Source organism: Haliotis cracherodii, unplaced genomic scaffold, assembly GCF_022045235.1.
Source record: "Haliotis cracherodii isolate W230 unplaced genomic scaffold, xgHalCrac1.p SCAF_18, whole genome shotgun sequence".
NCBI lineage: Eukaryota > Metazoa > Mollusca > Gastropoda > Lepetellida > Haliotidae > Haliotis > Haliotis cracherodii.
Window position 1 is genome coordinate 3,017,423 of NW_027266273.1, and position 144,179 is coordinate 3,161,601.

At 39.0% G+C, this 144,179-nt stretch overlaps 2 protein-coding genes across 3 annotated transcripts; both read left to right on the forward strand.

Moving 5' to 3' along the window:
* The first annotated feature begins 19,924 nt into the window (after window positions 1-19,924).
* LOC139466002 (sushi, von Willebrand factor type A, EGF and pentraxin domain-containing protein 1-like) lies at window positions 19,925-45,132 on the forward strand. The gene is made up of 22 exons (XM_071248016.1): window positions 19,925-20,327; window positions 23,056-23,283; window positions 27,805-28,008; window positions 28,640-29,122; window positions 29,873-30,028; window positions 30,666-30,827; window positions 31,803-31,998; window positions 32,555-32,736; window positions 33,799-33,966; window positions 34,588-34,830; window positions 35,243-35,407; window positions 35,836-36,021; window positions 36,364-36,633; window positions 36,994-37,149; window positions 39,184-39,357; window positions 40,078-40,233; window positions 41,371-41,607; window positions 42,586-42,754; window positions 43,494-43,609; window positions 44,191-44,329; window positions 44,505-44,608; window positions 45,023-45,132. Exons 1-22 carry the CDS (start codon window positions 19,925-19,927, stop codon window positions 45,130-45,132), a joined length of 4,407 nt encoding a protein of 1,468 aa, XP_071104117.1.
* Window positions 45,133-55,943: 10,811 nt separating this feature from the next.
* On the forward strand, window positions 55,944-94,163 carry LOC139465669 (sushi, von Willebrand factor type A, EGF and pentraxin domain-containing protein 1-like). 2 transcript variants are annotated; one of them, XM_071247421.1, is made up of 29 exons: window positions 55,944-56,008; window positions 57,597-57,644; window positions 60,447-60,485; window positions 61,200-61,329; window positions 62,193-62,308; window positions 62,684-62,860; window positions 64,957-65,139; window positions 66,227-66,487; window positions 66,929-67,153; window positions 68,028-68,234; window positions 69,606-70,163; window positions 71,160-71,315; window positions 72,645-72,806; window positions 73,294-73,492; window positions 73,721-73,899; window positions 74,299-74,466; window positions 76,708-76,947; window positions 77,450-77,614; window positions 80,575-80,754; window positions 81,556-81,831; window positions 82,154-82,312; window positions 82,692-82,877; window positions 83,923-84,078; window positions 85,068-85,304; window positions 85,689-85,851; window positions 88,153-88,268; window positions 92,752-92,893; window positions 93,578-93,681; window positions 93,990-94,163. In XM_071247421.1, exons 2-29 carry the CDS (start codon window positions 57,605-57,607, stop codon window positions 94,070-94,072), a joined length of 5,007 nt encoding a protein of 1,668 aa, XP_071103522.1. In that variant the 5' UTR covers window positions 55,944-56,008; window positions 57,597-57,604; the 3' UTR covers window positions 94,073-94,163. The 2 variants fall into 2 exon arrangements, with proteins under 2 accessions (XP_071103522.1, XP_071103521.1); XM_071247420.1 differs by lacking the exon at window positions 55,944-56,008 and adding an exon at window positions 56,028-56,048.
* The last annotated feature ends 50,016 nt before the right edge of the window (window positions 94,164-144,179 follow it).

Consider the following 144,179-nt stretch of genomic DNA (forward strand, 5'->3'; position numbering starts at 1 on the left):
AGACCAGTGGTATTAGCGAAGATGACCTCTCAGACCTTGGCAGTATCTAAACCATCTTCCTGTATGAGGCACTAGAAGATTTTACAGTTACATTACCATCTCATACTACAGGGGGCGCTTATAGGTTAAAGCGTTCGCTCGTCACGCTGATGACCCGGATTCGATTTCCCCACATGGGTACAATGCATTTAGCCAATTTCTGATGTCCCCTAATTATAATTGTTATTGCTTCTGATCAACAAAAACCAGGTATAAATTCAGATATTAACACCGAATTAATAACGCAAACAAACACAGGTGAAAAGGGGATAGTCAAGCCACAGTCACCGAAACAGCCATCTACTGACGCACAACCACAGGTGCCGCCACATATTGCCGCTAAAAATCAACAACATATCGATGAAAATAAAGCGCTTATATTAGGTGGAGTCGCTGCTGGTTTACTCATGATTTGCATAAATAGTCTTTAATGGATAACAGCCCGGCAATTGCTACGATCAGTGCCTACAAGTTTTGACTAAGCCAAGTGGTGGTCTTTGCTAATAAATTCAAGAGCCAGGTAACAATACTCCCTATTATACCTGGAAGTGCAGACGCGGCTTTCAGAGCGAGCTTTCCCAGTGCTTCTCCTAATGCCTTTAAATGCTTTTTTATCCACTCTTTTACACCATCCTTATCACTAGGTGGTGTGGGTGGCCCACCTCAACTGGTTTACGGGAGAGTCAAAGTCGATATAATAAATCCCAATGCGGTTAAAATACTGGCAATGGTTATCTCCTGTTCTCTGAACAATGTTTTAATTTTATCGGCCATTTTAGTATCTTCGTTGAGGACTTGATCGATAGTTTCTCGAATTTGACTGATTTGTGAATGAAGTGCTTTTCTATTACTCAAAGCCGCTTTGAGGCGGGCCGATCTTTCGTACTGTTTGCATTGCCTTGTCAAGGCCTCGTAATTCCCTTATATTGTACTCAAAGGATGGTGGTACCTGTAACATGGAATTATTGTAGTAGGTATCTAAGATTTCTCTGAGTCCGTGCAAGGCCCGCTTCAAGATTTCTTCCAAATTATCTTTATCTATGACACCGAGTTCAGTTCGCACAGTCTGAAGAACCTTAATAGTCTTCACAGAAAGTTTTTCTTGTGAGTAGTCTACAAAACCTAATTCATTACGAACAATGTTGATGCCGTGTTTACTAGCCATCATAGACAAGTTTAGGGGCTTACGAGTATGAGAATTCATAAGATCAATATCCGGAGAGCCACGCAGTCGCAATATTCCTTTATTACTATCGTAAACTTTGAATAATCACGACCGATGGGAGTTTCTTTAAAGGCATCATAATCATCATTAACGGTTGATTACAAAAGATCCTTGTTAAGATTCATAAAGCTGGTTTCATTAGTACCCTCTTCAATTGTACTAGTATCAGTTAGGTTATCTAGATTAATATCATCCATTTTTATATTAAACATAAGGTTACATAGTTTCAATATAAAGAATGTCTTGACAATACGGACGGAAGTTAAACCCAAAAACGTAGACTTCGGGATCCATTAAGGGTCAAAGCATTTCGCCAGTCTGCAACTATAACTAATAACCCGAGTACCACTGATCAGAATAAAAACACTTCTGGTTGACTTTCCTAATCTAGGTGCTAACGATGTGTTAGTTCCAGGAACTGCACGACTATCATTTACAATTAATTTGACTTCTAGCGATGTTAACAGAGAGGTCGTTAAGAATATAGGTCGTGCGATTGTTAAGAAAATTGTGATTAAAATGAGTGGTAATGAAGTTTTGAGTATTGACGACAGCAATATATACTTCTGTTACATGTATCTCTGGAGAACATTTAAAGAATGGGAAAACTAACAGTACCAAGGTATTTGTTAATCAGAACACATTGAGACTGCGTGTGGATGCGTCTACTGGCGAGGATACAAGGCCGTTGCTGATGTATTTGGTAATCAATTCTATATTCCGCTCGACTTTTAATTACTAGATAGTCACAAACCCTTCTATCAAGCATCCCTAAGCGATAGGTTAGAATACGAACTCACTTTTAATGACTACAGCAGAGTAATTAAAGCTACTGAAGATGGTAGCTATTCTATTGACAATATCTCACTGGAGCATGATATGATAACAGATCCTGAATTAGCCAGACAAATTCGTAACCAGTATACCAGAAGTTTAGCCATTTTGTATGATCGCCTTCTTCGACACCAAAGATCACCAGGAACAAAAGAGATACGACAAGGGGGTTGTTGCTATAGCAGCGGTATGGTTTTTTAAGACCGGAGAAGAGAAAACACCACAAGTTCAAAAATTAGATGAGGTTCAATTAGAGTTAAGCCCTCATGTAATGTTATAAAAGCATGACTACTCCAGTTACAGATGGTAAAATGTTGGTAAACGCATCGTATCATTCAGCGGTGGTCAGCGGCTTAGCCATTGGCTATGCCCATATAGCTAAAATGATTACTAAATCCACACTGCCCAAGCTAGATTTTAATGCTTATGATATCAGTATGATGGTTCTCGATATAGGATTAGCAATGGCAACAAAAGATATGCTAATCAAACAAGGGTTTATCCCACAAGACATAATGAAGTAATTAAACATTTGAATATTTTATAATCATAGTATTATTGAACACAGTTAAAAACACCTTGGCATCAATTGCAATGATGGTTGGTGGAGCTATTGTTAATGCTCTAGCTTTTTCGGGGAGCAATTTTTTATTTTCTGGTATGAGAGGAGAAGAGCAGAAAAGACATAATAAAGCATTAGAACAACTCGAAGCAGCCCAGTCACAATGTGCCAGACAGAGGATGTTGAAATTAGATTTTATTAATGATGAACTGCGTAAGTAAGGACATTCAATTCAAACGTTTAAGGACATCTGAATCTGCCATGCACGAATACTCGCTTGTTTATGGAAAGACACAACCGAGACCAACACTCTCTCAATTTTATACACCGTCAGAGGCTCAGAAAGACCGCAAGATAGCTTTTTTAGTTTTTTGGGTTGACTGGTGTGTCCATATTTAGCTACGTTATTATGCATAAGCTATGATAGCGATGACTCAACTGCTCACCAGTGGAGATGTGATTTGCATTTAGATAAATGATATGATGGAAAACATGGGAAAACAAATTCTGTGCAACCAGCGTTGCATTGGTATATACTGTCGTATACATGCCTATTACATTAGACAGGGAAATATAAATTATACTTGTTCTGTATGTGGGATAGGGGTCCAAGGTCGTTATTGTTTATGTAAGAAACATGGTGCTGATAGGGTCAAGAACCAGATTATTTATGCTAGGAAGAGAGATTACATCCATGAGAGGAATAGGTTGGGGAGAATATGTATTTAGATATATGAAAAACAACCATTTAGAGATTTGACTCATTTTGCATATACCATTAAATCATAATGGTTTTTGTCAGAGAGTTGAAGGCTTTGGCAAAACAACGTGGTCTACATGGTTATTCTCGAATGAGAGAAGCTGAAATGATTGATTTACTCGATTTTGAATACAACAAACCCCAGACTGTTAGAGAACTCAAAGCTCAAGCAAAAAAAAGTGGGCTGAGAGGTTATTCTCGAATGAGAAAAGCTGAATTGATCGCTTTACTGAATGTTGATAAAAATCAACCAGATGATGTTGATAAAAATCAACCAGATGATAAAAATAATCAACCCGTTGACTTAAGATTTGTACCCACAGATGGTGTTGGTAAATAGCTAAGAGGTTGGAAGATGGATATTAATTCCAACATGGATGTTAATGATGTTAAGCCCATCATATCAATCAAAATTAATGAGTAGTTGGATGACTTAAATAGTATAAAATACCAGCTAACGGTTAAAATACCATTGATTAAAAATGCCGCCGAATATACCGAACCTAATTTCCGGAGCAATCAAGAAGTTATAACCGAATTTGATAATATAAGAGCATCATTAGATGCATTAATTCAACGCATACAAGAAACACCAGAACTTGGACTAATAGAGGTTTGGGTTGTGTTGTGGATAAAATCGATAGTTTATATTAAGATATAGTAAATTATGTGCCTTTCAAAGGTGGATCTTATATAGATTTACCCCCATAAGAATAAAAAAAGGTATAGTTAATGTAAAAAATAAAGGCGTTGGCTGTTTAAGAATTACGATAAGATCAGCATCGTTCCCTGCTGACAAACATCCGGATAGACCTTCTAGCTATCACCAAAACGATGGACTCAACTTTGATGGTATAGACGAACCTACACCAATCTCACAAATTGACAAGGTGGAAAAGCAAAATAATTTAACTATAAATGTTATCTGACATTCTTCTGAAGGAATTGTTGTACACAGAACATATTCGCTGAATCAATTCATTTCTGATCGAAAACGATGGTAAATATCATTATACATGGATAAAGAGTTTAAGCAGACTATTATATGATCAAACAACTCATAAGGGAAAGAAATATTTCTGTTAAAGATGCCTGCATGGGTACAGCAGACAGGATCTATTAGAAGTGCATAAAGAAGACTGCAGAGGTGTTGGACAGACTACTATTAGGATCGATATGCCTAAAGAAGGAGAAAATATTTTAAAATTTGAACATTATTGTAATCAAATGCCAGTACCATACATAATTTACGCTGACTTTCAAGCACTTATCAAACCTATAGAAAATACCGAACACAATACTGAATGTAGTTTTACGTACAAAACTCAAGAACATATTCATTGTGGGTTTGGATATATAGTTGTAAGGTATGATGGGAAAACAAACCCACCCGTGATTTATATAGATCGGGATGTGGTGGGAAAGTTCCTAGAATACCTACAAAAAGAAGAGAGAATAATCAGGGTAAAATTATCGCATAAGAAACCCATGATGAGGGATGATTGGAGGGCCTATAATAAGTCAACGAGTTGTCATGTTTATAATAAACCACTCCATAAGAGATCATTGCCACGTCACGGGTAATTATCGGGGAGCCGCTCATAACGAGTGTAACTTAAAACTAAAAATGAATTCTCAAACAATACCCATCCCTGTTTTGTTTCACAAGCTTAGTGGATATGATTCTCATCTAATAATGCAAGCTATCTCAAAGACTGAAGGCGGCTTAACGTGCATTCCTAATAATATGGAAAAATTTATATCATTCTCGTTGACTAAAACTATACATTATACGGGCAAGGATGGGAAAGCCAGAACAAAACAATGTAATGGGCTTAGATTCATAGACTCCGTACAGTTTCTGTTATCTTCCCTAGACAATTAAGCTAATGCGAACAATCCCAATGACTTTGCAATAACAAATCAATATACTGATAGGTTAACACAGCATTTGTTGCTGAGAAAAGGTGTATATCCTTACGAATATATGGATGATTGGTCTAGATTCAACGAAACTAAATTACCACCTCTTGAATCATTCTATAGTAACTTAATAGAATCTAAAATAACCGATGCTGATTATGAACACGCTCTGGCGGTGTGGGATAAATTAGGTTGTAAGAATTTAGGCGATTATCACGATCTGCACTTAAAAACCGATGTACTGTTACTCGCCGATATATTCGAGATATTTAGAAAGACATGTTTAAAACAATATGGCTTGGACCCCGCATGGTACTATTCCAGCCCTGGACTATTGTGGAATGCATTGTTGAAGAAGACCGATGTAGAACTAAAATTACTCACCAATTACGATATGCACTTGTTTGTTGATAAAGGATTAAGAGATGGGATATCGATGACAGTGAAAAGGTATTCTGAGGCTATTATAATAAATTAGTGGAAGGATATGATCCGAGTAAACCCGATAGGCACATATTATATCTCGACACCAACAATTTGTATGGATGGGCTATGAGTCAACCTTTTGCCACGGGCGGTATTGAGTGGATCGATATTCATAATATCAATGTGAATGATATTCCCACAGATTCCAATAAAGGGTACATACTAGAAGTTGACTAGGAATATCCAAAAGAGTTACATAAAGACCATAACAGTTATCCACTAGCTCCAGAAAGATTAATAGTTAATAAAGATTGGATGTGGGAATATCAACACTCCTTGATGTGTAATACTAGGTTAGCTAACGTAGAAAAACTTGTACCAAATTTGATGGATAAGACAAAATATATAGTTCACTACAGAAATCTCCATTTATATCTATCGTTATACACAGGGTTCTTAAGTTTGATCAAAGCCCTTGGATGGAGCCCTATATAAGGCTGAACACAGATTTAAGAAAGATGGCTACCAGCGATTTCGAAAAGAACCTATATAAGCTCATGAATAAGTCAGTATTTGGAAAAACTTTGGAGAATCTAAGGAAGCATGTTGATGTTAAATTAGTCAGATCTAATGAGGAAGAAAGACTCAGGAAACTTATAGCCAGTCCGGCATTTAACAGAAGCAAGATATTCAATAACGACTTAGCCACACTACATATGCAGAAAAGTAATATAAAATTCAACAGACGGGTGTACTTTGGTATGAGTATTCTTGACTTGTCAAAACACTTAATGTATGACTTTTATTACAACGAACTTAAGAAGCAGTATGGTGATAGGTGTGAGGTGTTATATACCGACACAGATTCTTAGTTAAGATATGGCAGAAAAAATAGATATGTACGACACGATCGATTACCCAAAAGATAATCCACTACACAGTGTAGTAAATAAAAAGATGTTAGGTAAGATGAAGGATGAATGTGCTGGGACCCCTACAGCGTACTATGTCGGATTAAGACCTTAGTTGTATTCTATAAAGAAGTTTGATAATGGGGAGATAAGAAAAGCTAAGGGCGTTAAGAAGTATGTGGTAAAAAAGCATATCAAACACAAACAGTATAAAGAATCATTATTCAACGGTAGAACATTTAAACACGAGATGAATGCTTTAAGAAGTGTCAATCACAGAATATATGGATTAAGAATGAACAAAACATCATTATCCCCATTAGATACAAAGAGATGGATTGATAAGGATCGTGCAACTACCTATGCTTATGGTTATGGTGGTACTACTGTATCGTTGGGAACTATGAGCAACTCTTCTCGTACAAATGCCCTACCCGGTCCATCCTTAAGATACTAAAGAATAGGCTCTCCTATTTTCATAACCAACCGACTAATGTTATATATCTTAAGGGAACAAATTAGATCGGTTGCACGACGTTGGCCTCCTTCAGGTTCACCGGGTTGGTATAAATATCTTACACTTACTCTATCTGGAAGTTTTTGTTCTTTGCCTCTCCTCGGTGCTGAAGATTTGGAAGTCAGAGATTTTGTTTTAATTGCATCAGATGGTTTCTTCCCGATTAATCTCGTTACTTCATTATTCAGTGCTGATACAACAACTGATAATCGTGTCACCCATTCGATTGATCTTAATCATTCCGATTTCATTTCAATCCCATACTGATAGCCAAACAAACGTTCCGCTAATGTCCGGTTAAATTTTTCAACAATAGCTTGACTATGGTGGGCCTTTTTTTCACCACGCCTGATTTCAACATCGTGCTTTTTTAACAGTTTAGTTACTGATCTTATAAACTCGCGACCAGGATCTACTTGAAATAACTTAGGCCATTTTATGGTCTGCATTTATATATGCGGCTCAGTGCATTAGCTACTTCTGTTTAATCTTTCGAGGTTATTAATGGTTCAGCCTCATTGTATCGACTAGCCACATCCACTATGGTTAAAGCGTAAATATACGTTTTGCGTTTTACCTTATCATGGGGAAGAAACAAGAGGACAGCCTGATGAACTTCATTCGTTGTAAAAATGTCAAACTTCTTCCTCGGGATATAACGTGGTGCCAGTAAGTATATTTGCCACATTGCTTTTTTCTTAAGCCAATCCTTGGCCACATCTTTAGATACCTTAGCCATGGTGGCTAATTTTTGTATTGCTCCTATACCTTTCCAATATCCTCGTGGGCTATAGTAAATTTTATCCATTGTTAATTAATATTTCTTTTAATATGAATCATGACAATCATTGAATCGCATCATCATTTTGATATATATAAATTCCCTTTGTAGTAGTGGTATAGGTATATAAATCTGGCTCTAGTGCAAGTGGTCCAGAACCCCCATTCCCTATTCTACTTATTCCGCCAGGCCACAGAACTGTGTTAACATCAATACCCGCTGAAGTCAAACTGGAACGAGGTCCTGCAGGAATCCCCATTGATGTTATTTATAGCATCTAAACTCCTGTCAAAGGATGGTGTCTGGTTTTGAATATGGAATCCAGTATAATGTGGTGCAAATGTTTCCTGTGGGGCATTGTCCTCTTTGTATTTCGTAAAACGTTTACTCACAATACACAATACAGAAACAAATAGGAGATAAACATGTTTTCAAAGGTGTTTTCAAAGTGAGGCTAGGTTACCTGTAGATTTAACCGAGCTCAATTGTATTTGGAACAGAACGCGCAAAATCTCGCTTTTAATGTGGCAAAATGAAAGGCGAAGTGAAGCGAAATTTGTCAGGTCCAATGTTTGGAGTGGGATATCTATCGGAATTAAGGAGACACACCGATCATAGTTTTGTACTGTGTACTGTATATGCCCAAACAGTGTTTCTTACAAATTATGATAAGTACGATAAAAGTATGATTAATTATGAATAGAAAGCACAAGGTTTGTTGTCATATTGGTTGTCAAACCTCCCTAACTCTCGTTGTTCAATCCCCCACATAAGTACAATGTGTGAAGCCCATTTCATGGACGAAGCTCTTTAAACCCTAATTGTCGCATAGCAGCCTTTGCAAGTCGGGAAGTGCAAGAGGCATTGTCGTGAAGCGGTAGAACTACGGCAGTTAGCATTCCTTATAGCATTTCTTTGATAGAATCTCTCAGGCGACGATGAAAATCAGCATAGTAGGCACCGGTAGTCGTCTTTTGACTTAACTTGAATTTCTTTGGTGCCGGGGGAGTGGAGTGGTGCAATTCCATGGATTGACGTTATGACACGGGATCAAAGTTATAGACCCATGTTTTATCATCCGTTACCAATCGTTTTTTTTAATTTCACGAATTCCTCCACAATTAGCTCAAAGTTTTCTCTGGCAATGTCATTTCCTTTTCCCTAAAGATCAGAATTTAGAAACTTTGGCACCCAACAAGCAGATATCTTTTAGTTACTAATCTGTAAATGTTCATGTATTATGGTTCCAGTGGATCCATGGTTTAGACCTGTGTATTACTCAAGTTCAACAATAGTAATATGTCTCTCTGACAGTATAAGTTTTTCTATCTCCTTTATTGAAATATTTATTGATGGAAGTTGAGGGACGTCCAGACCTAGGGCCATCATCAAGGCTTGTTCTCCCAGCCTTAAACATGGCTGCCCAACGTTTAACAGTGGAATAGCTGGGGCACCTGTCCCCATACACTTGTGACATGCGGCCATGAATTTCTTGGCAAGTACTTTTCTCTAAAGTAAAAAACTTGATGACCGCGGTAGGCGTTCTTTTCCACTTCTGTGTCCATTTGGAACCTTATCACGTTCAACTGGCTGTCACTAATATACCAACGGCATCACTGGACCAAATACACTTGTAATGAACAACTCAAACAATGTACACCATGGACTAGTTCACTTTGTTATGGTCCATAGTTGAAAGTTAGACAGACTTAGAACTTTTTGACGGAATATTGCTAGAAGCGGCGTAAAACCATACTCGTTCGTTTTTAATAAATTAGCTGTTGATCAGGCGACGCCTCGAGAGTTTCAAATAGCAATTGTTTTACACCTTAATATCACTTACTATATTCAGCAACAAAAGTTCCTGTGCCACACCTTTCCAATCGGTTACATACAAGAAAAACCTTTCTGGTGTTCAAATCAGCTACAAAAATATGGACACATGTAGCACAAACGCATCCTTAGCAGAAAAGCATAATCTGATGGCACAAAGTGTCTTTCATGCAGCAATCATGCAATTGATGATGTAAACCATTGTATAAAAGCGCGCCTGTTGTTTGGATTCGGTATGCATTGTTTCTGCCTGTCTTGACAACTGCAACAAAGACAAAACATCAAATTTCAATCATTTTTTAAAGTTTGGAGATGCCACGCCTATCTGAAAATAACCGCTTGAGAGCCATCGGTATGTTTCAGTCAGGACCGTCGGTCACATCGTGAAGTTACTAGGCGATTGAACGTGCACAGAAACACCATTTGGATGTTATGGCAGCGGTGGCAGCAAGCAAACACTGCCAGAGACCGACCAAGAAGCAACAGGCTCCCCACTACGAGCGTCCGTCAAGATCGTTGGATTCGAACCACCCATCTGCGAAATCGGTTCTAGCCTGCATGAATCACTGGTCATGGACTTTGTCGAATATCGGCACATACTGTATGTCGCCGTCTTAGACGTTACGGGATTGTTGCGAGGAGACCAGCCAGACTTTCAATTCTAACCTACAATCACTGCCGATAACGTCGGCAGTGGTGCAGACAGCGAGTGCATTCGACGGCAATTCAGTGGAGACAGGTTCTGTTCACCGACGAGTCTCGTCTTCACTTCTTACGACGGTGATAGCCGGTTACGAGTTTACCGACGTCGTTACGCTCTGAACTGTGTTTTGGAGGTAGACCGTTTCGGAGGAGGCAGTGTTAAGGTGTGGGAAGGCATCACCGAGAGACAAAGAACAAGTGATCAATGGCAATTTGAACGGGCAGCGTTATCATGAGGAGGTTATCCAGCATATCGTTGTGCCGTTTTTGAATCAACATGGACCTGGCATGATTTTTCAGCATGCGAAGCCCGACATCACGTAACCTGGAATGTTCAACAAGCATTTGGATAGAACAACATGAATGTGATCCCATGGCCTGCCCGCTCTCCAGATCTTTCTCCAATTGAACACATGTGGGATGAAATGGACCGCAGTTTCCGACGTTTACCACGTGCTTCGACCACAGTACAGGAACTTAGAGACAGGCTGGTAGAGATATGGATGCCATCCCACAATACTGTGTCAGACGTTTGATCCGTTCATACGAAGGTGATGCATTGCATGCATCCAAGCGAGAGGGGGACCCACACGCTACTGAAGTGTGAATTGATGATTTTGTTCTTGCATCTTTCTCTTGTCATAACGTTATTTCTATGCAGGACATGTGTCATTAAATGTGTAAACTTGTTTTGCTGGTCATTGTCTGTTTGAAAATATGAAAACCTTTTAGGTTATTGTATTATATCTTGTCACAGGAACTTCATAGGACATATCCTCTGTTATGCCGATCAAATAAATGATATATGTCGATTAGGTCATGTGCATATATACACTACAGATATTTAGATAAATCAAATAAAACACGCAAGAGGTTGCAGATGGAGGGTGAATCGAACACAACAGTAAGGAAAAATGCAACAATGTCAAACCTCCATGCAGTTACTAATACCCATCATTACACTGTCAATCATTGCACCATCCTTTACAGCGTAACGGTCCAGCAACTCAGAAAGTTGACGTTCCAATAGCTCAATATGTAAATGACCAATGATAAATGACGCCATGCGACTTATAGTGACATATTCGATGTTTCTAGGCTAGTGCCACACTAGCCTCTGTTGTGTTCTTCGTCTCAGTAACATCAGATACCCATAGGTTGTACTTTGCTTTTATTAGGTGTGTTATGGACATGATCATGGTCAGGACAGAAAGGACATTTTCTTCCAGGGCATTTTCATTAACAGTAACCTCCGGTCAAATAACGTTACCGTTATTTTAGCTAAATTGTACAGAATTTGTAGCTTATCCCAAAATGAGTAAGACAAAAAGCAACAGCATACGTTTAATGGCTTTATAAAATCCTCTAAACGGAGGTCTTTGATTTACAAATAGCAACTTTATAGAACATAATATATGATGACGTCACAGACTAGAACAGTGACGCCAATGACGTCACATGGCAATAGAACCGGGCTGGTATCAAGTTACGGTGGCCCGCAGATGTTTGATAACATGCGAGCACTTTAATGATAATTCTATCCATGTTTGCTATACTGTTTTATAACCTTCTTATCAGCTATCATGTACTATAACCTTCATAGAAGATATGTTCTATTACCTACATAGCGAAAGTCATGTACTAATGCCTTCATAGCATATATCATGTACTATAACCTTCATAACAGATAACCCGTACTACATGTACAATTTATTACCTTCATAACAGATAACCCGTACTACAGTGTATTAACTTCATAACAGATAACCTGTACTACAGTGTAATACCTTGATAACAGATAATCTGTACTACAATGTATTACCTTCATAACAAATAACCTGTACTACAATGTATTACCTTCAAAACAGATAACCCGTACTACAGTGTATTACCTTCATGACAGATAACCCGTGCTACCTAGTATTACCTTCATGACAGGTAACCCGTACTACAGTGTATTACCTTCATAACAGATAACGTGTACTACAATGTATTACCTTCATAACAGATAACCTGTACTACATTGTATTACCTTCAAAACAGATAACCCGTACTACAGTGTATTACCTTCATGACAGATAACCCTTGCTACCCAGTATTACCTTCATGACAGGTAACCCGTACTACAGTGTATTACCTTTATAACAGATAATCTGTACTACAGTGTATTACCTTCAAAACAGATAACTCGTACTACAGTGTATTACCCTTATAGCTGATAATAGTCGCAATATGGCTGAAATAATGCTGATGCAACGTTAAATTTTAACTCGCTCACTCATAGCTGATAACCGTTATTTCCTTCATAACAGACGTCCTGTACTACGGTATATTACCGTGATAACAGATGCCCTGTACAACAGTGTATAACCTTCTGAACGAATAACCTTTAATACAGAGTATTGCCTTCGTAACAGATAACCCGTACAATAACGTTTATAACACACATCTGCTGTTATTACCTTAATGACACACAATTTCCGATTTGTTTTCAGACAGAGGATGATAGTGCTGGGACTCACGTCCGTTGTTTTAGCAGGTAGTGTGTATTTGATTAACATATAGAATAGGTATCTTTTCTACAGTAAATCCGTATAAAATAAGATAATCAACTATCAATGTTTGATATTACTCTAGCGATATTACCTTTTAAAATACGAACCTATATTTGTTGCAGTAAGCGTCCACTATGCGTGCTGCTGCCGTCGTAAGTATAATATGTTCTGTTGAACTTATCGCCAGCGAGAATGTAATTCATTGATGAAAGGGCAATTATTCTGATTTCTGTATCAATAACAGAAAATAACAGATTCAATTTATATGAGCGCCAGAAAGTATATTAAACAACACACTAACAATACACAATACAAGATGAGTGCAAGGTCACTTTACAACTAGAAAGAATACAATGCCAGATGGATTAATGGCGGGTTTAGAAACAAAGTTTTGGTGCTAATGAGCTAATGGCTATGAGATTCGAAGCCATAAGAAATAGTACGAGAAATGAGCATTTAACAAAGAAGTCAGCAACCCTAGAAATAAGGTACGAAGGCCTATTACCAGCAGATAATCATTTTAGTCTTCTATCTGTTACGAAAATAACCTATCTATATTTAGCAGCTGAAATATTTTTGTTTCTTTGCTTGTTTTTTAACGCCGCACTTAGCAATATGTCAGATACATGTAGACAGTCTGTAAATAATCGAATCTGCACTAGACATATACAAACATTAGGATACGATGACATGCAGTTGATGAAGTCACCAAGCTTGACCACAAGTCCATTTAGTCGCCATTTACAAGCGTAGGTTGCTTGGGACCTATAGTCTCACCCGGAATCCTTACGGGTAACCAAAAGACTAAAATATGACATGATAATACATATATTTTTACTGTAATTTTATTTCAGCGGCTCCCAAAAAGAAACCACCAAATGCGTGGTGCCCAAGTATACACTCATCAATGTATGCAGACGCAGGAAAGACTACAGCAACTGTACGCTGGCAACTTCCAGTAACGAGGTGATTATGCATGCAGTTCAATTCAAGGATATAACGATGTCAATGATTAAGCATTTGCTCTTTTTCTCAATAACACGAATGATTGACAGATGTTTCTTTTCAACAGCATTAATTAGAGATGTGTGGACTGATATACTGCTGATGTGTTAATTGATATATTACTGATGTATGGAAGTATATGGTACCGACGTGTGGATTGATATTGTACGGATGTATGGAATTATATAGAACTGATGTGTACCGATGATGAGGTACCGATGTGAGTATTGATATAGTACTGATGTGTAGATTCATGTTACTGATGTGAGGATTGATATAGTACTGAAGTATGGAATTATATAGAACTGATGCCAATATTGATATAGTACGGATGTATGGATGAATATGCTACTGATGTGTGGATTGATGTAGTACGGATGTATGGAATTATATAGAACTGATGCCAATATTGATATAGTACGGATGTATGGATGTATATGGTACTGATTTATTGATGCATATGTAGAATGGACTAATATAGGCGATTTCAAGGAATAGCTGAAAACGCTTTATATTTAGTTATACTTAATACGAATAATAGCGACACAAGCCCAAAATAATATTTGTCAAAAGCAGAGTCGACTGTACCATTCCGACTATAGCTTGTGTCCATGAATCCCAATCAAATGGTGATAATACAAGGTGTTCGCGAAAAGGTGTTTGCGAAAAGGTGAGCGTAAGCGTAACCTGCCCCACGTCTTTGACTTCGATGATATTATTATTTGAAAACATCGACCTTATTACACAAGCATGTTTGTCGACGTCATGCCTCTAAACTTCGATGTTAGGTAAGTAAAGAAACCTGTGCATATAGTTTTCCTCAACAGAGCTCAGGTCAGGTCGGGTCAGGGGGTCAGGTCAAGTGAGGTCAGGTCAGATAAAATGGGGGTTGAAGATTATTGCATTTATTGTGTGGGTTTGGGTGTAGGTGGGTGGGTTGGTGGTCGCTTATGCTTGTCCAGACTAATGTCAGTTTGTTTCATAGACTTTTGTACAATTCCACTGTTTGTTTGTCGTTAAATGTCGTACTCAACAAAATTCTGGACCAGACAAACTAGTGATCGATATTGAGAGCAACGATCCTCGATGACTCAAAATCAATCGAGCCTGTAAAGTCACCTAGCCAGTACAGAAAAGTACTCCGTTCCAATTCATTGTCGATAGGCATTTGGACATTAAATTAGTACGTACTACTGTAGGTCATACATGTACAATTTCGGTTACTATGATATCACAAGTATTTTTTTGCAATATATCTGACATAATGTTGTGTCACAATGAGCGACGTGACGTCAATATAAAGAAGTGTTGTGTAGAATATTACAAGGTTTACTTTATTTTCTTTAGAGGTGCCGACTTGATGTATGCCAACGAGGCAGCTGTGTTGCACACTTTCAATACCTGTCATATATGCAAGTAAAATGTTATAACGTGATGCACACTTCCCGAGCACACCTAAAGCGCCATACGTTGTTTAAAAGTTTTTTTTATCAATGTTTCACAATCAAACAATTCAATCAATATCTTTGCTAACAGTTCACGTTTAATGTTGTCATGTTTAGTTCCAAAGTCAACTGATAGCTGTTAAATCTTCAGGTAACCAAATTCTACATTGAAAACTCAGTGTGTTAATCTCTCAACTGCTGATTTGGAAGGACAGAACTTTCTTAGATAGCAATGGTCGTAGCCTCATATAAAGTTGATCCTAAGAACACTTCTATTTTCAATGTAATTTTCTTTCACATGTGGAGTTCGTCAGTTAAGGTTTTGATCCAAAACTAATCCGAATGGTGGCATATGCTGAATTGTAACACACTGGTTACCTACAACCATGTGTACAGTTTCAGTTACAGACGACCAGGTCTAGCGCCGTCACTGCCTCATTTATATTCCAGTAGTCGTTTTCGTAACAGTTGAATATATTGGCAGTCATTCCCCAAACGTCCTGTCCATATTTTCGTGTATTTCCTTGATATGTTGTGCGTAATCACAGCTCGTTTCTCGCCTGATATCTCTTCATTTCACTGATCATTAACTACGTGTTATGTCTTCCAAGAGATAATATTCTTCATACATCTGGTAACACCTGGCATTATCCAAAGCAATATCCACGAGGCCACGAACGTTTTGATTTTCCCTCGGTTTTCCTTTTTTTTATTTACCTTCGTAAATGTACATTAGCCACATTGACACTGAATTGCAACATCTAGACGTCATACACACAGGATATATCCTCCTTTGTTAATGACACGAGTATCGTACCGTTTTTTCAGTAATTGTTACAAGCTGACCTTGATCAAGGGTTCTCCACCTGGTTCAGCATTCGCTGAGGGGAGACACTGCATACAATATAGAACGTTCAACCCTTGCACTCGTCTCTCGTCAAATTGCGGCGACAGATGTTTTACGGTGCACGGTAGGTCCTCTGTTTCATTTCCTCTCACATAACAATGTGTACATCGTGAAGTATATTTACTATCAACACATTTTATTTGTCTACCAGGGGCAGTTGGGTTGTCTGGTGGTTAAAATCGTGACAGGGTCCGTTCATCTTGATTCAACAACACTATTGCCTCACTTCCGACATTTAGTTTGTCGGTCCCATACCCTTCACGAGGGTTTAAACCAAGTCAACGATCCAGTGGTATTACGACTAACACATTTTCAAAGTGGAGACAACCACACTTACAAGTACTATATCTTACCCATACACTCACAACAAAGGGATTTAAGCATGAATCATTGTGTTTCACCCCCAAAACGCAGTGATATGTAGCGTCATGGATAAATATCTAGCAGCTGTAGAGTAGCCTAAAGTAAGAGCATTTCCTCGCCACAGCTCTGGCCCAGGTTCGGTTCCTAACATGGGAACAATGTGTGAAGCCCAATGCTGTTGGCCGTGATATTGCTGTAAGTCTCCTGGACGCCGCAATTACACACGTCCTGTATATGGTGTGCCAGAAACCACCATTTGTGCACAGCGAATGACCGCACCTCACACGACTGAGCCACCCGTGCCTCCCTGCCTTCTTTAGTGCAACACAAATCTTTGGCACTCAGCACTAATTCAGCTACATGACTGTAAATAATCGAGTCAGGACCAGAAAATCCAGTGACTTACATCATGAGCATCGATCCACGAAATTGGGATTCGATTACATGTAATCAAAAGTCACCGTGTCCAGACCACCCGATCGATTTAATCGCCTCTTACAACAAGCATAGGTTCCTGGGGACCAACATTCTAACCCGGAATCCCCGCGCAGATGAAGTTAATTGGAACTTCGACTGAGATAGTATCCTGTATTTATCAACATTACAAATGTACTTACATGTATATAATGTATGCTCATTATTAACTGTTCATTTTCAAATCACATCATGATCGCATTATAGTCAATAGACATTTATGCATAAGCACGCAAACACCGTCACCATATTTGCGTCTCGTGTCTAAAATTCCATGTAATGTTTTCGCATGCTATTTCATGTATGTTTTCAAAATATTTATCCCTGAAATTTATGTTTACAAACATGAGTGAGTGAGTGAGTGAGTATTGTTTTACGCCGCTTTTAGCAATATTCCAGCAATATCACGGCGGGGGACACCAGAAATGGGCTTCACACAATGTACCCATGTCGGGAATCGAACCCGGGTCTTCGGCGTGACGAGCGAACGCTTTAACCACTAGGCTACCCGACCGCCCCTTTTACAAACATGAAGGCGTTTAAAAGACATACAAAATGGTGGAATGTTTGCATGATATCGAAGACAAATACATTGTCATTTTGTCTCACATTAGTTCGCAGGTGCCCCATATTGGGTCATACAAACAATGGGAAGGTGACCTGTCTTCAGGGGCGGAAGTACGGAGACACATGCAAGTATTCCTGTGACAAAGGCTATAATCTGGTTGGATCAGGACAAACTACTTGCAAGATCAACGGCGGATGGTCGACACCGCCTCCGACCTGTAAAGGTTTGTAATAAATACAATGTAATGATCTCTCTGATCCAGATCTCTTCAATGCCGGACCACATTTACGGTTCCAGTTTTCCGGACTTATTTGTTACAGTGGACCAATATATCATGTAAATGACGCTCCCCAGATAAACGTTTCACACATCTCACTCGCACGTAAGCTGCCTCACAAGTAAAGAATGTATTTGCAAAATAGACTGATGCATATAAATACCCCATAGGAATAAACAGATGGATTTCTCTGATTTTATGAACACTTCTCATTATTCATCTGTAGTCATGTTTTGACCGGAGCATGTCTCGAAACCTAAAAGGTATTCTTACATGAAACTTTGCACACACAAAATCCGCTTTGTCAAGTTGTGTCTTTTGCAGTTTAGGATTTTAAATATTTATTTTACCGTTTCCAGACTTTTTATCTCCAAAACAATAGGCAATAGTATTCTTTCATGAAACTTTGCACACACTAAGATAAGGTTGTCAAGTTGTGCCTCTTTACTATTTAGTCTAACTGGTCGCAGCTGTGTCTTGATAGCTATTCACCAGTGGAGGGAACCAAAGTAACAGAGGGGAAATGTTTATTGTTAACATGTATATCTATATTTCTAGTAAGCTGCGATGTAAAAGATTCCATAAGTTCAATGTTAAAGGTGAGCTTCAGTAAGTATTGGTAACTACAATTGGCAATGCAAAAGATTACAGCGTAAGCCATTTATCAACTGTATGACCTTCACTACCTCTGAATAGCTGAATTACTACTCGTACATGCGGACAAACAGATTAAATAGAAAATACTCGCAACAAGTTGGTCAGATCACTCTTGTATGACTTGCTGTAACAATCAGATGATTTGTTCTTTCGAATTTGTGGGGGTAGGGGGGATTTGCAATCTTCTAATGACTCTTGTATATTTAAGAAGAATAAACCGAATACATGTAAGGTGATGTTGGCAAATGTGCCTGGAGCAGATGATATTGGAGCTGGGTAGATCTATATGTTGGGGCTGAAAGCACACAATAGGAACATTCCTGTACTGTATGTGTACTTAACGCATACTTGAGTGCATTAATGGGAAAACTGGTCTGATTCATTTTTCTGAAGTTTTGCGGTCAGACCGCCTTTCCACCACCTTCTTTAAGACTATGCTTTTTAACAAGAACCGCTAGGACGTTGGTGGAAATAAACTTCACATTTGCCGAATTTTCGGTCAAAACCTAGAAATTTAAAAGAAACTCCACCCAGTTGTTGTTTTTTATCTCTAGTATTGTGTGTGCCAGACAAAAATAGGTAACGCTTTCTTTCGAATAACCAGGTCTTACGCCATATGTGGAATGTACATATGTCACATGTCTGCTTTCAGTAAGATCGTGCAGTGCTTTGATTCCTCCGAGGAATGCAGCCAAGTTTGAGTGTGACAATGAATGGTTTTATGGGAGTGTGTGCCAGCTGAAATGTGATCGAAACAGAGGATACGCTGCAACAAAAGCACGAGTCGCTAAGTGTGGTGAACAAGGCTGGTCCACAGCTGATTTCGAATGCGCAGGTATTTATTTGGTGTAATTACATTAGACAACAATATCAAACCTTTCATCCGTATGAAGGAAATTGTCGTAACACGCATCTACAACCTCCATAGGATAGGTCCTACCAAAGTTTGTCATGCGGCATGACATATAATACCCTCTCATTTAGTATTGAATTCACCTTTATGTGTTAACAATGTAGACTTATCCATACACACAATAAATCATATGGCGTTATTTGTTTGATGTTTAACGCCGCACTCAGCAATTTTCCAGCTATATGACGGCGGTCTGTAATTAATCGAGTTTGGACCAGACAATCCAGTGATTGACATCATGAACATCATGAACACAACCAAGCCTGCAGCTGGGAACAAAGCAACCGTAGACTCCCATGAGAAGCTAGCCAAGGAAAAGAAAATATTTACGTATGGTATCTTACTTCGCATGCTAACTGTCTTCTGTGAACGTTCTATTGTAGATGTGGAGCCCCCGGTTTTCCTCAGTTGTCCATCACAGAAGATACACCAAACATTTGACCCTTCCAGTACTCTCACAGCGGTGATATGGCCGAAAATAACGGTATCGGACAACTCTGGTCAACAGGTGACCATGACACCAACGTCTGCCCACACCGTGACAAGCATCGGCGGCAGCTTCCCAGTTGGAACACATATAGTGCGGTTTGATGCCAAGGATGCAGCTGGCAACGCGGCAACGCAGTGCATCTTCGTCGTTGTTGTTGAAAGTATGTTATATTTGGTACATGATGTTTTATTGTATCACTGAATACATTTTAAAACTATCATAATATAGACAATAATACTTGTAACACATTAGTTTTATATGCATCTATGCATACGAGGAACTTATTAATAATTCGGTAGATATATTCATTTATGAATTCTGATATAACTGAATCTGAACTCTTGGAAGCCATCCATGATATGAAATCTGGAAAAGCACCTGGGTATTGTGCTTTGCCTATTGATTTTTTCAAAATTATACCCTGTATGGAAATGTTATTAAAATTATGTAATGTTGTCCTGCGGACAGGAATTTATTCCGACCAGTGGATACGTGGTATTATCTTGCCTATTTATAAGAAAGGGCGCCTAGACCTATCCCATTACTGGAAGTTGCAGGGAAAATATTTGGAAAACTTATCTGCTCTCGATTAACATTGTTGGCTGATATTGAGGATAAAATGATAAAGGAACAGGCGGGTTTTCGGAAAGGATTTCAGACATCCGATAATATATTTATACCAAAAGTATTTGTCCCAGAAACGTGGTCGTTTCTATTGTGCATTTATAGATTTAAAGTCTGCATTTGACTCTCTTTACTGGTTTATTGTATAAACTTTGGCATGGTGGGGTTAAAGGTAGATTATACAGATTATTAAAAAAATATGTACGAACACATTAAAGCTTGTATTTCAATGGATGCTGGTCATACAGACTTTGTTTCATGTAAAAATGGATCGAGCAAGGGATGTCAAATGTTACCTTTTTTGTTTTTCAATGATATTGTAGACGTTTTGAGTCTTGATGGAAAAAGAGGTATTACCATGGACCACTTGGAGTTGTTAATATGGCTGTTTGCTGACGATAATGTCATGTTTTATTTCACCCCAGTTTGACAACAGAAACTTCCTATAAGTTAACAGCTTCATATCTTTGATATTAAAATCATGCCAATTTTACTATATGGATCTGGGTTATGGGGTTTCCACCCATCCCAGATGCTGATACAATTCTTGACATGTTTTATAAATTAGTTTTGTGTCTTAAACGTCAAACCCCGAATAAACTGCGAGAGGGAAGGTTGGGCGATTTTCTGTGAAGGTTTTACAATATAAGAGAATAATCACTTATTGGTTGCGATTGCTGAGCCAAAAATCCAATATTGTTCTTAAGCATGCGTACCACGTCGAGTTCAGTAAGGCCGAAATGGAGAACAAATGCTGGGCTTATGATGTTAAAAACCTGTTATATAAGTATGCTTTTCGAGAAGTTTGGCTTCATCAAGGGGTTGGCTTTGTTGATTTATTTATTGTCCAGTTTGGAAACGCTGTAAAGATACTGATGTATAGATATGGAACGATAATATCGCAGCTTCTCCAAAGTTAGATTTTAAAAGACATGTTAAAATAGAATATGGTTTCGAAAGATAATATTTTTGGCATTCAAAATATGAACTATCTTAAAGCTTGAGCTAAATTGTGATGCTCTAGTCATACTTTAATGATAGAAATAGGTACAATATTAACAGAAATTTAAGATTCTGTCCATTTTGCATAGTACTAATAGTACTTTGCATAGTACTCAGAATACCATTTCTGACAGCAGAATTGTCAGCACCATGCCCATGCTCGTGGCTTTCACCATGCTCGTGGCTTTCAACAACGTGGAAAACGGGCATTTTACCAAAGTATTATTGTTTCCATCCAAACAAAAGCAAAATAGTAAAATACTATTATCAAGCTCGAATCCGCCTTTACTTAACATTCTAGGGAAATATATCTATCTATGTATATATACAAAAATGAGGTAAATGATCACTCACTTGATATAAAGAAGATGTTGGACTAACGTTGACTTCATTAATTTATTACATATATATATATATATATATATATATATATATATATATATATATATATATATATATATATATATATATATATATATATATATAAAATAAAATAAATTAAAAAGAAGAATGAATCTTCACCGTTCACAAATAAAGCAGCCACACAACCGCACGATTTAGAAGCATGTGGAAACGGCAACTTTTTAGTTTTCCCGCTATATAAGCTAAATTTTGACCATGAACCTACATTGTTTCAAAAAGAGCAACATTTCATTCATAAATAGGCGCCTAAGTTAAATGTAAAGGCGTAAGTTATTTGTCCATTGTCACCTTGGTATTGTGACGTCATAGCTTCCTAAATGTTATGACGTCACGTAACTATATGTTACTACTTCATATCCGTTATTCAGTTATGGCCTGATGAGACTCGTACGTGGTACGAGTTGAAAGCGCTAGCCCATTAAAACTGTGTTTAATCTTACTCCACTTATTTAATTATTACTATATATATATATATATATATATATATATATATATATATATATGAATGTGTGTGTGTGTGTGTGTGTGTGTGTGTGTGTGTGTGTGTGTGTGTGTGTGTGTGTGTGTGTGTGTGTGTGTGTGTGTGTGTGTGTGTGTGTGTGCGTGTGTGTGAGAGAGTATATCTTGTATAATGGGCCGGTGGCCTCATTACGGAATAAACAACAACAACGATGAGCGGCGAATCAATTGCTAAAATTGTCATTATTAAATATGAATATGGGTACATAATATTATATTCATAATTACAATATATATTATACTTTTTATTGATACATGGATTACTGGTCAACAATTTACATGTTATTATGGTGAATTTTATTGAAACATCTCATTTGCAGGGGTTGAGTGTGACCCTCCGACCTTTAATGGGGAATACATTGACACTCCCAACTGTCGTCCTCCATTTGATGTGGGCAAACAATGCCGAGTAGAGTGTGGCCTGGCGCTCCCACTGAGAGGGAAGAGATACATCACCTGCAGCATGGACACAGGAAGTAACCCTGCTACTACATTCTGGGACTGGGGGCAGAAGGAATCTCCACCTTTGATAAAACCATATTGCCAAGGTAACAATTGCTGGAATCCATAAATGTATTTAGGTATTTCTTGTGAACTGTAACGTTAGTTTTTTTATCCACACTTTAAGACCGCAGGCCCTTTGTACAATTCTAGTCTCGAAAGAAGTTCATCTTCTAATTAACATAGCATGATAAATGAACATTGTTTGTTTGTTAAGGGTAAAATTTTCAGTTTTTGACATGAGTGCGGTGTAAAATGGCACTTCTATGCTATCTACTTCTTAGATAGTCGTATTTTTGACAAACTAACAGAAAATGAAACTCGTCTTCCATCACATTTAAATCACATTGCTCATAAATTCTCCATTCTCTTGCTATGTTTCTGTGTCTGCCTACTTCAATCTAAATTATGCTAAGGCTGTTATAAATCTTTTAAGATTGATATCAAAGAAATACTATTCTCGGGTAATAAGTTTTTTCAAAAGGCTTGTAATAATTACATTTTTCTGAACTTTTCTGAAACGTGTAGTGACCATAATGAGATAATAAGAACGAATCTGGATTCTTGGGTATACATTGATTATGCCAAACATATCCATAGCCACATTGATTTAATAAGGATTTTACATCATACATTCAATTACGAATTCTATGTTCTTCATATAACATCATATTATAACATTTTCTTGGTAATCTATCAATAGGCATTTTAGGAATCTTGAATCAATACTTAAGAATTCTAGTATATTCCAATATGTGAAGTGGTAAACGTCCACACTCACGATATACCATAACACTCGATGTACACTGTTTTAACCCTAGAACACGTCCCATTTTAATTCTGGAAACCCAAAAGTCCAGAAACTCTAAGGTCTTTTCCCAGTCTCGGTCAAAGGTATTTACAAAAATAACTATGTTGTTTTCATGGGACTATACGAAGGAAGAAAAAATGAAAAAAGAAATTTTAAAAACTCAATATTTACACCATCTCGCCCATGGGCCTGCCCATAGGCGAGAATATTTTCCTTTACTCAAAACTCACGTTTTGGTTTCGCAATTTATTTAACTTGTATTCCATCAAGTATCATACACAAAATTTAACTCTTTTTAACTTAATTCAACGATTTTATAGCGATATTGAAATAGTTCGCCCATGGGCGTGAAAAAGGTTTGGCCTATGGGCGAGAATATTTTCCATTACTCAAAACGTATGTGTTTGTTTGGCAAATATATTTTAATGCATTCGTTCACGTATCATGACACAAAATTTAACTCATTTTAACTTAATTCAACGATTTAATAGCGATATTGAAATATTTCGCCAATGGGCGAGAAAAAGGCTTGGCCCATGGGCGAGAATATTTTCCTTTACACTAAACTCATGTTTTTGTTTCGCAAATACTTAACTTGTATTCCATCAAGTATCATACACAAAATTTAACTCATTTTAACTTAATTCAACGAATTATAGCGATATTTAAATAGTTCGCCCATGGGCGAGAAATAGGTTTGGCCCATGGGCGAGAATATTTTCCATTACACAAAACGGATGTGTTTGTTTGGCAAATATATTTTAATGCATTCCATCAAGTATCATACGCAAAATTTTAACTCATTTTAAATTAATCAACGATTTTATAGCGATATTGAAATATTTCGCCCATGGGCGAGAAAAAGGTTTGGCCTATGGGCGAGCATATTTTCCTTTTCTCAACAGTTTTAGTTTCGCAAATACATTAAGGGATTATAAGCATGACATATGATTCAACTCATTTTAATTTAATTCCACTAATTTTTGGCGTTATTAAAATATTTTGCCCATGTGTTCGTTAGTCCCTTTAAAGAATTAACTAATTGTTTACAAAGTATATTGTATCATGTGAAACACACTTTGCATTATATCATTACATTACTATTATAAAAGGGCCTTTGGTTGGATGTTTCCTTTGCAGAAGTTTTATAAATTTCACCTTTTTTACAGATTGCAACGATCTTTAATGAACCCGGCCTTATCTCTCAAAACGTTTTGACAGTTTATCATACAAATTCATGCGCGTGTACACCAATTCATTGGCGTTATTTTTCAACGAATTAAAGATTAGTTAGTTCTATTTCGTTAATACATCACACTGGGAAAGTAAGTGACAATAGATATGCAATGTACAGGTACACGTGCGTGTATTTTAATGGGGGAAAAAACGATTCGTCTTTCATTGCGTTACGTCTAGCTGAATATCTCACATTCTAACGAAATCTCGAAATAATTATTTCATTATATGCGGTGCGATGTTTACAGGCGATTGAGTGAATATTATGACACTAAAGCAACTTTTAAATGCATTGTCACTTTTGGTATGAAAATGGTAACAGTTCAGAAAAAACAACAGCCTTCTTATGATAATTCTCATATTCTCATTAGTACGTTGTATCTAATAACAGTGTCGGCATTATTTACAGGTGATTCTACAATGCCTGGTCTCGGTCAGTTACGATCTACCACAACACGCGCGAATAAACAGTTATGCAGGTGTTGCTATGGGCAAGAACCCAGCCTGTATATGTATATTTTTTTGTGGATACATGTATTACATATTTTCGTTGATATGTGGATATATTAAGCACAAAGAAAAAAAAAAGTTTATTTTTGGGTTTCCAGAATTAAAATGGGACGTGTTCTAGTAATCTTTTACACGCATAAAGATGGAGCAGATGGATAGCTCTGTACTCATTATGTCAGACCCGTGAAGATCCGGGGTAGAATAGGTCTTCAGCAATCCATGCTTGTCGTAAGAGGCGACTAACGGGATGGAGTGGTCGGGCTCGCTGACTTGGTTGATGCATGTCATTGATCCCAATCGCATGGATCGATGTTCATGCTATCAATCACTAGATTGACTGGTCCAGACTCGATTATTTACAGACCACCGACCAGCTGGAATATTGCTGAGTGTGGCGTAAAACAAAAAACAATCAAATCATTGTGACAACAGACATCTGCACCATATAAATGAAGAGGAATAATTTTTACAACCTTATTTAAAAACGGTTTTATATGAAAGATCAGTGAACGTTTTTAAAATATGTAAGATATCCATCAGTTTCTTTTTTCATGGATTTCTGCATTGCCGGCAACCTGTTTGTTCTTCAGAAATTTTATCTAGTGAATCTGACCAATAGGTAAGCCTATTATTGATCAAAGAAATAAATATTTGGCTAAAAACACCCAGAAGGGAATTCCTCAATAATTGTCAGTACATGATCCCGATTTGAGTAGTAGTATAGTCACACCAGTAGTCCAAAGGGAAATAAGACTGTTCTATAAGAGGTTATTCATGGTAAAGGATTGGAATATTACCAGAATATTAAAACAACTCTGGAATTAAATCATCAATGCCAGGACTCTTGCTGTTTTTCAAATCGTAGATATCAGTTTGAATTTCCTCCCTTGCAATTGGCGTATGAAGAAATGTAGAAGTTAAGACATTCTCACACTTTTCCTTATCTGATAAATCAAAGTTTGTATCATTGTAGCACTCTTACCACTGAGCATATTTTTGAAATAATCATACCATTTATCAATTTCCATATCATTTATGTACTCATAAAATAGATTTGACGTTCCAAGTGTTGTCCAAAATTCTTTCGACGACTTCATGTTATCTTCCAAATATTTCTTTTGTCTTTCAAGAAATATAGGTTTCTTATCCCGGCACATGGTTTTGTAAATATTTCTAGTTCTTGTATATTCCCTTAACGACCGCAGATCGTTATCGCCTCTGAATGTGTTGAGGTATGTACAACTTTCTGTTTTACTAACTGACATCCAGTAAAACCATTGATAGGTATTCTTTTCAATGTGATCTAGTTTCGTCATTTCTTCACCAGCATGACAGAGTACCTCTCCAATAAAATAGATACTTTCATCAATAGTTGTAAAAACGACATCAACTGCTTTTTAAACAAGAGATTAAAAACATCTCCGAAAATAAAATATAAAGAAATATTTCTTCTTTATCAGTTCTCCATTTAAAACTAAATGAACTTACTTAATTGGTATCATCATTACCACCAATGCCTGAATAAAGTGTACATAAAGGTTTTAGTAATGGAAAGTGTTGCAACTCATGACGTGTGCCTATGCTGAATGCCTTACGGAGGTAAAACATGTACGTTAGATATAATTTAGTAATATACGCTGGTCCGTGTACTACTAATGAATGTATCGTCCTCAATGTCAGCATCACTGCGACAACGACCATTCATAACATGAATATTTAAGATAGAGCATAGGTTGAATAAACATTTAACAAAATTTTACAAACTATTTTCCTCAGATTATCTCTGTAAATTAAAATGGTCAGCAGGAATTTCTTCGTCTTAAGGGTTCTGTCTAAGTTTTAGAATAAAAATCGAAGGCTACGTACAACGTCTTGAATCTTTAAGGGCTTTCAGATTTCCGGGTATTGTTCTTATTTGTACCTTGTAACTCCTATGAGCCAGAGCAGTCAAATGTTCAAACATGTAAATAGATGTTCCATGTACATGTACCATGTGTTGTATGTTCTGCAGTGGATATGTGTAAGAACCTTACGGCGCCAAAGAACGGCGCTATTTCCTGTGGGTTCTGGACTGGACAGCGGCTCTGCAACGTACACTGTAACGACAAGTACGACATTCCTAAACAAACCGATTATGAATTCAAGTGTTATGGTGACTCTCAAAATGATCCAACGTGGCATCCAGGTGTCCACCGTCTACCGCAAGAATGTACATGTAAGTGGAATTGTGAGAGTTCGTGTTTGTGTGTGCTCGCGGATTTGTAAGGTGAGGTTGTTGTGTACGTGGGTGTTTGTTGTGCGCGTATGTTCGTGTGTGTTTGGGTAAGGGTCTGTGTGCATTATTGCATTTTTAGGGGAAAAGGGGATAATTTGAATAGGATTGGTGGAAAAGGTATGAGGGTAGGGGGACATTATTTTGGCATCACCAATTCTTTTAAAACACAGCATTTAAATGTTATCCTAAGGTGCTTAATTCCATGCACATCTAATTTTATCAAGCCCATTATTACAATTGGCTGAATTGGGAAATGTCATCAGAATGAACACGTGGCTTTGTGATATTTCGCTTGTGTGCGAGTGTCCGTCTTCAAGAATCCATATCATACAAAAGGAAACAATATCCATCCAAGCAGATAATAATACATTTGTATTCAAGGTATAAATCTAGCAAATCAATATTTCATCTGAAATGGGGACATAAGTCAGATTTGCCAAGCCGGATTATTCAGTATTCCTTTCCCAGATCACCCGGCCACATAGATGATTAATGGTTGTCTCTGAAAGAGGAATATTGTTGATGTTTGAATTATTATAAAATCAACTTCATCTACGTTTATAATTTGCAGGGTTTGTAAATGCTCCATTCAACAGAAGACGTCTACCAGTATACCTGATCTATGATGGACCTTGCAACAGTGCCATTGATGAAATTAAACAGGGATTCATTAATCAAGCACAAAACGTTACAAGTCGTATATGTTCTGGGACAGCGGCGCCTCACTGTAACGTGAACAACGTGCAGGTTTATTGTGGAGGAACAAGGAAAAGACGGTCACTTCCAGCAGGGGTCCGGCGTTCACGACGATCAACCAGAAACTACATCGTCTTTGACATCGACGTTGAAGTAGAGGCCACACCGGCCCTCTCGAATGATGAACAAGTCAACAAAGCCAGAGGCACTCTTGATAACGTCTTCCAAAAATTGAACAAAGACTGTGAGTTTGAGGTAAACGGAAAAATGATTTCCCCATCAGGACTTACCAAGCTGCCAGAAAAAGAACTATGTCAGAATGGATACGTAAAAAGCGAAAACTCTGGATCAAATTGTGGTGAGTTTCTCTTCGAAAGTTGTTTTGCTTCATAGAGTAAGGGACAGACCATTAAATATTTCATTAAAATTGTATTTAGTGATAAGTAATGAACCTTCAATTCGAAGGTGATGAGTTCTGTCTCTATGATCTGAAAGCAGTAATGGTGGCCGATGTAGTAAACGCAACTCGTTTGTTTTAATAGGTTCATAACTTTATAATCTGATGAAATATCTTGTGTTTTTAAAGACAACGGTTTAGGAACTATGTGGAATGAACGTGTCCTCAACATTCTGTAATTTGCACTCTGGCCGAGTTTGTGAATGCCAGTGCAAAATTCGCATTGGACAGTGGAATATTACTGTGAAGGATTCTTAGCTTTGTGTCAGCAGCGACCAGCATATGTCGGATATTAAACGTTGAGTAGCACCTTAGGTCAAACAATAAGGGCGAATAAGCAAGCTACATGGAGCAAATTTTCTTTTTCTCAGTTACCAATAATAATAATAATTTAAAGAAAATGCATTCACGATTATTAATATAAAAGATATATCCTGCTTTAAGTGATGTGCAAAGTCGTCACAAGTTATTAGAGACGATTGTGAATACTGTTCGGCACTACAGCTGTACATATTATTGCATTGGTGTGTGTATCATTCTGATTTTACAAGCCTGACACTTGTTGTATAGCAATCACACTTGTGCAAAACATCTCTATTAGCGTCAATGAGATATATGGGACATACTTGTTTATATCATATTTGATTCCAGTTCCATGTCCAAAAGGAATGTATTATCATGAGGAAAACTGCGAGTTGTGTCCCCTTGGTCACTATCAGGACATCACAGGGTCAACTGAGTGCAAGAAGTGTCCGGCAGGTTATACCACTCTCCAGCAGGGCAGGTTTAACGCAAGTCAGTGTAAAGGTAGGGCCTATAGTCTCCTAAATTAACAGTTCTGTTAAACATGCTTTGGTAAATTTATCATTTCATAAATATTAGAAACCGACCTATTTCGGATATTATTGTTTCAGTCTGTATGTCTGTGCTACGGGGTTATAAAGGACGAGAGATGTAACAATTAATCGATGAATTGTCCATTTATCCACAGCACTGTATCGATGACAAGTTTAAAGTTGTACTACGCCGGATTTTCGAATGTAACAGATAAGCTAAATAGAATAAACGAAAATAATACCCATATAATATACAGCTATAATAGGTTTTGCTTATCTCAGCTATATCACGTCAGTATGTAAATAAGTAAGCATGGACCAAAGAAAGTAGTTGAGATCAACTACCCAAGTCATCGGGGCCAATGACAAAATACCCACTAGATTCACTTAGTTGACTCTTATAACAAAATACTGGAATACCGGTGACCTATAATTCTTGTCGGACTCCCCATGGGGTGTCAAAGCATGAGCAGAATCATACATGCTAGGTTTCATGTTAGGAATCCGAGGAAGTTCACTCAGGAACATATTCACTGTTCTTTAATCTTTTGCTATCCGGATATGCTTACAGTATTAATTTAGATGTCGACAAACTCTTTACATTTCAGAAATGTGCAAGCCAGGCTATTTGTCGGCTAATGGTTTGAGTCCATGTTCACCCTGCCGCCGAGGACGTTATCAACCTGAATATGAACAGAAGTCATGTATACAATGTCCCATTGGACTCACCACAGAGAAGGTGGCTTCCTCATCTCAATCGCAATGTATTTGTAAGTTCTCTTCTAGCATTCCTGTTACTCTAAAGATCCACGTAGATTTTCGGCGTCTTCCCGATTCACTATGCTATTTTGTTCTTTCAAGGACCACTGTACTTACATCTGATGATGTAGTAGTGTCTTTTTTATCAATTTATGGACATATCCGTACATTTAAAATTAGATGAGAATTTGTGTTGTACGAGTTCGTTGCGGATTGTATATTATTGATATCAATAATGCCAATTTTTCATCAGTGAGTGGGGATCCCTAAGTTCAGACGTTATGTGAATTAATAGAATGAATAGTCACTTTGAAGTACAGATGCAAAGTAAGTCAATAGAATGAATAGTCATGTTGAAGTACAGATCCAAAGTAAATTAATAGAATGCATGGTCATGTTGAAGTACAGACGCAAAGTGAATTAATAGAATGAATAGTCATGTTGGAGTACATATGCAAAGTAAATTAATAGAATGAATAATCATGTTGAAGCACAGATGCAAAGTAAATTAATAGAATGAATAGTCATGTTGAAGTACAGATGTAAAGTAGTTAATAGAATGAATAGTCATGTTGAAGCACAAATGCAAAGTAAGCAAATAGAATGAATAGTCATGTTGAAGTACAGACGCAAAGTGAATTAATAGGATGAATAGTCATGTTGGAGTACAGATGCAAAGTAAATTAATAGAATGAATAGTCATTTCGAAGTTATTTTAAAACATGTAAAATTTGTGAACATTTACTCGGATGAAACGTAAATTAATTATATATTTTTTCTGTCACTTTCATTCCTTTTTACCTTTTAATAGTTTTTAACATCTATGCCTCTTTCATTACTATTTATTGACATTGTGATATCTTTTCATAGATTTGCATGTAATTGTGATTACTGTTGTCGAGTATCATTTTTAACCATTATACTGATAAACATCTCCAGAACAAACATAATTCTGGTATTTAAGCATTTCCTGTACTATATTATAGCCTACGATGTCAGTATTGAGGGCCCTGTGAATGTAAACATGTCACCAGGCTGCAAATCTGAACTTGGAATGTTCACCTTTGGTATGTGGGTCAAGGTCGATTCAAAGGGCAATCGTATCAAATTTGAGATGTTCCTGGGAGACACTGTCTCCTTCTCCGTGTCATTATCATCTGACATTGAAGTATCAACAGGAAGGTAATTACATTTACAACAACGTCACGTCACGTTACTTATATTTGCATGTACATGTCCGTTATCCTTCGTCCACTTGTAATGGTGTTCTTGCCCGTAAATAAATGTATGTTCACCCTTAAATCATGTTGAATGATTAAGTCAGATGATTTAAAATATCATTCGGACATGTGTCATTATAACTTAATTGATGTCACGGAATAGACATTTAGACTGATTAAATCGACAATAGATTTTACTGTACATTCACCTGAGGAGGATCTTTTCGTATGACATTGCAAGTCCCTTCCTCAATATTTAGATAACGATTGAGTGATGTGAGCTGCAATACCTAACCCATTACAAAGACAAGTAACAAAACAAAACACCATCATTCTAAAAAGGTCAATGATGTGCTCACCACAAAACGTTCACCAATATTTCATTTTAAAGATAATACAAAAACAGAAGTCCTAAAATAACTGTCTCACCTTGACCTTCTTTAATCATTGAATTGATTTAAATGATCTTCTCAAAATGAATTGCCACTTCATCATTAAAGCATCGTTTGTTCTTGCAGTAACAACATCATCAAGAAAAATGTTCTTTCAACCTCTTGGGTACATGTGGCCTGCGCTTGGACTACAAATAATGTAACTATCTTCAGAGGCGGTGATCAGATACATCATCAACAATTTTCTTCTTCCGTTTCTGTAATTAAGCCCAAGACAAGGATGAGAATATCAGTCGAGGACAAAGTCAGTAAGTTGAGACGTTATGTGGGCTTTTTTCAGGTATAATTGGATATTTGATGCCAGGGAATATGAATTTGAACCACAGCCATAAGCCGCATATCACATACGCAGTGATACCCGCACATTTACGAACACATTCACAATAGTTATAACATAATGGGTAGGTTTCTCGGCAGCATAAAACCAATAAAAGCGGTATCATTTTGGGTCATTTCCGGATAAATATGAAAGTGAGAAAAGTTTGGTAGGTAATACTTTCATGTTTAAAAGACATGACATTGTCCTTGTCTATCGGCGATCGAGGAAAAATGGACCATGGGACATTCGGATAAATTACTGGCATAAGAGATCACAGTTCCATGGAGAAGTCATTCGTGTCCCAATCGATGGGACAGATTAAGAAGGATAACTTGAACCACTTCTTTTAACTGACATACCACCACCAATCATATGTCTGCCTTGAAGGTTCCTTTACAAACCTTTATACTTATTAGTCAAGCGTGCATTAAGATACGGAAAATCAATGTCTTAAAAACACGTTTCAGTTGGAAGTATTTTTACCTTTCCAAATGACTAAGCACTGACTTTGTAACGTAATATATTAATGCGCACACTCCAGGAAAACTTGCAATGTATAGATACGATTTGTGAGAGATGAAAGTACTGTTTTCAACGATAGAATTGAAAAATGACCCAAAATGATAATGTTGTAATGTCCATCACGCTTGTGTGTTTGGGATGGTAAAAAGTATGTGTTTGGAATAAACACTGTGTATTTGGCTTACCAAAGCTCACTTAATGCAAAGTTTATTCCTAATACAGGATACTTACCATCCCAACACACACGATTGATAGCGTCCATATATATGTATCTACATTGTCCTTAAAATATAAACAATTAAGAGTCCTATTTCCTCTTCCCCTCGTTTCGTCTTCAAGGCTACTTCTCGAAACTTAACCAGATTTTAGGTGAATGTTATAAGAAAATATGATTTTTGAATTCGTGTCTGTCACATAATTCTACATGTAAATATAATTATATGGTGATAATGTCTATTTTTCCATGAAGCTGTTCAACTCAAGAGTTTGGCGTTGGTGTCGTCAATTGATGCCACCACTATTGCAACCCTAGCCGGATCGTGCGAGGCAATGTTGCCAAACACTATATTTTCGGTGGGAAACCTCAACATGACTTATCTCGACCGGGTTCTGGAGGCTATTCCATCTTCATGTCGAGGTGAGGCTATGAATGTGTTGTGCAGTTGGGTATTTAGAACACTGTTGTTATATTATTATCGAATTAACTGTCAAAGAAAGTTTAAAAAGTGCTAACCTGTTAAGAGTATTATTTTTAGAACATTTTTCATACATACAGTCTTGTGTTTAAGTAATAGTGAGGTCCAGTATATGTTCTGCCTCAATATTGAGTCTAAAGAGATACATAATTCCCCCTTTTGAGTTTATAGATATACCTCACAGGGAAAGCTGAATATAATATTTAAGCTTTGATTAGTCCAGGTCCCTAAATGCAATAAGTATGCACATGGTTTCCATCCATAATATAATTACATCGTGTATACTGGATTACAACAAACATGCAAATTCTTAGAATCTTTAGAATTAGTAAATTCAAACAGTTCATAAGGAAATAAAATTAACAAAAATAAATTTGATTAAAAAAAAGTTTGATCTAATTTCACCAATGCATGGTTTACTAATTCCAATAATTTGATTTTACCAATTACACAAGTGAATTTGTATACTATTATACCCACGTGTCGGTACTTATAATGTCTTGTTGGTATTGTTATTATCCTAAGATTGGGAGTACTAATTAAATGTTTAATGTTTACCACAGAAATCGACCCATGTGAAGGATTCTGTGGCTCATTTGGGAGATGCTCTTTGGACGCAACCATTGAGCCACAGTGTGCGTGCAGTGGAGGGTACACAGACCCTCGGTGTCTGACCCCGCCAGACAAGTGTGAAGACAACGACTGTGCTCAGGGCTCAACATGTCAGGCAGGAACGGGGGAAGGGGCCGAGTACACTTGTGCTTGTCCTCCTGGATTTACTGGAAAGCTGTGTGAAGTTGAACAGCGTAAGATACCACAGCTGTTTTTTTTAAATTCACCATTTGCAGATTTAAACTGTGGTATATTCACAGATACAGAATTAAAAATTAAAACCTTAAAAATCACCGTTGCATGATGGTTGAGGATGATTACAAAAACCTGCTATTTTCAAAAAGGTTAATTCACATTTTATAAACTATAACGTTTTGACCTGACTGCCTGGCCAGTTGTATTAGGGGTCGACAAAGGTCGTTCACTAATATATGTGGTATATGGTAGGGAGTAGTATTTTTCGTATTTCAGCATTATTTTTCTCTTACGCTTTTCATATTATTGTGACATTTGCAAACACACATGTAGTTTGTAATATGATTGGCAGATGCTTGTTAATTTACCCGCTAGAGTATTCGGTAAAATGAGTTAACTGATGTTTCACAGCGGATGGTGAATGGGGCATGTGGGACGATTGGGGCACGTGCTCCGTGACGTGTGGGCGTGGACATAAAACAAGACATCGCTCCTGTGACAGCCTTAAAGACGGTAGCAAACCTTGTGTGGGCAACTACATAAACACAGAAATTTGTAATGCCGAACCTTGTCGAGGTAATTAATTGATCATTTAACCATTTCCTGTTTTCATCTTACAAGTGCAACATCAATTATCATAAACACACTGTACGTTTCAAATCGAGATAAAAAAAATATTTTTTAGTATTTTAGGTTATTTCTCTTGTATGATTTAAATTATAGAATTCATATTTGTTATGTCTGTATTTTTACATGTTCAATAGAGAAATATTTCGAACACATTTTCTTGACACACTGACCTTCTGGTTACTGTGATCGTCATGATAGTTTTCTGAACAGATTATCGCCCAAGGTCTGTGCATTTGTATTTCATTCTTCTGTTATCGTGGTCATTCATACAACTGACGCCCCTTTTTACCTTGCACACATTGGATATTGACAGTAAAACGTTGACTATTGAAGACTGACTTGAACCTAAAATGTCTGAACACTTTCATTACCAGTCTGCCACAAAGAGTATCTTCTATATAGCCGGGATATCACCGACGTGAAGTGTACAACAGATAGCGATGACGTATTGAGATGTCACAGTAAATGCCGGCTTGGTTTGGTATCGTTCCACCCTGGCATGAAGTATTCTTGCACAGAAAGAGAGTGGACGCCAGGACGGGTCATGCAGTCATGTACAGGTTTGTGCTTTGTCTTCATCTGGTTCAGCAGCAGCAGCAGCAGCAGCAGCAGCAGCAGCAGGGTGACCTTGTGGATTATGTTTAAATCATTCTATCACCACGTGGGATTGATTCCTGACATTAGTAATATACTAATATTACTAACCCCTTTTTCAGCTGTGTCTCTAGTATCCTTTCTTTTAAATTCATATCAGAGGCTGAAATCTGATTTGGGGAAATGGTTCTTATGCTCAGAAGACTGTGGGGAAACATATATGGAAAAGCAATCGCCCAATCCCAAATGTGGTCACCATGTTATGAGGGAGAAATCAAAATATCATTCAATCGTTTCATCTTTTGTAGAACCTGCATCTCCAGCTACCGTCCAGTTGAAATATATTGTAGTTCACCGACAAAGGGTAGCCATTCTGAAGGAATCACTCTCTGGGATCGCCAAGAACTTTGCGTGTGTGAAAAACGGGGTTTGTAAATGGTCTGTTACCGTCCTGGACTGTGATGACGATACAACCGTGTGTGCAGATAATTCAGGTGTGCAACTGGGTATTCTGACTCTCGACATTGGCATTGTACCCGGTGCCGTTGATGTCTCACCGATACAGACTAATCCAGAACGTGAGTATAGTGTCCTTTCGCTGTTAGGTCTACATCGACATGGGGCATCTATTAATACTGATATATTTCTGAAGCAGAAAAATCAGGATAATAATTTTAGTGTCACAGAGGAAGTATTTAAATTATGTTTATGTAAATAGTCTGTTTCTAACAAACCTACCAGGAACCCCACTCCCAAAGAATATATAACAATCGGTCCTATAACCAATCATTAACACTTCTTAAATATCTGTGCAAATACACAAGAAAACTGAAATGGATATGGACAGGTAAAGTGTAAATCAAAAGAACACAAGCGGACAGCATTAACATATTACTTCATGAGTGAATGTTGCGTTATTTTCTGGTAAATGTTTTCAGTTGGCTCCATCAGTGAAACTCTGCTTTCATCCGACGGTGGATTTACGCATGAAAATAATGAACTTTACACTCCAGCCCACCGTGACCTTGAAATAACAATGCATCAAGGTCATATGATGGTGCAGCCATACGGACACAAGAAGAGCGGGATAGAAGGTTCGTGAAAATAATTGCCAAGTATAATCACATTTAAATGTATGTAGTAGTCATTACAATGGTCAAAACATGTTGATAACATTTAAATGTAATCTCTTCTTTCGAACAGATTTCGTGTAGTATGTTCGAGGCAGCTACTTCTTCACTGACGCCTATACTCATTTCGAAACTCACATGATCATAATACAACCCAACATAGCGTGTGATAGGCTTCAATGTTATTGCTGGTACTCATAAACCTATTCCTTAGGATCTCTATTAAGTAAGAGAGTTCTTTCTATAGGCGTTAAAACCTATTAAGAGGTTTTACTTTCAAAGTAAAACCTATTTTGAGGTTTTTATTTTCATTTGGCAGGTTTTACTTTGAATGTAAAACCTCAAATCCCAGGTTTAACCAAGTAACTGAAAAAATGACAAGTTGCAATTCAAAATTTTAATTCAATTAAAATTGAATGTCAGGTGTACAGTTCCGCGTGGACATTTAAAAGCGACATCACTTCAGAGTCTCTGGTGAAAGGACAGCGAGGTTTCAAAACACATGCTTTTAAACAAGCGCTTATCAATGCTGCACAATTTGCACGTGCAGCAACTGCTAGCCGTTACGTCACAACTACCTCTATGTAACAGTTGGATTGTTTAAAGTCGAAAATCTTGTAAAGCAAAAAAAACCTTTAAAATTTAAGAATGTTCGTTTTGAAAAATTTAAAAGAAGTGGAATATTACAACACAAACATTAAGAAACTGAAGATTTCACTTTCATTTAAAAGTAAGTATTTTAGTTGTGTTTTGTTTGTGCTCTTGAACGCCTGGCAAGTCAGCGAGTTTCACGTACAAGTTGTGATATCACGTCTCCAAGGAAGCGCTATAATGAAACGCCTCATTTATAGATGCCCGTTATTATATTTAATCAATTAAGACGGTTTATAAGTATGGAAAAACACTTGCTGTGGGTCGGGAAAAACCGCGGGGGCTTTGCCCCCTTGGTTTTTCCCTCTCCCCAGGGCATGCTCTGTCTACCAAACCTCGCAAGCGTGTTTTCTCCAATACTTACTCATTGTATTTATGAGTGACATGTCACTGGGGTGTAGTTCAAATGCAATATGTCAATATGTCATAAGTACAGATTCATTAAGCATTAAGTTTCGGTCGGTTGCGTTTTGTAAAGGCAATCAAGACAGCTATCTGACCAGTCTGTTGGAGTGAGTGAGTTTTGTTTTACACCACATGTATCACTATTGCTGCAATATCACGGCGAGAGACAGCCGAAATAGGCTCCACACAATGTACCCTTGTTGGGCATCGAACCAAAACCTTCGGCGTGAGGAGTGAAAGTTTTTACCCCCCCCTCGGACTGGACTGTCGAAACATTATTTTGTAATGCTATATGTATTTATTGTAATTGTATTGTCAGAAACACTTGAATTAGGGAGCTACTTTTGGCTGATAACAAGTTAGGTCTAACATTTCATGCTGTACATGGTCTAAGGAACTGAAACGTTTTTGTTTGGATGAGCTGTACGTTGTTTTACAACATAAAACATATTTCAGTCCGTAAAATACAACATACCCCGTTAAAGAGGGGGTATATTCATGGTCTCCTGCACATTTCTAGTTTAAGTCGAGACACTGAGTACCAATTAATCACTTGGTTTGAGATACGTAATACAATTAGCAGACAAACAAAGTTTGATTCGTGAAGTTAGTGTTTAATTGTTAGAATTGTTCTTCAATAACTCATATGTGTCGTAAGAAGCGACTAATGGGATCGCTGAATTTGTTGATGCATGACATTGTATCCCAGTTATGTACATCGATGCTTATAATACCAACCACTGGATTGTCTGGCCCAGACTCGATTCTTCATAGACGCCATGTAGCAGGTAGGAATATTGCTGATTTCGGCGTTAAACAAGGAATCAACATTCTAAGGATGCCAATTGACACAGGCTGAGAACCCTTTAATGACACATTCCTCTTACATTAGAGGACTATTCTGGAAGAACAATCACGAGTTTGATGTTTCGGTTTGCGCAGTTACTGGGGGACTGGAGTCAATCACTGCTGCTTGGAATACCCTGGATAAAGCCAACTGGGAAGTCAGGTCCGGCGGTTACACGAACTTCACAGTCGGAGACAAGGAACCGTATCTGATGGTCGAACAAAATGTCACGTGTGCTGCTGGCCTTGTTCCTGGGGGATTATACTGCTGTAAGTGGTCACAAACTGCCAGAATTAACAATGAGGTTCACAACCCATACATCTGTCTATTGACAAGCAGGATGGTACAGATGGTAAAGAGTCTGATGGTAAAGGTACATGTCAATGGGTTGTGTATTGAATAATACTCAGTTACATCACGGCCGCCTTTATACGGAAGAAAAGCTCGAGTGAATGAGTTTGGTTTAACGCCGCTTTTAATAATATTCCAGTTATATCGCGGCGTGTCAGCTTAATGTGCGAGGAAAGCCCGAAGTGATGCAGGTCTCAGACGTTTACCACTTCGGTGAAACCCACGAGCACGGGTATGGTGCTGACAACCCTAGAAACATAATCGGGGCAATTCGGGATTCGAACCCACAAATATAGGTTTCTGACGTGCCCAAGGGACGCAATTTTGCACAGCGAATTGCGGCGCCTTTAGACGACTGGGCCACCCGTGCCCCCAGAAAAGCTCGAAGTGATACATGTCTAACTTACCACTTTGGTGAAATCCGAACGCATGGGTCTGGTGTTGTTAAGCCAACAATCATAATCAAATACCATGTAATGAGTCAACACATGGTTAGTTACAAGGTAAACATTATATACAGTTGCATTAGTTAGATCTTTATTGCTGGGATTCTTTAACTGTGGAAGCATTAATTTCCCCGAAGAAAATGAAGCGTCAGTAAAATTTTACTTTTCCCACTTTTTTGTTGTTTTTTTCAGTGAAGTGTCCCCTTGGTACTTTCTACTCTGATGGCATGTGCGAGGCATGTCCCATTGGCTTCTACCAAGAACACTCGGGGCAGCTGGACTGTACGCCCTGCCCGGGGTTTGCTACAACACCCGACACAGGGATTCCATACCACACCATGTGTCTCGGTAAGTGCAGTCAGGAATGCTCCATTTATATGACGGAGGTTTGTAAATAATCGAGTATGGATCAAGTTTTAAATGACTAATTCTAACCCTGATCTTCTTCTTTATGCAAAACCCCAGATTGAAGACAAGAGTATTCCATGTAAATGTAAAGAGAGCACATCAGGCGAAATGTAGCTACCAGTGTGCTCTATATACTTCAGCTATGAACATAATTAATGACTTAGATCGTGAGTGGCTGTACCCTCGAAGGGGGTTGAAGTAGCGTAAAATTATTGTCCCCATAAGAGGGTATGTAAGTCCCAAATCATTGGAAGTAATTTTATGCATACCAGACTTTTAAAACGTAGTATTTTTGTCATTTTAATCTCAGTCTTAACTGGTAAACTATCGCCAGTGACTGAAGGGATGATATAAATCCTGCCGGGGTCCATGCAGGAAGCAAAGGCACTGTAAGTCCCCATGGTCCCTAGTATGGTGATCTCCCTTTAGTTACTGACGATCTCTAGCCCATTTTTATCTTGTGTTGTTCAATAATACTTATGCCTTTTATATATTCTCAACTAGTTTTAAATAGTCTCTGTGATACTCTAGTTATTGTACTGTCCATCGTTGACAGCTGTTTATATTGTATAAATATATGTATTATTAATGTACTTCTCGTCACGATATGGCTGAAATACTGCCGATGTGACGTTAAATCTTAACTCACTCACTCAGTCAACTATGAACATACATGTATATAAAACTAGTGTTTGTTTGTTTATTGTTGAGCGCCGCACCAGATATATGATGACAGTAAATACTCTAACCTGGAACAGACAATCCTGTGAATGACACTATGCACATCGTTCTACGCAAATGGGATACGGTCAACCAAGTCAGCGATCCTGACCACCCCATCCCTTGAAGAATCCGGGGTAGAATTGGGCTTCAGCAACCCATGCTTGATGTAAGAGGCGACTAACGGGATCGGGTGGTCAGGTTCACTGACTTGGTTGTTGCATGTCATCGTATTCCAATCGTAGATCGATGCTCATGATGTCAATCACTGGATGGTCTGGTCCAGACTCGATTATTCGCTGACAGCCGTCATATATCTGAAATGTTGTTATGTTGCTTTCTGCTTTACATTAACAGCTATCGAATCTCCTGACCAGTACCTACTGGTGGCCAATGGTCAAAACACACTGTCCAAGACTCACCTGACATTCCAAAATGAGAGTGTTATTAACCTCCCCGACATCACCGGTAGTGTAACGCATCACGTCTACAGCGCCACTGACAACTTCATCTACTACAGCACGCAATCTCCAGCCTCCATAAGAAGAATTCGATGGGATGGAAATTGGAAGCTTACGATCATCAAGCTGAAAGGTTTGTGGAATCTCGACCTGTTTTACTCTTATCAGTGTTTGTCGGCGGCAAGCAACCATGACTAGTTAGAGGTTGTATGTGTCATAAAGTTAGTAAGACTGAACGCCTACACCTTTGACATTAATGTTAGAAATAAAGGAGCTTCCTCAGAATGACGTTAAAGTGATTCCAGGCTGTGGTGGATTTCGGACAATAGGTTGGTCATTGAATTATTGTTGTTTGATACTTGAAGAAAATGAGTGGGTGTTGTTTCACGCCGCATGTATGTTCTTTTTGTATCATGGTGGCCTCTAAATATCAAGTTAAGAGTAAGCAACTCAGAGAAAAAACAATGACTGAAACTACCATCCACGCAATATGTACAAGATGACACTGACCACACGATCCCCGTTAGTCGTCTCGTTGGAGAATCGTAGAATGCTGGGTACAGCCATTAATGTACACAGAATGCCCACCCCTGATAAAAATAAGATTTTTACATAATATTAGGGACCTTTTTGTTTTGGAACATGACACCGTGCGTATTCGTCATATGGCTTGCCCAATGGTCTTGATGGTTAAAGCGTTCGCTCGTCACGCCGAAGACCCGGGTTCGATTCCCGACATGGGTACAATATGTGAAGCCCTTTTCTGGTGTCCCCCGCCGTGATATTGCTGGAATATTGCTAAAAGCGGCGTAAAACCATACTCACTCACTCACTCACTTAATGAACCACGTGCAGATTAACGTAGATTCACCAAAAAGCAACTCTTGGGGTCATTTCTAGATTTTATTGCAGTTGTAGAATTGTTCCTGGAGTCAATAATATAGTGACCTCGACCTCCAGGCACGAGGGTTGGTAACGGTGGGGCATGCGCAGAACACGTGTGCAGACGTTAAGCAAACACATTGTACAGATAAGTGAGTATTATTTTTATGAATTGGTGGCTTCCGTTCTTACACTAACATCACAGAGGCTTTAATTTATTGTGTTCCAGGGGAAGAAGTTACAGGATTGGCTGTGGACGAGAGGTCAGGACTTGTGTTCTATACCCTGCGCACTGGCTCCCTCAGGGCAGTGACCTCTGACCGTTACACCGAAGATGACATAGTGATACAAGATGGACTCAGTGACCCCCGTGACCTTGTCCTACATCAAGAAAAATTGTATGTTGTCGTAACCTTTATGTTAATGTAAAAACTGTATATTTATTACCATAAAACCGTAATTAGGAGACAGAGCTTTCATTAAGAGTGACGATTGAATACTATGCAGTTATTTGCATTTTTATTAACTGAAATATATGTAGGTTTGCAGGTTGCAAATTTGTTATGCTCTCTTTTAGGAATCAGCTGTCGCTTTTCGGGAATTCAGGTGAAAATCTTAATAAACACGAAACTTTTTCAACGAACGATATCATCGTCAATAAATGTAAGCGTGTTTGGATTGATATGAAATACTGAAATTACTATGTTATAAGAACATCAAAACAACACATTGGTCATTGACACCCTGCATTATTACACACAACTTTACATATTTAACCAAGCAAAGCAATGTCGATACAACTCATATGCAACATACCTTCTTTTATGTCTCGATTAAGTATTAATGCAAGTTTCCCATCATAATTACATGTCCCTAAATGCAGCGCATGAATACCCACAAAGCCAATGCTGATGGGCAAAACCCTTAAGTAGTGCAACATCAGTATATTCTGGTCTGAGCATAATCCATCTCCGTTATCAAATATGATAGGTAACCCGAAAACTAATTGAGTACGGGAGGGAGCGGATGTTTGATTTCGCTTTGATGTAGTCTGCATGTTGCTGACTGGAGAAATAGCGACCAACATACAGCTGATATACTCAAGAGATTTAAGTTGTACAATAATGTGTTTTACAGCATGATGTACTGGTCAGAGGGGCAGACAATCCAGCAGTACCGTTATGGCAACGACTCGAGAACTTTACTCAAGAACACTGGAGAAGACGTTCTTGGTCTCAGGCTCAACCCAGAAGGTAAACTTATTAAAATACTGAAATAATAAAAGTAAATGTTTACTATATCCACATCAACCGATAAGATATCATCCAATAAGAAGGATGTTGATCAAGTATGACCTGTGTGTACTATGTTACTTATGTGACCTACATGTACATATGTACATATATGTCCCTCGAAAGGGATCTTGTAATTTAAGTCAATTTAGTATTATTAAACTGCATCAGTGATATTTCAGCCATATAGCGACCGTTGGAAATAAGTGAGCAATGAAGGTGGTGACAACAATTTGAATATGAAGAAATCATACGTTGGTCTTGAAATTTGATATTCAGTGACGGATCCTGTGAGGATGGGGAGACAGAAACGACGCATAATATATTCATGATATTGGCACAGAGCATCCGCATCTCACAATTTAACACTTAATACACTATTGTCTGTATTATGGTTAACAGGTGTGCTTGTGAAGATGGTAGTCTTTAATGTATCGTAATAGTGAGGTTATCCACTGTATTTGCAGTTTGATCATATATATGAGGATATGAGGTACTGATGTGATGCTCATCTCAGAGAATTATGTCCATCTGTTTAACAGTTGATAGACTGATGTGGTACAGCAACGGACAACTCATGAGCTGCGACACCGACGGTGATGACGTCACAAATCTTGTGGACAACGCAAGTCCGCTTTTTGGTCTCGTGAACGACTACTACTTCTATGCCAATGAAACAGGGTAGGATTTATTTCAGAATTGCTCTGAAATGACATTGTCATTAGTTTAGAAGTTATTTCTGCTTGAGTTCGACGATCTTTTTACATATTCTGATTTTTGTCTATAGATAAGAGTGTCAATACGTTTATCTGGTACATGTTTCTGCCTACCGCTAGCACTGCCTTCTATATTTTAGACTGTTCAGAGTCAATGCTGACGGTGTTACACGCGCGCAAGTGATGTCGTTGACGTCACCTCCAACCAGCGTCTCCGTCATCTCCACCAACCAACAGGATTGGGGTAATGAGAATATTAAACGTTTTCGTTATTTGTTTAGGCTTTCAAACTCCAGAAATAATATTGCTAAACGGGGACAAATCGTATGCCAATGTGTAAGGTAAAAGTTGAATAAAAGCGACAAAACCCTTTCCATAATCATGAGAAATCTCCATTGCATTCTTCTGACAATGTAATATCTTAAATTATCATTAAACGTTAATGCATACTTTATGATAAATGTACTGTCTATTGTTGTACCGACACATCGCATTAAAGCAGTAAAATAAGTTGGAACCCATACATCATTTCCGTTTTCATTGATACTACAGTTATTAACATGCAACTGACATACATTCTTCTCTTCTGTTTACTCAAGATACACGCTGCGATTCAGTCCATCAATTCTATAGTTAAATATGATTGTTTTCTTCACAGGACCTCTGAAATGTCGTGGCGATGTTCCTGATGGTGAGGCGTGTTGGCAGATCGATCGCTTCGAGACCAAACGTTTGGGGACTAACGAGAACCAATCTGACGCAGTATAATTATTGACATATACAATGTTCGCACAGATTTAACAGTAAAGTTAAAGGCGTTTTGTGAAAAAGGAATATTTTATGTTTTGGTGTGAACTGAAAAGGTCCTTCAATGAAACCTTGAAAAGAACACGCATATGCGTAAATCAGGTTACTAGTAGTTGAAAGGTTCAGGGCAACGACAAAGACCTTGTTTACTTGTTCAATTTATTTACTTCAGTCAGTGCATGGAATGAAATGAAATGTTCTGGGCGTAAATATTGTTGATAATTTACAAAGTTGTATGTAATGTCTACATTTAAAAAGATGTTCTCCGACATGCATTTAAAAAAGTAATCAAACACGTGTTTAAGTTTCCTAAGATCCGTGCGAACTTTGTAAGAAACATCCTTAAAAATCGGTAATCGAACTTTTTACCCTCGAGATTTGTATATTTTGACAGGCTTTCTGAATTTATTGTATCAAATAATTACTCTCTCTTTTTTTAGTGTAACAATTGAATTTGATTCGAATGCTTCAGAGTAATTCACAACCTACATTTTGTTTTGTTTAATGAGTAGGAACTGGGCTAATAATTGGCTATAAATTAATGCATTATACGTTCGCTATGGGGTGTTTGTTTGTCCGTTGACTACCACACAAATATGTAAACAGTAAAACGATCATGATCTTTGTACGTTTTATTAAAAACATGAATCAACGAATGCATAGTTACATATTTCAACATTTCCATGTGTAGAACTTCTGTTTCGTCAAAAATAATATTTGGCATTGTTTTTACATGACCGTTTCGATGATTGTCTTAGGTTGGTATAAATTCAAAGTGTCCTCACATTTGTTGTTTATCATTATGTTTACTGCATGGTTAATGTACAATGGCATATATATTTCATATGATTCTGTGACAGGATAAAACGTTTGTTTCAATATTCAATTTATGGATTGTCTGTTTTATGTAACCAAATGGTTATTGAATATGGGACATGTAACTGTGTGTGTGCAAGACCATCAAAATGGCAATGTCAACACCCCATCATCCCATGAGACCATTACTCAAACAGGTATATAGAGGTTATCACAAGAGTGTTTTTTGGATGGTAAATATCCTGTGTTAGGAATAATCAATCGCCAAGGCTCGATTAAATACATGTTTATTCTTAATGCAGGACATATACAGAGGCGTGATAACCTCTTTACCATATAATGCAATAAACCTGTTTTCATCTCGCACAAACAACCTGCCATAAGCAGGTCACAGCGACAAATTGAAACAAGGTCACAATTCGGACATATCCGGCCAAATCCAACTGTTTTAAATTGGGAAAAGAACCTTGGCTTTAAAAACTGATCCCGCTAGGCTGGTGTCTTCGTCTAATTATTTCGCAATCTATTTTGTCCAAAGTTGCCCTAACTGCTCAGCTCCTTCCCAGTAAGACACTGATTTTCAGTATCTTAGACGATTGTTTTGTGATGATAACAATTATCTCAGTCGTTTCTCCATATTCCATGGGTATTTCTGACCCGATCGTCTGGCCTTTCATATTTGCATCTTTATCCGTATATGATCCGTTGGCTTTATCCTGTTGAGGAACCTACACATCATATGATAAAAATACCGTATCATCCCACAGGACCATCGATGTGTTAGGTAGCAATACCATCACACAGAACCACCACAGTATATACACGTATAGCTTAGCCTCACACAAGACCATTACTCTAGCAGGTATAATTACCGTATCTTCCCACGAGAACATTATTCTAACATCTATAACTACTATTTCATCCCATTCCTATTCCTTTAACAAATCAAATATCATTCCATCGAACAGGACCATTACACTGTGTTTGGTAGCCATATCACCACACACGACCATTACACTGTCAACGGCAATACCACGCTACATGACAACTACACGGTCAGTATGCATTCCATACCACAGGACACATGTACACTGACAATAGCAATATCATACCACCGGGCATTTTAAATGTGCACTGACAATACAATCATAATGGATGTTCACACTGAATGATAGCAATGCGATAGTGCCAACATTCAAACTGAGAACAAACAATACATGTCGAGTCCAACTATAGAGTGCCCAATATCAAATGTCACTTCAATATCTATTCGATTACCTAAACGCTGTAAATGATATTTCTAGGAGCAGGGTTTGACCTTTTGGAACCTCGTTGACATGTCATTGATATTAACTACACATACCTGAATTGTCCACAGTCAATTATGTTTGAATCACCTAACACAGATCAGAAACATTTTATGTAAACAATTATGGAACTACACTTTCATTTTAATCAATCATTCCCCATCCAATAACTTTTTTCTGCCAGATGCGAGTGATCCACAAAGACTCCTGACAGATTCCCTGTTACACTGATAGCCATTTGTTACACATGGCTCTTGATACACAAACAGGAAACAGATGTCAACACGTATCAAATAGTATGTTAACCTAAATCACACAGATATAACTTCCTGCCAAGACGGAGTGACGTACAACAGACATGCACGTGGTACACGTGCGTCGGATATTAGGTCAATGTAAATTACTGATGGCGCATCTTTTGTCATTAGTCCGTTAATGTTAAATTTTTCTAAGGGTAAAACTGAAACTTGAGACAGGTGCCTTATACCATGATATAAATTACAATCATTAATTGGATGAGAATTTATTTATTTCCGCAACGCTAAAACGAACAAATGTAACAGGTTTCAAAGAAACAGTTTTCAACAGGCCAAAGACCAGGACAAGTACTGCATACATGACTGAATATGTGAAGATTACAGGTGTATATGTAATATCATTTTAAATGGGAGTTATAAAATAAACTCTTATAAAAATATTGGCTAATACGAAGGGTTTGGGGAACCCACTTTCAGTTTATCCTGCCGCAGTGGTGGTAAAGGGATCTATATAAAAATCATTTTTTTATTTTTATGGGTTAAAATATCAGCTAAACCTCAATCTGGTTGTTTTCATTCGTACTTAGCAATATTCCGACCTGGAAATATCGAATCTGGACCAGTGAAACCAGTGATTGATATAATGTGCACTGATCCATGCCGTCGGGGTACGATTACATACTCAATCAAAGCCGGACCACCCGATCCTTTAAGTCGCGTCTTACGATCAGTAGAGATTGCTGGGAATCAGATCTAACCCGGAATAACGCGGTTTGCACACAGTGCGTCAGGTCACTTTGAGCTTTGGCCTATTTCACCCAGTCACGTCATCTCTAAAACAATGTAATCCCACCAAAAACACCCTAAAATCAAGACACTAAACATGATTACATCAGATGTTCCCAACGATGAAGATGAAGACAAGAAGTATGAGGCCGTTGAGAGTGCCTGGTGTCGAATGTTCTTGCCCTCGTTTGCTGTTTTCAGCAAATTTTAAAAATAGTGTCCCCGTACAAATGTTCATTCACGGGTAAATTGATTTGGAAGAGGTTTTATTGGTTTATGAGTTTAATTTTCTGGTTTAATCAGTATTTTAAAACATAAAATATTGACTATCATTGCGAGATCCACTACTACTGCTAACACCACTGTTACACGGCACAGCTGGTACTGAGCATGATAAAGTTGGGTTTGAAGCCGCTTGGCTATATTACGGCGTGTCAGCTTAGTGTGAGAGGAAAGCCCCCTAAAATGGTTTAATAATACAGAATGGGATACACACCGTTTGGGGTACCATTAGCACCACGATTCGTAAGATAGCTTCATGTAAAAGGCCATGATTCAGGCTGCCTTTGTGGTCAGTCATTTTAGCATTCCGATCTTCATTTCTTGACAATTGTTGAAAAGACAATTGTTTACTTGAATAACAGGTAAGTAATGAATAGTACAGCAGTTGGCCAGAGGTTGTATTTTCAACAGCGACTGTTATTTGTAGATGTATTTTGTATAAGCATTTGTTGAGTAAACACGTTGTAATGGTTTGGGTTACGGTCTACACATTGTATTCAATGCGAAAATGCAATCATGCCAATCCCATCTTCAATATTCACACATAAGGGAGAAGACTAAGGTTCGAATTAAATGAAATAGTGTTGAAATTATGTTGTTGAAAACGTGAAACCTTCGTTATATGGCTGCATATCTCATTATACATTCGTATCGTTATTTGTGTATTATTGTGAAGCTGAGTCAGACCATTTCATATAATGCAATAACGGCCACCATACATTCCATTCTCAGGGTGAAGACAGTCGAACCGTCGACGTGAGTATAGGCTGTAAAATCAGAGCATTGCTTAATCTAATATCCTGACAACGAATCATTCAACCACTTGTTACCATTAATGGTGTAAACATTCAACACTCAGGGTTAGTAACTTATGACAAGGATATTACAGTTCAGTTAATGTAACAGTTAGGAAGCGTAGAAGTTCTTCTACCCGATACGTCGTGAAAACAAAAGTCCGTCGACGGGTCCATAACGGTTTATTGTGAGCTCTTCTATAAAGTTGCTTTGTGTTTTCACTCCCAGTTCCCAACTGTCCCGCCCGAGCTGGTTTACCTGCATATAGTTTCTAAAACAGTGTTGATCATACTCTTAAAAAGGCAATAAGACCAGACAACGTAGTACATCAATCCACATTGATCTAGTGCAGTGTTCGCCCGGAAGATCGTACTCTTGGACGTCAGTCTGTCATACAGACCCTGAAACAAATATATCCAATACAGTCCATCAGAGACCATATAATAGTCTATTAAATGGTCTCAGAGTCTATGCGACTCTATAATGTTTGGCAAGTCTAGATTACTGCAGTATCTGAAAGAAAATCTCTGGGATCCTTTTTATTACATTTTGTAGCTATAATTTAACAACTGTTCATTTCAGAGACTAGATGATAGTCTATCTTGGCCGTATAAGACAACTGACGAGTGCACGCCTGACCTGTGACCTCCCATGAGGTGTCGCCTAAGGGAGAGTTGAAGGAAATGTGTGCTCCTCCCCAGCGCCGAGCTTGCGACACATTCTGTATAGTGCATGTTGTATAGAGTAAATTGCACTTGCTATGCTGTATACTGCATGTGATACCTATTTGCGGAAAAGTTACAACTTTCGAGATTCAAGTTGCATTTATTTCTTATACAACAAGCCGCAGTCATATCTCTTGAATATTGCTGAGAACGGTGTTAAACAGCACACACAATATTTTTCAAAATGGAGCGCTGCAGTCATTTAAAATATACTGAACCGCAAAAGAAATGGCACCCCAAGTAACATTGCATGAAAAGTTGTCATTTAAATATCTGGGTAATCTTTGTCAAAGTTTCTAAAATTTAACATTACCTTGTCCTGAAAAAAAGTAATTTGATGATAAAAGTACAAAGCAGATGACAATAAAACCGATCGCCCAAACGCAATACGGCAACGGTCATGGTGACCTGATGCACGTGGGTTCCGTGCAAATTGAAATGCTCATGCGTTCCCCCATTTCTTGCCCTGTAAAAATCTACCCAGATCGGATAACATTCATCCGTTATTGAATTGCTACCACATGCCAAGATTGACAAGAAATCAGCGGTATTGAATTGCTACCACATGCCAAGATTGACAAGAAATCAGCGGCACCAAGCTTGCTGGACAAACCGCCCGGCAAGTAGCCAATGCATTTAAGTCCACCTAAGGACCATATACAGGCTCCAGCAACGGTGCCAGACCGCCAACACTACAGATGACCGACCACGTAGTGGAAGACCAAGTTCAAGGGTCACCACCGTCAGAATGTGCGACAACATCTTTAAGATAGCTTTGTTACTGCTCGACAGATCATGGGGACACACCAGCGACACATTAGTGCGGATACCGTGCGTCGACGATTGACGAGCAGACACCATTGTCACAGGCCACACCGAGTACCCATTCTGACACCATGTCATCGTGGTGAGAGAGAAAGAGAGAGAGAGAGAGAGAGAGAGAGATAGAGAGAGAGAGATGGGTAGAGAGAGAGGGAGAGAGAGAGAGAGAGGGAGAGAGAGTTTTGCGACGCCGTGGTGAACGTTATTCGGATGCTTGTGTTGTTGAGAGAGACTCCTTGGGTGGTCCGAGCATCATGGTGTGGAGTGGAATTGTTCTTCCAGAACATCGTCTAGGGAGAGGAAATGGTGTCACAGCAGGTCGGTACATTGATCAAGTCTTGAGACCACACACCATACCTCATTTGGCAAGTCGCCGCAACCACGAGTTTCAGCATGATAACGCCCGTGCCCACACTGCGAGAGCAACAAGAGACATCATCCAGCAGAATAGCATTAGAACCATGCAGTGGCCTGTCCTTTGTCCCGATTCAAATCCCATTAACACCGGTGGGACGAGATTCAAAGACGGCTGAATGACGTAGACTGTCTCCTTGACCGAAGAGAATAAATTAATAAAGGAGTCCAACTCAAGCGTAGACTGATCGGGAGTCTAGATTGCATCAGCACAAGGCATGAGAGGGAGAATTGTTATGTGCTCCTTTTTAATTTTAGCATTTTTATTTTGTAGACATGGATAGACCAACCAGGAAAGATATTGATGGAAGACAGATATTTTGTGTTACCACTGATCAAGTTAAATTCATCACACAATAAAATATTAGTATTTGATATTACGAAGTGCATGATCGTGTACGTGTTCATTGTAATAGTGTATATACTAGTCATCTCGATTATAATGTTTTCAATAGTGCAGCGCGGCATCAACGATAGCTATATGCTATCCTCACTTGAACACATGCAAAAAATGTATTACAAGACCACTGTCACTCTGGATTTAGAAAGGGATATCGAACATCAGATAATGTATTTGTTCTTTAACATTAATATATTCTACAAAAAGTAACAAGAAAAGAATATACAGTTGCTTTGTAGACCTTCAAAGGGTCTTTGATTTAACTGACAGATTACTACTCCTAACAAAGATATTATCAAATGAAACTGAGAAAATGTATTAAGAATAATATCACTATATATCTTTTGAAGTGAAAACTGACAAGGGCATTTCACAATCCCTTAACTCCAACATCGGGGTAACACATAAAGACAAGGATGCATTTTGTCTCTCACATGATTTAATTTATTCCCCAATGATCTTCCACTTTATATCAAACCTGACAGTTATAATATAACACTTAATGGTTTAAAAATTTGTCATGTGTTTATTGTCGATGACTCAGTACTATTTGCCGATTCAAAAAAGCAACACAACTGTTACTTGAAGGTCAAAGCATATTTTTAGCAACAGATAACCTAACGATAAATGGGGACAAAACAAATGTAGGTGATACAAAAATACTAGTTTCGGGCAGATATAATTACTTAGGAATTACATTGGAAGCAAATGGTAAACTTAAACAGAGTGCTTAATCTCTCCCGAAAAAGGCTCTTAGGCCTAACGCAAACTTCAGTCTCCATTCTTAATGAAGATATACCTACAACTCTTACTTGCAAATTATTCATAACATTAATCGAGCCAGCAATCCTGTATTAAAGTGAATTTGTGGTACAGAATCAATTCTCCTGAAAAACTCTGATTCAATTATTCATTCTCGAGAAACTGCAGCTCAGATTTTGTAAATTCATGACTGAAGGATTTGCAAAGCATGTTTACCGCCAACCGGACGTCGACAAATATTTTCCAAATCTTTTCATGTTCTTTATTAGTCGTGCAAATCTTTGATTCTTCGAGTATGCATATATGTACACAAAGTACTGTGTATGTAAGCATGTTTACAGGTGAGAGGTAGATCCAATAGTTATACATATGAGACTTATGACAATCAACGACAGTGTCAATGAATGCATGGAAATGTATACAGGTATTTCGCAGAATAACGTTCAGCGGTACATTCAAGGAAACATACAAATGTATAGCGGTGTTCTTAGAACTACGTTAAGCGATATATTCAAGGAATCATGCAGATGCATAGGGGTGTTCTAAGAATTACATTCAACGATATTTTCAATGAAATTATGTAAATGTAGACGCGTTCCTTAGAATTACATTCAGTCACATATTCAGTGAGTTCATACACTCATGTATAATGAGGGCGTTCTTAGAATTACAACACAGTAGGGATTCCCCGGTAGGATATGTCCCCGTGTAACCAATATATGTCCCTGTTAATAGGCAACTTCAATGAATACGGTGGTCAGGCTTGGTGACCTGGTTGATTGCGTGCAAGCGTAGCATAACGAAGTGGGAAGTTGACCATAATTTCAACCACTGGTTTGTCTGGCTCAGATTCGGTTATGATACATCATGAATATTATTGATTACGTCCTTGAATGTAAATACGCTCATTCACTTAAAATTACATATACAAATTAAGTCAGTGAATTCATGCAAATGCATATACATGTACGTGAGTGAGTGAGTGAGTATGGTTTTACGCTGCTTTTAGCAATATTCCAGCAATATCACGGCGGGAGACACCGGAAATGGGCTTCACATATTGTACCCATGTCGGGAATCGAACCCGGGTCTTCGGCGTGACGAGCGAACGCTTTAACCACTAGGCTACCCTCTATACATGTACGTGTGTCTCCATGCCAATGTGAACCAAATGGAGCATTTTCAATAAAACAATAGTGACATGAACAGAAACAACGAGGCTGTCACTAACCAACCTATTCACTCACGAATTAAATCATAAATGTACCCCCAAAAAAGCATGAGATGCAGATAACTCCCATTTCACGTGCTCATGTCGTACATATGTAACTGTAATGTCCTGATCTATCACAAGTATCATCAGTATCACTTTTCATCTGGAAAAATGTTCCGTTCTTTTCACATATTCCAAACTTTAATTTTTCTCTAGAAATATTTACTTATGACATTGACCTAATTGTAATATACATGGAGAATCTCACCCAAGTATCTTTTGATATCAAATATATCTGCACGAGTCGATAAAAGTTTAAAACTTTTTCAGTTTGTAGACAGTAATAAGTAGTGTCTTAAGTGCAAAAAGTACTGCCAACAGCTTCAGGAGTGGAGCCATTAGTGATGTCATTTGATTGTGATGTGACGTCATGGTAACAATGACGTCACACTGGTCTGCAGAGCATTTTGATGCAATTTCATTGCAGCGATATCTTCAATGTAGATATCACTTGATCTCACACAAGCGATATCCGTTTTGGATGATAAATGTAAGAAATCACCGATTCTTGACGAAAGGTCAGTCAAATAAACATTGCCATGGAATAATCACAAAACATTTCATTACATATTTGGTTTTGGTTTATGTATTTCAATATGATCATATCCCTTTCGAGACAAAAAAAAACAGATACAGGATAAAATAGTGCAACTGACACGGATATATAGAGTTATCAATGCATAATTAATTTGTAGGTGTATATTTACCATAAGTATGATATAACTGTATTCAAATAAAACTGTTGATATCTTCATATTCATGGTGCTTCAGAAAAGCCAACGGTTAAGGTGGTGAAATTGGGTTTAGCGTCGCGTCCAAGATTATTATAGCGACGTGCAAGTACGTATACAGTACCGTGCCATAAGTTAACGGACACTTGATTGACGTCACGTTCTCAGTTTAGATCGGCACCACGAAACTCGTTTTTTCCTGTTTACCTCTCGAATTCTGATGTGTTTGCAAACAATCGTTCTGTGAGAGCCTTCACGATATAATTCCCGCTGAACAGTTCCCTAGGAAACAGTAGAAGATATGTTTTCATTCAAGTTGTTAGTAATTCCTGTAAGCGATGATCGTCTATTGACTTTGACACAAAGAAACAAGACATATCTGTCAAGGTTGCTCAGAATTCTCGGTCTACCAATTCAGGGCTGATTACACCCCCCCCCCCCCCCCCACACACACACCCCGATCTTCCTCTCTCGCTAAAATCACACCATGCATTGTGCTCTTGGTAGATCCAACAGTTGACTTATTTCTCTGCAGGTATTTACCATTCAAATGAAGGTCTATAATAACTTTTTTGTCCGGCGACAGATATTCCTTCTCTGAACCATAACAAAGACAGTGGCAGAACCCGTGAGAAACGGAACAGACCACAACAAAGCATATGGCACGCGATACTTGATGACGCCATCAATCTGTAATCAAAGTTTCGCATCTTAACATTTCGCGGGGCGAAACATAGACGTGCTAAACCAAATGCGATGGTCTCTTGTCAAACTTGCCAAGTCTCAAGCGTCCCCTAACTTATGGCACGGTATTGTATATGTATACAACCTGGGCTATTACCAACAACTTCCTTTGTCCCAGTCCGCCCCATGTCCAGGTGCATTGTTTAGGCAGATAGGACCAATGGCGTGTATGACCCCGGGCAACAAAATGCAGTACCAGATCGGTAACATCTAAAATTTGAACATTTTTCTGTCAATCATATATCAACTGCAGATTTCCTTTAAAACGTAACAACATGAGAAAATTGAAAAAAAGTTGTTTTTCACCTTAATAAATAATAACATCTTGACAAGTAAGGATCATCATGTTTGCCACGTCAAATTTTCAAAAACAAATGAAATTCCAGATCGGTAATATGCTTGTATTTAGCTAACACTGTACTAAAGCAATCTGTATGCATTTCATGTACTCAAAATTCACAGTTGAAATGCCTTACAAAGCTCTCTGCGGGTGCATGTTTGTTTGTTTGTCTGTATGTCCTCTTGTCAACGTCCTGATCAATGCAGGCTTTACAGTGCACCTTCTTTCAACAGTATGTATATGTAGGTAAGCGAAGCCATGTCAGTATGCGATTGGTTGATTGAAGATGGAAGTTCATAGTGATTGGCTGTAGCTGTGGTTGTACCCTGTCGGTTTACGCTCTTAAATCAAGAGCGTACATGGTTGGTACACACTTGGTCGAGGTAAGTAGATTTAAATGGAAGTACTTCTGTGCGGTGTCAGGTAACGAACATTTCCATTTTTATTCAAATTGTGTGAGTGGCGAGTGCTACCAGTTGGGCAGCACATGCTTAATTTTCAGTGATCCCTTAATATATTAATCACCACTATGAATTCCGTTCAGAGAGACTGGTTATTCTCTGCCGTTGACTATTTTATACATTTTTAAACATTTAAAAAAAAAATTATGTCGATGTAACATTTGTTACATTTGACCACTTTCTAAATGGCATTGTGTGTTCATAGCTTTTTTTTGACAATTTACACTTGACAGAGGGGTACAGAAAGTACGTGATCTATACTACCAGTTGTCGGACTTTCGAAGGCGTCGTCTACTAAAGTGCAGTAAGCCTACAGTGTTTTCAAACAGCTTTATGCACCGGTGATTTACATAGAACAATAGACACCCCAGGCGGCTAGTAAATATGGTAAAAAGGCAGTAGACAATATATTTAATCAAGTATGTAAATTAAACAAAAAGGTATTCAGGTGTCTTACAGTTCTAAGCACTGACTCAATCGACTTATAGCAGATGTCCTGTTGAAGCAAGGAACTCCAGTGGACCTCCTGTGAAACAATTGGCTTGCATTACTTGCATGACATGGCCTCTTGAAATGCTAATATTAATAAATTAGAGTAATAGGCATGCTGTCTCACATTCTCATGTCCTTATGTCAAACTTTATGGTTTTGCTCTCGAAATACTCTGTATTGATGACGATGGCAATATTGACGTCAAGATTTGTTATTGAGGCTGCGATCTTTTTTCAGGCCGCTGTTATTGTTAAGCCTAGTGTTCGATAAGATGAGTGGTCTTCTAGTGCTACTATACTAAAACAACTATGGGGGTCTTCTCAGGAGATGAGTAGTTTCTTTTATCAGACTCTTATGGCTATTTGTTGTTTAAGATCTGTTGCATTCATCTTAATAATAAATGTGTCTTACTTATCATCTACTTAATGTTGAATAAGAAATTATTTCATTCTTAAGTTTCTATTACAATACGCATTACTAGCACTGAATACCCCCAAACTATACATCTGGCTGGTGTTGGGACTGATCCATTACCAACAAAGAGATGTATTTTTATGAGTGTAGTCGAGTTACAACATCACATCACTGTGACGAATGGTTCCAGGGTATTAATCAGATTGGAATGAAGATGAAATGCGTTGGATTATAGTTTATTTCTGCTAAGAGGAGCCAAACAGTTGTTTAGAACCACAAAACAAAACAACGTCATCGTCTTAAAGAACAATCAGCATGTCCACTGGACATGAGAACAAATTTTTCTTCCATCTCTTACGTGAAAAGAGTAGTTTTAGACAAATTCCCACCCTTCACCCCCACCGCCATCCTCCATCCGGAATATCAGTTGGTGGCCCCTTTTACAAAATTGACAAGATGGATGCCGTCCTTGTGGTGTAAGACGACGTTTAGACACATACTGTAAACGTCCTTGAATTGTTCCTTGCGCTTTCTGAAAACTGAATCTCAATAAACGAGTGTAACATACTTATCTCAGTGGAGACTGTCTTTCCATTTGTTGCAGAAACAACAATGGGTCACAGTATACCATCCTACTTGTTGCTGTTTGCAGGTAATTACATACATATAATTAATCAATACTGCTCGTGAAAATCCACTCTTTGTTTCATACTTTTGAAAGTTAGTTAGTTTCATGGCGATTTTGAAAAGGGTATGTTAAGGGTGAATGTTAAGAGTGACGAACGAACTCTTTACCCAGCTAACAATTTCACGTTGTGACAACGTTGTAATAACGTTGTGTTTACGTTGTGGTAACGTTGCGAATGTTACGTCCATATAACGTTATTCTGTGGACTCCCATTAATGTTGTCACAACGTCATGGCCTAACGTTGTGTTACGTCGTATTCACGTCGTGACAACGTTGTAATGACGTTGTATTTTTACGTTGAGGGAACGTTGTATTTGACGTTGTGGCAATGTTGTAATAATGCGTTCCTACAACGTTATTCTGTGTACTACCATGGGCGTTGTCACAATCACGTGAAATAACTGTGTTACAAGGATGAAATACGTTGTGAACATTCCCCACTAAAATGTTGTAAAAACAACCCAAAAACATGTTCCGGAAATGTTTTAGAATATGCTTTAGTCACGTGAATGTGTATGATTCGAGATACCTTTTACCAATGTTTTAAAACCAGGGCGTCGAATGGCCCAGTTAACAGTTAGATCTTGCCTTGATGACAATGTTCAAAAAGTAAAAACACCACTGAGCTGTTAACTAGATACATATGACTATAACAAAGGCAGACACCATTACCCTTTAGGCAAGTACTGCAGGGAACAAAATAAGAATGGCAGACATTGTAAGGGGTTGGCCATATGATATTTTCTGGTGCGTGGCAAAGCTATTGTACGATTTCGAAGCGAGCACTGGAACTTACTCGTTCAGTTTTCGATCACCATTTTATTCTCTCTCATTGTCAAAATGTTTCACAAAACCAAGTATCATATGAAATTTATTTGTTACCACATTTAGTGAACATAATACAGATCAATATCGTTAAATATAATTCTGTAGTATGGTAGCCTACGTGGCAACATATGGAGTTCGAAAACCGAACGAATATGGTTGCTATCAATTCCACTGTATTTTTCATTGGTGCACATTGGCTACACCTATCTCACCTTAAAAATCAACAAACGAAAACCAACTCACTGACAATATATGGTGATAATTAACTTTTGACTATCGACTAGCTTGTCATCACCAGCGAGGACAATACCTCAAACACCCCGTTATAGCGCACGACGAGAGACACGTTTCTCTTTTGCTCGTTTTCATTAGACGGGCGTCGGACATAGATCTAGTCGGAAAATGATGAATTGATTCTTTTTTGGAAATATTGAAAATACACATGATAAGCGCCTTGCAAAAATAAACTTTATAGACAGCACCAACAACCAGATGATCCACATTTAGGTTACTTCAGTCAGTGCTAATTAGGTCTTTTCGGAAACAACAAGTATGTTTCTGTCTCTTCCCGAAAAACAATTTTCATAGCATTGAGCGCTTTAGACTAGGGCTATAACTAGCTGCCTACAGAGAGTCGATCTGAAAATACTTCCATTGTTTTGATTCCCTCTCTTCGCTGTATAAGAGAAATCTACTCAACCTTTCCCATGGCCTGAATGAGCCACATTGTTTTACAAAAATCAAAGTCAGAAGATTAGTACATGTAAACTTTAAAAAGTAATGATTTCAGAAATAACAAGGAAGAAATGGCGATAACTGTCAGTGGTCAGTAGGCGATGCATAAGTTAGGCCTATTTACAGACGCTTACGATCGAAACCCGAACATAATATGACGACCACAAAACGCCGCCAGACTGAATTCTGGTCAAACATATACTGCTTGCCCTTGGTAATTACCCTTGGTATCCATAAAATAATAATATGGAAAAAAAATCTTGGGCCTCCTTCACCTCTATATATACTTCATGTTCTGTGTATCAAATACTGACGCTCAGTGAATTGACCGGCAAACTGCATTCTAAACCCCGCCACTTAATCATTTAGCTATCTGCATGTACAGAAACATATCAACAAGCGGAGACTGCTTTTGAAAAAATAACTTACCTCATCCGGATTAACAGATCATCTGTCCAGTTCCAGTTGCTGCACAATCACTTGGTTGTAATATATCCAGAGTGAGCTTGAACTAAGATGGCTGGTGACAACAAATCTTTCGCGACAATGTGACGTCATTTAGTAGACAGATAACTTCGTTAATAGATATATATGTTTAAAAAACAACAACTAAGAGATGGTAGATATATAAGTGGTTTCCTAAACATCATTTACAAAAAGTGTTGTAATTACCAAAGCACAACGTTATCACAACGTTAATTTGCAACGTTGTTGTTACGTTGTGGAATAACGTTGCAATGTAAGGTAATACTAACGTTGTCATAGAGATACGAAATTACGTTCTTGAAATTTTAGTATGAAGAGATGAAAATTCAAACGCCGAATATACAGACAGGTAATGCATTACTGCCTTGGTATTCTGACAAATTCATGTTGATTTTGATAAAGCAGTTCTATTCCTTTTGACTATCGAGAAGCAAACTCTATAACGTTTCAATGACGTTTCAGAAACGTAGTTACAAAACGTTGTGTGATGTCCGATGCACAACGTTTTCACAACGTACATGTGCAACGTTGTTATAACGTTGTGAAATAACGTTGCACGTTGACGTTATAATAACGTTGTGACAACGTAATTTCACGACGTTACCAATCCACAACCTTTCCACAACGTTGTGACAACGTCGTGTGTTAGCTGGGTAACTACTGTGCTCTGACATGACATTGGAATGTTAATATGGTTTTATATTTCCAATTTACAGTATTCATGCACGATGTGAACGGCTGTAGGCGATCAAAAAGTAAGTGTCATCAATACACTACATGGCCTAATCAATGCGGGACCCGGGAAAGAGTGGGTATGGGTGGTGGTGGAACAAATGTCTTTCTTGGGGTATTACATATAGAATGTTCGCAGGGTGTCATGACAAGAGGCAGATCTTGAGGCAGATCTGAAAATATATAATGTCTTTAACAGAAATTCCAGCCCAAACCATTTCACTTCTCATTAAATTGATGGCCCCTGACTATTTACAACTGCTGATCTAAATATTATTTGAGATTTGAATATTACCTCAAAACAAACATAGAACTGCTTCCGAGAGTTGATAGAAAGAACTAATACGGTTTTAACTTATTATTGTATTATTCACTATGCATGTAGTTCTGAATTTTTTTAAGGAAACACAAAGCTCAAAGTGCAACCTTTGCGAAAAACGCTTGTTTCTATACAGAGAGTACATTTTGGGTTATTGCTCGAATATCGCTTATAAAATCAGCTCGCATATACTTCGGATCGACATATCACTGTCCAAAACAAACGTCCCTATGGTCGCGGCCTTTGTGCGACATTATCACAGACCAATGCTATCTCGATTGCGACCGGCGCGCGATCGCCATGTTTGAGAAATGATGTTGTGTCTCCGACGCTGTCGTTTGGATTTATTTGTAAATAGTCATGGCACAGCTACAATTATGGGGACCGCTTAACTTTAAGTTATTTGCCTTTCGTGTAGCATCGACGGTGTATGTGACTGTGCCAGCCCCAGAACCGTTCTGCCCGAACATCACCTCTGTGCACTACACAGCTCCAGGGAAAGTAACTGCTGTCGTTAGTTGGTCTACTGTCACAACAATAAATACGATGTAAGTTTATGAGGTTTTATACGGTAAGAAGCGGGAGATTCAGTGAGCGAGTGAGTTTGGTATATCACCATTTTGATCAGTATTTCATTTATATCATGGCGTGTCATCCTAATGCAGGATTAAAAAGCCCGACGGGATGCAAGTCCTAGACGGTTGCCACAGACGTAGACTGGTTGCTGCACAACTCTCTCTGATTTTGCCATCCCTGCCCAAGTGTGTTTGCGTGCATGCGTGGTGTATCTGCTTTCGTAACGACTGGGTCATACGTGCCATGAGATTCACAATACAAATAATTCCAGACGAGTACAACTAATGGTACAGGACTCCGATCTCACCTCGGACGCTTTGGCCAAGTTCTGTAACGGTCACCCAAACCCAGAAGTTGTGATGCATTTGTTTTCATTTAATAACTTTATGACCTTTACAGATTCATAGTATATTAAACATACATATGTAATTGACGACTGAAAAGGGAACGGGGGTGCGTGGCGTAATCTTATTGTATGAAAAACCTTTGTAAAATCACGGAAATCGAGGCCCGGTATTCCTCTGGATAGAACCTATTGATCCAATATATACTTAGCATGACGTCATCAATATTACACCACATTTTATGATCAACAACATTTGCTGGTATTATTTTCAGCATTCTGTAGCCTGGTTGATTCGCTTGTCACGAGGCTTGTCTTACCTTGTATATATAATTATGATCATAACATTCCGGCCCTTTCCAACAGCATTTGAAACCTACGGCTTACAATGTCATAACAAATCGGATATGAATAGAGACACAATAACACCCGCAAAATATCCACATATATATTATTTATCCTGTGAATTGATATTGTTTCATATGTTGGCAGGCGAACTGAAGGCCCACGGCCAGGGTCAGCGTTACCTGAGGGCACGTACAGAGTAACCTACAAGACCACAAATGGGGGTGGATCATCACAATGCAGTGTGTCATTTATTGTGAAGGGTAAGTAAGGAACGTTCCAGAAAAACGGTTTGTATTTACAGGAAATTAACATATTCATATCTATTTAGATTATGAAATTCTACAATCTACATCTGGATCAATGATGCTCGTGATATCAATCGCTGGATTGTCTGGTCCAGACTCGATTATTTACAGACCGTCGTCATATAGCTGGGATAAAGCTGTGTTCAGCGTAAAACAACAAACATGTAGATCAAAAATGAAACTTCGTTATCCCGAAGGTCTCCTGAACATCGAAAATATATCGCTTCTTCATTTCACAACCTCCGAGGTGCAATTGAGTATGTTCCTAATGATGTATCTACTTACTGGAGTTTGAGTAAAAGAGGTTTCATTGTTGTATATATGTTGTAGCTCGCAGGTGTCGAATCCTGCACAGCCCAAGGCATGGGAGTGTTGAATGCATCCAAGGAGTAAAGTACGGAGACAACTGCACATACTCTTGTGGTCGAGGCTTCGAACTGAATGGGTCATCCGAAAACACCTGTAGTTACAACCTCACGTGGGAACATGAGCCACCAACCTGTACATGTAGGTGCACACATTTCACTAAAAACACATCTTCTCTTATTGTAACCGCTTAATTACACGATCTCCATGGAACTATTTAATTGTGAAACTTTCAAATAATATTTGCGTAGATGCGCGTCCAAAAACAGTACATGCACAAAGTCCGACGTGATTGAATACATCAACATACTTCATATGCATAATATAATCAAATATTGATAAACCCTTGACCGCATTGGGATTTCCACCTGAAACCATTTTTTGGTGAATATGTGAATTTTGAAATATTCACAAAGGTGTCCCAGGAATAGCTCTCTAACTTCCCCTCAAGCAGGACACTTTTTTGTCCTCTATTCCACTTATATACTGAACCGCAAAAGAAACGTCACCCCAAGTTACATTGCATTGAAAGTTGTCATTTAAATATCTGGGTAGTTTTTGTCAAAGTTTCTAAAAGTTAACATTACCTTGTCCGGAAAAATGAAATTTGATGGTAAAAAACAAAGCAGATGACAATGAAACTGATCACTCAATCGCATTACGGCAACGGCCATGGTAACCCGATGCACCTGAGTTCCGTGCAAATTGAAATGCTCATGCGTTCTTGACCTATAAAAATCCACCCAGATCGGATAACATTCATTTGTTATTGAATTGCTACCACATGCCAAGATTGACAAGAAATCAGCGACACCAAACCCTTGGACGATTGCAAGCTGGACAAACCGCCCGGCAAGTAGCCAATGCATTTCAAGTCCACGTACGAACCATGTACAGGCTCCAGCAACGGTACCAGATCACTAGCACTTCAGACCACCGACCACGTAGTGGAAGACCAAGGGTCAACACCCGACGTCAGGATTGTCAGATTGTGCGAGAGCATCTTCAAGATCCCTTTGTTACTGCTGCGGAAACTGGTCGACAGACCATGGGGACACAAAAACAACACATTAGTGCGGACACCGTGCGTCGACGATTGACGAGCAGACACCTCCATTGTCACAGGCCACACCGAGGACCCATTCTGACATCATGCATCGCCGGGACCGTCTTTAGTGGGCACCACAGCACCAGCATTGGCGCCACCAGCAGTGGAGAAAAGAACCTCTTCTCCGACGAGAGTTTGGCGACGCCGTGGGGAACGTTATTAGGATGCTTGTGTTGTTGAGAGAGACTCATGGGGTGGTCCGAGCATCATGGTGTGCGGTGGAATTGGTCTCGCACAGAGGCAATGGTGTCACAGCAGCTCGGTACATTGATCAAGTCTTGAGACCACACGCCATACCTCATTTGGCACGTCGCCGCAACCACGAGTTTCAGCATGATAACGGACGTGCCCACACTGCGAGAGCAACAAGAGACTTCATTCAGCATAATGGCATCAGAACCTTGCAGTCGCCTGCCCTCAGTCCCCATTTAAATCCCATTGAGCACCTGTGGGACGAGATTCAAAGAGGACTAAATGACGTCCGACCAAGGCCGACAACTGCAGCTGAACTGCGTCAGGCGTTCCTCAGAGTGTGGGCTCAAGTGCTTATGGCCTTCATCAACCGCCTCATCTATTCCATGTATCGACGTTGCATGGCAGTCATCAATGCACACGTCGGACACACGAGATACTGACTTGGGATGCCATTTTCTCAGAGACTAGTGTTGTGTTTCACTTTAAGAACATTTGACACTTTAATTTCAACCTTGATGATCAGTTTTGCCAAGTTTCATCTTTATAATTATTTCTCAAAGTATGTTTACAGTGTTTGGACAAATAATCCATGGTGACGTTTCTTTTGCGGTTCAGTATATAAGAATAGTTATTGAAGATTATTTAGCAACCATTTAATATCTTACTTTCATTACATTTTAATCTATCAGACCTGATCGACTTCTGAAATGAGTAATATGACATGTCTCTTCATTAATAGTTACATGTTTCTTCTTATCTACCATTTCTGATTCAAATATAGACATGTCCATTTATTCTAAGTAATAATTCAACAATTGCCTATAATTATGTCTCTTTATAAGGTATATTTAAGTAGCGATTGATCATTAAGTTTTCTTTGAAAACAGCAGTGTTAAATGCATATTATTAATTAAAAACGTTTGAAATCATTCAGTGACAAGCTGCAACAATCTTAAAACTGTGACAAACGGCCTTCCCTTCGACTGTAATGATGGCAGTAACTACGGCAGCACCTGCATTGTCAGGTGCAACACCACGGGGGGATATGCAGCCACTAGAGATCGAACCACACGCTGCGATGGAACAAGTTGGTCAACGACCGATTTTGAATGTTCAGGTTAGCACTTTTCAGGGCAATTTGAAATATATTTTAATCAGAGTTCCTTATTTGGGAGTTATATCTGTCGTTCATTGATGTTAAGAGTTAATACTTTTTATCCCCCGCCACGAAGTGGAACGGAGATCGTCCGTCCGTCCGTCCGTCCTCCTGACCGTCCTTCCGCTTCTCAATGGGGACACATTTTCTCAAAAACTATTCAAGCTAGAGAAATGAAATTATACATACTGATGTTACTGGTCCCGACCTCAAATGAGTTCGAAAATTGGTGTCGCACATTTATATTGTACAGAGTTATGGCCCTTGCTCCATGCTTTTCAATTTAGTGCATGCTGAGTGAAATGGGGGTAAATCTTCTCAGCAATTACTGAAATTCAATGAATGAAAGTTTGCATGTTTATATAAAGAGATACCTTTCAAGCCTGAGTTTGAAAATTGGTTCCGTAAATTATATTTTTACAGAATCATGGCCCCTTTTTTTAGAAACTACTGACGTTACATGAATGAAAATTGCAAGCTTACCTTAGAGATACTTGTTTCAGTTGATCCTGTCTGATGTGTCACAAATGATCAAAATGGCAAAATATACATGTACGTTTCCAACTCTGAAGAAATGTACATATGATTTTATTAAATACTCTATTTCCCATTAACACAGCTCCTTGAGTCTAGCACTTGTTCATACTTAAAAGTTTAGCAGGGACCTTTTGTGTGTATTCGTTTTTCATTTAATCAAATTTTCTCAAAACATCCTACTACCTATCTCTTGTAAATGCTTTATAAGACTTATATTTATAGTAAGTATTAACTTGCCCCATGGCGGGGGATAGTGATAAGGCTGTTTTCTTGTGAACATTTTATTGAGGGAAGATGTGCGACCTATATGTAAATAAATATAGTATTGTCATCAACAAGTGCACCTGCTATACAATGGCCATGCACTCGAATGACGCTAACTATTGCAAAACTACGCTGCATTCATTTCCTGATAAGAAGCTTTATTCATTTCCTGATAATAGAAGAAAAGGATAATAACATTAATACAATTATCATGATGACAGTAACATATACTTCCTTCACTTTAAAGATATTGAGGATCCTGTCTTCACAAATTGCCCATCGCAGACCATTCATCAACAAGCAGCGCACGGCCAAGACGTGACGGCTGTGACCTGGCCGCAGATTATTGCCACTGACAACTCTGGTAACGTTCCCTCCATCCTGCCGTTGGGTGGGTACAATCGGACTTCTGGTTTGTTTCCTCCTGGGGTTCATGTTGTAGCATTTGATGCTGAGGATGACACAGGAAATAAAGCAACACGGTGTACCTTTGCAGTGAACGTCGATGGTAAGAAGACTGTTTTCTATTTTACATATTTTCAGGTTTTAATTTCATCTTCCGGCATCAAGGTGAGATCATAGTTACACAAACAGATTCATATTTCATAACATGTATACAGGTAGATACTTATTTCTAACAACGAAGTCGTATTAATGAGTTTTACTTTAAATCTCGTGGATAAATTAAGAGTTTTGTCGTATATAGAAAGGTAATTGGGTTTCCATGACAGGTCAACTTACCTAGCACAGGGTAGACACCAAATTTGGACAATTTGTCGATGATACTTCATAAGCTGTCTTTAAAAAAAATGCTGGAAAGTTTTTTATGCCCCCATGCTTATGTAGATATTATAAGCCGAGTGCATCCATGTCGGGGTTTTATATATAATGACAGTATACACAAGTTACGTTTCTGAATAGGTAGACAAATAACAATCAATAATTACAGCCCCGGAGTGTAAACCCCCTGAGTTGGAAGGAGAGTACCTGATCATGCCCGCCTGCAATCCTCCCTTCTACCTGGGTTCCGTCTGTACGGTTAACTGCCGCTATGATTTACCGGTAGAAGGCAATAACTACATCACCTGCAGTGAGACTCCGGGCAGCAACCGTGTCCAGTATTGGGACTGGGGGCAGCATGACACGCCTCCTAAGAGCAAACCATTCTGCAAAGGTACGTTTTGTGTGTGTGTGTGTGTACGCGTGCGTGCGTGCGTGCGTACGTGCGTGCGTGTGTGTGTGTGAGTGCGTGTGCGTGCGTGCGTGCGTGCGTGCGTGCGTGCGTGCGTGCGTGCGTGTGTGTATGTGTGAGTGTGTGTGGTTACACTCAGAATATTCCAGTTATATGACGGCGGTCTGTTATTAATCGAGTTTGGAGATGAGGTGAGCTGAATGGGGTTTAACGTAGCGTGTGTGTGTGGCTGCTTGTACTAATCTGGACTAATATTACCTCCACATTATTATTTTATTTTCACACCTATCTGTGAACTCATACATGTTCATACCTGAGACCTATGTCCACATATTTACCTGTCTACCAATTCATAGTATTTCTAGCTCATGATCAAATAGAGTGTTTTACCTCAGTACTTATATTGACTCTCCAACTTATGATCAACTAGGATGTTTTGGGTCAACTAGAGTGTTTCACCTGAGGACATATGTGGACCCGACATGGGTACAATGTGTGAAGCCAGTTTCTGGTGTCCCCCGCCGTGATATTGCTGGAATGTTGCTAAAAGCGGCGTAGAACCATACTCACTCACACACATATGTTGACTCTTCTAGCTTGTGATCCACTAGCGTGTTTTGGGTCAACTAGAGTGTTTCACCTGAGGATATATGTGGACTCTTCTAGCTTTTGGTCAACTAGAGTGTTTCATCAATTTATGTTGACTCTTCTTGCATATCCATGTATTTAGACACTCCCAACTGCAACGTCTGGACGACGGGGACTAAGGGTGATCGGATTAGCGTAGTTTCACTGTAACCTTGACTTGTGAGACACATTGGTGAATCTCATTCTGAAGTTTGTCTCTCAATTTCAGTTGAACAGTGCCCAGACCTACGACAACCAGATCATGGTGCACTCTCATGTTCTGAATTTGCCAGCCAGCGGATCTGCTACCTACACTGTAACACTGACTACGATGTACCAGATGACAAGTATAATTATGAGTTTCGATGCACCAGCGATGAAGCAGGAACAGCAGCATGGAATGGCGGACATTATCTTCTGGTTTCTGAATGCACAAGTGAGTATGCACTCGCTGACTCGTAGTAGGTACATCACTCAACAGTTCGAAACGAAACGTTTGACTCCAATGCGATATGAGTGAGTGAGATGGCCTTTACGTCGCGTTTAATCACTTTCTCTTTCAAACATCCTGTTTCGATTCATGGCCGTTACGTCCGTTAGAACGTACGTTTACAATTAGAACGTACGTTTTCATAAACTGTTAATATAGAGCAAACAGAGCCTAAAGGATACATGTAGTCCATGCATCTTGATGTAGACTCATCCCGTAATGATTGAAGTTGGTTTTAACGCCGCTTCGATCAGTAGCCCAGTGAAGTCATGGCATGTCAGCGTGTTGTCAGTGTAAATGTACTGCCGGTTTTAGACGATACAACTTTGGTGGAACTCGCGAGCACAGGTATGTTGCTGACAAATCTAGGCACACGATTAGCACGAACCGGAATTCGAGCCCACAAAAAATTTCGGCACCTTATAGACGACCGGGCCATCCATGCTCCTGGGGTTCACAAGTAGTTCCAGATGAGTGCAACCGATGGGATATGATTCGGTCGTCTTGAGTGATACTTGGGAATCGGAACTGGTTTCATTCAATGATTTTCACGAAGTATATTGAACATATAACATTTCCTTTTCATCACAATCTCATTGAAATCAGATCTAAGTTCTCGCTGAGGCTAAGAGATCTGATGACATCCCATTACGGGTCACGTCAGACCGACCTTTCGCGAACTCTGACCGACCAATGGAATTACTGACAAGAAGTCGACATTAGCCAATTAGAAAGCAGATTTCTCGAGCTTTACGGCACTCGTTTTTACCCTGGAGACTTCCATTTCAGACTACGTTTGAAATATATGTTGACACTGTTCTCGATTAAAATTTTGAAAACTGAACAAACGAACAGCTTTCTCGTGCTTTACGGCACTAATTGCAAATTGGCGACTACGCTTCCAGACATATTTTGACAAATTGTCGCTAAAAAATTTGGAACCTAAACAAAAGAATATTCTCGAATGGCTAATATATGGTCTAGATTGTATAGATTCAGTTGTTAAGCCCGTAACTATCGTTCGGAATACCCCGTTTTAAACTTTTCGAGGCTGCATGATTAGAAATCACATTCCGACTGTCACTTTCATGATCTGGTAACCGGATGAAAGGTCGTTCTGACGTGACCCCTAATGGGTTGTCCGTCAGATCTTTGTTTAGCGGTAGCGAGAAATAAGATCTGATTTTAATGAGATGTGTTCAGAATATTTAGCTTTTGTTTGATATTTTATGACTATTTACTTTGTGTTGATCATAATAACATTTCAAAACACAAAAGTGCAAATATGGTCATTAGATTTAAATACTGTTTTCACAGAGTTGCTGCCATTTCGCAGGCATCTGAGACGACTTCCGGTCTATCTGTGGTATAATGGTACGTGTGAAGGATCCGGGGATAACATAAAGACAAGTTTTGTACTGAGGGCGAAATCCACCATGAACCCTATCTGTCTTGGGTATGGCGCAACTCATTGCCTTCCAAATAATGTGAAAGTTTACTGTGGTAGCACACGCAGACGTCGTGATACAGCTGAAATATTGCTGAGTGATACCTTTAACAAAAAAAACACAACCAGACAAAGAAGACGCAAACGGTCAGAACAGGAATTACTGAAGCGTTTAGGACGATCTCCCACATTGAACTATATTGCCTTTGATATAGACGTGGAACTTTCTGACAACCCAGCTTTATCTGACACCGATCAAACAGCACAAGCAACTAACGTTCTTGACAGTCTGTTCCAAGCTTTAAATGGAGACAGTTCTTTTACTGTGAATGGGGAGGTGATCAACCCCCTGGAGATGGTGTCCTTGGGAGATCAACCGCTTTGTAGTGACGGGTATACCAAGCCTAGAATGTCTGAAGAAGGATGTGGTGAGTATTCTGTACTAAGATTTTGCTGATAACTGTTCCATGTGTAAGCAAGGTTCTTCTCGTGTATTTCACGTGTAGTACATGCAGCAAGCAGTGAGCCTCGTATACCTTGCACATCATTGTTTGCAATTAGGTAACGAAAGCTTAAAATGCTAGGAAAAACCCTGTAGTTAGTCATACTGGTATATCTCGCCATATATATTAGTTGTTCCTGTCACAGTGACAACCTATGCCCTTATACAGGACATAGAGACTACACAAGTGTCTATCAGATACCATTGATCTTACAACCAGTTGTTTCAAAACGTATCTAACGAGCGAAAGCGAGTTGGAAGCGCTTTGTAACAACGAGTTGTAAGATCAGTGGTATCTGACAGGCACGAGTGCAGTAATCTGTTTCTTACACCCCCTTAAATCGCACCTTTTTAGCATCGAATCGATGCATTTTGTATATTCTCATGATCGCAGTGGCGCATTAATACATAACACCATTGTCATAAGTGACGTCCAATGTACTGCTTACTACTCATAAATAATGTGACCCTACACAAAAAAGGTTTCCGCCATGTCCGAGGATTATCAAGGCGATGATGATAATGCAAACTAGACAAAAACAAAGAACACGCTGGATGCCGAGTTTAAAGTTTACACCTCAAAGAAATTACCAAATATGTACACCAATGTTTACTTCCGTATGACATCACTACCGGTGACCGACTTTTACAAAATGGCGTGTTCACTGATTGTTCGCTCGTCACGCTGAAGACCCGGGTTCGATTCCCGACATGGGTACAATGTGTGAAGCCCATTTCTGGTGTCCCCCGCCGTGATATTGCTGGAATATTGCTAAAAGCGGCGTAAAACCATCCTCACCCACTCACTCTTACTATAACACCTTCTGTTACAATGTACTTAATTCGTTCCATCATCATAACACATTTTGTTCCAGTAAATGTACAAAGAACAGTTGCTCTCACCACGTCCACTCTGTTGTAGTGCCATGTCCTAAAGGCAGTTATTACAAGGAAGAGCTTTGTGAGTTATGTCCTGTTGGATACTACCAGGACACGACAGGTTCAACTGACTGCAAGAAATGTCCGATTGGCTTCTCAAGTCTCAAAGAGGGCAGTTCCAATGAAACTCAGTGTTTGGGTAAGTGGATTTCGTGGTGAACTAGATACAGTTACATCCACCGATCAACATCAACAGTCAGTATTCCCTGCACAGGAACATTCATCTTCTGAACGCCGACTGCATGTGCAGGAAGCAAGAACAAAACCATTCCACCATCCCTTCATATCAGTTAGGATCCATTTTCTCAACCAATATTTCACTGTGAATAACTTACACTGTGAAGATATGTATATACAAATATATCAGTACAATTTCCAATATTACCGCTTGCTGCAATACCAGGAAGCAGAATTGTACAAAGGGGCTAGTAGTTTCAAAATCTCACGTGATCAATACACATCGACATCGCTTTCTGCTCCTGACAAGACCGATCATCAGTTAGTGGAACTGCTGCCGTTCATATTTGCGAGGCAGGCCCTCGTCGTGAAGGCGGTTGCCGTTCATATCTGCCTCGCATATCTCATTCTTTTCTTTGTGGGAGAAGTCAGGGGACATCTTTTCCGGAGCATCTGTATCTTGTAGGGGATGATGTGATGAGCTCTGTCGCTGTCATTCTTGGACACGAAGGCGTTGTCTTGGAGCTGAGGAAACGACACGACGTGGAAGGTGATGATAGTGTCTCGGTAGCAGGAGGCAGTGATTCGTCCATGTGGAGATCTGTTTAGCCCGTAATAGTGAAGTCTCCCCACACCACCACCACTGATTCCCGGTCATAACGATCATGAGGCATCATCTAAAGTAGCTGATGACTTTCCTCATGACGTCGACACGACCATCATTCACCACGAATTGGTAAACATCACATGTGACCAGCATCAGTCGAGACGTAGATGTTGAGGTCTGGATGTCATGGTGTGTCATGGTAGTGTCACAATAGCCATCGTGCTCACAAAAAGGCTGCAAACAAGCTGTTACGAATTGTACGTGTACATACGTGGCTCCATTGCTTGCTGCAGTTAGAGTCGTGTAGCGCTCTACTGCCACTTGCGGAGGACTCGTGTGACGAGGAGTCGGTCTTGACAACAGGTGGAGCACCTCGGACATCCACTACGGGATCTGTCCTGGAATTCTATGGTACCCCTAGAGTGCTGATCACGGATTGTGACACAATCAGTTGTCCGTTGTGTTGTGTGTGATCATGCCATCGACACTCACACGTTAAATATCTATCTTTGAGAAAATTCTGCAAACGCTAAACTGCCAAAACCTCCAGGGAGACTATTTCCAAAACGGCATGCATACAAACGTTAATAATTTGCCGACATGTAATGCCTGTTATTATAACTATATCACTTTAAATACCGTCTTCTTTGTGTGAGCAATGTATAATGAGTATTGTTGTTACAGCGATGTGTGGACCAGGTCATGTTTCTCCAACTGGGCTGGTCCCATGTTCAAGTTGTTCAAGGGGAACATTCCAGCCAGATACCGGCAACAAATCATGTACAGCCTGTCCCCAAGGGTTCACTACTGACACGACAGCGTCAATCACCCAGATGGACTGCATTGGTGAGTGCGAATATTAAGTAAATGAGTGACCATGAGTGAGTGATCTCACTAGCACGCCTAATTCTGCTTAGACAGTTACTGGACCACCTGAGAACAAACACTGATATTCTCTGGCCAACATCATGTTATCTTGTGGAATCCGCAAAAGGATAGAACCCCACCCCCCACCTGTTTCTAGAACTGGTGCCTAGAAACATAATCACGGCGTTCCGGGTTTCGAACCCACCCACGATGATAGGTTTCTGGCACTCCTAAGGGACGCGACTATGCACAGCGAATTGCGGCGCCTTAGGCGACTGGCTTCCACCTGTCACCATCATAAGCCGACTTGTTTGGATATAAGGTGTGCAGACAGCGACCTTTGCTAATTGCTTGGCGTGGAACATGCTCATGTTTTCACTCACTCTTCTGCCTCGCCTATATTCGATTACTCACAAGCCATCACAGAAGGATAATTGATTTATGACACATTTTAATAACGTCGTAGCTCGTGACATTACAATGGAGGGACCTGTGACAGTCAACATGACGTCTGTCACACAATCTGACGTCTGCGAGTTCACCTTGGGAATGTGGGTCAAGGTCGAAACACAGGGTAACCAGGCTGAGTTTGAGGTCTTCCGCGATGAAACTGGAACATCTCTCCGACTTCAACTATCATCTGACATACAAGTCAACACAGAGAGGTAAACAATTGATATACAAGTATACGGTGTTGTTGGAACTATTGATGAAGCATAACTAAATCTGAAAATATTTGTAATATTGCCCCAAACAAGTTTAAAGTCTGACATACTAAATTTTGCACCGGTTAACAAATAAACAACTTTTGTCAAAACATAGCCCCTCATGACATACAAATAAGATGCAAGAGACACGTTTCGATGTTAATTCTAAGTAAATCATCATTGCAGTGACAACACGGTTCTTCAAGATGTTCTGACACAGGCCTGGACCCAAGTTACAATTGTTTGGACCACCGAAAAGGTCACTATCTTTACAAACGGACAGGGGAGATGGGAAGGACAGGTGGCATCCGCTTGTCCTATTCCAGCACAATCAAAGATGAGAATCACAGTAGGAACTGACGTCTGTGAGTTATTAAGATATCTGTACCAGAATTTTTTGTTGGCTTTTTTAACGGTTATGAGAACGTTGAGTTGGGTTTGACACAACTCTTGAACTAACAGCAATGTCACGATGCCAGCCAAAGCTTACTGTGGAAAGACAACACCATAAATGAGTCTTAGACGTTACCACTTTGGTGAAATCCCCGAACACAGGTATGCTTCTGACAATCCAAGATGATGTCGAATATGGGATTCGAACCTACGATTATTTGATCCGGGCACGCCTATAGGATGCACATCTCTTACTAACCAGAAACAGAAAATTCCACATGACCCAAGAGCGTGACGAATGATGAGCAACTCAACCACTTACAGCAACAGTGGACGTATTGATGCTGTATGTAATGCTTGTGTCCATTTAGATATACATCTCCGTGGATTGGTCGTTGTTCCCTCCGTTGACGTTATGCACGCATCCAGACTGGCGTCCTCTTGCTCGGCGTTGTTGTCTGGATCTGTTTTCGCAGTGGACCATCTGGACATGGTTCAAATTCCCAAGGTCTTCGAAGCTACCCCTTCAACATGTAATGGTGAGCTCGAGTTTCGTATAAAGAATTCTATCTTAATAGCCATCAATAATTTAATTTAATTTAATCATTTTTGAAAGAAAGGATATGACCGTGCGAGTGAATTAATTATATCTATAAAAGAATTCTATAGCCTTGTGCCTTACTATTTACTATACTCCGTACAACCTAGATTCTGCAATAAAAAGTATATTTGTTTATCCAAATTCGTAAATCACAGACAACGTGGAAAAGAGACAAAGTCGAGTTATTGTGACTCTGAAAAATATTTCACTTAAATCGGGTCGTGTCAGCTTAAAGTGGGAGAAAATTCAGATAGCCTGGGCGGACGGTAAGGGTGTGACAGAACACGCTCAGAATCATCGTCTAAGGCGCCGCGAATCGCTGTGCAGAGTTGCGTTCCTTGGGAACGCCAGAAACCTATGATTTAGGGTTCGAATCCCGGTTCGCCCCGATTATGTTTCTAGGTTGTCAGCACCATACCCGTGCTCGTGGGTTTCACCGAAGAGGTAAATGTCTCTTCGGGCTTTCCTCCCACATTAAGCTGACACGCCGTGATATAACTGGAATACTGTTAAAAGCGGCGTTAAACCCAACTCACTCACTCACTCACTTATATACTGGACATATTAATAAGACATGGTATACATCGTCTTGGTAATATTTGTAGTAAGGAAACATCGATGTTAATAATCATTATATTTGGAATGTCTGTATAACTTTATATTGAGGGTATGTATATAACACACACGAACTTCGTTAAACACCTGCGTAAACATATAGATCGAATAATAGTTAAATATATTTATGGTATCATTTCCATCTTAAACATTGAATAAATATGTAGCGATTTTGATCATCTGATATCAGCTGACACGCCTTGACAATACAAATCTTTACATCGTTGTTTAAACATTTTTGAGAACATAATTTTATTTCCAACATCCTGGAATATCCACGCTTATGCAAATCCATGCGAAAAATGAATGTCTCTAACAGCTGAGGCCCAGTTTATATGCCTAAAGTCATCACGGCGCTAAAGCATGCAATAGCATCGTCTATAGTATCGTACATATGGTTGTCTGAGCAAACGTATTCAGTATGAGATAACTCTGCATTGATAGTTTACATATATCGGGTGCCTTCTGCATTCTACTACAATGCCTTATTTGGTGACCGGTAGCCGACGCCAAGAACAAATTTACAAAATGTTGTATGTTTTTTCTCAATACTGTGGCGATATAAGTTTACCCAACGTTCCGAGCCGTACATCAGTATTGGCTGTATTTTACCATCAAATATCCTTAACAGCGATTCAACAGATATATTTCAAAATTAACTAATAAACTGCTAAGCTGAATACATTGCTTTATCTGCTTGTCTTGAATGTACTTCACATGCTTTTGTAAATAAATTTCGACATGAAATTGTTAATACAAGATATTTGTAGAATGATACTACTTCTAGTCTTTCTGGACCGAAGAACCATTTCTCATGTTTAGATATCTTCAGCCTTTCTTGAGAACAACAACGTTAGTTTTGTTAGTATTTACAGATACTCCCAACTTAGCACTATATTTATATAGAACAACTATCTTTTTCTGTAAATTTAGAACACTATCTGAAAATATTGCAACATCATCCGCAAATAGTAAAATCGATAATACCTGTACAACTTCGTTTTCAAATATACCTCTACAAACAGTTTTGATGTACAAGATAAAGAGGAGTGGTGATAGTATACATCCCTGTCTTACACTTTCACTTGTATTGAATGAATCAGTCATAGTATTTTTGCATATTTCAGCTTACGTTTCCATATATACTTCTTAGTAGTCTACTTATCTTACCATGTATACCTTTACCGAGCAGCGTATAAAAAGTGTATTTCGATCCGCGGTGTCAAATACTTTTTTGAAGTCAACAAAAATACAGTAAAATGTTCCACGCTTCTTTCTAATATATTTATCTCAGTGAATATAGAGTAAATATATGATCAATCGTTGAGTAATCTTCTCTAAACCCTGAATAGCATTCTGACAGTATCTACTGGGTGTAGACCAATAAGTTTATTCGAAATTCAATAATTGATATGTCTTGTAACATTTCTAAAGCAGAGTCTAACTTTGTGTTTAATTTACTATCAAGTATAATGAAAAATGATCAGTGCAACTATTCATTAACTTCACAAACTCACCCCAAAGTGTACAGTATGAAAATACGTTTTCTTCTCATCCAATTTAGATACAGAAGTGTGCGCTGACTGTGGAGAAAACGGACGGTGCTACCTGTCTTCACCTGGATCGGCTTACTGTGTGTGCAACGGGGGGTACACAGGCCCTCAGTGTCTGACCCCTCCAGACCAGTGTGTCGACAATCAGTGTGCCCAGGGATCTACCTGCTCCCCAGGGTCAGGAGAGGACGCCGTGTACACATGCAACTGCCCTTCTGGGGCCACAGGGAGACTATGTGAAGCTCATTTACGTAAGAAACATAAAATTGCTTTCACATAGACGATAAAAGGTAAATGTAGTTTCGAAGACACGTCGGCATAAGAATATTGTCTTGTGATTGAACACACACACACACACACACACACACACACACACACACACACACACACACACACACACACACACACACACACACACACACACACACACACACACACACACACACATGCTAAAAACACCACACACATACACCACACACAAAAACACGTACACCACACATACACCATACGTACACCACACATACACCACACGTGCACCACACATACACCACACGTGCACCACACACACACACACACACACACACACACACACACACACACACACATGCACGTCGCTACATAAGTGCAATGATCCTGAACTCGTCAATTAATAATAGAAATCATGATTACGATACTTTGAAGGGACAGCATTCTATAGTGTAACATAGTCAATGTTTGAAAAATGTCTTTTGACATTTATTTATTACGCTAAAGCTGACGGGGAGTGGAGCATGTGGGAGGAATGGGGGCCATGTTCCGTGACATGTGGGCATGGTCAGCGGACTAGGAGCCGATACTGTGACAGTCTCCAAGACGGCACCAAACCATGTGTGGGTAATGCAACCCTTGAGTCCGTGTGCCAAATACGGCCATGCCCAGGTGAGTAACAAATAAACATTTATAGCAATTTCGAAACACATTTGATTGGTTCGATTAACATATACAAAAAAAAGTTAAGCACACCCTAATATATCACATGATTGTTTGATTCCAATATTTGTAACAGTCATGAAAGATATAATTACGGGAAGAATTATGTTTTCTCGAGATGATGTAATCTGTCATGCGTGACGAAAGCTCACGTGCCATGCATAGTATACAGCATGTTACCCTCGAGTATTTCTAAAAGCAGTATATCCAAACGTTAAAATTGCTTTCCTAAGCTCGGTTTTGAACAGTTATTCCATGACATTGTGTGACCATGGCAGGAAGGCGATCATCAAACGCCACAAGGTGGCAAACATGCTCAGACCGGTGATGTTCAGGACCTTCCCAGATCCGGAAGACCTCCTGTGACGAAACAGCGCGAAGACAGGCACCATCTTCGTCTCATACCCCGAGAACCCTTCTTAACAAGTACTCGTCTGAAACAGCTGTGGTTCCCTAATCGTCGTTTTAGCACCAGAATCGCCCGGAGCAGCAGGACTGAGGGCTAGACGAGTCATAAAGCGTCCCTTGTTGAGAGATCACCACACAACTGCTCGTTTAGCGTGGTGTATTGCGCGACAGAACTTGAATCTGAGAACTTGGAGACGGATCCATTGGTCCTTCGAAAGGCGCTTTCTGCTCCACGTCACTGATGGAAGAACGAGAGTTTGGAGGCACCGGAACATGGCCTACAATCCCAGACCGACTGTTGCATACGGTGGGGGTTCGATAATGGTTTGGGGGTGTATCTCTCATGATTGCAGGTTGGATTTGGTCACCATAAGGGGAAACTCAACAGGGGCTCAGTACATCCGGGACGTTTTGAGGCCAGTCGTCGTTCCTCATTTTGACAACACTCCTCTTATTACTCGATCTCAGTACATGGATAACAATGCCAGGCCTCATCGTTCGCATGCAGTCGTGGATTACATGAGGGCCAATGCAATAACGACCTGGCCAGCAATGAGCCCAAATTTGAACCCCCTTGAACATGTTTGGGATATCCTGGGGCGGCACAAACAGGCACGAGATCCTTCTGTACAAGATTTACGCCAATTGGAAGCAGCATTGCATCAGGAGTGGTTGTTGTTGACCCATCAACAGATCCAACGTCTGACTGGAGGCATGAGACGTAGGGTGGAATGCCGGGCGGTTATACCCGCTACTGACCTGTTTCACGTGTCATGTCAAGTAGAGAACATTTTCACATGAAACATCAAACGTAACGCATTTACTTAATCCTGCAGATCCATACTTTTATTAGGTATTTTCTAAGGTCAAAAACAGTACCTGTGTTGCCATGATGTTTTTGTTAGTAAATTTCAATCACAACTCAATAATATCTTCTTTATTTGTTGTCAAATGTTTGTTGTACCGATGGCATCAGTATCGCCCCACTACTGTGTCATCTCATAACATGATTTTTGCCATTTGTCATGGTTCAGAAATAGAGGTGTGCTTAACTTTTTTCTTTGTGTATATAAGGTAACCTATTGTTTTATAAGGCCATTGGATTTCAGATTAAGGCAATGATTATCTCTGCCCGATACTTGTAGAAAGAACGTGCCACGTTTCCGGAAATCCACTCACATGGAATCGCATTTTGGATTTTTTAAGAATTAAAACCGTTAAAGACATGAATTTGGGAATTTAGGAATGACTTGAATAATCACATTTTAAATCAATACATATTTTGGGTATTTGCCTGATATAAAAAGAAAAGAAATAGCACCACGACGCTGTAGCTCACCTTTTTATGTAGTCAACAATTGTCGACAAAGATACTTAAAAACGTCGCTGTCAGCATGGATATTCAAATATGTTCTGCATGAGCTGAGTATTTGCACAGCACATGATATCATCATAAGAAAAACATAATTGCCAAACTTCAGCTACCCCAGTCTGGCCATATCAGGTGAGAATTTTAATTACACAGCCAAAATAAAGATTTTGAGAAAATTAAAAAGCATGATCCAAACAAGGTCAAAGTTTAAAACATTGCAAAAAACAACAACGGAATATATAAATTGAATCCCACAACTAATAAACCATTGCGTTATTAATACAGTTTAACATTTCATTACAATTTTAGCGTAATGCTATAAATATGTTTTCAATATGGTGGCTAAAGCGGCCATATTGCAAATCAGATTCATACCTGAAAAAAAGCGCAGGTGTTATCATTGATATGGAACAAATGCAAGGATATGCAGTTTCAGCTTCATTGGTCCAGTGTTTGCAAACGGAGCGTATGTTTACAATGCAAAGAAATGTTTCTGGGGGAATTTAGGCGTACGGTCAAAGTAGAAGATAAGATAAAGGTCAAAATTTAAAATAAAGTGAGCCCCAAAACTACATGTGACTGCTCATATACCAAATTTCAGTACAATTTGAAGAAAGATTACAATAAGGGCAATAAAAAGGTCATATTTAAAAATAAAACCACAACAAAATTCATATGTACCAAATTAATTGCATTGCAATTAAAAGAAATGGATAAGTAATGCCGATGCCATTGGGTCTCTTGGACACATTCAGGTGTTTCATTAGCGGAAGCAAACGTGTGCAGTTTCTGCTCCACTGATCCAGTTGTTTCTGAGGAGAAGATGCTTACGACGGACGCCGCACAAACAGGCAACGATATGAGCTCACTTTCAGTCAAAAGTACTAAAATGAATCATAATATTTTATAGTAATATACAAATATGTACATTTGTATAACACATGTACATCACTTGAATAAACTATTTTATTACACAATAACTGTCTCTCCTAAAAAATATATCTGCTGATTTGGTGGAATATAGCCAGGTAGACCTACCTGTCTGAGAAATGGAGTTTATTTTTTGTAATTAAACGCAGACATTCCGCAGGTGCAGGACTTACACAACGCATGATTACCATATTTCCAGACTGCCGGGAGGAGGACTTGTTCGGTCAAATCAACTTAAACCATGTCTGCCAGTCAACTGAGGGAAACCTGAGCTGCACTACTGGTTGCCCTGTTGGTCTGGTGCCATCACAGGATGACATGGAGTACAAGTGCAAAGAAGGTGTCTGGACACCAGGACGGGTAGTCCACTCATGTACAGGTCAGGAAGACTAAATGGGTATTCCTGGGAACAACAGGTCCACATTATCCGGCTAAATTATGCGTCATCGTAAACCGATAGTGTGGATCGTTGCCCATGCCTTCAATTACAGCTATAACGAATGTTAATGATAGTGGTGTTGTCAGGTCAGCTAACAGTACTACGTCATATGTGTCTCATGTAGAGGGTACAAACTATCGATCTTTTATTATACCATTTGATTTTCTCCTACGATGTTTATCAATAGGCATTGGCGACGTTGACTTCTATACAACATGTGATCATCGTGTGATGCCTTTTGTCATGCGCTATTTTCAGTTGTCATCTGTTTTGGTTTTAACCGATTAAAATCTCAAAGATTTGTTTATGACTCATGTTTTTATCTTGAATACTCAACAGGCTATATGCTATCCTTTTTTATGATATCACGCAGTCGCTTCAAAACATAATATATATATTCTTTTCGCATTCTTTATTAAGTTTAAATTGTACTTTTGCATATGTATCAAAGTCGACATTGACAACTTTTTGTTTCTCGTCATTTAAAAAAAATATAAGTATCGAATCGGTTGTCGAAAAATTTTAATTCCATTTTATTTCGATTTCCAAAACATTGATATGTAAAAGTTCCCGATTCACGAACTTTATTGTTGTTACATAAAAAGTTCATAATTGAATTTTACTCTAGAATTGAGTTCAAAGACCGAATTTGCTTGCAAAGAAAACAAACTAAAACAATTTTAGTCTCGGACGATCATTGATGAGAAACAAAACCTTCAAATATGGTCTTTCTTTCATCAGAACCAGAGGCTCCGCTAACAGTTCAGGTGGAGTATAACGTGGTGTATGCAGATGGAGTTTCCTACTCTACCGTGAGTTCCTCCCTCGCTTGGGTAGCAGCTGGCTTCTCATGTGTGGGAGAGGGAATCTGCAAGTGGAAGAGTCACCTTCACGATTGTGATGAAAATATCAGAATCTGTTCAGACAACAATGGAAAAATACTCGGGGTATTGACATTGTACATTGACATACCCCCTGGTGTCCTTAGTGTCACGCAGCTGCAGACGGACAGTGATCGTAAGTCACGTATATTCATTTACGTCGCTGTGGTGCCTTTTAAATATCAATAAAAATTGTGAAATATACCACAGAAATTAACATATAAATCGTAGAATAACCAAACACTTTTTTATATGTTATATGCTATTTATTGAGATACTATAATTCATGTTGCCAAAAGGCAACTGAAAATTACCATATGAAATACATGTAAATGGTTTCTTAACTCATTGTAGTTATGTTGATAACTGAATTATATTTATAATATATAAAGATACCTTATCGGTTTTATTCGTTCGTAGGCCAAACATTTGATGAGCATGGTTGTTTATATTGACAGTGTTGCCGTACACAGCAGAGGTACTATCCCCCAATGGCGGGTATGTTCATTACACAAACGAGATTAACTCACCCGCACACCGTGACCTTGAGATGAAGGTCGACAATGACGTCCTTGTGTGTCCCTATATGTACTCACAGGAAGCGGACTGTGTGCCAGGTGTGTTCCATCTGTTTCCCACTTTTAGAACAAGATTGTTTTGTGATACAAAGAACATTTAACACGTGAGAGAAACTATAACAACCACAAATCACCAGAAATATTGTGGCAAAACCTTTACAATCATTGTTTGGAAGGTTTGTTAGCCGAGTTAAATCATTTGCTCACCACGGTGATCTAAAGGCAATTCTTGAACCCCCTCCCCACCCCCACCCCATTCCCAGGCTTAAAACTCAATACGTCAAAATCATGGGTATTAACCATTGGGTTTTTACTTACCCAATATTGTAACTCGTTCACCACTGCACTTATCCAGAAGGCAGAGTTTCCGACCTAACTGGGGTGTACTGTAGATACATATGTGTCGTTTGTCTTGCAGTGACAGACACCATGGCAAGCATCCTGGCAGCTTGGAACAAACTAGACAAGGCCAACTCAGAGGTCAGAGCCGCCGGCTACAGTAACTTCAGCATCGGTCTTCCTGGTAACGTGCCGGAACCTTTCCTTCTGGTGTTTCAGAATGTCACGTGCAACATCGGGAGCATCCCTGGTAGCTTCTTCTGCTGTGAGTACGACTGATCACGCCAAAGGATGAATTATTATAGCATTTGGACAACAAAGGTTCCATTTCAAAACATTCCAAAAGTCTTCAGACATGGAATCACATCATCCAAACTAAAACGTGATTTCTCCAAATAAGTGAGTGAGTGAGTGAGTGAGTTTAATTTTACGCCACTTTTAGCAATATTCCATCAATATCACGGCGGGGGACACAAGAAATGGGCATCACACATTATACCCATGTCGGGAATCGAACCCGGGTCTTCGGTGTGACAAGCGAACGCCTTAACCACAAGCCTACCTCTCCAAATAAAGAATCATAAAAAAATACTCAGACTGTAGTATACAATAACATCAATTACCATGTAGAAAACATGACATTTTTAAAATATAAAATTTGCCTTTCATATTACTTTGATGATTTATATTGATAAAAACTACTATATTGAAATATTGCATTGTTTGTCTTTTAACTTTAACGAACTGTTCTGGTTATACTAGAGGTGCATCAGCATAATGTTCTTCGTGCCTATGATAAGCATGTTAAGCATGTTATGAAGTTATAATGTCCAGGTTATAATTTATATCTATTTCACTTTGTCAGCTGGCCTTAGGACTTAGGCCTTATACGAAATAACATTGATTGATTAAAATATGTTATTAAATGTGGTCACATTCATATGGTTATCTGTGATAATTATTATCACAATTTTGTTCTTTTCATAAATAGTGGAGATTCCTTTGGCTAAAAGGGCCCTCGTCACAACTTATGGGTTTGGTATTATATGATTAATTCAGACATAAGTCCCAGATCTAGACTACACAGTCCAAAGATTTAAAACGCAATTCAAATCTATTCACATTTGGAAATATCCTTGAAGGAAGTCATATTTTTGGAATTAACTCCTCATATTGATACAAATAGAAGAAAAGGCATTATAAGTTTAACACCAATGTATGAATTTTATCAATGAAAACTCGAACATCTCGAACTGATGTCATTCTCACGTGAAGTTTATATGGATAGCTACATGACCATTTGTTCACAGTGAAGTGTCCAGCTGGTACCTATTTCACTGACGGTCGCTGCGAGTCGTGTCCCCTGGGTTTCTATCAGGACGTGAGAGGACAGTCTGAGTGTAAAGCTTGTCCTGGCTTCCGTACGAGCCTTGAGGTTGGGATTACAGAGCAAAGCATGTGCAGTGGTAAGCAATTCATTATGCAGCTATTAGTCTCATAGAATACTACTAGTATTTTGCCCAACATTCTTACTCTAGGAACCTGACTTTCAGACATTTTAATTGAAGTGTTATTACCTACCGCCACCTGACAATCAAACCGAATTATTGATCAATCAGGAAGTCAGAAGCTATACAAAATCGGCAAAATGTGTTCGACTTTCGAAATCTGTACATTGTAGTTGCGCACCACATATAGATCAAAACATTTCGAGCTATAAATTTTCTTAAAACAAAATGTAAAAGTTAAATGCTATTTGATATATCCAGATATAAAACGTATATGCTTGTTTGGGCGTAGTTATCTCTTCTCTGGTGAAAACTGATCACGAAGTTCATGTTACTCCAGCTGCAAAATGGATTTATATTCCGCAATATCGTTAAACCATTTAATGGTTGAGTGACTGAGCTTAGTTCGGAAGCGTTGTTCCAAATACTTACCCCCCACCTCCCTCCCCCCTCCCCCGCCCGCACACACACACACACACACACACACACACACACACACACACGCACGCACGCACGCACGCACGTGCACACACACACACACACACACACACACACACACACACACACACACACACACACACACACACATACACTCCATCACAAATACCAGTTCATTATGTTCATTCGACAAGTGAAACGAGTGGTATTTGGACCACACAATGTGACAGCGAGATGCAAGGACTATACTGTTAGTCTACCTGATGTTGTAAACGAGTAAACGTTATTAGATACTTTAGATCTATAGAATTATAACATATACCTCAGTTTTATGCAAATTAGCGAGTCTTGGACAGACAAACCAATGGTTGATTGCATGATGAATGTCAAACGCCGTCTTGTTATGATTCAAATTCAGCCAAGTCACAGAGCCTGATCACCCGACCTCCATTTATGTCGCCTCTTACTACATCCATACGCGTATGCCATGATGTTTATATATATTCTAGCCCCAGAGCAATCTGATCAGCAACTCCTTGTGACCAGTGGTCCGAATACGCTGACCATTTTCAACACGATCTCGCTGACCCCAGAGACATTGACCCTAGATATCACTACCGGCAGCGTCTCCAAACTCGTCTACAGCGCCACCGACGACTTCTTCTACTACAGCACATTTGCTCCAGCTACGATCAGGAAAATGAAGCGAGGTGGAAGTCAGTCGAAAATAATACTTTCCATTGGAGGTAGCTATACTTACACATAATACCAGGGCACTGTCATTATCTCAATTTCCATCTGAGGTTATGTTGTGCAGTCGACATTTACGGTTCCAGAATGACGTTCTTAATCCAAAGATGGGTTACAACAATCGTTACTGATAGTTAGTTATCAATTACTGGTTACATTGAATTATATAGTTCACTTTTGTTTATATGTCGATATATTCACGTTAGTGGGGATATTAACGTCATATTTTGACATTTGAAATAACACATACAAAAGAAAAAAATGAGAAGGATTATCCTGTCATATTTATACACCACATGGACATGGCATTTACATTTGAATATCTCGTATGGTTATTTCTAAGGATGATACTTTTTACAACATTGTCCATGATTGACCAGGTCAAGAGATCACAGGTTTGGCTGTGGACGACAGGTCTCGGATTGTCTTCTTTACTGTGAAAAGTGGTGCCCTCATTGGTGTGTCCGCTGTCCTCGGGGGTGTCATTTTAGTGCTATCTGGACTAGATGAACCACGTGACCTTGTACTTCACCAAGAGAAATTGTGAGTTTCACTATATACTGAAGCCAGGTTTACAGCTGGTTGTGGATTGCAGACTCAAATCAGGCTAATTATTTTAAAACCGTGTAACTGTAAATGTCTAATGAGTACTTGGGGAACCTCTGGTGACACAAATCCCTTTCAACGAAGCTCCAGATTAAAATGACTCATACTTGTTTTAATAACAAACAGAAATAGAAACTTGTCACATAGTATACACAATCGATGATCCGTCGATATCCTTGACTTTCAAACGTTCGAACTCCTTGCACGTCTCGGGGTAATACATTTAAGATGAAATTACAATGCTTACAAATCTTCAATCAGGTTTCATGCCAGAAGATTCTACCGCTAACCAGCTGACTTACTTATTTGATTTTATTGCTGGAGAATTGGATAAAGGCAAAGAAATCAGAACAGTCTTTTGCGACATTAGTAAGGCCTTTGATAAAGTCTGGCACAAAGGCATTATCAATAAACTCAAATCCTATGGTATTGAAGGGAAATTATTGAGATGGTTTGAAAGCTACCTAAATCATAGATGCCAATGGGTTGTTATCAATGGGTATAGTTCAGACTTACGACCAGTTACGGCCGGAGTTCCTCAAGGGTCAGTTTTAGGACCGCTACTGTTTCTAATTTTCATAAACGACATTTATAGACGACATTGATAGTAATATAAGATTGTTTGCCGATGACACATCCCTATATGTCGTGGTTAATGACCCGAATACAGCAGCACATTGTCTGAATAACGATAATATCCTCTTGGGCAGAAAACTGGCAGGTCGATTTCAACTCTAATAAAACAGTATCTCACCAATTTTCCCCGAAGATTCTTCCAAATGTAAAACCAGTTTTGAAAATGAGTAACACTACTGTTCAGGAAGTTCATTCTCATAAACATCTAGGACTTACTCTCCAAGAAGATTGTCCGTGGAACGATCACATTGATAGCCTAGTCAAGAAAGTCAGTCCAATGATTAACCGTCTCGGGAGTTTCAAGTATCGTTTAAATAGAAAAACACTGGAAACTATGTATAAATCTTTCATATTACCGATATGTGATTATTGTTGCCGCATATGGGACAACTGCACAAAAGAACAGGCGTTACTACTTGAAAAACTGAATCTAGATTCACTCAGAACTATTTGTTGGGCTGTTCGTGGCACACGTCACGGTAAACTTTATACAGAAACAAATCTTACGTCATTAGAAGAAAGAAGGCATTTTCAAAAAAGTTAAACATCTTTTATAAAATGGTCAACAATCTAGTACCGGACTATCTCTCGTCCTTAGTTCCAAATAGAGTGTCGGGTGCAAGTGATTATAATTTGAGAAACTGCTCACAGCTGCAAACCACAAAGTGTAAATCAAATAATTATGCCAAATCATTTATTCCAGAAACAGTTAATATTTGGAACTCACTACATATTGAATACACCAATGCCAGTAGCTTAGGAAGTTTTAAAAGTTTTATAAAAAGCAATGATAGGAATGGTATATACTTTGATACAAATTATGGATCAGTATTCTGTCAGGTTATACACTCCCGTCTCAGGCTTGGCTGCAGTGATCTTAACGCCGACAAATTTGCCAGATTTATATTCGACAGCCTTAGATGTTGTTGTGGCTATCATACAGAAGATGCACTTCATTTCTTTCGTACGTGTCCCTTAAACAGTACAGTAAGGCAAAACATGTATTATTTCGTAAAAGGCTACGATTTAAATTCTATTCTAAATCTTGGAATTTTGAAATCGGTGCACAGTTTTATTCTATCATCTTGCCGATTTAGAGATTTTGTCTGAGATGTTGGCTTTGCTATATGATACTGCGATGTTGTTGTGCTGAATGTAAATATTAATGTAACTGTAGTTATGGAAGATTATCCAGTAATTAAACACTTTCAGAACAATACTTATCTGTATTGCCAATTATACAATGTATGCTATTTGTATATGTATCATGTTTGGGAGAGGCATTAAGATAAGCAAAATTTGCTTGTTTGCCAATCCCTCCACTTTATGGAAATAAATATGTTTATATCAAGATGAAATTATAATGGTTCCGTAAGGCCAGTCAAAGATAAGGAATGATGATTTTGTTTGAGGAGTTAGAATAGCAATTAATAAACGTGTGTGTTGGGGGATGAATGTTGGCACGTATATTGTAATCACGACGTCATTGCAGCCACATTGCAGGATAATTTTGACGTCATATAGTTACAGCTTCTCGACTTTTGCTAAGACAGTTTTGAGAGCTTATGATAAAGCAGTCTAAAATGTTGCGTTTTATTCCAGCGTGATGTATTGGGCTGAGGGGAACCAAATAATGCAGCTCAAATATGGAGATACTTCAAGGACAGTTGTCCTCGAGGCAGAATATCCTGTCAAGCATCTCATTCTCAACACTGAAGGTAAAATACATTTTAGTCTAATATATGTGTGAGTAGACTTCAAAATCAGAAAACTACAAGAATCCATCAACATCAAAGGACTCCAACCATCGATCAACCGTGACCAAGGCTATACATACCCCCGACGTACCATCAACTCATCAAATACCCCAATCAGCTATAATCCTGCTGTTTATATTACTGGCTTCACCCTTTGCTTATGTTACTGACTTCACCGATAATGGTCTTTACTACCCTTTTGTGTTCGTAACAGGCTTCTCCACTCCAGTATAACTACATCTGATATCTACTCCACTGTATCAACATTGCCTCCCACCTGTATATATACTTGCCAACCTTGCTTTGTACATCGCCAACCCACACCACAAGCATACAAACCACTACTACCAACACCCCCCCTCCCCCCAAACAACAACACTCACGCACGCAAAACTGTATACCCAGTCTCCGTATGGGACCAAAATCAGCGAGACGCATACATCGCAAATGAAACAAACACCCCACACATCCCACAAACTCACACTCTCACCCTCCCCGCCTCTCACCCTACAATTACCACATCTACACCCGCAAGCAAAACCCAACGCACAACGACCACCACACAACCAGCACAAACACAAGCCATCACAGCCACAAGGGCAACAACACTCCCAAACCTACAGGCACCCCCCGAACACCCAGTCAACAGGGAAACTACAGAAACCACTCAGACTCTCGCACTCAAACCCAGCATGCAACCCACCACCGAACAGAGTGACCAAACTAAAGATAACTTAACCGAAGAGGACGAGTACACATCCTCAGAGGAAATAAACGATCTTACCTTGTCAGCCCCAAAAACCAAAAGCTATAGAAAAAAACTCACTCAAAACGTAGCAAGCAAAAAACTAAACAACTTAGTCCTCCTACTAGCTTACATGTTAAAGCAGTCTAATCCAGAAGCCAGCTCCAAAGCCTCCTTTGGTGTAGCACATAAACTAAAACTCGTCACCACCTCTTTCGACCGTTTCAGCAGCAACCTTAATAACCTACTAAAGTAAATACCTAAACCAAACATAAATCCACCCAGTTTCCCAATGGAAGGCCTAAACATTTTTCAATGGAATGCCAATGGCCTCGTCGGCCATGGTTCTGAACTTAAAGCTAAATTCAAAATAGATAAAGGTCCCCATGTAGCTTGTATTCAAGAAACCAAATTCTCACATAAAACTAAATTCAACCTACCAAATTATAACGCAGTGAGAACCGACAGGTTCAAAACCATCCCAGGCAGAACAGGAGGAGGTCTAATCATCTATGTTAGAGAGGATATTAACTACGAGGAAGTTAAAGTAAACACTCCTAATCTAGAAGCTCATGGAATCCAAGTCACCATCAATAACCAAAAAATAAAAATCATTAACATCTATCACTCAACACTAAAACCAATTAAAGATACAGACCTAGATCTCTTTTACCAATTAGGAAATAAATCAACCATCTTCCTAGGAGACTTCAATGCCCATCATCCTACCTGGGGCATTGCAGATAAACTAGACAACCATGGACAACTAATATCAGAGTGGAACGAAAAAAATGACCTTATACTATTAAACAATAACCAACCAACTAGATACGACAAAACCCACCACACCATGTCGGCTATCGACTTAACAATATGTACGCCAGACTTAGCACAAAGTCTGATGTGGGACGTCCACCCAGTACCTCTAGGCAGCGACCACTTTCCCATAAATATAACCCTAGGAAATATAAAAATACCAAATCAAACCCCTAAACAGGAACCTAAATTTCAGTACAAAAACGTTAACTGGGACCAATTCCAAGAATTATGCAACGAAGCTAATCTAAACGACTGGCACCACGGGCTAATACAAAAACTAAAAAAAATAGGACTAAAAGGTCAAATAATAAACTTCATCCAAGATTTCCTAAACAATCGCAAAATTACCGTGGGTATAGACCATATGCTATCGGACCAGTGTCCCTTAGAAAATGACACTCCCCAGGGCAGCATCCGCAGCCCAACCCTCTTCAATATAATGATAAATGATCTATTCGAGGGCTTATCCCCTAAACTAAACACTTCAAAATTCGCGGATGACGGAGCCCTATGGATCCGCACTAAAAGCATTAAAATGGCAGAAAACTTAATCCAAAAATCTCTAAATAAAATACAACAATGGGCAGACAAATGGGGCTTCTCCCTTAACTCAGATAAAACAACAGGAGTAGTATTCAAACATAAAAACATGAAACCTGCCTACCCAATCCTCCAGCTAAACAACCAAACAATCAAATTCCAAAAACAAACCAAATTCTTAGGACTTATTTTCGATCAACACCTCTCCTGGGAGGCTCACGTCCAAAACCTAAAAACTAAATGCAGCAAAGACCTTAACACATTAAGATGTCTCACCGGCTCTAACTGGGGAGCCTCCAAAGATACCCTCCTCTCACTATATACAACACTAATTAGATCAAAACTAGACTACGGCTGTGCCATATACAATACCCTAAACAACTCTCTATCTAAAAAACTTGACTCAATACAATATCAGGCTCTCAAACTAATTACACGCACCCAACATGGCACCTCCTACACCTCACTTCAGGCCCTTACAGGAGAAATGCCACTAAATCTACGCAGGGAACATCTAAGCCTTAATTTCTGGGCCGCGTCCCAAACAAACCCTCTCATCCAAAACCTAATTAACCAAAACATTAGACCAAGAAACCAAGCTCTAGCTCGCAAACACCCCTTACTCACCCCAATATCCCAAAGAATAACTAACTACCTCAATGAACACCAAACTCAAAATCTTAAACAAAACTGCAAAAAATCAAATATCTTCACCCCTAAACTCAAAATACCCCAACTAGACACGACGCTAGCTAACCAAATAAATAAACAAACTTACCCAAACATAGCTAAAACCATCACACTTGCATACATACACGAAAATTGGCCAAATTGGTGTCACATATACACTGACGGATCTTCAGACCCGATCTCCAACCACACAGGCTTCGGAGTCCATACCACACAACCAGTTATATCCACACAATCTTACCGACTCCCTAACAACCAATCTATATTCACGGCCGAACTTATGGGCATGGCCTCAGCCCTGCATAACCAACAATCTAAAAACAACCAAAAAATCCTAATTCTCACTGACTCCCTTAGTGGACTACTAGCCCTCCAAAACAAAAATACCAAAAAACGACCTAAATTAATAAACAAAATACTTAAAAGCTCCAACGACCTAACAAAAGCAGGCAAACAAATAACCTTCTTGTGGATCCCCGCCCACGTAGGAATTTACGACAACGAAAGCGCCGATAAAGCAGCTAAATTATCTCTCAAAATACCAGAAATAAGCCTAAACCTACCCATCTCAAAATCAGAAATTAAAAGTGTAAACAAACAAAAAATACCCAAAATATGGCATAATCAATATCAAAACTCAAATAGCCAAATCAAAAAAGTGCTCAGAAAACCACTAGCCAAACCTAAAATCCTACACCCTACACAAAAAATTGACAGATTAATTACAAAACTCCAAACAGGACACACGAACCTAAATAACCACCTAAAACAACTTAAAAGACACACCACAGGCAACTGCCCCCACTGCAAACAACCCGAAACCACAGAACACGCACTCATCCACTGCACCCACTACCAAACACAAAGAACCACACTACAAACCACCCTCAATCTAAATAAGGTTCCTACTCTAGATGAAATACTAAACCCTCAAAATAAACTAGAAAACTTCAAGACAGACCTAATTAAGCGCATCTAAAAACTAATTAATCTACCAATCCAAAATCCAATAAACATACAAACACCCACCTCACCCGGCTCCCTTAGTTCCCTCCTCCACCCACCTCGGCATTTATTCTAAATTTAAAAATTTCAAAAAATCAATATAAGCAACCCCTAAAAGCCCCCTCTTGGGTTGCACACACCACTTTCACCCTTCTCGGAATACACTAAATGGCCCAGCCAGGCCCGTGTGCGAAATACGCTGCAGTCGGAAAGCGCACTTTAAATCTTCTATATCAGTCAGTCAGTCACTTTGTACATCGTTTGCTTGACAACGTTGTTAGAACCTACACCGAAACGTCGCGCTTAATTGTAATAAAGAAGTTGTTCATCCATAAATCTTATCCTTACTTAGAATATTTGTGTTTTCGTAATTATGCTTCTACCAACAAGATATATCAGATTTTAGATCTATTTATCCTATATGATCTTTGACTTTGTGACTGTGTAGCTTACTATTTGAATATCTTTGCTTTAGACTATTTAGATATTTTGAAGAGAATATTTGGTTTTCGTAAATATACTTCTACCAACAAGAGATATCTGACTTTAGACTATTTGTCCTCATCAATCTGATCATGTCGACATCTTTAAATCTTGAACTATTAGGATATCAGTCTCTTCATGTTTTGCGTGTTCATTTTACAGTGGAGAGATTGATGTGGTTTGCTAATGGCAGTTTGATGAGTTGTGACACTGACGGCACTGGCGTTACCATCCTGGTCGACAACGCCAGTGACCTCTACGGACAAATGAACAGCTACTACTTCTACGTCGATATCAACTCAAAGTACGTCATCCTCATAGATTGAAGTGATCATCTAATAACTTGATATACAGCACATGTAATAGTCATTTACATACAGGGCCGATGGCGTAGTTTAGAGGTTAAAGCGTTCACTCGTCACGGCAAAGGCCCTGGTTCGATTTCCCACTTGGGTACAATACATGTTCGCCCATTTCTGGTGTCCCTGCCGAGATGATGCTCGGTTATTACTGAGAGCGGCTTAAACTCATATTTAGTCACTCGTTTAATTTCATTTATGGGGTATTTGGAATAACATCGTATCATGAATAGTGTTATCGATGCAAAAGATGAACATGTAAATAGTTTACATTTTTTCAAGGCACACAGCATGTCCACCGAACCTTAGGACACAATAGTTCAAATTGACTATATATATTCCGATGATCACAAGGTCGTTGTCCTAAATATTCCCTCTCTGAGGCTACCTTTCGGAATAGTTTTTCTATATTAATGAGTCACAGAGCGCCGACCCGCTACTAATCCATTACAACTATTTCAAGTTCACATTCCCATATTTGATATGAACGTATTGTCTTTCTCTAAGTGCAGCCAACGGCAATGATACGTTAATATTTTGCCCCCTTCGTCAAAGAAGTGCATGAATACGTTAACTACGTGCTGGTTGAGGATCCGAAAGATTCCTGTTCACCTTGTCCTGTATTCCAGGTTGATCCGAGTGAACGACGACGGCGTCAATAGAGGCGAGGTGTTGTCACTGCCACTGTTCGTCACCAGTGTCTCCGTCATCTCGACACTTCAACCTGATCTTGGTAGGTGCCATATTTTACTGCCACAAACAGATCTTGTTTGTAATCGGGATTTCAGAGATTCGGATTTAAGAATAATATTTTCGGAATTATCTTTTTGATATGTAGACTTTCATAAAAGTAATCGGAAACGGATTTTAGAATTAGCGTCTTCTGCTTGATGTTTTACCCCGCACACAATAATCTCGTAAAGAATCATCGAACAAGACAAACCACTGATTCAAGCTTTGGATACTGAGGTTCTGCTGCAGAAACACCATAGGAAAAAAGTTGAATGTTGCATAACTGAACTCCTAACCTTTTGTTTCCAGGGCGACGAGAGTGTTCACTGGGTGTCCACAACTGTACTGGTTTGTGTTGGCAGATCAGTCATTACAAGGCCAAGTGCAGCTGAAATGCTACAAGACATGTTTCTTCTTTCCATATGCTTCTGATCAGCGTCGGCTATGATAACATAGCGGTACACTAACTATGCACATGAAATAAAATGTAATACGTAAATAAGCAAACGTTTTCGTGTTATTCATTGCTGTTCAATGTTTGACTTACGTATCAAAATATAAGCTACGGAGTTTGCCAGCCATTATCGGTGATCTTGCAGCGACGCTTGTGCACATGTCAATTTTTAGTGTTGATGGTCGCTGGCTGATACATATTTTCTGATACAACAATACAACAAGCATGTATATGTTAAGCCAAGAGCTTGTTTCATCGTGTAAAATATACAAATATCTTATCGATATTAAAATATATAAATAATGTCCATAGTTATGATAACTTAATAGCATAAATGTTTCTTTCAGGGGATACCCCTATGATGTCTATGTTGAGATATTGTTCATCGATAAATTAGTAAACAGTCTTTATGGTCGAAAACAAGATATTTCTAAAAAAATAATGTTAGTTAAACATTTGTGAGCATTTTGAGTCGGCGATTCCGTGCACCTAGTTGTCCATAAACACGCCCTAGCTATGCGTAAGTTGTCAACACCTACGAGCCCCGTACTGATTGAAGGCATTTCCAATGCATAATGATTTCCATTTCATAATTCGAATGAATTCACAAGCACAGTTAACGCTCTGCTTTCATCATCATTCTATAGACGAAGCTTTGAAAGAAGTAGGATACCATTAATGGAGATTTAACTACTTGTGTGAGATTCTAAGAACACTGTTAGGATTTCTCACTGTTGCTCACTGGCATATACATGTATTCAATAAATGCAGGCGTAGCCGTGGTTCGTGGAACTGCATTCATTGTGTTCACGCTTAAACGAACAGTTGGCGCTAAGAACCAGGACGTTGCAGTATGGTTGAAAGAACAGCATTGTGCAGTGTTAAAATCTATTCAAACCATTCCTTGCTTTAATACATATACGTGTTAACGTTGATCAATAGTGTACATACATAGGGCAAATATTCTAAATCATACATAAATACATAAACATGATCAATTCCCATGTCAGCATACCCATGATCTACTGGATCGGTGTTCATAGAAATCGCATTCAATAAAAGCAACATGAACATAAATGAGTTAGATCAAGTAGTATTTTTATTACAGTCTGTCACTTTGAAGCAATATGTAGCACATATCACACTCTTAACGCCCTTAGCGATATTCTTGGAAAAGATATCTTGAATGCATTATCGACAATCTATACTCAATTCCAAACGACACGCCCGAATGTACGGACGTCGGCACCTGAGATTTGCCGCAATGTTTGTTTCCACAGGCCTGTTGTTGGTTCCAATAAACTGTCTACCTGGCAGTAGTTGACGTTGAGAGGTGGCGCTGGCACAAGTGAGAAGGGACGATAACACTGTCTTGACGTTACACGCGGACATCCGCTTCTTGGGAGATCCTGCGCAATGATTATCTGTGCATTATGCGTGCAATAAGATGGTTAATCGTAGTGTGGATGACATGTAGATTTCTTGCCAGTCGTGTTACCGTCTTACAAGGTCAATCATGTCCAATGGTTTGACAACGATGGTGTGTGCCTCATCTGGAACTGGCAGACGTTTTTTATACGTTTCGATTTTGGAGTTACTATTATACAGCTACCTTTCTATGTGTATATATATTTACAATGTGCATACACATTTTCATAATTTATAAGCATACAGAAATATGAAGTAAGATATTAAATCATTAAAGAAGTCCAGCACAGTTGGCGCACTGATGTCACACTAACAGTACTACTAGATAATTCAGTGACACAGCTTGGCCTGTCCGTCCTTTGTGACGGTGTCCGTCATTTGTAATTAAGGATTGCTGATTGACGCCCAAGCGACATGACACCAGTCTTGTACGTTAAGTTTGAACTTCATTATAGATAGATAAGCATAAATGTGAAACAGGTAAAGTCAATATATTCATGTCCATTTAAATGAACTTGTATCATATCCATTGCTTATATTGTCCAATCAGAATGTAGTACGTACTTATTTAAATGCATTCACTATCATTTATAAAACTGCATACATGTACTTTCATAAGTGAGAGAGACACGGCCGTGGTGGCGGTTGACACACGGGACTCGGGACCCATTGTCCTGGGAGCCCCGGTCACACTCTTGGTCGATGCCTACCACTCCCCGTGCAATAAAGACATAAGCACAGAAATACTTAATACTTATGTCTTATATGCGATCCCCTGTCGCCTGTTAGGAGTGATTGTTACTCACTCTATACTTATGCATAACGTTCCCCTTGCGTCAGTTAGGTGGTGACTGACGCACCCAAAGAAACATCACCTCCAACACCCAATACTCTGTGTTTCACATCAAAAGCATACATGCTGTTCTTAGCACGTGCCAGAAAGATACGTTCTGCGACGATCGTTAGCGATTGAAGGACTATTAATATAGTTAAGGAGATTTCTAAGGGAGATAATTCTTCCCTCATTCTTGTCTCATGGATATAAAATGATGTATGTGACGTTTTCGACATGCTCTTGTGCCATTGTGAGTCTTTAGTTGTGCAACAACATCACTTTTATTGGATATCATTCATATCGGAAGTTGCAATATGGGTGTACGTGTTTTTGGATCATAGCATGTTTGGTTTAAACACTGGGTGGATGGAGATGAGGTCAGGTTACACCAACGGCGTGTTGAATTGAAGGAAAGTTGAGGGTAAAGCAGGTCGATGACGTAGTCCCTCTACTTAGGGTGTGGGATGATATTTCAGGTTTGTAATTGGGGATTCGCTGATGAAATTATGTCGCATGACAATGGATGGGAAGAACACTTATTGAAACACGCCAAAAATTCAACATGGAAAATATGATCTCATACTGTGCAAGTATCTGGGTTGTGATACCCGAGACAGGAAAGGCGATGTTTGAGACGCTACCGGGTCACCGAGCCTGACCACCCAATCCATTTTGTCGCCTCTTACGACAAGCATCTTGAGAAGGTTTGGTAGTAGTAGTTTTGTTTGATTGTTTGTTTGTTTCCTTCTTAACGCCGCACTCAGAAATAGTCCAACTATATGACGGCGGTCTGTAGATAATACATGAGCATCGATATACGCAGTTAGGATACGATGACATGCATCTACCAAGTCAGCGAGCCTGACCACCTGATCACGTTAGTCGCCCCTTACGACCAACATGGGTTGCTGGAGACCAATTCTACCCCGGATCTTCACGGATGAGTAGTAGTAGTAGTAGTAGTAGTACCAGTATCAGTACTAGAAGTAGCAATAGTTGTAGCAGTGGTAGCAGTTCTCACCAAGTCTATAAAACGATCAATCAATACGCCCAGTACGACAAGCATAGGTTGCAGGGGACTAGTTGGTGACGACATCGGCCACTTGCCATGTTTTTTGTGTTCCTTGATGCAATCGTCCTCATGATGTCGTCCGTGATTAAGAAATTAATGAAAACGACGAATAACTCCCATACGTTCAATGAACATTAGCGATTGAAGCACTAGTAATATAGTTATGGAGATGTCTAAGGGAGATAATCCTTCCCGTCACATTTGCAATTTTCAGCAGGAGCGTCACATTTAGTTCTTTGCACATGGTTGTTACATCAATATGCAACTATACCAGACAAAGGACAAGGATATTTAACGTTGAATTAACCGTTTCAAATAACTGTTTGGCGTCATGATCATGCAGGTAGGTGTTTGTCATATAGCTGGCATATTGCTGAACGTGGCGTTAAACAACAAACAAACAATCAAAATACTGCTATATTTACTGCTATATCTATCTCTACTTTTACAACCACTGCTACTACTACTACTGCTACTTATATCACCACTACGTATATTGTTGCTACTTCTTCTGGGGCGACCAATGGTTTTACGCCGCTCGAAGCAATCTTCCATCAATATCGGGGGGTGGGTGTGGGGGTGGGGGTGGGGGTGGGGGGATACCAGAAATGAGCTTCACACTAGCTTCGAACCGAACCCAAGTCTTCGGCGTGACAAGCGAACGCTTTAACCACTAGGCTACCCACCGCCTCATGCACTCAACGAGGAAAGGAGGTTTGTTAATTTTGCCAGGGTAACACAATATTTATTTATTCTAATTACTTGTCCATTGCCGTTTCCTAGTATTGTGTAAATATACTCTTAAAAAAGAAACACAATACGTATATGTTTGGCCATAAACGCAAAATTAGCGGACCAAGAGGTGCAAAAGGAAGAGTTTTAATGTGTTATAGTGTCAGTGACAAATTTTCCGGATCAAAATGATCACAACAAGGACATGCAAACCATTAGTCGGGAAACACGTACGATTCGGAAAAACGCACCCAGTGCAGTAGCAAAAGGACTATGGAGCTGCACGCGCTGCACTTGGAAAAGTATTAAAGGGCAGGGTGTTTGATTGCCTAGCATCTGCGTCAATCGAACAGTGACAGTTCAACAACATTTAACAGAAGTGCAAAGAAACAACGTCATAGGCCTCTTACAGGCAGGGGAATCCCGATCAGCTGTAGCGAGGGTTTTCAATGTAGCGCCCAGCACCATCACAAGGCTATGGGTTCGGTTTCAACAGCATTGGTCAACACGTGATCGGCCAAGGTCGGGACGACCAAGAGTAACCACCACACGTCCTCCTGATTGCAGCCAACGGCAACAGTGTATTCCAGCAGGACAACGCTTGACCGCATACAGCATGGATCACAAGAACCTACACAACAACAACGTTGATGTTCACCCCTGGCCCTCCAGATCCCCGGATTTGAACATGTGGGATGAATGGGATAGACTTACTTCAAGCTCCGTAAATATGTTATGGCAGTTTGTAAATAATGTGAAAAAGATTAGTAATTAGTAAATTGCACTAATCTGCGACAGTCCACCTACAAGTCTAAATAGTCAGTCTAACTGGTTATCAAAGTCTACCAATATGTTAATGTCGAAGTGGATAGTGAAATTTACTAACTATGTAAACTTCATTAACTATTCTGTTCACTGTGGCTATCATTACATTTTCTTTATTTGTAGAATCTACATTAACTACACATGCAGGCATAGCTACGAGCAAAGCCTATTGCCGCAATATACGAACTATTTCCTCTGGCAAATATCGTTTGCTTCTATTCGAAGTATGTACAGGTTCTTCTTTTGGAAACTAACCATTATGGTCGTTTGAATAACCAAGACATGTTAATACGTTGTTTGAAGAGGTCCGACATGGCCTTATTTTCCGCCTCAAGGATTTGTTCTAAAAGAAACATTAGCCAGCAAGAATTCTAGTACCTGAAGTGTTCATTTCACACCAAAATACCTACATTAATGTGAAGATTAAAGCCTGATGTAATAAGCTTCGGTAAGTCGCTTCTCGAGATTGGTAACGTGCCTATCAACAGTGCGTGTGAGAGTCAATTCTAGTACCATTCGCTAATTGCTATGCTCAATTTGCGGATCCAGAGAGAAATGAGGAATCATTATAAAAACAATAGCAACAGCACTTTCTGCAGGTAATGCCAACACATATGTCGTCATGCCTTATCTGGTTAGGTGTTAGCTTTGCCTCATAATTGACATTTCTTACTTAATTATTGCCTCTGTTGATAAATCAAGAGAGTTCATATGTACCATTGCATATGTATCGTTATATCAGTGTGTAAATAGGTGTATTTGGTGCTATAATATATGGAATAATAAATATGAATAAAACATTTCTAGTGCAGTTGTGTGTTTCAATAATTAGTTACGTTGAATAACTGGATATTGTTTCACCAATTAAACTTCCATGTGTCATAGTCCTGCACCATGACTGTGCAATATATTTATTTTATGAAAAAAATATATAATCTAGAAACGAATACAAAAGCAAGTCTGGCCAGCTGTAGCCAGCTCTATAGGGAGCATACACTAAATGTTAGTCTAGATGTTTCAACCCGCAACAGGTTAAATGAATGGACAGCACTTTAAATCATGTTTACAATTTGCTTTCTTGTTATAATATCCAAAAAAATTCATGATTCGACATTTTACATACATAAGTAAAACAGCAACAAACATACGATAAAGTACAATGTGTATGAATCTACTGAGACGAATCTTGTTGTCCAGTTTCAATAAGTAATATTGCAAGACGCAGTCGGAACCCAACAAAGGTATCTACTTAATTAATTAACTATCCAGTCTTTTAGTTATCCGGTATCAAATACTGATAAATGTAACTAGACACAGTCGGGACACAACAAAAGTATCAACTTAATTTATTATCCAGTTTTATGGTCTTCCGGTATCAAATACTGATAAATGTAACTAGACACAGTCGGGACACAAAGGTATCTACTTATATCATCCAACATTTTTAGTTATCTAGTCAGGTGTACATGATTGCGATCACCTTGTGACCACTATAACACTAATTATTACACCAATATTGTGTCCACGCGATCATCATAGTCTTCGGACGTTTGGCGAAGATAGTGAGTGAGTGAGTGAGTGGGGTTTAACGCCGCTTTTAACAGTGTTCCAGTTATATCACGGCGTGTCAGCTTAATGTGGGAGGAAAGCCCGAAGTGATGCAGGTCTCAGACGTTTACCACTTCGGTGAAACCCACGAGCACGGGTATGGTGCTGACAAACCTAGAAACATAACCGAGGCGAACCGGGATTCGAACCCACAATCATAGGTTTCTGGCGTGGCCAAGGGACGCAACTCTGCACAGCGAATCGCGGCACCTTAGACGACTGGGCCACCCGTACCCCCTTTGGCGAAGATAGAATATTTGTGATCTACTCTATCCTAGAATTCTCATGAATGTACTGAAAAATACTTTTCAATAGCATGTATTTTAATATCCGATATCCAATATCACGTCGGTCTTCAAAAATGAAACACATGTTTCTAATCAAATAACACAACCTAAGTGTACTTAAATTACCAGGAAAGATTGAACGAATATTTTATATTATATTTCATAGTCAGTAAAATCATTAACTCATCTTGTGAAGGTCCACAGGGAGGGTTCATTATTCTCGCAAGTCAATCATATCAACATTGATTTATGCCTGGGCACCTCAGTCATTCACTGGGTTATTAAATGATTTCTCCCTGGTGTATTGTGATATCTATTTAATGTAAAACTAGTAAACATTATGCGTAATCATTCCCCGTATTTTGCAGCATGAAATCGGTTGACAGAAATGCGGCTTATTTCTGGCTGATTTGTTTTATAGCAATAACATGTAGAGTTAGTGGGTTGGTGAGTGAGTGAGTGAGTGAGTGAGTGGGGTGGTGGGTGAGTGAGTGAGTGAGTGTGGGTTGATGGGTGAGTGAGTGAGTGAGTGAGTGTGGGTTGATGAGTGAGTGAGTGAGTGAGTGTGGGTTGATGGGTGAGTGAGTGAGTGAGTGAGTGTGGGTTGATGGGTGAGTGAGTGAGTGAGTGAGTGGGGTGGTGGGTGAGTGAGTGAGTGAGTGTGGGTTGATGGGTGAGTGAGTGAGTGAGTGAGTGGGGTGGTGGGTGAGTGAGTGAGTGTGGGTTGATGGGTGAGTGAGTGAGTGTGGGTTGATGGGTGAGTGTTGATGGGTGAGTGAGTGAGTGAGTGGGGTGGTGGGTGAGTGAGTGAGTGTGGGTTGATGGGTGAGTGAGTGAGTGTGGGTTGATGGGTGAGTGAGTGAGTGTGGGTTGATGGGTGAGTGTTGATGGGTGAGTGAGTGAGTGAGTGTGGTGGTGGGTGAGTGGGTGCGTGAGTGTGGGTTGATGGGTGAGTGAGTGAGTGTGGGTTGATGAGTGAGTGAGTGAGTGAGTGTGAGTTGATGGGTGAGTGAGTGAGTGAGTGGGGTGGTGGGTGAGTGAGTGAGTGTGGGTTGATGGTTGAGTGAGTGAGTGTGGGTTGATGATTGAGTGAATGAGTGAGTGTGGGTTGATGGGTGAGTGAGTGAGTGTGGGTTGATGGGTGAGTGAGTGAGTGAGTGTTGATGGGTGAGTGAGTGAGTGAGTGAGTGAGTGTGGGTTGATGGGTAAGTGAGAGAGTGAGAGTGATTAGAGGTAACTATAAAATTATGTCAATTCTAATGTGTGGAGCAATTCGTGTTTATTTTGGCAGATTGTCTTTAAAAAAACCCCTTTAAGTTAAAAATGTCAATAACCCAATTCATGATTTCAAAATAGAATAGAAATTCAAATTGCAATATCAGTGCTTTTAATATTTTAATAACAAAACACCATGTGATTTTTCCAACGTTAAACTTTAATCCAAAATATCGCCAGGTGGTCGTTTCGAGTACCTGACAGTAATTATAAAACTTGGCCATATCACAATAGCAGCCAGCAGCAATATTGCGTGTGTCCGCATTGTGCCCTCTGTTTAAAGTGTCTCTTTCTTGCCACCATTTTTCACTGATTGAAAAGGCAAACTTTCATTTCCTCTGCTTTCTGACAATAAATTACCAGGAATTTGTTTTCTTGGCGAGTTAATATAACATGTATTCAAGACATTGTGACAGTTAATATAACGTTGTAACCAAATAAAAGTACACTGTGGTGGAGCACTTTAACCCTTATCGTGCAACATGTTTAGTACTATTGTTAGATTCGTTCAATTCGGCTGTGTGCTTAGCGTCCATGCATTCGTCATAGCCTATAATACATGAGCCCACTTCAGTTCCCAAAAAAATAAACATAAATAAAATAATGCCTGAAATAATGTCATACTAATTATTAAAATTGTACTTGTCTTGAATAGGCCCTTGTTTATTACTTTATAAACACAAGGATGGTCCTTGACCGACAAGGGTCATAATGGAATAAATCGGGATTCGAATCAGGCGGATCCTGCTAGCCGATATGACTCAGCACATTCTCTTGTTCTGTACTTAATTGTGAGAAGCAAAAAATAGATACGAAAATTAACTGAGAAAACCTCGGTACATTGCTGAAACACTGCCGATGTGACATTCAAATTTAACTCATTCACTCTTTAGAAAATGGTACCGCCTCAGTGGTCTTGTGGTAAAGCGTCCGGCCGGAAAGCGGAAGGTCTGACCGGCTCGGAGTCAGAAAACTGTGTCTGAGTGGGGTATCCATGTTAAACTGCGGCACACGCGCGAACACACACGCACACACGCACACATACACGCATGCACACACACACGTCGCTGTATTCGTGCAATCATCTTGAACGCGATTTTACCTCACCTCACTCTGCATCTATTTTGAATAGGAATGTTTTCTTAGTTTGTATATTTATATTGTATTGTACATATACCATACTCATATAAACATTCTACGAATATGAATGTTTTCCTATTTGGGTATGGGGCGGTCGGGTAGCCTAGTGGTTAAAGCGTTCGCTCGTCACGCCGAAAATCCGGGTTCGATTCCCGACATGGGTACAATGTGTGAAGCCCATTTCTGGTGTCCCCCGCCGTGATATTGCTGGAATATTGCTAAAAGCGGCGTAAAACCATACTCACTCACTCTTTGGGTATGTCCTCTATGAATTGGAATGTTTTCTTCTATTGGCATATCTACTATGAATCTAAATGTTTTCTTCTATTGTTATTCTAACCTTTCGTGTCCAGATGTGCAAGGTCTGGTCTAAACGTGCCCGTGTCCACAGTGCATTATTAATTGAAAAATCCCTTTGTGTTCGTACTCACTTATTAACAATTAGGTAATGAGAGATACACGCCTGGGACTACTTTGGTAAACCAAAGAGCACGGATATTGTGCTGGCAAAACATAATCATGAGAATCTGGGATTGGAACCAATGATCACATGTTGTAGGGACGTTAAAGGAATTCTGCACAGCGAATTGCAGCGTATTTCACAAATACGCCACACGTGTCCCCTTTTGTTAATGTTAATATGTGCATGTATAGAAAACAGTGATAATTTTTCACATGCAAATGTATTCGGTTGGATTTTAAAATGCCAAACTCAACAATAAATAAGAATGACAAGCCAAGTCGCACATGCAAGATAGAAAAAAAAAATCTAAAGCAATTTTAGTCGAGAGTTATTTAAAACTCAAAATAGTCTTTGGATTGGATAATGTAGTAATTTATTTCTTCAACCTTGAGAAGTGTTTTTTGTGTAGTTAAGGCTGACAGGAGCTCAATCTTGTATTCCGTTGTGGAACGATTGATATGTTTTGCAATTAAAAGCGAACACTCATTTATGAAATGCAATTCGTGCAAAGCTCCAACGGTTTTTGTCCATTTTAATGCGCTCAACGTTGCGTCATAACATTAATCTATAAGCGCTTTTTCCTATCTTTCAAGAAGAGCACACCCATAAAGGGTTAAATAAATGGCACTGTTCTTGAAGGGATAATGAAAGTGTTGCATCTTGGCAAAGTTGAGTCGTATTGAAGATATTTGTTGGAAACGTGTCAGACAGATGGGCGATTGTGCGAAACAGACCTTCGTTTGAAGATGTTGCTGTGATATATGTTTGTTGTAAGGAGAGAGCACGGCACAAGACTTCCACAAAATTACCCTCTGAAGTTTAATTAAGAAATCTGATATTACACGCTTCTAGGTAATACACAAGAAGTAACACATGAAACTGATTAACGCGTATCGACATCTCCGGGCGTTATCATTGGCAATATAATCTATCCACCAAGAATATCAAACTGACTTCATGAAGTTCCCTAAGCAGCTCAGCTTCCTTTAAGTTACATTACCAATAATTGCATTACGTAATGCCTTCCTCACTACCCACTCAGTGTGTAATATTTCACTGTGTAATGCATCGTGAAATGCAAAGCGTTAAGACTAGAAGCAGTTCATATGAGATACAATATAATTACAATGTATTTGAAAAAAAAGATTTCATTGTGAAAGGTTCGGACGGAGACAAAAACGTGAGATAGCATACATGACCCATTGCCATAAAACTATGCAAAACTGGTATTTTGTGAATTATTTAAAACAAAAGTAGTGAATGAAAAAAATGTATTTACATAATATTGAAATAATACAAAAACATTAAGATTTTCCTCTGAATTGTCAATTGATCTCACATAGCTCTGTATTAAGCGTCGTTGAATGGATTCTCATCATTGCGCACGTGCGCTGCTTACACAAAATAAGTTCTCCTTTTAATAAACAATATTAAACGTTATCAAGTTAATGACGAAAATGGTCCACATACATGTGATAAACACAATAATCTCCACAAGACGGTTCATACACTGTTTGAAGTAATAACTCCTGTTTATGATAATGGCTCTGCCAGATTGAGTGAATGAGTCGCATTTTATGCCGCTTCAGCAATATTCCAGCCACAGCAGGGGACACTGGTAATATGCTCCACACATTGTACCTTAGTCTGTCTTACAGACCCTGATACAAATATATCAAATGCAGCCCATGCAAGCCTATAATGTTTGGCAAGTTTAGAACACTGCAGCATCAGGATGAAGGGTCTCCAGGCTCCTTGTTGTTAATTTTTATTAAGATAATTGAACAACTGTTTTTTTTCTGTACGATATGTTCCTTTCAAAGACTAGATGTTAGTCTAATTGTACCCATGTGGGGATCGAAGCCGAGCTTTCGGCGTCACGAGCCACACTTTAAGCACTAGGCTACCCCCATCGGCCCGTAACGGCGCCAGATGTTACTGAGCCCCTGCAATGCTTACACTCAGTAGGTGTAGGTTCACGTCCACAAGCCTCTCATCGTGAGATGGAATGTGAGAACATAACACAGTGTAACGTAATTTTAGTACTGTTACACTATGGGATGGGATGAAGCATGCAGATACATAGTTATGATACAATAATTGTGCTGATATAAAACGCTATCTCAACGTAATTGAGAGATGCGCTCAATGCGCGTGACATATTATTACCCCGTTTTCGATTTAGTGTGCAGTCATACATGTACATAAATACACGTCTCCTCTCCCTGGGGAGTATAACTAATCCATCTATTACGTGGTATGTCAATACATAGTACATGTTCACCTATCAATTACCTATTATCTGATACTACAACGACAGAATTAACCTGCCTATGAGTGAAGGGGTGAGGCTAAACGCCGCTTCTAACAGTTTGTCACAACCAGTTGTTAATGTTGTGTCCGCTGAATTTGGGAGGAGAGCCCAAAGCTACGCAGGTCATAGGCGTTTACCTCAGGCGAAACATACATGCATGATGCTTACTAAGGTCGTATTCAGGGCACATCCTGTCGCGGACAAGGGAGGCAACTGTGCATAGCGAATTGCCTACCATGCCGCCATGTGCCCAACGACACACTAGTTTTGTCAACATGTGTTTCAGTCTTTGTGAACTTAGAGAGGTCAGGTCGTGTTCACTTTAAATTTATGTCCTCCTTCTCCTACTGATTAATGTCACATGATTCGACAGCATTATGTCCCGCTGGTGGTGCAGGATACGCTAACCTTTTCTCGAACACCTGGTATCATCACTATTTGATATTGATTCATAAACAATATGAATCGTGCAATGGACTCTGCTTGTATTCTCTGGCAGTACCTGGAACATCACCTACACACAACACGCGTAATCTGAGGCTATCAACAGAGGAAACCGTATGTTTGATAACGTTCAAACATATACACCTACCTTTATAACTGAATCGGTGAATCCATGACAGCAACGCATTTACACGTGTGTCCTAGCATGTTTACGTGTGTAGGTATTAAGCACATGCTAGCTGTAAAGACACGTTGAACTCTAAACAGGCTTAAAAAAGCTTGTGATTGTGTTAAAATACTAAACGGAATAAGTCCTTTTGTTTTTGTAAGTTTTATGGTCCATTTACATTGACATCAATCATTTGATTGTCTGGTCCAGACTCGATTATTTACAGACCGCCGTCATATAGCTGTCATATTGCCGAGTGCGGCGTTAAACAACAAATAAGCAAGCAGTCCAAATGTGCTTCCAAGTTGAATATTTGACTATCTGAATATTGTTGGTCTTCATCAGCTTTGATGAATACAACAGCAAGCAGTAGTAATAGATTGCAATCTAAGAGAGGTACCTATTATTGGAATTGATATGTTTTTAAATTTGGTAACTTTTGTTGATGAATTCCTACTGCTATATTTCTACTGGCCTTTTGCATTTTGGATTCATAAAACAACTGTGACTGTTTTGGCAGTATGTCCACGTGGAATTCCTGAACATGTTTTGGTTCTAAACGTTTATATTTTCAACGTGCTTGGAAGTTAAGCATTTTTAGAATGCAAATCAATGAACATTATTCTAAACACTTCTTAAACACGTTAACATTGTGCAAAACCTGTTAGGATTGTTGTTTATGTTAAAACTGTGTTTTTCCTATCAAAAATTACGTTTCTTATGTAAGTCCTATGAAACTCGAATCGGACATTACGAGTCCTTCACCGTGTGTCATGCATTACTATCGTAAAGGTCAAATCTGTGAATAATCTTTCTATAAACAATGTGGCACTGCTCACTATTTGCACATGTATGAAATATTATGAACACCACGACATAGCCATTATGCTAACAGGCACAATGGGCTCGCCCCCATACTTATATGCACTGCTAGACAAGGTTGAAGAGGCACATCTCAATGCATCACTTTCATGGAGACTTGAAGTGTGCGGACACCATCTTCAGATCCAGTGGTCTTGAGGCTGAGCAGAGTCCAAACGACGAATACTGTAACACGATGCAATGGCAACCAGTGTCAGTTTCAGTACTTTCACTTAGAACTGCCATGTTTCTATTTTGAGAGTCCACTCTCACCCATTCCTGATTGCTTCAATTTCCCCCGTGTCCCTTTCAGCTGATGCTGCTGACGAATGGTGATTTAGAGGTGATGGAGAAGGTCACTGGTTCAAGTGTTAACGTTGTGTTGACTCTCATGAAACAGTCGGGGTTTCATTCCCAAACCATTGTTGTCATTTTTATAAGATATTTCCATTGTTATGATCAACCCTTTCGGAATAAACTTCAAATTGTGAATGGATAGGGCAATTATGTAACATAATTATGTTATAGGCATACATACGAGTACATGAACCTTTGAAAAACTTCGATGACACTTCCAAAATATAGTTAGATGTATGATTTTAAATTTGACTCCTGATAAGTAACACGTACATGTAAGTGGAAGCATAAGTAGAGGTATGAAAATGTCAATAGGGATTAAAACTCTGATAACATTGCTATGTTGCATACCTTAGGCCTCGCTGCCACATACCAATGTCTTTGTTTTCTGTCAGTTTGCTGAAAACTACTGTGTCTTTTCCCAGTAAGTCAGCATATGTGCGTGTTATTCACAGTCCATACGTTGTAACAAGAAATGAGGTACAGGCTACGAGAAGAATGACACACTTGCACTTAAGATACCTGTCTTGGGAGTCTCTCCGTATACGTATTTGACCTTAATCCAGCTGTGATTGAATGTGTATACATCCCGCCCCAAGCATGTACTCTCTTCCGCTATTCAAGTTCTTCACATGCTCGCACCAATACCAAAACGTCACCTACGTGTAAACAAAGACGGTGTCATAGATACGGTTGCTTGTTATTACAATACTGTTGAGAAACTCTCGTTTGGGTAACATCACTACCAGCAATATACTCTGGTTCTAGTGTCTGTCAAGAAGGAACTTAACAGAGGAAACGCTTGTACACGTACGCACATCTTCATCAAAAGGAAGATGTTTCTTTGGAAACGTATCTCAATAAATGACCCGAGTCGTGTTTGCTCTTGTCATCTCAGGCAATCTGAATCAATCTTAACAGTTTAAAAGAAGTTAATTTAACAATCTCCTATTGATTTGCTGCCGGACAATCAATTTAATCTAGAAGCTAAATGAAGCCTCGGCTCCTTTTGATGTCTGCCGTCGATAACCAGTCAAATAAATAGACCAACACACGCTGAGAAGGGGAGTAATGAGAGCTGTAGGATTCGTAGAGTGACTGAAAGCCGATATGGCAACCATGGCGTCATGTCGTTTTGGTTTTGGAATCGAAATACAAAGGAAACTAGTTGGTTACTGTGTCTGTCCAAAAATATTACGAGTATAAATGACTCACAATTCGTACGTCTCACTTACGTATAAGGTCCTATATGAATTTTCTTTCATTATATTGCACCACTTGGTTGTGCCAGACACCTGTACTCGTTGTTCGGAATGCCCTGATTGTGTTTCTGGTTTTTTCAGCCCTATACCTATGCAGACACGTACATTTTATCAAAGATGTAATCGTCTTAGACCTGCTATACTACGAGCGTTCCTCTCGCAGTAAGCTGACATACCGTGAAATACGATTCAAAGCGATCATCAGCCCAGGTCACTCACGAACTCTATGTATTAAATATTGATTGCATTTTCCATCATCCGAAACATTTTCGAAAGGAACACAGCTCCAGGCATTAACTGATGTTATTCCATTTGATTCAGTGTGTGTTGTTTTAATTGTGTTTAAGTGAGCTACCGGAAGGCAGGACATGCTTCCCCTTTTCGCGAACACCTGGTGTCATCACTGATTTTCAGTGATCCATTCATATCACTGTCACCGCTTTTTTGCCTTTTACGCCAAATGAAATCTGTTTCGGCGGATAATCGGGACTGGGTATTCTTTGGCGTTGTCGTTTTATATTGTAATTAAATGTATTACTTTCCTCACTCTAAGATGTGCTCTATGATCAAATATTCTATCATACACTCTGTTTAGTGTCAGGCTTGCATGCCGCATCGCAGAACCAACTATCAGAACACACCCAATAGCGCCGGGAAGTATTCAATATTGGTGTTTATCACACATGGGGAAAAGAAATCATCCAATCACAACCAACGTCTCGTATTCCACTCCCCGACAAATACCCGATCCAGTCAAAAGCGGGGTGATTAGTCTAATTATTGCCGCAAACCTAATCAACTTGCCTCTGATTTATACCGAATGCAAATATTTGCCCTGGTTTGAGACGATCGCTTAAATTCTGTCTGCCTGGCAATAGGAGACAATTCAGCCTTCAGTATTAATGGTGCGTATTCACTGGGGGATTTCTTTGGGGGATCAGGTATACAGCTCGCTGATTAACACAGCGGTAATGTTATACTTACATAATAAATACATCCTTCCCCGCAAATTACAAGGAGTTCAGATGAGATTAACAGATCGTTGCAGTCTCCACATTCTATATGACATGGCAATATAACAGATGCATTGGAAAAGATTTTATTTTTAAAAAGTGGTGGTTTACTCTTTCTCATTTTAACTCAGCATCGTGTTTTTTGATGGGATAGAGTGAGTGATGTAGTGTGTTGTGTTTAACGCTGCGTTTAACAGTATCCCGGTTATATCACGGTCTTCAGCAGCCCATGCTTGTCGTAAGTGGCGACTAACGATATGGTTTGGTCAGGCTCGCTAACTTGGTTGATATATAAATGTAATCGTATCCCAGTTGCGTAGATCGATGCTCATGACGTCAATTACTGGATTGTCTGGTCCAGACTCGATTATATATAGACCGCTGTTATATAGCTGGAATATTGCTGAGTGCGGCGTAAACAAACAAACAAACACGGCGTTTCAGCTCAATGTGGGAGGAAAGCCCAAAGTGATGCAGGTCTCACACATTTACCACTTTGGTGAATGCCAAATCGTGAAGACGATTGGCCAACCCAAGCCGCCTGATGCAATAGAAGTTGAAATGGATATAGCACGGTTTAAGTTGATACACGGCGTCATTGTTTTGACAAAAAGTATTTAATATGTAGTTGGCATGTTATGTTCACGTGAGATTGTCATTCATGCCCACACTATGTTTCAATATAAATGATGAACATCGTTTGTATGCATAGCGCTGTATATCAGGTGGCCCATTCGTCTAAGGCGCCGCGATTCGCTGTGAAGAGTTGCGTCCCTCGGGCACGCCAGAAACCTGTGATTTTGGGTTCGAATCCAGGTTCGCCCCGATTATGTTTCTAGGTTTGTCAGGACCATACCCGTGCTCGTGGGTTTCACCGAAGTGGTAAACGTCTTTCCTCCCACATTAAGCTGTCACGCCGTGATATAACTGGAATAATGTTAAAAGCGGCGTTAAAACCAACTCACTCACTCACTCACCATGACGTAAGGTGAAGTACATGCATTTTGATCTTTAACGATAAGTGCATTCTGTCACAAATGTTCGTATTTATCAATCATATTTAACTTAAATATTCACACTTGAATTTTAGGTATAAATATGTTAGTATATGAATGTTATTAAAATATGTATTTGAATAACAACTTCAAATCAAAATAATTTAACATAAGCAAGTTCTTTCAAATGTATACGATGCACACTAGGAACATGTGGTATCGACAACATGAATCCTACAGCGTTGACTGCATTATTGACGTAATACGGACTGCATTGTTAACGTCATGCGAAATGGTGTTACGTCATATCCCACAATCGTTGACGTCATATTGAATGTATTTAAACCGTGCAGTTTTTCAGCAGTTGCTGATGAATTTCAATACTTGTTTCGCTGACAAGATACTACAAACCTTATATCAACGTTAATTAATTTTTAATTTATTGATAAAATTGGTCATGTCGCAAAATACATCGGATCGTTAATATTACAACATCTCAAGACGTTCCTTACACTTCTGAATACGTAACCAAATAATTTATTTATTATCGTATGTACAGTCATCATACTATGTTTTATATCATATATTATGTTGTATTTTCTCTTGTGCCATCAGTGGTTGATTAATGAGAAGTATAGAATCAGACACAGGCACCTTCAGAACACGTTTTCAGCCTTAAAGACATGTACATGACATCATTAAGTTGTCATGTAGACAATAGATAGCTTGTTCTATTCGTGCGCATACAACACATTTCTTTAAAATCAGGTCAGAATGTCACATGGATAATAATCTCTTTGCACATAACAAATCTGCATGCCATATTGCAACAACCGGAATACCATGTAGACACAAACCAATCTAAGACTATTGCCTCGAACCTTTACATAACATATAAGGTGCCATAGCCGAACTTCATAGCATGACAACCATAGGAAGAAAAACAGAACCTCGTTTCCTTCTTTCCATTACATAGCATAGAGTTACTTACACATGGCCATTTCACGCTTCTTTCAGATGTGTGTGGATTTTAAGGAGATGGCAACGCATAGCGTGAATCCCCATTAAATATCGCAGCTCATTTCTAGTTAAGCTAATCTGTTGCCCTCTTTTGATAAAACAACCTAAACCGGTTCCTCACCTGGAAACGGACGCTTAACACTCAAGTAATGTTATTTCCAAGCACTACGAGCATTCTCAACAAGCAACGGGAAAAGGTTGAGCCCTGTTTTCGGCTTCGTGGCGTTGTTGGTAACGTCCGCCATTTTGAAAATTTAGTTGGTATTCTGGCCATATGGCTACTACTTGTTCAATAACAATCCTAACAGGTGGAAATATGTTTCGGGACCTATATCTTGATAAGGTGGTACGATAGTCTAAACATGCCAGAGACATGTGTCGAAATGGAATTTAAGGGCCCCTACTTTTATCACGATACATATATAGATATAGGTTTTTGGTAATATGAAAGTGTTAGAAATGAGACGGTAAACCGTAGTTTAATGGTATATCATACACATTATCCCATAAATCATGATCTATTGCTATTTTATGTTCTACATTATCTCTCCGTGTTTTAAATACACCGAACTGGGCGATTGATGGTAGATTTGAGACGGATGCGTTTTTCACCTCAACTCATATTTTTAGAACTCAAAACGACTAGTATATCGCATTAAAACGGCGCAGTGATGCCCATAATATGGCAATAACACAATACTTATTTTCAGCACAATCTCAAAGGAATTATTTGTCCATCTCGATAGGAAATTACTGACATAAGGGTGTCTAAGGTGAAATCCTATTACGCCCAGACACATACAACTGTAAAGAGAATCATCCCAGTAGACTTTGGTGAAAGATAACGCTTTCATGTTTTATAATCGATGTTACATAAATTGTCTACTTTTTACGCTCGACTCGTCATAATTGGGAGACATCGCCCCGATTCTGGTTGCGTAGTGATGACAACACAAAGCTGAAAGCGGAGATCGGATAAATTAATTCTGTGGTCTCCGGAGCGTTCGGAGAACCAAAAAATAATGGAAATTTCGAAGATTTCTGCAATAGGGATGTGTAGATATGAGGGTAGACATTGTCAGTGGGCGTTGTGTTGTGAAATAGACAGGCTTTGTGTATTATCTCAGCACCTCGCCTCGACAATTGGTATCAGTTGTTTGGTTTAGCGGCTCACGAATTCTGTGTGAAGAATGACTTTTAATGATAACCAAATGACACTATGCTGTCGGTGTTTTCCTGGGATAATTGTTGTGTTGTTTATTGCCTCCTGTTGCGTGTGTTTTCTTCTCACATCTAATGCACATTCATCACACTTTTGAAATGTCGGTGCAATACACTACTTGTCAAAATAAACGCCCCCTTGATTTCAGCTAAGGCGGGATAATGCCCCGCTACGGTCTTGGGGATATTTGTTTTGACTAGTTTTACACTTTTGAGATCATGGGAGTTATGTTTTGACTAGTACTCGCGCCACAACTGAAATGTCAGGTACATACATGCACGTTATGTTTTGTTTTGAATGGCATGCAGTGCCCACACTAATGTAATCGCGATCGAGAGGACGTATGTTTTAAACAGTGGTGTGTCTCTTCCCCCCTCAAACTACATTTGTTGTTTAGACAATATTTGTATACATTATTTTTATGGCATACCAAATATTGGCAGATAAATAGAGGTTATCACACGAGTGTGTTTTGGGGTGGTAAATATCCTGTATTAGGGGTGAATGGCAGAGTGAGTATTGTTATACGTCGCTTTTAGCAATATCACACCAGAAATGGGGTTCTCACATTTTACCCATCCATGTCGGGAATCGAACCCGTGTCTTCGGTGTGACGAGCGAACGCTTTAACCACTAGGCTACCCATCCGACCATTTTACGTCAGGTTAGTGAATAGTCAAACCGACAGTGACAACAGGGGTCCAACTGAAATCCGTCCGAGATTATTACACTTATATAGCGACGTGCATGCACGTGTGTGTCAGGCTGCTTGTACTAGTCCGGACTGATGCCGATTTATAGTGCTAGCTCACTGAGATACCATGCCGCAGTTTATCATGAATACTCCACTCAGACACAGTATACTGACTCCGAGCCAACCAGTCCTTGTTTTAGCCCCTTAATGCCGAGCGTTATACAGGATTTGTAAAATAGCATTTATATAAACTAGCACTCTTATGCTAGTCTCATTGTGTAATGTGTTGGCTTTGCGTCACGCCTTTAATAATCAGTTGATTAAAGTTCAAAGAAAATATCACACTCAACTTATCTACTCTCAAAGGAATCCTTTTGTGATAATTATGTTTTTGTAAAATCTCTCAGAACAAGAAAGGAGAAAACTTTATTCGTATCCCCCTGTTAAATCACACACATTATACAAAAGCGAGCACCAATACACGAAAGAGGCGTTGTTCAAATTTTTGCCCAAACGAAATTTACGTCATCAAACGATCAGCTGAGCACGAGCATGTTCCGGATCTTCCTTCACTGCGTTGTGCGAGCTAGACTCTTCAACAAATGATAAAAGAGTGACGAGGTATCGGTTGTGACATTTCTCGACTTTTCGCGACGCAGCACAGGTCATAAAGTTTGGCCCAAAACATGATCTAATGTTAAAAAATATATATGTTTCCTTTCCACTCGTCCCTATCTTTTATAATGATGTGTTATGGCCGGTGAGAAGCTGCAATGTGTCCAATTGCTATACGTGTTCCCAACTAATGGCCCCAGATGGCTTGAACTCAGCGAGTATAGATCGCCGCAACATCATCTTCAGCGCCTTGAGTGGGTTCTGTTAAAATCGCGTTTTTTGCTTTTTATGCTGCAACTGTAACCAATATGATATCATCTAATGCCATTGTTGTTACTGATGCAAATAATGCCGGTCTCAACAACCCATGCTTGTCGTAAGAGGCGTCTAACGGGATCGGGTGATCAGGCTCGCTGACTTGGTTGATGTTCTCGTATCCCAAGTGTGTATATTAATGCTCATGATGTCAATCATACGAGTGTCTAGTCCAGAATCGATTATTTACAGACCACCCTCATACAACTGGAATATTGCTGAATGCGGCGTTAAACAACAAACAAACTGATGCAAATGATACATACAACTGGTTTTGTCTATGTAAATGGTTCCCCATATGAGCGGATATACAGACTGTAAACATGTTCTCCTGAAAGTAAACCCATCTGATCTAGACACGCACATTTTAAGAGGAGCCAAATGGAATTTTAAGTACGATTTTGGTAACAAGGTAAATCTGGTATTTTGTGAAACACATTCAACGACTGCAATGTCTTCTGTTGCCAAAAGAGCTGAAGGATTTACGAACAAACTACTGAAAGATTACCAGTCTCGTATTTCACGAGAACAATAACCTAAGGTATCTATATATCTACTGCCTATTCGCTTTGCTGAAAGCATTTCGCTCTCGTCTAAGTAAGCCTTGGCTACTATAACACACGTTCAGTGAAACCAAAGACAGTAAGTAGCGTGGTTAGAACCAACGGTACTTCTTGTTTCAAGATCATGGGATCATAAACTACGTCGTAATGAGATAACATTTAGTCGTTTTACGATTTAATGCAACTGATTTTTTGGCTCTGGTGTCTTCGGGGACTTGCAGACACATGAAACACGATATCGGTAATCTGTTTGGATATTTGTCACTTGCCCAAGGGGAACCGACTGAGCTGTAATGTTTGATTATCTGGGGCTGTGTACTAATTCAACAGGATTTTCTACTTATTGCCTTATATTGGACAGGGTAACCTACTTATGAACAGGGCATTTCATTATTGGACATGTCAAATAATGAGGGCAATCACGTTGATTCTTTAAGTTTCAAATTTGGCAAAACCGTGAGCGGACAGTTATGGCTTTTTTTTAACTTAAAGGAAGAAGTGGTCTGGTGGATTGAGCTTCTGCTCGGAGAGCGGAAGGTCGATTGTTCGATCCCCGACCGCGTCATACCAAAAGACGTTAAAAGATGGTACTTGTTATTCTCCCTTGGGCGCGGATAAAACAAGTACTGGTCGCCTCGGAGTCAGTTTACTATTTTTGAATATATTGTCAAACTGCGGCATGTTATGTCATTGAGCACGCACTATAAAACCGCATTAGTCCGGACTAGTATCGGCACCACCACACATACACACGTACGCACGCAATAGTAATGAACGCGACCTTAAACACCGTTTCACCTCACCTTAACTCACCACACTGAAAGGATTTCGGTTTTGGAAAGGAAATGGAACATAGAAAGGAATTTGAATGTTTATTTGGCAATGGCTGCGGTAAAAGATCCAAATTTAATTTTCTTCCCCTTTCTGTATAACATTTTGAAAATCTCAGTAAAATGGCTGGTAATACACCATTCCAAACGACGTGACAGAAATTGGAAATAATTCACACGAGATACAACTGACAGAGATGCGAATGGAGATTGTTTAATGTTATTGGCATTTGGTAAAAACAAAGTGCATAAATGTTTTGAAAAAGACTGAAAAATGGTACCATTTCAGATATGAAGTAAAATCAATACTGTAAACTGAAAGTTGTGGTAAACAATTACATGGTGAGAAAAAAATGAACACGATTTTAGCTTTCAGTAATATAGTAGTAATTTCATTGTTCACATGATCAAAGGTAGTCTACATACCATGTAGAGAATTGAGTGAGTGGGTGAGTGAGTAGGGCTTTTAGACGCTTTTAGAAGTATTACAACATCACGGCGGAAGTCAGAAATTGACTTCACATATTGTTCCCATGCTGGGTGGAGAATTGATGGCATATCGTCGGCGTGACGAGCGAAAACGCTGAGCTACGTACTCAAAGCCAAACAAAGCAGTGGAAGATAGGAATACCGAATATAGGAATAAGAAGATGTACGTGTAGCTTAACAAACGCATCAGTTGAACCTGGCGCATCACACCAAGTAATCAGCATGAACAAGTGTAGGCGTAAGTAATTAACGAGGTTTTCAAATATTTCACGGCCTCTATTTCACCTGAAAACCATCGATGGCAGATATATTTCACATTGCTTAATCTTTCTAGATGATACGGACATGTGTCCAGAACACGTTATCGTCTTTACAGATGGTAACATTTTATCACCGTCGACGTACGCACGGATCAACCGGTAATTCGTTATCAAGAATCACCATTACGTTGAAGACAAAAACACAAACTAAAATGGCAGCTTGGCCCACGAAGCTCGCCTCTTATCAGACTCACGTTGATTATATGTGTACTTTAAAGACTTTGGATGTGTAAACATTCCACTTTTTTACGAATCTGCCACAGACAGTTTCTGTTCTCCAAATTAACGTCAATAAAAATGATTTTCACATTCATCAGAACCGCCAGTCAGATGGGCGGGATTGGCGGAGGGCTATAAAACATGGAGAACAAAGGTGCTCAAATGTAATTAAGAGCATATCAGTTAAACATTAAAATGTCCACCAAAACATATCAATCTCTAACAGAAGCTTTGTTGCATACAGGTGCAAATGGGTAAAACGATTAATTCTTTGTACCGAGTATAAAAGGTCTACCTGACCCAACCACATTGCCTTTCTTCTGTTGCAGACAAAGTACAGCATGAATACATTGCAGGCCTGTTTAGCTACAGAAATGATCATGTGTACCGGGATTTTATAGAAAATTATATATTGTTCCCGAAATGTTTTATTGTTAGAGAAAGAAGACATTGTTGGGATGTGCTTTTTAGTAAAAGCATATTTTGGCTCATAATTAATTAACAATTAAGAAATAAGAAAATGTGTGGTTTTGCAGCAAGTTTCAATAAAAAATCCCACCACCAAAGTGGTAAACGTCTCAGACCTGAATCACTTCGGGCTTTCCTCCCGCATTAAGATGACACGCCGTGACATACTAGAGTAACCGGAATACTGTTAAAAGCGGCGTCAAACCCAACTCACTCACCCACTCACTCACTATATAAATGTACGTACACATGACAGAACCAATAGTTGATTTAAGATGGTATATGAAAGCATTGCAAATAAATAAATCACTCAGAACCACCAAACACGTAAGACGACATTGGCATGGCAACACCAAGATTTACAAAACCAGATTAAAAGTTCAGATTTCCGATTCGTCCAAGTAGGGAGCACCAAATAAATGGGTTCACGCAAATATCTTTTTCATAGGATAGTATTTTTTGCAAACAGCTGATTGCTTTGAAGTAACACATGTTACCAGAGTTGAAAAAATTCAGTCAAAGGTGAAACAACAGAGACCACACAAAGATTGAGGCGGTGCCTCAGACGACTTGGCCACCCTTAACTCTCAGATAAAAAGAAATAGAGACTAAGGAAGAATAACCCTTGGGAATACCATGCTAGAAATGAACACAAGGAATTCAGTACACGAGTAGGTTAGGAGAAACCTATTAAGAACGTTCTCAAAGGCTTTTGCAGTCGCTAATGCAGAGTTACTCATCATTGCTTTATGTCAGTTCAGGGATGTTTCAGTTATAGGGCCGTGTCACGTCAGGTCAGCAAGGGGGAGGAACGTCAAACACGATGCATGCAATTTACGACCTTGATGAAACCCATGAGCGGATTTCGTCCCTAAGCCAGGAACCATGATTAGAACGAATTTTATATTCATGAGGAATATCTACTTAAAAAGCGATTGTACGATTCCGACTATACTATAAGCATGTGTTTATGCATTACTATCAAATAGTGATTATACCAGGTGCTCGAGGAAAGGTGGGCGTATCTAACCCTCGTTCAGGAGATCTTTGTGCGTACAACCAAGGGGACATAACTGCGGTAATTTAGACCGTTGGGTCTTTTCTTCCCATGCCATCAGTACGTGGTGCGGTAGAGCGAACCTATCGAATGTAAACACTGTGGGTCTAGTTATCAAGTCATCATCGCGTCAAATCCCGGTTTCGATTCGCAATGTGGGTGCAGCTCTTGAGGCCCATTTTCATATTCTCGCCCAGATATTGCAATGTAAAAGATTCCCTTACTACAGTATTGCTGCGCTTTGAAATGAAACCCACCCTTTAAATCCCAACGCGCTGACTTGTCCTGTTGATCGAGTAACACTGCATGGTTGCGCTGCTATTAGCAGCATTCATTACGTCAATGCTAGTTCTGGAGAGGACATCATCAGGGTTTCAGTGGAGAGTAATTTGATGGGATTCAAGATCAATAGAGTTGTTTTCAATGTGTAACTCTAAGTGCAATAACCGAAATGAACCAGATCCAAATAGTTGTAAAAAATAGTTTGAAATGTCGTTTATGTTTCACTGTTGTCATCCTTGTAATGAGCTTGTGCCATGTGTGGACGTTTGAAGATTAACATCGGGTTATGTTTCGGTGAAATTACTTCAGGCGCTTTCTAAAGGAAGAGTAGATTTTTTCAAAACATACTTCACATGTTCTTTTATATGTGAGTGAGTGGATTATGTTTGACTCTGTGGTCACTTTTCGGCGGCTGTTAAATAACCGAGTCGGGGCCAGGCAAGGTGGTCGATAGCATGAGCATCTACCAACAGCGTCCGTGTAAGATGACACACAATCTGCAAAGCCACATATGGTAACCACGTGATCCTCATAAGTCGGCATTTCGACAGTTACTGGGTACCATGCAGCTCCTGAATCCCCAAATGGGTACCTGCAATCCGAAGGATGTGATTAACATGACCATTTCATCCACGTGTACCACAAATAAACCTCACATATTCAGTTATGAAAATTCTAACAAGAAAACATAGCAAAATATAATGGGAAGTGTTCAACAGGACCAAGAAACTCATTAAGGAATTAGGAAGCAGCCGTTTCCATTTACCATGGACAACAGACAGGGGTTATTTTCATCCATAACTGTCGGTGTACAGGTGCGTTGATACACACATCTTCATAGCGTTCAAACGGAAAGGATGCTGTCAATCAAACAAATGGCAATTTCTTGTTGAGTACTTATAATGTTGTTCATATTCCATTGTCCAAAAATCAACATTTTTGAATATTCGCCATCAAACCACATTCTTCTTAAAGACTGTGCGTGCATAATTGAAATTGCAATAATCGGTTCATCGGTCAAATATTTACATGTAATCACTACTGTTTGTTCATCTACATTATGAATGCTCGTAAGTGACTAATGTACCTAATTATATGATGTGTAAAATCGGCAGTATAGATGTCTGTAGGTAAACACATACTTTTCCAGACCTAATTACTCTTCACTGTAAATGTGATAATGCGTGCTATTGGCCACAATTCTCATTACAGAACTCCCTACAGAGATGGAGATGAGAGAATGTGCAATTAGTTGTCTCGACCGTTGGTTCTTCAGTGGAACGGGTCAGTTGGATCAACCGACGCACGTTGAGGAAGACACTGCCTTAATAATACATGTGCACCATTGTTACAGTACTACTCGTATGTATCATAAATACAATATTTGTAAGGCATGGATTTATAGTCAGCGGTATAGTAGGTGATTGAGTGAGTTAAGGTATTAAACCTCTTGGACAATAATTGGTATGTCGCAGCAGTTATCAGCTTAATGTTAACCAGAGTCATGCAGGTCGTTGACGTGTTACCATAAAACCATGGTGAGGTGAAATGGGGTTTATTGTCGCGTCCAAGATTCTTGCACTTACATAGCGACGTGCATGCACGTTTGTGTGTGGCTGCTTGTTCTTGTCCGGATTGATGTCGATTTTATTGTGTTTGCCCACTGAGATACCATGCCACAGTTAAACATAAATATTCCACTCAGACACAGTATACTGACACCGAGGCGACCAGTCCTTGTTTTAGCCCCTTAATACCGAGGTGAGGTGAAATGGGGTTTAACGTCGCGTCAAAGATTATTGCACTTATATAGCGACGAGCATGCACGTGTGTGTGTGTGTGTGTGTGTGTGTGTGTGTGTGTGTGTGTGTGGCTGCTTGTACTAGTCCGGACTGATGCCGATTTATAGTGCTACATGTAGCTCACTGTGATAACATGCCGCAGTTTAACATGAATACCCCACTGAGACAAAGTATACTGACTCCGAGCCGACCAGTCCTTGTTTAATCCCCTTAATGCCGTGCGCCAGACAGGGTAACAACAAGTACCATCTTTTAACGTCTTTTGGTATGACGCGGTCGGGGATCGAACCCTGACCTTCCGCTCTCCTGGTGGACGCTCTACCACTAGACCACGGAGGCGGTCGCGCGATACAGGGTAACATCAAGTACCATCTTTTAAAGTCTTTTGGTATGTCGCGGCTGGGGATCGACGCTCTACCACTAGACCACAGTTGCAGTCCCATAACCCATGCAATAGTGGAGTACCTATAAAACGCACGTAACCTCTCAAAAGGATTTGATATAACTATGTCTGAAAACACCAAGGTAATGTGGTAAATACATATTCTATGTTTTCTGTTTTCGGTGTTATCAAATGCAGAGCGTTCACCTTAAAGGCGTTCAGAAAATAATTGCAGACATGTATGTCCTTCGTGTGTCTAAACAACTGCGCTGTACCGTCTTGGAAGAACAACTGGACAAGATTCCTCTCCCCAAGTCTGGAGCATGACAGAAGCTATTAGCCTGTTTGCAGAAGGTCTAAGAATGTTCGGCCATTCTGTTGAGATTTTCGCACTGTTTTGTCTACCGCTTGACGGTGTTTGTCTTTGGGATTGACCACAACACAATTATGACAAAAATAATCCACAAACGTTTCTAAATATCAAAACGAGTTTGAAGTTTACATAAGTTTTTCTGGGAACTGATATTGCAATATCCTCCTCTCTTTACTGGATCACCTCATTATCACTTTTTAAAAACTATTTGACAGTCATTGGAAATTGATGTACGCTAAACTTGCACATGATCAAGGTACAAACAGACAACAGGATACCACCAGAAATACCTGTACTAGAAGACTATTCAAGAAAATGTCACCGTGACTGTCCTTTGGGAGAAGGATTCAGTTTCAGCTCTGATATAATTTTGTTAAATCATGGATGTTAACAAGCGCAAATATTAAACTTTAAACCACATGGAATAATTAATATAAGAAAATAATGGAATTATCTGTTGCTCCAGGTCCCCCCCCCCCCACACCTTTCAGAGAATTGTTTTTGTTCTGAAGCATTCACCGAAAACATATTATGTCCCACATATTTGATGTAAAATAAACATGGTCCATATGTTAATTTTTCAACATTGTATCAAAAGAAGACACTGCAGAAGAAACCATATATGTCTTTGAGCAATGACCATGTGCTTCAACGGATCAATCCTTCCTTGTCAACCTGCAAATTTCCTGTGAAGCACTCTTCAACAGACAAAGCCATTTGTCCTGAGCTACTCAACCCTTCACACATGCTGTTAATCGCTTGGTAAATATAGATCTAGTTTCTGTCTGTCCTGTCTGTAACGTCTCATTGATATATTCCCAACTATTGTCTACTCGTGAAGAAGGGCAAATCCAAACTGGCAGCTAATCGATTGTTCGATAAGATCGAGAGAACGTTCACAGTCATAAGGGGCCGTTTTGATGAACACGAGCAGGCCGTGGACGCCGGAAGATTATTGCAAATGTCTCTTCTATAGGCTTGGAAATAAGGAAGTAATATTTGCAGGTAATGATGTCACGAACGTCATGTAAAGTAGCTTGTGAGAGCTTATAATAAGGCAACTGATAGACAGATGGCTTAGCAAAGGTCTGGTGCCAACCATCCGTCTAGTTTAAGACGTTGTTTTTTGTGATAATGAGACTGCATTTCTGGTTTCATGTAACTACCGTGACCTGTTAAAGCTGTATTGAAAAAGAAATGGCGTTGTCAAACGACCCGATTCAAGTTACATGTTATTGCATACTTACCAATTGTCTAGAACTTCTAATACTGGGGGTATCACAGTTCTAATGCATATGAACTCCCAAAGAGCAGAATGTGAATGTGAATGTGTTTTAACGCAGTCAGCAATATTCCAGCGATATGATGGTGGCCTACACAAGCCTGGACAAACCAATAGTTGATATAGAGCAAAGACCCACGCCATGTGGTTACAATGACGCACAACGAACAAGTCACAAATTTGGAAGAGATGCCCAATGCAATTTAGGCGCTTCTTAATTTGAACCACTTCTATCCCAGAATCGCCATTAATTAGGCGCCACAACATGAAATGTACGAATGTTATGAGTTCGCGTGACAGTATACACATTCTCATCTGCACCAAACCATCATGATGCAAGACTTGATACTTTGCAACTGAAACATTATATACTTCTTGATTATTTATAGATAAGGCAACTCCAAATTCTTGACCATTCCTCATGTGAATTTATCCGTTTAGTTTCATGTCTTCCTGTTCTGTTTACTTCTAAAAGTCAATCGAAGCTATATACTTGATACTATGAACTCTCCTGTTGGAATTATCATAATGAAGTAAAGATACCCAATCTATTTCAAAGAAGGATGATGTAGTTAGAGAATAAACAACTCAATAGATTCTTTGATTTGTTTTTGTCAGACAGAACGTGAGAGGAGTTTCCTGCAGAATCCTACGTCATACAAAGATGTTGTCGGGGCGACTCTATAACGGTAAGGTGAACTGAAGTTAATCAGGAACTGCTTCCTGAAGGATGACAGGTCGAGACGTTGAAAACGGACATACTCGAGATGGCTACGGATGTATTACCAGACGTCTCGTGACATTGGACTGCCAGAGCAGGCGGAGAGGACGTTTTCCATGTTCTATCTGTCAACAGCTATTTGTGGACCGTCGTCATGTAACCATTTACATATTACGAATTACACGTAAAGGTTACTTATGCCATTACAATTTATAGTGTTGGTTGTATCAGATCATCACGGGTTATTTACGCATCTAGTTTCGGATATTGCATGACGAATCATTTTAGATCAAATCAGTCTTGTATTAATATTTGTCAAAATACACGCTCTCACATCTGAGTGAGTGAGTTTGGTTTGAAACAGTGTTTTAGTTATATCACGGAGTCATCTTATCGTGGGAGGAAAGCCGTAGGTGACGTTGTTCCAGTTAAACTGTGATTAAACCCACGAGCACGGGTAAGGTACTGGCGACCTTAGAAACATATTAGATGTCTGACACGTCTCAGGGACGCAACACTGAAAAGTATATTGCGGCACAGTAAGCTAGACTTTTTTTGAAAACGGTTTACGAAATAACTAAAAATGTGAAAAATATATACCCAGTTACTGTCGCTATGAATAAAGATAAAATATTTAAAATAGTATAATTGAAACTTGTAATTTTTTTATATCTCAAAACCTCTATTTTAATTTTTTTATAGATATTTTATAAAAGTTCTTTACCTGCCAACTTGACTTTCGAGAAAAGCAAAGCCCAAAACAATTGAAACTTTTTATTTATTTGTTATTTTTCGACCAACCGACCTACTTTTTTAAAAAAGAAAGAAAACCGTAAACCCCAAAAGTGTCTAGCGACATCTAGCGATGTAATCCAGGTTAAGCAAAACATTATCTGAAACAATTTGAGCATCACCACCAAGTGGTTCAGATCTGTGGGATAAGAAAGACTTTTTAATCAAAATCTGCATTCGTATACATATGGCAAGTGCATTTTCAACGTATACGTTGTTAGAGAACATAACATCGTGTCCCACATAGGTGATCCTATCTCCAACTTGGTTTTTGGGTCAAAATAAATATAGGTGCATAAAATATTACACGAAGGTTGATATAGCTGCATCACAAGTTCAGCGGAAAGTGCATCGCGAGACGGGGGGACACGGCTACGGTGCGCAATTGCGATACATTTGGAAGATAGAGGCAGGGAGTCTATATGGCCTTTGTACGGTCTTCCTGATAGAGGTTATCATGCGAGCGTATTTTTGGACGGTACGTATCCTGTATTAGGAATAAACATTGTATTTAGCGACTCTTGGCGAGGTAAATACACAGCGTTTATCCCTAAAGACAGGATATTTACCTTCCAAAAATACACTAGCGTGATAACCTCTTTATCATATAATGTCATTCGTAAATCATCAAAATAAGTATTTTAATCTCCTTCAAACGGTATCTAAAAATTGCATGTTTTCCTGGAATATTTAATGCCACAATTTCAGTGTTTAATCTATATGACAATATACTCAATATAGTTACAACTGAAACCTATCCTTTTGACATATAGGCAAAAAGACAATTGCTTACAGATTATTTTTTAACTTTGTCAGTGATCGAGTTTCGCAACAATCCATGAGTCCGCCAGCGTAATTGCCCTTTATTGAAGTGAGTGAGTGAGTGAGTGAGTGAGTGAGTGAGTGAGTGAGTGAGTATGGTTTTACGCCGCTTTTGGCAATATTCCAGCAATCGCACGGCGGGGGACACCAGAAATGGGCTTCACACATAGTACCCACGTCGGGAATCGAACCCGGGTCTTCGGTGTGACGAGCGAACGTTTTAACCACTTGGCTACCCGACCGCCCATTATTTAAGTCAAAGTACTCATGTCTAAGACACGTCACGTTTGTTTAGAGTGTGCTTGGCCTGTCATAACGTTTCGTAACTGTATTAAAAAATTCAGTCACATAGCGGCCCGATTGCCCTTTCTTACGCGCCGAAATACAAGGGCGACGACATACAGATATACATGTAAATGTAAGTCAACAGCACCTGAGAATAACCAGTCTCCGAAACAGTTTCCATTGGGTGTAAAATTGCAGGGAAAATTATACAACATAAATTATGAATGGACCACTGAAAATCAGTAAGGACACCAGGTGACCGAGAGAAGCGTAGTTATTTCCTAGACACTGAAATTAGTATCTACCTGACCTTTTATAATCGCATATTTATGCGTAAATGTCCCCATTTATCCGTTGGCTGAGACACCTACCCATTACTTGTGAGACAGAAATATACCCTACAGGTGAGTAAGCAAATATGTAAGGAAAAGGCCAATTTATATACATAACACTAAACATCAGTTGCAGCAATACTTGTAGAAATATTGTGTTTGTGAAAATTCCAGGCATGAGAGTGAGTATGATTTTACGCCGCTATTAGCAATATTCCAGCAATATCACGGCGGGGGTCACAAGAAATGGGCTTCACACATTGTAACCATGTCAGGAATCGAACCCAGGTCTTCGGCATGACGAGCGAACGCTTTAACCACTATGCTACCTGACCGCCCCGTCAAGTGTGAGACTTCAGCAAAGGAGATTTGTGTGGCCAAACAAGGGGTAATTTATCTTGCCTCAGTGCGAACCCATGAAAACAGCTTGTTGAAATTTGTTAATACTGTTATTCGTGACTGGTCACTGCAAGGATTGTATTTGGACAATAGGTTTCCAGAATTACACGCACGCACGCACGCACGCACGCACGCACGCACGCGCCTAGGAAAGTAAACGTATGAAAGAAGGGTACAGATATTTTGAATTATATAACAACTTTAAAATTACTCAATATGTTTTCTGCAACACTACATCTCGTGAAACATAGATCTATGGACTAATACCTCTACAAGTTGCATTTTACCGTCCCGTGAAAAAACCTTAAGCATTATTCCAGACCTTCAAGGAAACCCTAGAACCGAGATAACTCTGTATGTACGCAGGTAGGTCCTTTTTATAAGGGAGTCAGGGGAATGATAAACAGGCAACCACCCTGACGAGATCAACATTAGCCGTTGAATGACTTGGTTGAAGGGAAGCTTTTGACTTGTTTTAGAGTTACCATACCTGCTATTGATGCGACTTTTAAGATGAAAGAAATGGAATTCTATTATGTTTGGTGCAAGGCGAACACGTTTGCATTGAATGAACACAAGTCAGAAACAAATTCATAGTACAACTATTGCGGACGGAAAATCAATATACATACAAACATATATATCTATAAAGCATTTATAATTAACCTGACGTTAACAATAAAGTTAGAAGGACACAATCTACGTGAAACACATGAACTGTGCCGACGTCACACATATCTAACAGTAGGAAGAACCGGAGGGAGCCAGTTTGGTTTCAACAGGGGGTCAATTATTTCAAGGCGTTTAATAAAGTTGTAAGCATCATGTTGAAGAAATTTAAACGACCTGCAACTGATGCAGGTTTTCAACGAACACGTGCATTGTGCCGATGACGGTGTGTGTGTGTGTGTGTGTGTGTGTGTGTGTGTGTGTGTTTGTGATTGTTCGGTGTATTAGGAGATAAAAGCTCTACATTCAAAACACAGTATGTTTATCTCCATTCTACAATGACTAAATAAAACGTGAACTCTTTGGTGTTAGCAATTATATTGAGTGAAGCGGCTTGGGTTGATTCCAGTGTTTTGAGTTGCAGAGTTGCGTCCCTTGGGCACGCCAGAAACCTATGATTGTGGGTTCGAATCCCGGTTCACCCCGATTATGTTTCTAGGTTTGTCAGCACCATACCCGTGCTCGTGGGTTTCACCGAAGTGGTAAACGTCTGAGACCTGCATCACTTCGGGCTTTCCTCCCACATTAAGCTGACACGCCGCGATATAACTGGAATACTGTTAAAAGCGGCGTTAAACTAAACTCACTCACTCACTTCGTAAGCTAACATGAGGTGGGCACCCCTATAGAAAACTAAGCAAACCTTGCAAAGGTATCGTTCTACACCGCACGTCATTATTATGACGTCATAGTGCCCTATATATATTTATATAAATAAGCGCCAGGCAGGTCAACAACAAGTACCATCCTTTAACGTCTTTTGGTTTGACGCGGCTTGCGTTCGAAGTCCCGACCTTCCGTTCTCCGGAGGCGATTTGCAAAAGAGAGACTATATGCACTTGTTATGAAATACGTTTTCAGCCTAAATGTGCATACACTGACATCCTGATGTGGCAGCCAACCGCTCGTTAATTTTGCAATTTAAAGTTTTACCAAGCCTATATATAATAATAGCAAGTATCGATTTGTACACCACCATACACAGAACTGGGCATTATGACTTAAAGAAAGTATATGCTTATGTTTAATAGTGGCTAGAATGAAACAAACAATTATGTTTATTTGAGGGTGATGTATTTAACATGTGTTTTGCAGTATTTTGGTGATTCTTTTCAGTCAAGTAACGTTTTGATATAGTTTGTATTCTTGGGTCAAATCCTTTATTTTTTCCCGATAGTTTCAAGTACACAGCTGTGTGACTCAAGCATGGCCTACATTGCTTCCCTTTTCAGATGTCCATACCTTTTTATCTGCAATAACGTTTCTTTTCAAATACAAATAACCTTTGAATTTTCAACATCACAACTTGACACATCTCCGATACCAAATTCAATTCGATTTTAGGACCTTGCCTAGAGCAATATTGCATGAAAAAAAGCTGCCAAGGCAAATAATATAAAAAAAGCTGCCAAGGCAAATAATATAATCTATAGAAAAGCAGCTGCATCACGTTGAGGATTTGCTCATCCGTTTGTCAACTCAACAGTAACACAATAACATAATGGAGAACGTACCAGACATTTCATCAGTCATACAAGAACTAATGGTGTTTTGTTTATATTGATTTTTTGGTATAAGTAGTTATTCAAACAAGGTTTCACCTCAAACGCCTGGTTATTATATTTCAGACATTTAATGGTAGCCATTCCGAAGAATGTAGTAAATATAACACGTCGCCACTTGTCAACATGGCGCGCGATGCTATCACATGCTTAGATCTTTACACGATGTGTTCATTCACACCTCCTTACTCACTGGCACTTACCTGTTTAATGGAACATGTGTAGCGAGAGTTAGCAGTAGACATAATATCCCTTTTTGTGATCCCTTATCGATATCATCACTGATTTTCGGTGATCCATTCATATAATGTCACTACTATATTTCCTATTTGAATCTGTTTCGTGAGATATTCGAGACTGATTACTCACTAGACTTAACGTTTTAAATGTGCCATTTGGAGAATGTAATGCTGCATACATGTCGCTGGAACGAGTTACCATAACATAATGTTCTTGGTCTAGCTTTTTTCATGTGGCCTCCCATCACTGACGGTCTTTTCTATGTGTCTCATTTAGATCTGTTAATGCTGTATACATGTCTCTACAAAACGAGTTATAATTACTATTATAAAATGTTCGTTGTCTAGCTTTTTTCATGAAGCATCCTAGCACTTACGGTATCATGTATGTGTCTCATCTGGATATGTTAACACTGCATACATGTCTCTGAAAAACAGTTACAATTACCATGTTCGCTTGGTCTAGCTTTTTGCATGAAGCATCCTAGCACTTACGGTATCATGTATGTGTCTCATCTGGATATGTTAACACTGCATACATGTCTCTGAAAAACAGTTACAATTACCATGTTCGCTTGGTCTAGCTTTTTGCATGAAGCATCCTAGCACTTACGGTATCATGTATGTGTCTCATCTGGATATGTTAACACTGCATACATGTCTCTGAAAAACAGTTACAATTACCATGTTCGCTTGGTCTAGCTTTTTGCATGAAGCATCCTAGCACTTACGGTATCATGTATGTGTCTCATCTGGATATGTTAACGCTGCATACATGTCTCTGAAAAACAGTTACAATTACCATGTTCGCTTGGTCTAGCATTTTGCATGAAGCATCCTAGCACTTACGGTATCATGTATGTGTCTCATCTGGATATGTTAACACTGCATACATGTCTCTGAAAATTAAGGTAAGATTACCATGTTCGCTTGGTCTAGCTTTTTTCAAGTAGCCTCCCATCACAGCCGGTATTTTTCTCGTTTGGAAAGTTCCGTAAGTCCTACATATATCTCTGTGAAATGAGCAACAGAAAGACCGTCTGATGACTGTCAGTATTCCCATGAATCGCAAGTAATTCGTTATCAGAGACCACCATCATAGTGAAGGCAAATGCATACGTTACCTGGCATCTTGGCAGATGGGCATCCGCTCTTATCAGAATGTATGTATCCTGTTGCGATAACGAAGAGTAGACTTTACGCGTTTCTTCATTTAACACAGACAGTTTCTGTTCTCGAAATTATTTTCAAGAAGATGCTGAACATTCATCAGATCAGGTAATGACTTCATGAAATCAGCAAGTTACGTAAAGATGAACGTAGACAACAAGTAAGGAGTTATTCGAAAGTTGAACACATTCGTCTTCTAGTAAGATAAATACAGGTGCAAAGACATATATATCACACATCTAGAGTCACTGTATCTTCCGTTTGGAACTTTAACAAGCGCAAAGCCTTGAGGTATAGGAGTTAGGGTAAACGATGTTATTTTCAAGGCTAATTTAGTGAGTGAGTTTTGCTTAACGCCACTTTCAGTTATATCACGGCGTGGAAGTTCCTGAGTGATGCGGGGGCACGAGTGGCCCAGTCGTCTAAGGCGCCGCGATTCGCCTATGATTGTGGGTTCGAATCCCGAATCCCGGTTCGCCCCGATTATGTTTCTAGGTTTGTCAGCACCATTCCCGGAATTGTATCCATTTAAGATTTAGATTTTATTTGTTTGTTTGTTGTTTAAAGCCGCACTAAGCAATATTCCAGCTATTTGACGGCGGTCTGTAAATAATCGAGTTTGGGCCAGACAATCCAGTGATTGATATGAGCATCGATCAACGCAATTGGGGTCGATGACATGCATCAACCAAGTCAGCGAGCCTGACCACCCGATCCCATACCACGGCAAGCATGGGTTGCTGGAGACCTATTCTACCCCGGTTCTTCACGGGTTTAAAGATTTAGAAAACAAAGGATGTCCCCGAGTAGAATGTACATATACTGGCTTTATATATATCTGTGTACACGTGAGACTCAATTCGCTCATGCACACGTTGTGAAACATGTGGATCTCAGTTAATAATTGAGCATCGGAAACTCGAACAGCTCAAACATAATACCCAAGCATCTTGATTTATTTAATTGATCGCTATCGCAATCAAATACCCAGAAGCATACTTCAGTTTAATCTTGTTCTGAGAATTGCCTCGCTTTTAGATACATGTATACCTGCACCAAATAGTGTCAGATTGTAGCTCCGTATCCATTTATTATAGATGAGAGCCAAGTTGGTGTTATTACTTGAGCTGAGATGAACTAATTTAACGTCGCGTTCAGGATTATTACACGATGTGCATGCACGTATGTGGGTGCCTTTTGTATTACGGATTGATGTGTGTTTAATATTGCTGTCCTACAGAGATACCAGGCCGCAGTTACACAGGTACGCCACTCAGTCCTTGTTTTAACCCGTTATGGCGATGGCCAGGAATGGTAACATCAAGAACCATCTTTTACGTTTTTGTATATGACACAGACAGGTGATGGGACCACCGACCCTCTGCTCTTCGGTCAGACGCTCTAGCCACAAGACTACAGGGGCGGTTTATAATTAGAGTTAACTCATAGGCACGTGACTGTAATTACCTAAAGAGAGAACATGAACTATTTTAAACAAACACTCACTGGTGTATCGTATTCATATATTGTCATGTGGAGACACCCTCTTAAGGATTCCGTGTTAGTATGGGCCCCAGAAACCTATTGGTCGTACGCCTGGACTACATGGATGCAGTTTAAATACTGCCAAGCGAAATCAAAGCACTACATAATATTGTATTTGCTTGGATCAGGGGGTCAGGGTGGGTGACTTGTGTGTCAATCTTGCCCCTAACGGCGGGGGACGTTGTTCAATTCATCAGTCACTGGTTTGTCAGGTCCAGACTCGGATATTTACAGGCCACCCTCTTATAGCTGTAACATTGCCTGGGCCGGTGATAAACAACATTCGCTACAGCTTTCACTCTGTCGAGGAAGCTTAAACACGCGTATATGTGGCGTTATGTGTCTTGCATGCAGTATCCGTTGGTCGTTGGTTCGAATCAAAAGTAGCTACGATAGCAATCATTGGTCTCATCTAAATACCATTGGTTGTGGCTTTACGAAAAGAGTCAATATGGCCATACGTCTCGAAGTATTTGGGCTCATTCTCCTCACAAGCTTGTTATACTGAAATAGTATATTCAAATTGAAAAAGAATTACGAAGAAGTGGGGAGTTATACATTATCAGTGGCAACACAAAGCTGACACTGTTCACCAAGCAGTGAATGGGTACACAGTTGTGTAGATGCTATTGTAAATTTCTTTCTAAACTTCCGGGTGAATACTGAGCAGAGGGCTGCGAATGCAATTACTTTGTGCAAAAGGGCAATCGTAGTTATAATGGTGTAGCAGCAATGAACATGCTTTATGAACATGAATTTAAAGGTCTGATGCTGATTATGCTGATTGTGATTATTATTTTTATTCAATCGGTATTTGATTATTTGATTATTTGATGTGAATAGCCACGACCTATTATCCGACAGTCTTGTGCAAATTACTTTCAAAAGCGTAACATTAACTAATCATATTTCATAACGGATTACAACACATTGTTTTGGGAACCTGTAACATTTCACTCTACAAATGTCAATAGTTCATAGTAGAACTCATCAAGTCTGAACACGGCATTGCATCCAATAACCGTCCACATTCTGGTGACCTGTCGTTCACCTAAATGACGCACACTCAGAACCGCCAGTGTTCCCATGAGTGATGGGGGTATCGCCGAACATGACTTGTGATGCCATATTTCACACCATCATGAAATGTGCAGTGATAATAACATCCTGATATTGAAGCATTGGCTCAGGTTGATATATTCCATTGGGTTCTCGCCATGCTGTCCCCAAGGACTATAAAAGAGATTTATTCACCTCAACGTCAGAAAAATACGTCCATTAAGCCTTGCCGTTCACCTTTGATTCATGGATGTCGTTTTGGCGCCACCAGAGAAATGTCATTGATGAACTAGATGAAGGTAACTGTTTACTTTGCACATACGAAAACTTCATTTAAAAAAATCTGAAACCAAGATCAAGATGTTTGGTTCAAGAGTCCGACATTTGAAGTGACAGGAAATAAAACTGTTGTAATTTTGCACATTCGATCTTGAACTTTATTTGCAAAACGTTTGTTTATGAGAATAAGTCATGGAGTTCATCTTTCACTCTTGATGCCTTCTCCACTACTTCTTATACATGAAACCATTTTCCATTGGAACACCAACAGGTGCCCCAAACAGAGACTGATTAAGTTCAGCCAAGGATATTCCTCAACATAGATAGTTGCCTGGTCGTCTCAGCTGGGCAGAGTGGCGTCCCATGGGTGCCCAAGAATCCTATTATTGTGGGTTCGAATCCCATAGCTTTCCACCCACGTTAGGTACATGTAGCTGACACGCCACATACATGTACATAAAACATCAAACCTTTTTTTAAGTGACAGTAAACAAACAGTTACAGATATTTCAATGAAAAACATCCTGTGTCTTTGGCTAGAAACTTCAACAAAGTTTTTTTAGGATATGATAACCAATTTTCTCAATATTTCAAAGTACATTTGTGCATCGCTGACTTGTCTTGACCGTTGCTTCAAATGATCCCAGTCAATCTTTCAATGGTATTTCCACATCAAAAGATGTTACACTGGGCGAGATCGTTCGTGTGCACCCACTCGTACTGGCGAAACATCACACTACACCATATACAATCTCCTGTCTCGTAATGTTGGTTGGTTGTTTTTTTGTTTTACGCCGCACTCAGCAATATTCCAGCTATATGACGGCGGTCTGTAAATAATCGAGTCTGGACCAGATACTCCAGTGATTGACATCATGAGCATCGATCTACGCAATTGGGATCGATGACATGCATCAACCAAGTCAGCGAGCCTGACCACTCGATCCCGTTGGTCGCCTTTTACGACAAGCATAGTCGCCTTTTACGGCATGGGTTGCTGAAGACCTATTCTACCCCGGATCTTCACGGATCCTGTCTCGTAATGTAACGTTGTTAATCCCACAATGAACAATATGTCTAATTCCTGTCATATGTCCTGTCGATTCCTTCTTATTTATGCACTCTAAGCTATTGGCTATTTGTAGGGGCGGTCGGGTAGCCTAGTGGTTAAAGCGTTCGCTCGTCACGACGAACACCCGGGTTCGATTCCTGACATGAGTGCAATGTGTGAAGCCCATTTCTGGTGTCCCCCACCGTGATATTGCTGGAATATTGCAAAAAGCGGCGTAAAATCATACTCACTCATCCATTCTATTTGTAGAGGAAAGTAAACCCAAACTTTAAGCGAATCCGTTACCCAACTGTTTTATGTGTTCATCGCTAAGCCATAATGCTGAATACTGGAAGACAATGAAGGGTTGCTATCAGCAATCTCCATTATGCGGAGGCTGATGACCTGAGATAGGAAAGGATTGTATGTAAATAATGATGTCACGAACGTCCTGTAAAGCAGGCAATCGAAACTTGTAATCAGAGAAAGATGGATGTAACGGCGATTGTTATTGATTCATGTCTGAAGTCAAATAGATTAGTAATCTACTTCAATAAACAGTCCGAAACTATTTCATTACTTATGATTCCAAAGTGTGATATTTCCTATGACGTTTTACAGTGTGCTCCTACGTGTAGATTTAGCAATGCAATCCTTGACAGGCATGCAAATAAGAATCCTTTTCGATCCAAGCTATAAACCAAATATTAATGGTGATCAATATTTTGCATTGGGCTCATGTTACTTTTTTAAAAAAGAATATGTGATAGCTTTAATTTTTTAATTCAACACTTCTTCTTTTTAAATAATAATTTGAACTATCTATGAATATTGCCCATTATGTAAATTCAAAACGTCAACACGAATTATTGGGGGTAAAAGGTAAAATAGTGATGACAATTATATGGAAGGATCGCTACAAGATTTTAATGACACTAGGTTGGTTGGTTGGTTGTTTAACGCCGCACTCAGCAATATTCCAGCTATATGACAGCGGTCTATAAATAATCGATTCTGGACCAGACAATCCAGTGATTAATATCATGAGCATCGATCCACGCAATTGAGATTGATGACATGCATCAAGTCAGCGAACCTGACCACCCGATCCCGTTAGTCGCCTTTAACGACAAGCATAGTCACCTTTTACGGCGAGTATGGGTTGCTGAAGACTATTCTACCCCGGAATCTTCACGGGTCTAATGACACTAGGTGTCCGCAAAACAGGTGAGCGTGTCTTGCCTTACCAGTTTGTGTTTGTATGTTGATCAGTATCATGAGCAATGAACCACGTCGTTGTGGTACAACCTCATGCTGTCAACCAAGTCACAAAGCATTGACCGTCCGATCCATCAAAGTTAGTACCAGTGAGTAAGGAGGTGTGAATATTCCCTATAAAGGCCTTAGTATAGGATACATCGCGCGTCATATTGACAAGCAAGTGTCATATTTAGTAAATTCCTATGAATAGCTACCATAAAATTTCTGGAATAACTTGACCAGTCCTTTGATGGTGAAATCTTGGTTGTAAAGATGGGCTGTAAGTAAAATATATCTTTCTGTATGCTCTTAAATGTCGAAGGAACTCGGAAATGTAGACCCAAGAAGCCGGAACTGATGGCATATTTCTCGACATGAAGAGGAAATTCACGATGAGAGAATCGAAATCATGCTTCTTGTTATACAGTTTGGTACAGATTTTCCATCATCTTGAGCATCTATGTATTAATCCAGATAAGACGCTGAATATGGTTTCCGAGAGGTTTCTTTTATTTCCAATTTTAGAGTAGAGGGGGTGAAGACAATACGACAATAAGAAATAATGCCTTCTATAATATAACTGAAATTGAGGTTGAACGTTTTGGCAATGTGTCCTTTGTTTTGTCTTTTGGGGTTGGTGTGTGTGTGTGGTACGTATGCAAGCATATAGGAAAATAACATAAACATGTCCCATTTTAATTCTGGAAACCCATTAGTCATGAAAACAGCATGTTAATTTTTGTAAATGCCTTTGAACGAGAGTCGGCAAAGACCGTAGAATTTCTGGACTATTGGGTTTCCAGAATTAAAATGGGACGTGTTCATATCATTTATATCATTGATAAAATCGAACAATAATGTAAATATTCCTATGTCTGTGTCTAACATTCATAATCACGTTCATGTGGATTTTGATCCAGTAAAGTGGTTCTACGGTGATGCCATTCAAGAGAAATGGTAACTTAAGTATAACGATTCATGTACACGAAACGTGATTCCATTTAAAGGCGTTGTCATCTCCTTACAGATGTCGGATCAAGGGTTATTCATTTTCTTATCCGTTAACAGGTCTTTGTTAGTTTATAACCATTGAAGACAGATGATCAAAATGTGACGACCCCTTGGGGATTCCAGATAAGAAATATTTCCAATCGACCTAATCGATCGGATGGTCAGGCTTGTACACATGATTCTCAACGTACATCGAGTGATCCTTGCTCATGATATCAACCACTCGCTTGTCTGATTCAGACTCGATTATTTACAGACAACCGTCCTGTAACTGATATATTGCTGAGTGTGGCGTTAAATGACACGGACAATAAGTGTGTACTCTGGGATCACGGCTATGTCACTAAAAGATCAAGGATCCAGGAAAGAGTTGATGGACCTATACCCTACTTGCCCGATTTCTCGCATGACAGGGGGCACGGGTGGCCCAGTCGTCTAAGGCGCCGCAATTCGCTGTGCAGAGTTGCGTCCCCTGGACACGCCAGAAACCTATGATTGTGGGTTCGAGTCCCGATTCACCCCGTTTATGTTTCTAGGTTTGTCAGCACCATACCCGTGTTCGTGGGTTTCACCAAAGTGGTAAACGTCTGAGACCTGCATCACATCGGGTTTTCCTCCCACATCAAGCTAACACGCCGTGATATAACTGGAATAATGTTAAAAGCGGCGTTAAACCCAAGTCACTCACTCTCGCATGACATGAGAGTTGCCAACCTGATGTCCGCGTGGAGCGAGAGTCAAAGGTTAAAGAGTAATTAATGTACGGACGTCACTGTCCCATATGTAGGTATGTAGTTTAGGTTAGTGGCAAGTCTGCAATGCAAATATACACATTAAGGATGACTACTTTACGAATGGACACCGGGTGTTGTAGTTTACCCTTGCGGACCCCTGAAAGGTGACACTGAACTTTTATCACCCACACGATTAAAAATAACTGAATTAATAAAAATCGTATGTGCACTTCACGCGCAGCAGTGTATTGGTTAACTCTTTCGGACAACATTGTTGACGCCAACTATCAACACATCTCAAAAGTTATCAATGAGTTCAATTTCTTTTTAAAAAGCAATAATTAAATGAGAACTTATTCTATTAAAAAGATCCTTAAGAGATGATGATTTGAAATAGGTATCCCTTGTGATGGAAATATCAACACAGTCAAGCAGGACATGCTTGACTGTCATTCTCTCATACAAAATGGAGGATCCTCGCCTTTCAATAAATATTCATTTGTACACCTGCAATGGCCAATACGACATTGTCGTATTATGACCTCTTCAAATCTGGACTGACAACACAGGTAGGTGTAGCCGATAGTTGGTTTTATTTCATGTAATTTATTGATACCTACTTGGGTGTCCCACTTCTTCTGCATCAGATCTCGGATATATGATCCAATCACTGGCTTATAATCTGTGTATGGAATAAGAAGTGGTGTCACAGATTTGTTGAGTGCTGCTTTTGCAGCATCATCAGCCATTGTATTCCCAGTAATTCCAACATGGCTGGGTAACCAACAGAAAACGAAGTCGTATTGGCCAGTAGCAAGTTCATTATTTAATTCAACAATTTCGATTAAAAGTGGATGTTTAGTAGACTGATTTGTAATTGCCTGAAGACAGGACAGAGAATCGGAAAATATAATAAATTGTTTATGTTTTGATTGTTCACTGATGTATTCTAGTGCTGTTAATATGGCTTTTGATTCGGCTGTAAAAATGGAACAGTTATCAGGAATTCTAGATGATATAGTCCTGGATCCAGTGATGGTGGCACTAGCAACTGCGGAACCATCCTTGGATCCATCTGTAAATATAGAACGGGACAAATAAACACAAAACGATATGCATCTTCTTGATGTGTCGTAAGATAGTATCCATGTCAGACCGGAGTAAGGATTTCAAAACTGTGGCAGCTTAACAGTCATAGATTCTTAAACAAAAGAAGAAAGCGATAATTTCGAAAAGATCACTCCCATATGGATGTAATATAATTGAATTCTGTTCCATCTAAAGGAATTAGTTGAACCTATTTGATGAGACAGATCTTAAAAGTTCAATTGGCATGTTTCGTCAATGAATTTACATAGTGCCAAAAGATTATACGCAGTGGGGATATCCTAAAGAGAGCGATACAATCATCTTTACATCCTCAAACGAATACACTTGTAACACTGAACATACTGTTTTGAATTCAGCACTCTACTTTTCGCGTTTTGTTTCATGTTACAATGATCCTGATCTGACAAAACACAGTCCACATCCAAATTGATTTTTTGACAAACACATGTATTGTTACAAAGGCTGTCTGAAACATCAATAAACTGAAAGTGTCACGGCAGTGTTCTCGTTCAAAGACAACAAAGGAATTGTCAATTTATAATGTTGGCATTGGCATTTTATGGTCATGCTTCATCTTGAGGAGGTTCACATGAAAGCATCAAAACAAGATTAAACACTATACATGCGAAGCGAAACCTATAAAAAAACCCCATGTGAAATGTATATGCGTATCATCAATATATCGCTGGAAACACCTTGCTGGAATTTTCTCTCTATATCATCCATGGAGCATACACATCGTTTTTTGTTTGTTTAGGAGATCAGTTTATTCATATATAACTGTAAGGCCACAGGCCCATAGTGCAGAATACATGACAATGTGGAAGCGGTTAGGAATGTTACAAGGATTCATTTCTTAATAACATGGCATGATATATAAAGAGAGAGAGATTTTGTATAGCCGTTTTGCTCACATGTGAAATTAAAGAGATAAACTTGTATTTATTTGGATGTACATAGTATTTCTGTTCAATATATTTTTTCCTTAAATTGTCATATTTACAACATACAAGTAGAAAATGAAATTCATCTTCGACAACATTTAAAGAACATTGTTTACATAATCTTAAACATTTGGGTATTTTGTTGTGCCTGCCAACTTCAACCATTAACCTGTGTGAGCTGCATCTAAATTGTGTTAATGATATTCTGCATTTTCTTATATTTACATCAGTTAAATATTTTTCTGCGCATATTTGCATTTTAAAATATCTATAATATTCACATTTGCTAGAAACATCTACAGTAGATCTCCATGTTTGAAAGTACATGTCAAAAAGCGTCTGCCTTATTTTCGATATGAACATGGCATGATTCTTTAACCTTTAGCCTGCTGAATTATTTTCACACTTCTTACCCCTGCCTGCTGGATTAATTTTAGCATAAGGCGCTCTAAAGAGGGTGGGTGATTTCAAACAGTCGGTGCCTCATTAAACAAGGGCCAATTGAAGAAATATTTTGCACATTTATTCCCGATAGAAAACTACACAATTCTATATAAAAATATCCTGGTGTTTTCAATCATACCAAGGTTAAGACCAAAGCGAACACAAAATTTGTTAATTTTCTTGAACTTACCTGATTTGCGTTATTGAAGGTGGTTTGCATTTCATGCTATGAACCCTCTAATATCGTAACATTTGTGCAAATTGATTTCAATAATCATATCTCCGATATCATAATTTTAATTGAGTAAAAATTCGGGATTTATAATCGGCATATATCAGCGCGATGGTAAATTATGAACCATTTCAGTGAATTTATTATCTAAACGTTAAACAGAAAAATAACTTAATTTTCGAGGTCATCATGTCGGTTGCAGAAATACGAATATTCGGGTTAATCTGACGTGTCATGTTATAAAATTTGCAGGAAACAATTAATGACTTATAAATATTCACTAATCCTAATTTCAAGCGTTTTGGTTGAATATTTACGATATACAGAAATAAACAACCCGTGTCATGATGCTAGTAGACGTCCTAAAATCAAACATGGCGCGCTTCGCCCGACCTCCGCATAACTTATTGCTATTCTAATATCAACAAAGTTTACATTGCCTTTATAAATATAACTTGGCGAAAGTTGACGATCTTCTCAATCGAAGAATGTTTTATTCGTCATATTCCAATAAATATGACGAGAGAAAAATGAAAATAAAGATCGTGAATTCTGACGGCACTATTTCAATTAGTGCAAAGGTCACCGGATGTGATGTCACAGACAGGGGTAGTCTGCTGATAAGCTTTCGAAACAAAACAATTACAGTAAATTTTTAAATAGTTCGCCTATCACATACAGCAAAAATATAAGTGGATACACAGTATCAGTAATCACCACTAACATGAAATAAAAATGTGACTTTGACGATATAATTCGCGTATTAGTTAATCCGTTTGACCTTGCATGCTCCCGTGACCCGGAAACGATAGACGATAAATCAACACGCCACATGCAAGTTTCTCGGTATCTTTTATTTGAACTTCTGTTGATATTTAAGAATCACCATTCAATGTTGTGAATATAAATGGGACATGATTCATATTTCTGCGATGTACATGCTGATAAGTTTCACTACAACAAGTGTATCCCACGTAATACGTCTATGGATATCGTCGATCAGCAAGATCACCCTCAACAACAGGTGCGCGAAAATGGGGTTGACAAAACGTGTTTCAAAATAACATCCCCGCGTTGCTGAAAATGATAGGGTATATATAAGCAATAAAATTCTACGTACATATTTTCGGTGTTAGTTCCACATTACATTTAGGATAGGTTTCCTTTCGGGAATACATTCATAGATTCTAGTATGATTTTAGAACAGTTTCACGAAGGATTTCTAAATTTATTCCAAAAATATGAAGACCACCATGGTTGCGCATTGATGATAGATTTGTAATTGTTTAATTATTTACAGCTTTTTACAGGTTTTAAAATTTTAAGTTATATTTAATAGTTATTTTTCCCACAATGATGGTGTGTGGGGACAGTAAATATTAGTCTTTGCATCAACACAGTGTAACTGATCAAACTTCAATTATTATCTTTAGTTTAAACATATTTATTCAACAATTATTATCTTGCACTCTGAAAATCAACTATGTGAATAAGTAACTCTCTGATGTCATCATTTTAATTTTAGTATTCCATGAATAATGATTAAATCAGATCCTTAACATATACATACTAAACTCATATGGACATTAATTTTGTGCATTATGTGGTTTGTTTCCAAATAAAACAATTCTGAAATATAATTTAATAGGAATTAATTTAATTTAATTACAGTAACAGTACTTGTAACAGTACATGACATTTTTATTTGTTTAATCACAAGAACCATGGGGGCACATAAGCTGGTAAGTTTGCCATAGGTTTCTTAGAAAATGCTATCTCAGTCTTCTGGTTGGAATGAAAAGAAACATGCCTGTGTACATGTTTACCCTTGCCAGATGTATTTTTTCCAGTCAGCCAATCCATTACTTTTGTTCACCTTATGTGGTCTATTTTATACATACAGGTACTGCTTCCAAACTGTTTTTTCTTTGTATGCAATCACAGTATCACAACTTCCTCAGCTGGTGTGTATAAAAGTTCCCCTGTCATCATGAAAAAAGAATTATAAAGGAAAGTCATATTTTCATTCAAAAACATATCTGTCTTTCCTTGAATACTCTTTGTCTAAGTGCCAGAAATGTAAGTGTCATAAAAAAAATAAAAACAGATTTTCATAAGGACTTTTCTTAGATAGACCTAGATCTAAGTGAAACCATGTGACTAGTTAGGTAGAATTATAACCTTTAAGCCCTCATTTCTGAGGTGTCCATATTTTTCACATTTTTAGGACTAAACGTGATCCGTGTAGATCTGCCTGTTTTGTTATGTAAAACAAATTCTTGTCTTAAAAAATGAGAAAAGTAATCATTCAGACGAATTTTTTTTACCTCATTGATTCACGAAAATCAGTTGAAATGTACAGTGGTGACTTTTGTACCCAAAATTTCTAGTAATTTGTTACCCAAATGGGTATGTGATTTTGTAGATCTACCTAGATTTATTTCAAAGATATACATTAATTTGGTGTCTTAAACTTAACATAATATCACTTTCCTATCAAAACAATTCATTCTAACTTAGGTTTAACCAACTTAACTGGCCTCTCCTTCAGTGACAAGACGTCAGTTTTCTCTCAAAACTAAACAATCAATTTCAAGGATCACAGTCATAATCATATTTGGAACTTGATGAAATATTTTATTATGTGTTCTGTTCATCTACATTAAAACATAAATATAATTATAGATCTATTGTCTTATTTTCTTAGGTACAAATTCACAAAGTATTTTGGGTACAATTTAATTTGTTTTGGGTTCAAAATCACACATATATATAAATAGGAGCCTAGAATCTATATATATTTACACTACCTCGTTGTGTACCAAAATGTTATCGGTTCAGAGGACGGGAGGCTCTCAGAAAGTTTTCAACAACATCTTTAATATTTAAATTGTTCTTTTTGTAATGTTAGACCAATAACAATATTATGTTATTATTATGGCATATCAATACGTTGGATCGCTCTCCGTTGCGCTCGTTTATAGAAAATATTTTAAAATTAAAATCATCGAGCGTGAAATCCATTACAGTTTCGGATTTAGACTTACACATTTTATGGCGACAATCACGAAGAAATATGAAACAAATAAGAGTGAAGACTGCTCTCCAGATCAATAAATAGTAAATAGTTGACGAAAAATAGTAAATTATGTATTTTCTTTTGAATTGGAATCTATTTCGGAATTTCTTTATGATAGCTTACCAACTTTTGCATATTTTGCTTCCATGTGTCACATGCGGTACGTGCTTCCGGTTTCAGAAATGATAGCTAAAATTGCAAGTATTTTGATTATTTCTCGTAAAATGCATTATTTTGCTATTGAATGGTTTACCTAGAATGTATATCAGTTCAGATTTTGCGTATCATCCAATATTTGTCATTTTTCGCAGTGTTTGTTGACTTTGTTCGACTCAACAAATCGCGAGTTAGGCCACGCCCAAACGTATCACTGACGTTTGTCGGCTTGGCTATGTGTCGGAAAATTTATCAAACAAAATCATTTGCAAACTCTTTAAAAATGAAATTCTTTTTACAAAGATTTATACATGCGTGTCAATAATTCTAGAAAATTAAGTTAGATGTAACAAAATGATTGTAATAGTCTAACGGGATAACTATGCATGTGGAGTTGTTTGTTTACTACCGTTGCCATGATCGTACAAGTTCCAGCCAATCGATGATGTTACGATTCAGATTGTTTTTGTTTACAATTAATTACACCGAAAGTTGCTAATTTTTAGAAATACAGGAACATGAGTGTTTTCCTTTCGTCAGCAAACAAAAAATTATGATCAAATAGGAAAAATGATGAAATTATAAAGAAAATATCGGACTGCATGCCGCTCAACGTGAAGTGCCAAAAGTCAACAATGGCCGTTCCTGGTAGATGTGTGCCGAGAAGTTTGGCCGAAACTTTTTTAACTCGCGATATTTTCTTTTTGAGGTAAATAAATGACTGAACGTTTTGATATTGAGCAAGCTGAGCATTTATGCATGTCATACGTAATTTAAATGTTACGCAAAGCCTTCTTGGTAAATAGATATGGCGAGTTTTATTTTGGGGTGTTGTTATGCTATTCGCCTGTCGAATGGGTTCGACATCAGATGCACGGGGATGGACACCTCTGTCGAATGGGTTCGACGTTAGCGTGCAGAGCTTTAAGAAACATTGGTTTTCCCAGATGTAACCATACCCACATTTATACAGTAGACATTTAACATTGTATGCCCAATTTTGATCTCCATTCTTTTCATACAATAGCATCATATTATAACATTTTTTTGGCAATCTACTTACTGGCATTTTTAGTA

Excerpts from the sequence above, each read along its gene's own strand:
- LOC139466002 (XM_071248016.1), top strand. The coding sequence starts at position 19,925 with ATGAACACAACCAAGCCTGCAGCTGGGAACAAAGCAACCGTAGACTCC. Across the intron at positions 40,234-41,370 it reads ATACCACACCATGTGTCTCG|CTATCGAATCTCCTGACCAG; the intron begins GTAAGTGCAGTC and ends TTACATTAACAG. Across the intron at positions 44,609-45,022 it reads CACCAACCAACAGGATTGGG|GACCTCTGAAATGTCGTGGC; the intron begins GTAATGAGAATA and ends TTTTCTTCACAG.
- LOC139465669 (XM_071247421.1), top strand. The coding sequence starts at position 57,605 with ATGGGTCACAGTATACCATCCTACTTGTTGCTGTTTGCAG. Across the intron at positions 88,269-92,751 it reads TCTCATTCTCAACACTGAAG|TGGAGAGATTGATGTGGTTT; the intron begins GTAAAATACATT and ends TTCATTTTACAG. Across the intron at positions 92,894-93,577 it reads TACGTCGATATCAACTCAAA|GTTGATCCGAGTGAACGACG; the intron begins GTACGTCATCCT and ends CCTGTATTCCAG.